General features: G+C 36.2%; 1 protein-coding gene across 1 annotated transcript; it reads left to right on the top strand.

Moving 5' to 3' along the window:
* Nucleotides 1-43,866: 43,866 nt before the first annotated feature.
* On the top strand, nucleotides 43,867-106,810 carry LOC131860053 (uncharacterized). The gene is made up of 6 exons (XM_059214406.1): nucleotides 43,867-44,116; nucleotides 44,258-44,317; nucleotides 103,489-103,764; nucleotides 104,571-104,717; nucleotides 104,922-105,002; nucleotides 106,386-106,810. The coding sequence occupies exons 1-6, from the start codon at nucleotides 43,867-43,869 to the stop codon at nucleotides 106,808-106,810; spliced, it is 1,239 nt and encodes a 412-aa protein (XP_059070389.1).
* The last annotated feature ends 37,369 nt before the right edge of the window (nucleotides 106,811-144,179 follow it).

The raw sequence follows: 144,179 nt of genomic DNA, 5'->3' as shown, positions 1-144,179 counted from the left end.
CATACCATGCTCTGGGTACCTGCTTTCATCCATACAAATCTTTATGCAATTTGCATACCATTTCTTCCTTATCTATCAATGCATAATGATTAGGCTACTCTATATAAACCTCTTCTTCCAATATCCCATTCAAAAATGTAGACTTAACATCCATCTGGTATACCTTGAACTTCTTATGAGTTGAAAATGCAAGTAAAGTTCTGACACCTTCTAGTCTTGCTACTGGTGCAAAAATTTCTCCATAATCTTCTCCTTCTTCTTGCACATAACCTTTGTAGACTAATCTTGTTTTGTTGCAAACTACAACACCATCTTCATTTAACTTGTTTCTGAACACCCATTTAGTACCTATAACATTCTTGTCTACCGGTCAGGGTACCAAGGTCCAAGTGTTGTTCTTCTTTATTTGATCTGATTCCTCCTCCATAGCTTTAACCCAATGATCATCACCAAATGCCTCCTTAGCACTTCTAGGTTCAAAGGTGGAGATCATGCAAGAGTTCTCTCTTATTCTCCTTCTAGTTATTAGTCCATCACCCTTATCCCCAATAATTTGTTTAGGACTATGATACAATCTCACATACCTAGGGATAACACGATCATTCTCTTCAAGTTCAACTTCTTCATTATCATTTTCTTCTGAATTTATTTGTTCTAGTTGAACAAGTACATCGGGATTTTCTTTATCAGTTTCTGATTTAACATTTTTAGGTTCCAAAAGAAAAATATCCTTTTTCTCTAAACTGGTTCCTTCAGATACTTAAGGACATTCATCTACACAAACATCAGCACTCACAATAATTCTCTGTGTCCAGTTGTTGAAGCATTTATAGGCCTTACTCTTGGTGGAATGACCAAGAAATATTGCTTTATCACTCTTAGCTTCAAACTTTCTTATTTAATCACCTCTTTTAATAAAACATTTGCTTCCAAATATCTTAAAATAGCTAACATCAGGTGATCTCCCATACTAGTATTCATAAGGGGTCTTATCCTTACTTCTTTTCACAAGAACTCGGTTCATTGTGTAGACAAATGTACTTACAACTTCTTTCCAAAATGTTTTCTCTACACCTCCTTGTATTAACATAGTCCTATCAGCTTCAATCACTGATCGATTGTTTCTCTCTGCTATAACATTCTGTTGTGGTGTCCTTGGTGTAAAAAGCTGCCACTTGATACCATTCTCATCATAGTATTTAGTGAATTCCTCATAAATAAATTCAACGCCTTGATCTATTCTTAGACATTTTATCTTTTTGCCACTCTCTTTCTTAGCTAAGGCCCTAAATGCCTTGAATTTACCAAAAGCTTCATTCTTATCCTTCAAGAATGTGACCCATATCATCCTTGAACAATCATCAGTCAAGATCATGAAATATATGTCACCTTGAATGCTTCTTGTTCTTATTGGTCCACATAGATCCGTATGAACCAAATCTAACAAGTGCTTTGTTGAGAAGGACTTGCTCTTGAAAGTTGAAGAAGTCATCTTTCCTAACTCGCATTCTTTACATAGAGAATTAACTGGTTTGTCTAGCTGAGGCATACCTCTTACTATCTTAGACTTTCTCACTTTAACAATATTGTCAAAATTTATATGAAAAAATCTCCTATGCCAAAGCTAGTTATCATCTATCTTTGCAATCAAATAGTTACTAACTTTAGGATTAAGATGAAATAGATTACCTCTAGGTTGTTTTCCAATTGCAATCAATTCACCTTTGTTGTCAAATATTTTGCACATACCATTTATAAACTCCAGTGGGTATCCTTTGTCATTAAGTTGTGCCACACTCAAAATATTGTGCTTTAGGCCTTCAACCCAATAGACATCATCAACACTGCTCTTCCCATTAAGAGAAATAACTCCCTTACCTTTAACCATACATGGTGAGTCATTGCCAATTCTAACAACACCGCCATCAAATTCCTCCAGGGAAAAAAATTTGCTCCGATCACTAGTCATGTGATGTGAACAACCACTATCAATGATCCAATCATCAGAGTTATCCATCCTGGATAATTGTGCCTTCTGATCTGATATTTTTTCCTTAATAGCTACAAACACAACATCTTCACTACCATCATCATTAGATTCTTCATCAGTAATACCACTTTCAATAGCTACAAGACCATCTCTCTTGCCTTTACCCTTATACTTCTTAAATTTGTCTCTCTTGTATTTATTTTCACCATTAGGGCAATTAGCTTCTATATGACCAATCTTGTTGCATGCAAAGCATTTTAAAGGTAGCTTACCTCTATATTTACCAGTGCCTCTAGGCATTCATTTTGCCAACAATGCTTCAAGTTCCACTAAGCTGTCTTCGTCATCAGTATCTCTGCTGGATCTAGATTCATAGCTATGAATGGTATCTCCACTTCTTCTCATAGATGGGTTAGAGACAAAAGCTCTAAATGCATATTCTGATTTTTGTACACTACCATCATATCCATTTAATTCAAAAGTAGTAAGTTTTCCAATAATAGATTCAAGAGATACCTTTGTCTTGTCAATGGATTTCAGCTCTTGAATAGCTGCAACTCGGATAGCATAGACCGGTAGTAGGGTTCTCAGTACCTTACTGATCACTGTGGCATCTTCCACTTTCCTTCCTACACTCTTTATTTCACCGACTATCTCTTTTATCCTTTGACCATACTATTGGATATTCTCACCTTCAGGCATTCTCATGTCATCAAACTTTCCTCTTAGACTCTCTTCTTTAGCAATCTTAACATGTTCATCACTGCTATAAATCTATTCAAGTTTTTTCCATACTTCATATGCAGTTTCAAGACCATGAACATCTACATATTCAACATCAAATAGGGAACTGATAATAGCCTCTAATGCTTGATGATTTACTTGTTGTTCTTTATTCTAATCATCAGTCAAGGTTCTAGTCGGTGTAATATACTTAGTTTCTATATGATCCCAATACTAGCTACCAAGACTCTTAATGTAAATCTTCATTATGTCACTCCATATTCTATAGTTATCTTTGTTGAACTTCAGACCTTCTTTCTTCATTGTGATCTACAAGATCTTTTCCTCAAGTTGTTAGGCTTTTAGATTGAAGAGGACCTGAGACGCTTTGATACCAATTGATGGTATGATGAAAGAATAAGTATCTGATAGAATACTGAGAGGGCGGGGGGTGAATCAGTATACTGAAAAACTGATACAAAGTTCCCAAACTCAAATTCAATCACACAAAGTAAACATATCACAGTCAAGATCAATATTCATAAGAATATTTGACATCAACCAGTTTAACTATTATGTCAACTTAATAGTAAACAACTTCAATCTTGTAAACATCAACAATGCTTAATCATATCTCAACATATTCATCTCTCAATACTTCTAGTTATCATGCCTTATCAGAAGTTAATCAAATCGACAAATAAGATCATAACCACAAAAACATTCACCACTTGACACAAATGTTTATATGTGGAAAACCCAAATAGGTAAAAACCACGGTGAGATGAGACTCACAAGGATAACTATCTAAAGTTCACCTTATTGGTAGCCAAGCTTGTTAAAGATTTACAATAAGTCCTATTAAGAACTAATTTCAGTTAGGAATCACCTGCTTAAGGGATTTACAAATATGCCTTGATGAAAAACACAATACCCTGTTAGGAGTAACCTCACTAGAGGATTTAAGAATCCAAGCTAATGGACCACATTGTTAGAGGATTTAGTAAGTAACCAAGCTTGTTAGAGCTTACCCGGTTAAGGGATTTCACTTTTGTTGTAATTGTTAGAAAACAATAGGTTTTCTTGATCTGTCTAAATAGCACTACATTTTCTTGATCAGATCCTTTTAAGATTTATTCCGCCTTTACTCAAAGTGAAGATTCATTCACCGGTTAGGCAACTACACACTCAACAGGTTTCTGCCAATCTTGCCAACAACTTTTACAAACAACTTCATCGACCTTAAATACAAATCAATTAGGTTGGTAATACAACAAAAACCTAATTCTCATCATCAAGATTACAAACAAGTCAGTACAATCTTGACCATTAGAAATCATAATGATCTCTTCACATTCTTCAAGAAAATTCTAACTGCTCCATGATCACCAGTTCATTGGACTTTGTAACTCATCACGCGTTATGAATTAGATGCAATCCACTTTGCACCTTCCCTAGACAACAAACAAATGTGCCAAAACAATTTGAACTTATCCTCATACAAGTTAGGTTGGATAGATCCCTGATTTCTCCTCATTGGCTTTCTAATTATAATTTTTGTTTGGTGTCTATCATTAAGATTGGTTTTGACCATTATCTTATTTATTTCACTTCCAATTCAACTTTTGCAAAGCAAAATTTTCCTTTAAGATTTGAAAAAGCTTGGTTGTCCCACCCTTCATTGGAAATCCATGTTGTTGAATGGTGGAATTCAGAGGTTGAGGGTATTGCCTTATTTAGAGTGGCCAAAAAGTTTAGTATTATCAAAGCCAAAGTTTAAATCTGAAACAAAGAGACTTTTGGAGATATCTTTAAAATGAAAGCTCATATTAAAATAGCTATTAAAGAAGTTCAAGATAAAATTCAAGTGGAAGGGCTTTCTGAGGATTTGAGGAATGTTGAAAATAGGTTGTTGTCCAAATACCATGAAATTATCTCTAGTGAAGAAACTTTTTGGAGACAAAGATCTAAAGCATTGTATTTGAAGGAAGGTGATAAAAATACCCGGTTTTTTCACATGATTTCTCTTAAGCATGGGGTGGCCAACAAGATTTCTAGTTTATCATGCAATAGGGAGATTTTGTCAATTGAAAATGAAATAACAAAAGAAAGCTATGGATTTTTTTAGTAATCTTTTGGGAGGTGTGGATGTTCTGGATATCAGAGATCAAGACCTTCTAGCTCAAGCTATCCCTCCCATTTTAAATGAGGATGACAACAAAAATATTTCTCGGATCCCTTCGAATCAGGAAATCAAAAAGGTTGTGTTTTCCTTTCTTGGAGACAAGTCTTGTGGTTCGAATGGATTCCCTATGTTCTTCTTCCAAAAATTTTGGCATATTGTGGAGATGGATATTTGTAATGGAGTTAAAGAATTATTTGGTTCTAGGCGGGCTTCTAAAAGAACTCAATGCTACCTTTATTGTTCTTATTCCTAAGATCTCTAGAGATGACTCTCTCAATAAGTTCAGACCTATCAGTCTTTGTAATTCTATTTACAAGATAATATCTAAGGTTATTACTTCTAGAATGCTAGACATTCTCCCCAATATTATTTTGGCTCAGCAGAATAGTTTTGTCCCTGGCAGACAGATTCTGGATTCCATCATTTCTTTTCATGATAATATTCATTCTTTAACTATTGCTAAAAAATAGGGCTTTTTCTGAAGTTGGACATGTCCAAGGCCTACGATAGAGTGAATTGGTAATTTCTTTTCAGAATTATGAAAGCTTTTGGGTTTGTGGAAAAGGTGATTCAACTTTGTTCTTAATTTACAGGCAGTTCAACTTCTGCAATTATTATTAATGGATCCCCTTCCAGAAGCCTAAGATAGGGGGATCCTATCTCTCCTATTTTGTTTACCATTCTGGTTGAAAGTTTGGGTAGATTTATTATGAGAAGTGTGGAAGAAGGGAAACTCAAAGGCCTTAAACCTTCCTCATCCAACATAACCTATACTCATGAATAGTTTGTTGATTATTCTATCACTATGGGAGAAGCTACCATAAGAGAAGTGAGAAACATGAACAATGTTATGGATTCCTATGAAGCTTCTTCTGGTCAAAAAATAAATTGGGATAAGAGTTCTTTGTTCTTCATCAATACCCCTATGGATAGACAAAGAAGGATCAAAAGAATCTTTGGATGTAAAATTGTTGAGTTCCCTTCTACTTATTTGGGTCTCCCTCTATGCTTAAATCCTTCGAAGAATTTCTAGATGAAGTTGGTTGATAGATTCAATTCCAAAATGGCTGGATGGAAAGGAGCCCTCCTTAGCCAAGTGGGTAAGGTGACGTTTCTTAAGGATATCCTTCAAAATTTGTCTATCTATACCCTTAGTTTGTTCAAAATCCCCAGGAAGTTTGCTGAGGCCACTGAAATAATTCAAAAAAAAAATTTATGGTCAAGAGTGGAAGATAAAAATAGAATCCCCCTTATTGCCTAGAATAATATTTGCACTCCTAAGGCTTTTGGGGGTTTGGGATTAAGGAACATTATAACTATGAATAATGCCTTGTTAGCTAAACAAATTTGGAGAATGAAAGGGGAGGAAAAGAATGGAATTCAATTTAGAAAAATAAATACCTTCACATGCAACCATCTGAGGAAGAATTTATGGAAAATTCTTTTCTTGTGGAAGGCTCTACAATTTGGAATGCAGTTCAGATGGCTAAAGCTTAGGCTGCAGCTGGAAGAAAGTGGAAATTGGGGAACGGGAGAATTATTAGATTCTAGGAGGACAAATGGCTAATGGATAAACCATTGGAGGAAACCCCCATTCTTAAAGAATGGAAAGACTAGTTCAAAAGCAGGTATGGAGACTTTGCTAGAGACTATTGGAGAAATAGGAAATGGATTGAGTTCAACCAGCTTTGTCCAGGATTTAATTTTTTGGAGATCTTACTTTCTTCCAAAATCTTTATGGAGCATTCTGAGGATTGTTTGATTTGGAGGGAACTTTTGATGGGAAATATTTTGTGTCTTTAGTGATGTCTATCCATTACAAAGTTCCAGAAGATCTCCTTTTATGGGCTAAAGTGTGGATAAAGAAGTTGACGCTCAAAATTAATATCTTCTTTTAGATTTTTATCCAAAATAAGGAGCTAACTCTTGATAATCTCCATAAGCATGGATTTTTTTTTCCTAACAGGTGTTCTCTTTGCTACAGGAGGAGGAGTCTTCTTGCCATATCCTCTACCAGTGCAATTTCAGTCTGGAAATTTGGAATATTATTTTTAGTAGTTGGAAGTTGAGCTGGGATTTCCTGAACCCTCTAGAAGAGTTTTGGTAGCAATAGTATTGCCCTAGTTCCAATTCTAAGAATGTTGAGCTTTGGAAACTTATTCTCCCTATTGTCATATGGAACATCTCGAAGGAGCGTAACAACAGGATTTTTAGGGAAAAATGTTTGAACCCTGAAGTGGTGGTGGATAAAATCTATAGAGGGATCTATGGATAAAATCTATATGGAATTGATAAGGGTTTAGCTGCTAAAGAAGACTTTAATGAAAGATGGAACCTCTCCAATAATAGAAACAGTAAGGATAAGGGTAGGAATGGCCTTTTTTGGTGTTTTCCTTCCCAGGGATGGATCAAGGCCAACTTTGATGGGGCTTCTAAGGGAAATCCTGGGAATGTTGGTTATGGGGGCATTGTCAGGAATTTTGCTAGAAGTTGCGTTGTGGCTATTGCTGGCCCTTTGGGTAACCAAACTAGTCATTATGCTAAAGCCTCAGCCGCACTTAATACTTTGATTATAGCTAAAAATCTCAATCATGATAGTCTATGGTTGGAGGGAGACTCTCTTAACATTATTAAATTTCTTAAGAGAGAATTTGAGCCTTCGTGGACTATAAAAAATATTATTTTTAAATCTAGAGAAATGATTTCAAGCTTTAAATCAATTATTATTGAGCATGCTTTCAGGGCAAAAAATGCCACAGTGGACAGCCTTGCTAACCTTGGCATTATTTCCAAAGCTCAAAGCATATGGAATGGAGAAGATAATATTGATTTTAATATTAAAGAACTCATTACAAAGGATAGATTTATGGGGAAAGAAGGATCACACGTTAATCATGGAAGTATTAATGATTAATCATCAAATTTTTAGAAAGGTAATGATAGCACGTCAGAAGGGCAGAGTCCTAAACAAGAATATTAAAATTCCACAGGCTTTGTAGGTGTGCATTTTCAAAAAGCTGAGTGTCATTTGGAAGAAAGCTCTGAAGTTGCAGAAGCAGAGAAATTGTAAAATGAATTTTAAAATGGGGGGTGATCTAAGAAGGAACCTGATAATATTTCCAGATGGCGGGAGATGCCTAAGGTATGGACAAAGCTAGAGAAGGGTTTCATGATGCATTTCATGGAAAAATTGGTAGACTATGATAAAAGCAAAGTTAGCCTAGTGGTTACCAAAGTTATTGAAAATTGAAAAAATGGCTCCTTCAAAATTCATGGTGTTAGATTCAAGCTAGACGTGGACCTCATTTCTACGATCACAGGTATGCCCCATTTTGGTCTTAATTTCTTTAGGGACCTAAAAGTGTCTAATAATGTAGGGAAGTGTTTTTTGCATAAAGAGAAGGAGAGAGTAAAATTAGGAAAAGCTTCAGGGGGTATTATGATGCTTCTAATATCAAAAAAATATGGGGTTGTATGTTTAATGCAATTATGGAATATATTACTATGGAGGGTCTTTTCACCAGGGTCCTTAACTACCATTTTGTGCTTTTAAATCACTTTAGACATGATAAGAGGATTTCTTTGCCCTATTACCTTTTTAGGTCTCTATCGTGGTCTTTGAACAAGCATAGTAAGAACCCCTCTTCTTTTGTGTTTCATTACAACCTTATTTTGCTCATTTATGAGCATTGTAGGATTTTGGCTATTTAGGAAAATAAAAGGTTGTCAGTGTCGCTAGGGAAAGGAAAGAGAAAAATTGAGGAATGTGGGCCTAGTAAGGATGAGTTGATACATAGCAAAAAGGTTAAAAAAACCACTATGGAGAAAATTCAAGAGGACATGGGTAAACAAAAGGATACGGAGGTTGATTCTCAGTTCATGGAAAAAGATGAAAGTGAGATGGAGACCGATGAGTCTAACAAAGAGGAGAGATGGAAAGAAGAGGAACTGGGGGAAGAGGAAGGAGGAGCAGAGGATGTTTTTGATTAGAATAGCCCTACCCACACCATGAGTATTGGTAATGTTAATAGCCAGCGTATGGAGGAGCAAGAAAATTAGATTAATAAGGAGGAAAGGGAAATGGAAACTGAGCAAGAGAATGATAAGGAGGAAACAAGTAGGGAATAGGATAAAGCTCGAGATGGGATTGTTTTGGATAAACTCAAAAAATAGTCTGAGGCTTGAATGGGTTTTGATAGGTGGGTATATGAAAGAATCAATAAACTAGAAAAAATTGATAAGCAGCAGGAAGAGTAGGGAAAGAAAGATGAAAGTAACTAGGAGTAGTTGACAAAGGTTATGGAGGAAAAAGTGGAGAAGCTGGAAGCTCAGATTAGTAAGTTGGAGGAAGGAAAGACAACCATGAAGAACTTTTTGGTTATGATTCCAGATATCCTTACCTCTATGACCAGGAATATGGAGGAAATTGCCAAGTTCCTTGATGGCTCCAACACTTCCAAACCTGTTGTGGACATAGATATTGATGAGGATGCTATTGAGGCAGGGAACATGAAAAGTGCTCTAGGTGGTGCGGCCAAAAGAACTAGGGCAAGTATGAGAAAAGATGCTTTGGCCTCTTCCAAGGAAATCCCAATGCTCAGGGATAATATCAAAGATTTGCAAGGGATTAGCGAAAATTTGGCTAATGCCCTTAAAAACATTAAGTAATTTGTCTTTTTTCTATTTTGGCTAGATGTTGGTGGTTTTGTTGGGCTTTTATGCTAGTCTTTGCCCAGAACTGTGCTAGTTTTTTTGCAGAATGTCTTTTCTTGTTTCCTAATGCTCTTATCTCTTAAGGATCTATTGTAAAGGGTTTTAGGATCCCTTCAAAACCTATTTTTCCTGTAATAAAAAACAAAAACTATTAGTGCACTATCAAGTTTACCGATTGACTAACACATGAATGATATAAAATAATAGATCTATAACTTAGATACCTTTTATCCATAACATCTAAACACTTTACTAACATCAGTAATAGATCATTTCAAATCACTTCTGGTCATCTAAACATATCTAAGTGGCTTTACTAGTTAAACATATTAACCATATCAAAAACATATAATCACAAAATTATTCACCACTTGACACAATGATTTTTGACATGAAAACCCAAATGGGAAAAACCACAATGTTGATGAATATCCATAAGTATTCTGAACTCTTCTGAAGCTCACCCTGTTAGGAGCCAAGCCTTGTTAGAAGCTTTACAAAAATGTCATTTTAAGAAAAGATCTGGTTAAGGACCACCGAGTTAAGGGATTGACTACAATACCCTATTAGGAGTAACCTTGATAGAGGATTTCAAATCCAAACTAATGGATCACTTAGAGGATTTAGAAAGCACCAAGCTTATTAAAGCTTACTCGATTAGGATATTTAATTGTTGTAATTATTAGAGAACAATGGGGTCTTTGCTTGATCTGGTAATAGCACTATCTGGCTTAGTTAGATCCTTTTAGGCTCCTATTTGCCTTCAACACATTTTGTACACACTCCTTCTGGTTTGGCAATAATCTCACTACCACACTTAACAAAATTGTCAACACTATTACAAAACAACTCATCACCCTTATAAATAAATATAATAGGTCTGTAACACATCACAAAACCTAAGATCTCCTAGAGATTACAAACATATCAGTTCAAACATGACCATTGGATTACATAGAAATTAGCTACTCATTGTTCTAGACAACCTCGATTGCTCCTAGATCATTGCACATTGGATCCTGTAACTCATCATGCCTTATTCACTTCATGCTATGTATATGCTCATTCCCAAGATAAAACAACTATCTCTACACACCAAAACCACTTTGAAACTCATCACATGCATCATGCATACATGGCATCCCCATCTTTGATCACCATTTGATCATAGATCATCATAACTGATTCACCAACCTCCATCGGTTAGGGTTTGACATATCAAGAGGTTAGGGTTACCAATTGATCACTCTACTTGAATAACAATACTAGTTTCCTTCATTGCTCAACTACCAGTTGCAATACAACTCTATTATTGGTTATTATTGACATCAATGACAACACTATAGTTCATCAATGCAATCTTCATGCAATGCCAACAAAATAGTGGGCAAACGAATTATGTAATTCTTCACCATGCTTGGATCTACAACATTCTATTTTTATTTTTTGGATAAAAGTGGATAAACCACTTAATTATATTAATATTTTTTGTTTTTTTATAGGGTGTCTAGTTCAAAGAGCATTGAATGGAAAGAACTAGTAAGAAAACCCTTCAATATTGCTCAAATAAAACAAGCCTATCTACCCATTACAAGAAGCCCACGGGCACAATCCACAAAAAATCCTTCCCAATTACATAACAATCTTCATTAGATATAAAGGAAGCTGCCATAAGAGGCATACAAGAGGAAACTATCAATGTGAAACATCAGGAATAACAACATCCATCCAAAAAACCAAAAGATCAGCCAAAAAGATTCGAGCTCGAGCCACCCCTGTATATAAAGCACAGTTATCCAATCCACTGATTAGTATGATACTAAGAACAAGAAGAGAAATCATTATAAGAGATGCTGCCAAGACAAACATCATGAGCAAGCATAATATAATCCAAAGAAGAAGAAGGAGAGGATGCTAAAGACCTCGAGGAACCAAAATAAGGCCAAGCCAAAGAATAGCCCACAAAGGAAGCCAAGAAAATAATAGAAAGATGAGAAACCATCTCGTATACCAAACTATCTGCAAGTTCCAAGATCTCGAAGACAACCACCATCCTCCAAACCTAACCAATGTCTTCCAAACAAAATAGAACATCTTAACACATAAAAAGAAACACTATAGAAGGAAAAACATGAGAAGAGCACTGGCAGAGCCCAGATATGAACCAATCCAACAAAGGTATCATCATGAAAACAATAAAAACCAAGCATGAAGCCTCACAGAATGAGTAGTAACCAATATTCCTCTCTATGATAAGCAAAACAACATGCAAGAGGAGTGAGCATAACATGATTGACATAACATAACCATGAAAGAAGTAACCAAGCTGCGAAAATGAAGGCACCCAACAATGATGTGCCAAAACCATACTACAGAAGATTAGCCCCCACTGATTACCAAATCAAAAACAATCTACAGATAAAATGATAAGGCTCTGCCAGCTCAAAGCAACCATCATTACACAATCATGCAAGTAGATGGTAAACCGGGAAGGCAACCAAGCAATGATAACCAAACTATCCTACACAAACTTACCTTAGCATGATTACCAATCAAAATCACCAACCTGCAAAGTGAAATGAGAAGAATATGCCAATTCATAACAATAGACACGCAAGTAATGATCAACTTGAGCTCGAATATTCATACTACCAACTCACCAATAATAGCTAGAAAAGCAGAATAATATCATGAGAAATAGGAAGCATCAATCCCATAAAAAATTAGACACATCACAACCAACTGAGCAAGGGTAAGCCAAAGAAAGTGCTAGAACAATTCAACAAATAGGGTATAGACCAAATGAATGCAGCACCAAAACCCTCCTTGCTCCATGAGGAAATACTTACCAAGTATGCCATCAACAAAAGTGTTGCCATAAGGCCAGACAACACCCTCCCTGATGTAATACATGAAAGAAAAACCACACCCATGATGGAGTGTGATGAAGGCTATAGACCACGGTAAATCAAACTTAAAAAAGAATACTAATGCAAGAAGTGGGAATATCCTGAGGGGGGACTTCCAAATACTCAGCACATTCAACAATAGCCTTGTTAGCCAAATAATCTGCAATAACATTCTATTATTCTTCTTAGATTTTGCATTTATTTTGAAATTCTTTCTTTTTATTATATTAGTACAATTTGAATTGTAAGTACCACTTTCAATCCAATCGCATTTCCTTTATCCAAGAAAACACAAAACAAGACAACACATACACAAGACTATGCTCAAATCACATAGGAGACCAAAAAGAAAAGAATATTTTTTTACATTAATTTAGTTAATTAAAATAATTATGTTGCCTTTAGTTAGTCAATTGATTTGATAGGTAATTAGCTCATATTGTTTATTTTCCCATTAAAAATTAAAAATTATAGATTAATCATCCATATTTTATATTTAAATAGTATTTCAATATTTTTTTTTGATCAATAAAAGGCCGAAGCCGCATTTTTATTTCATTTGTAAAATTTTTACAAACTCCATTCAGTGTGGGCACCGGTAGGAAAGAATGGAGCTAAGAAAACCTCCGGTCTAGCCCAGATCCCTTAAGGGATCAGATATCAGAACAACTGAATAAAAATTTTTTTACAATTCCTCATCTGAGGGAGATAACTGTCTTAATAAGACATTTTAAGTTTCTTTTTGTGCATAAAATCTCGCACCAAACTCTGGATGTACCCGTCTTCACACAAAAAAGGAGAAACCACTGAAACTTCGAGCTTTAACTTTAGGACCTGAATCCTGCATCTGCAAAAACCTTATTGCAACATGCTCTGTCAAACTGTTAGTAGCATAGTAAGCATGATAATATGTAAAAATCCTTCAATGAATAATAGCATCTTTTCTATTTTATGTAAGAGGATTGTAGCCTGGATAACCCTTAGCTTGAGACCATTTTCACCTTTTAGGATTCAATTTAAGAGAGTATCCAGGCTACAATTCTGCCTACACCAATGAGAAATGTCAATTTCTTAATCACTCTTGACACAGCTTACTTCTGATGCTCCATAACCAAAATAAATTAATATGCCATTGTATGCACATATAAATGTCAATATACGAGATTATCATGGAGTCTGCCAAGATCATGAATCAAAACAAAAGTTCATAGAGAAATATATGTCTGGGTGTAGGAGAAAAACAACCAAAAGAATAAAGGATCTGTACAGAGACAATAGGACCTGTAACAGATCTGAAACAAAGATAGGACTGATCTCAACTGCCCTCCAAAAGCCATTCCATTAATTCGCAGAAGATAGTAAAGACCCAAGTGAACCCCACTCGATATAGAAAAGTCCAATTATCACAACTAATACCCCTATAACTGCACCAGGAACTAGTGTAACCTGGCCTCTAAGTAAAAGACAGGGCTAATATCAATCACAAAGAAGCAATGAGTCAATAATATCAAAAATAACACAGCCAGAGACTTTAACAAAATACACATAGCCTGGCAAACCCCAATAGTCATAAAAAGATATCATATCTGCCAAAATGAAGACTACACCCGAGCTGCCCGGAGAATACTCAACATAGATACCCTGCAGAGGAGTGTAAACCAGCATGAGCCAGAACATGAATACCCGGCATCAACCAACTTCAATTAAAACTCCTGAAGCATCCCTTTACCCACAAACAGGGGCATGAGAGGGGAGGATGAAACATGCATATGTGACAGTTTGAATAAGGATATTGCTGAGTTAGAATTTGAGTATATATATACCAACTCATATATATATAGTGTCTGTATGTATATATGTATATTTGTGTGTGTGTAATAATCTGGTTATCTATTTACACCCACCCACATACACATATATATATATATGAATGTGTTTATTTGTTAGAATGTTTATATATTCATATATTATGCAACCTCGCAGATAACTAAAACCAAGACATGAACAGTACCACAGCTTTACCACTAAACATGCAACAGCAATCAGAACTAACTGTCCCCAATGTACACAGGGCTATCAGTCGGTGCAAAGAATCAAGAATGTCATACAATAAATAGCAAGAGAACCATAACTTGAAAACACATGGCACGACAACCTCAGTGAATGTCATAAAAGTCATCAAATCTGCCAATGCAGACAATAACCACGCAGCCAGGGCGATAAAACCACAGTTAACATGCATTGGAGGGAAGGCCAGCTTGAGCCAGAAAAAGAATAACCGATAACATCCTAACACCTTGCTATACTCCCGAGCCACCCCTTTACAGGTAAGAAGAAGATGGATCAAGCTTATATGAGTTAGTTTTTGAACTTGTATACACACACTCATATATATATAATCTCTGATTTATATATATGTATATATGTGTGAGTGTAAGTGAATGTGCATCTATTTACACCCACATACATACACATATATATATATATATATATGAGTATGTGTATATATGTTTATGAATAAGGTTGTGTATATATACATGTATCTATAGATATGGATATATATATATGTGTATATTTGTATTAATATGAGTCTACAAATATATACATATATGTATATGTGATCATATATATATATTTCTGTATATATAACAATACATACTAGTCTGAAGCTTAGATTTCAAAAGTGCTGTACCAAGGATACCCTGACCGCAATTCCTAGGTTATATACAAGAGGTCCAAGGAGAGGACTTGGAGAGGAGTGAAGTGAGGTATTGGCATGGTCAGCGTCAAAGTATTAATCCGAGGGAGGATCTTTCCTAAAGACCGACGAATAACCATCTGCCCCTAGATTAGCTAGCTTGTCAGCTATAGAGTTACCCTCTCGATAGATATGCTTGACCGAAGTTTCCTCAAAGTATTTGATCAGATCCAGAATACTTTTTAATTCCGTTTTCAATCTCCAGTTGGTAACTTCCCTAGTCCTGACTGCATTTATAGTTAATGACGAATCACCTTCAATTTCCAGATATCTAATCTTGAGTGATTTAGCTAAAATCAGACCCTCCCGCAAAGCTAAAAACTCAGCCATGTTATTGGAACCACACCTATGGGCTTATTTATGCTAGCTATAAGATCACCGTTGTCTTGATGGATAGCACACCCAATGCCTGCTACCCCCGGGTTCCCACGGGACGCGCCATCAAAGTTAAGCTTAGCCCAGCCCATTCTGGGAGGAGCCCATTTTGTTAGCTTCCTATCCATCTCAGCCTGATTCCCACCTTTCCCAATAAACGGGGGAATTATCAAACCCAACCATTTAGATCGAAGGACCTCATCCCATCTGGATAAGTTAATGGACTTTTCCTGTGTATATCTAAGATTATTATTGATTTTTTCCACAATTGTTGCTTCGATTTTATTTAGAAGGGATTCTACCCTCAATTTAGATTCTTTGAAGATCCGCCTGTTTCTCTCCTTCCATATTTCCCAAATGAGGATTGCCGGGGAAATGAACCACACTGAGTGATATATATCCTTTGTGTGAGGAGGTTGCCAACTGGTCAGCCATTCTAAAATGTCCCTAGGTCTCGACGTCAGCCATCCAAGGCTTGAGCAGAGCCAATCCCAGCATCTCTGACTGAAACTGCAATTGAGAAGCAGGTGGTCCGCATTTTCTTCCTCAGATTCACAGAGAGGACATCTTGAAGGGCCCTGGAAACCTAATTTTGAGAACCAGTCTGAGGTAAGAATCCTTTTTTGGAAAGCTGCCCATGAGAAGAACCCAGCTTTAGGGAGACCAATGTTATTCTAGCAAAGGCTAATCGGAATAATAGGATAGGTCGCAGCTCGATTGAGTTTTAAAAGTGAATATCCTTCTTTGGCTTTGTAAATGCCAGACGAGCTGCCCACCCATATTATCCTGTCTTTCCCAGAATGTAATGAAAATTGCCTATGCTTCAAATTATTCCAGAGGATCTCCATATCAGAATTTGACAAATTCATCTCATCAAGGGGTTTCCACTCCCAACCCATAGCGGGATCATTGGAGCTAAGCTTGATATAATCCTTAACAAACCTACCCCTGATAGCTTTGCAATGATCTATACCTTCTAGGATAATACCAGTTTTGTCTAAAGCTGGATAGCCCCCCCAGGAATCTTCCCAGAACAGAGCCTCAGAACCATCCGCGATATCCCAAGAAAGATAATCCCTAATCACCTTTCTACATTCCATCATGAAATTCCAAACTTTGGATCCTTTGGGTACTATTTCCGTCCTCAAAATACTATCAGGATTGGAATTAGTAAGATATTTAGCTTTGAGGATCCTTACCCATTTAAGATTTGGATCCGAGTACATTTTCCAGACTAATTTCGCCCCCAGTGCCAAGTTTTGAGTCCCCATATCTTTGATGCCAACTCCCCCTAAATTGATAGGATGGCTAATTTTGTCCCAAGCAATTAATGCGAATTTCTTTTTGTCTGAATCCATATTCCAAAAGAACTTCCTCATCTTTTTAATCATATCGAGCCGAGCTCCTTTAGGTAACTGCTGGCAGGACATTTGATATATCGAAATAGCTGCCAAAACGGCTTTAAGTAAAGTAATCCTCCCAGCCGAAGAGAGGCATTTATTCTTCCAAGAGTTCAACCTGAGATCCATCTTATCGAGGATACCTTTCCATAATGAGATTAAATTGTTTCCCTTATCCAACGGAATCCCTAAATATTTACAGGGCAATTTCCCTCTATCAAACCCAAAAATATTACATATATCTGTTTCTAAGTTCTGCGAAGTATGGAAGAAAAAGATTTCCGATTTGTTCTTGTTTAATTCCTGACCCGAGGCTAAAGCATAAATGTCAAGAATCCTTTTGAAAGCCATGGCTTCCGACCTATTCGCACATCCCATCAGCAATGTGTCATCCGCAAACTGCTGGTGAGTGATAGCCTCCAATCCATTAGTGATTTTAATGCCTTTAATAATCTGGTTCATGCGAGCACATGAAATGATTCTCCCAAGGCCCTCTGCCATTATGATGAATAAGAAAGGGGATAAAGGATCCCCTTGTCTAATCCCTCTGGATATCTGGAAGAAGCCTGCTGGAGAACCATTAATAAGTAATGATATCCTGGGAGATGAGATGCATTCAAAAATTAAATTGATCCATTGTTTAGAAAACCCAAAGGATTCTAAACATTTACACAAAAATCTCCAATCAACTCTGTCATATGCCTTTTTGATGTCTAATTTGATCATCATAGCTGCAGAACAATTTAGTTGTAACGAGTGCATGACTTCTTGCGCCACAATAATGCCATCGAATATGGATCTGCCTGGAACAAATCCTGTCTGTTCCTCTGAAATTATGCAAGGGAGAATGCCCTTCAATCTATTCGCTAAATTTTTTGTAAAAAGCTTGTAGATTGTGTTGCATAAGGAAATAGGTCGGAAATCATCAAAGTTTCTTGATTCCTCTTTCTTAGGAATCAAAGTTATGAAAGTATTGTTGATCTCCCTTAAAATAGTTCCAGAATTTCTTACGGCTTCCAAAGCATCCACCACCTCCTTACCAATAATGTGCCAGCATTTTTGGAAAAAGCAAGCTGGAAAACCATCGGGACCGGGAGCTTTGTCCGAGTTAAGTTGCCCCAAAGCTAATTTTACTTCAGATTCTGAAAATTTGTTGCAAAGTGCTTTGTTTTGATTTTCGGTTACGATCTTAGGAATATTCCTAAGCAAAGCTAAATTTGCATCTTTGGGGGAAGATTCCGAACTAAATAAAGTTTTGAAGTGGTTCACCGCTTCTGTAGCGATGTCTTTTTGATCTTCTAGAAGGATGCCATTATTTCTCATGATCTTGTGAATACTATTGGTGATCCTCCTATTTTTTGTACTGTTGTGGAAGAACTTAGTATTCCTATCCCCATTATGAAGCCAATTCTCTCTAGATTTCTGTTTCCAAAAAATTTCTTCTTTTGTAAGCGTATCCTCATATTTCCCGAAGAGCTCCTTTTCCTTGAGGAAGCTCTCCTGATCCATCCCAAGTCTAAACACCTTTTCATTGAGGTCTGCAATTTCTTTTTCTAATGAAATTTTAGTTTCAAAAATATTACCGAAGACTTCGTTATTCCATTTCAATAACTTGCTTTTAAGATGTTTTAATTTGTTTACAAGGCAGAACATTTTTGAACCCTGGAAATTAACCTCCGACCACCACCTGGCCACGAGATCGAAGAAATCCGGATTTTGCATCCACATTTTTTCAAACTTGAAGGGGCAGCACCTCGGTGTAGCCTCTCCCTCAATATTGAGGATGATAGGATAGTGATCTGATCCTGACGAAGGGAGTAATGAAGCTGAGAGGTTAATTGCTAGATCGCTCATATTCCCTTTAAAAAGGAATCTGTCTAATCTCTCAGCGATTTGAGTAAAGCTTGATCTTCTATTGTACCAGGTATACATACCATTACTAGTTTCTATATCAATCAGATTGTTCAGAGCAACCCACTCTCTAAAGTCTTTTAAGGATTGAGGTTCCCTACGTGTACCACCCTTTTTCTCTGATAAGTTTAGGATAGCATTGAAGTCCCCTCCTAGAATAACAGGGGAAGAGGGATCTATTTCCATCATAGACGAGATTTCTGACCAAACTTTGCGTTTTCCAGCATCTGGAATCGGACCATAGATGTTTATAAGGGTAAATGTGAGCTTACTGTGTTTGCTTGTAACCTTTCCCAATAGCCAGTTTCTGTTTCCTGCTAATGGACAGAATAATATGTTACGCGGATTCCAAATGATACCTAATCCTCCAGAGGCACCCCTGGCTTCCACAAATTCCCAGCTTAGAAGACCTAATTTCCTTTTAAAAGCCTCGGCTTCTACCTGGGCTAATTTGGTTTCTTGAAGGAGAACAATGTCATGTTTCCATTTAATGATGTTGCGTCTAATTAGACGCTGTTTGTTAGGGGCATTCATGCCCCTAACATTCCACAAGGAGATTTTCATTGGACCGTGGGAAGGCCCTTCCCCTTCCCAGCATCAAAGAAGGCAGTTAATTTGCCTTGATCTTTTGCATTTCCATCCTGCAACCTTAATTCGCTTAAAGATTTTCTACCTCTACATCTTGCTTCTCTTGCGCAATCAGGGGTGTTTTTCCCGACATATATGTTTGATATTCCTAAGGGTAGATGGGGAATTGTCTCTCCTTCTCCGACGTCCTCTCCTGGATGGGACTGAGCTGCTATGCTGTCATTGACAGGGAGAGGGATGTTATCTCCTTCCCTATTTTCATTATTATCTCCCGCATCCAAAGAGGCCAGAAGTTCCTGAATTAGAAACCTCTTCTCAGCTTCTTCTTCCGGGGAGAGATTTTCGACTTCATTATTATTAAATACCTCTATAACAGCAGCCATTCTAGAAGACATTTCTTCTTGATCTACCTCATTTTCTTGCCCCATGTTAACAACTGATTTTGTTTCAGAAGGAGATATCAATGAATCCACCAAATCGGAGATTCTTTTTGACATCTCCACTAAGGCTTCTTCTTTTATGGAATTTGCCTCATCTATTATCTTATCAAGGTCATTAATATTACTAAGATTGTTTTGATTATTTTCATCTGTATTAGTAACAGGAGGGCAGTTAGCATATTCATGGATAGTATTTAATGTGATTTTATCAGTCTGTTCTGAAATAGGGTTTTCCTTGTGTTCGGTGCTTTTAACCAATGCCAGGCATGGTTTCAGCCAAATATCATATTCATTTATGACCCCCTCATAGAAGGTGGGATGAATGATCCATTCCCCCCTATTTGTTACTAGCTTGGTGGGTTCCAATACCCGGGAGTTACAATCGAATTCAACTAAGATTTTGGTGTTTTTGTTTGAAATCATTCTTTCTAACCCTTCGCAGCCCAGAAAGGACCCGAACTGTTCCCCTATGAATTCCAAAATTTTAAAATTCAAATATTCGATAGGTAAAGAGCCCAAATTAATCCATCTTGGATATTTGTTTATATTCTGAGAATGAGGGTCAAAATTCGGCATCCATTCACAACGAAAAAAACCAAAACCTCTATACAATTTAGCCTTACCATGTAGAATGTCATCCTTTGTTTTCTGATTTTTACACAAAATTGCAAGAAAATTATTATCCAGGATAGTGATACTTACCTGTTCCAGATAAAGGGCCAACCACCAGTCGACAATCTCTTCTAAATCTTCACTGATACCGGCCCATTTTACAAAAACCCCATATTTGTTATATGAATTGAATTGGGGTTCCATTAGATAATCCGGAATGTTGCATATGCGCCTCTGCCTATTATTAGGTTTAGGCTCAAAAATTCGAGCTTTCCCGAGCGGTACCAAGTTAGCCCCTGTTGCCGGAGAAAGCTTTGAAACTGTGTATTTGCCCTTGTCCATATTTAAAGCAGTGTCTTTGTTAATGCCCATCTTTTTCCTGGTTTTTTTCAAATGATGCACTTGCCATCTTCCGTCGGAGGGAAGCGACAGGGTTTTGGCACTTTCCGCCCTAAATTCATTATTTATCCCATAGATGCCCGCTCTGATGACCGAATCCCTCCTTTCAAATAACCCCGAAGTGTTTTTTGCAGGGATTCTCTTGCATGGCGGGCTGAATATCGAAACGCTCTTCGGGCACGATGCGAAAACCTGCCTGCTCCCCCCCGTCGAAAAACCCCACCAATGCATAGGTTGTCTTTCTCGCATTTTCGCCTAATCGCAGAGCTCTGAGTATGTCATCAGGAATTTTTATGTCATTCTATATAGGAATTTTTATTTATGACTTGTTATTTGATCTATTATAAATAGTATTTCAATATTTATCTTAAACCATAATCATTCATTTTGTTAATCAAAATCCACTTAAAAAGTCCAAATAGAATGCAACAAACAAACAAAGTAATCAATGTAATTACAACAATGCAATCACTAAAGTCAAGCAACATTATTGTTCAAGTCAAACACAAAGTTGAGATTAGAATACCAAAGCATATATTATGTATCTATTTTATCTCACATGTATAAATCTTGGATGTCCTATAATTAGAGAAGATAGGGAAAAGTCTTTTAAATGAGATTACATAAAATATTCAATCAATTTTTAAGTAATTGAACAAGAGAAAATCCAAGAGAAAGATCACATTTTGTAACCAAAAATAAATAAAAAATTAAGACAAGGAACCATAAAGTTATCCCTCTTAGAAAATACATTAAAAAAGGAAAACCAATAGTTAAATATTTCCTCCAATTCATCGAGTTGGCTACCCCTATTGATTCCCTTCGGTCAAAGAAGTAAAAATTAAAAATAAAAAAATTAAATATTTCCTTGCTACACCCAGTAAGAGCTTAATGTAATATATGTAAATAACATGCATAATCCTACAAGGATTGACATCAAAACACTTATTTAAAGGTTCACTATATCACACCTCTATGTTGCCACCAACATACAAAAAATCAATACCATAATATATAATAAAAAACTCCTTTCTTATAAAAAATGATTAAATTAATGGTACAACTCCCACACATATGAATATTATTATCAACTTTAGGACATCCCTTCTTTCTAAAGAAGGTTCTCCTCTAGATGCTACCTTATTCCATTGGATTATGCTACATGATGTAAGGACCTCCATGACATAATTCACATAATTACACATAAACAAGCATATATCAATGCCATCTATCCCGATATACAATATTAGAATTAAGAAATTATATTTTAACCTAAGGTTAGACTACATAAGGATTAGTACATAAGCTAATATCAAGGTAGAACCCAATGACATATTCATTTACACTGGACCATAAGGTCAATTACAAGTATACATAGGAAATGAATCATGAAGACTACCAAGACTGTTATGCCTTGCATACCTATCTCCCTGTTAGTCTCCTTGCGTCAAAATTTGGGTCTCTTTTTTCTTTCTTTTCAGTTTTTGACCTCGAAACTCTGGAGTCCCAGAGTCCTGAGGTCCCTTTGCTTTCTTTTCAATTTTTGACATCGGAACTCCAGAGTCCTAGAGTCTTGAGGTCCCTTTGCTTTCTTTTCATTTTTTGACCTTAGAACTCCGGAGTCCTAAAGTCCCGAGGTCCCTTTGCTTTCTTTTCAGTTTTTAACCTCGAAACTCTGGAGGCCCAAGGTCCCTTTTCTTTCTTTTTGGTTTTTGACCTTGAAACTCTGGAGTCCCGGAGTCTCGAGGTCCCTTTGCTTTCTTTTTAGTTTTTGACCTCAAAACCCCAAAGTCCTGGAGTCCCGAGGTTTTTGCATCTTCTACCTCAGAACTTCGGAGTCCCAAAGTCCCGAGGTGGAGCTTCCTTTTTAAGCCCGAACCCTTGGAGTTCTGAGGTGGGGTGTTCCTCTCCTCATGTCGAGCTCAAAACCTTAGGACCTCGGAGTCTTGAGGTCCTGTTCAAAGCGTTTGTACAGATGGGCTTGGGATGAGCTATAAATAGGGATAAAGGACTTTTTAAGGTTCATTTGCGTATTCAGAGCTCCTCATCCCTAGCTCCAAGCCATGAACCCCTAGACTCCCAATCTTTCCTTGGTGATTTCGGGCATTTCGGTTCACTAGGTTGGTGATTTATTTTTCCTTGCTCATTTGTTTTGGTGTTTATAGATTAGTGTTGTTTTTATCCTTTTTTTTTTTTGGTTGTTGTTTGTTTTATTGTTTGCGTGCCCTAGTTTTAAGCCAGGAACCTCAGACCCCTAGAGTTCTGGGTAGCTAGTTCAACCTAAGCACAAAACCCTGGACCCCCAAAGTTTCGAGCGCCTTCAGTTCAGCCTAAGCCTGGAACCCTGGACCCCCGGAGTTCTGAGATTCCTTTTGCACCCAACTTAACCTCAGAACCCTAGAACCTCAGGGCTCCGAGCCTTCTTCACTTATGCCTAGCTCGGGACCCCAAAGTCCCAAAGTAAATCAACGTTTATGCTTATTATCAAAGACTAAGGATTTGTGTTCTGCTTGCAGGTTCGAGTGGTTAGATGAACTCATCCTCCAGCAAAAGAGGCAAAGAAATTTATAGACTCCTAGCCACCATGAAATATCATTATCAAGGACAAGTCTATGTTTCAAAGCTAGAGGATCAAGTCAGATGGGTCACAGATACTGAAATTGGCCATATAGAAATTGAGGATATCAAGGCTCAATTGGACAAACCTAGTCTGAAGGCCCTTCACAAGAGAATCAAGAGATCTAGTCTAGTTGAAGATACTATCTTCCCATAGTCATTACAGGAACCTAAGTTCATAATGACCATTGCCCCATTTTATAACCTATAAACTAGAAAGTGCACAGATGCACAAAGAAAAAATTATCATAGACTTGTCTCAAAATATGCTTGGGTTCATCTTCGGAATTCCAACCAGGGAGGAGGTATTTTTGTTAATCGGAGAAGAGGCCTTAAGGGAATGGAATGGCAAAATATCAACTAGTAAGAGGCACATGAATACAAACTAGTTAGAAGAAGAAAGAAAGATACGACTCAAGGAAAAAGAGATCCTGAGAGTGGATTTCAAAGAGCCTCAAAGAGACTTAATCATTATGCTCAACAGGGCCTTTGGCAAGACATATTGCATGCATTTTCATCCCTGGATGTTCCAATTCATGAGCATTATTTTAATAGGGAAACAATACTTTGATTGGTTGCAGATCCTCTCTAACAATATCTATAAGTAGATGAAAGAAGTTCTACTACCCAAAAGTTATTTTTCACGTCATATGTCATCTGGGTAGCTGCTAGTGTAGACGTCTAAAAATGGTCAACGCTTGCGGAGTCATACTTTAACATATGCGCATTGCCTCATTTTAGGTTTTTACATCGCATTAACATTTCTCCTATGTCACGCACTTGGTCTTTATCATTTGCGAGCATCGAGTCATTCTTCTACATTCTTCATTCATCTCGCCTTCGAATTTGGTCTTGTCGACAACAATCTTCAGTCATGATTTTGATCGATCTTATCCTGTTGCATCAATGTGCATGCTCATTTGTCATCATTTTGAACATCATCAATCCTAATTAGGGTTTTGTTCTCTTATCAATCTTATCATCTGGCGATCGATTTGTCATCAATTCTTATCATTTTCAATCTTGTCATTTAGCGATTGATTTGTCATCGATCATTGTCATGTTTGATCTTGTCATTTTGTGATCGATTTGTCATCGATCGTGGTCATTTTTAATCTTGTCATCTATTTTGTCATCGATCCTCATCCTCTTGTCAATTTTGTCATTTTGCGATCAATTTGCCATCGATCGTTGTCTGTCTCAATTATGTCAATTTGGATCAATTAGTCATTGTTCCTCGTCAATTGGCGCATTTCTCAATCAAATCATTTATCACATTGGTCATTTATCAAGTCAAAATCATGATCAAATCAAATCGACATTAATTATCTTCAATCAGGACCTAATTGTAATCCTCACATTGCTAATTCATTTTTTAGGGTTTCATGATTTAATCATTTAACCTTGTTTGTCATTCGTTCCTCTAGGATTAATAAATTATTTATTTATCCTAAGTCTTCTCATCGCAATTAAATATTCATTTAATTGGCTAATTATTCCTCTTTTTGTGAATTAATTAATAAATGACAAATCATTAATTAATTGACCTAATTTTTCATCAATTTCTAATTCCTAATTTCTCCTAATTCCTAATTTCCTAATTTTCATCAATTTCTTAGTTCCTAATTTCCCTCTTTTTCTAATTTTCTAATTTCTAATTCATCTATTTTCTATTCCCTCCTATTTTTCTCCTAATTTCATGGGAATGACATTTCAATTTGTCATAATTTGTCATAATTGACAATCAATCAATTTTGACATAGAAATTTGTCATAAATTGTCATGAATTATCAATCAATCAAATTTTGCATAGAAAGTGCATAATTTGTCATAAATTGTCATAATTGACATTTTTGCTTTGCAATTTCCATTTGAATTGAATCATGCTAATTTGATCATTTCTCCAATTTGTCTATAAATTGGATGAATTTCTTCAATCCCAACTAATCACATTATTGAAATAATCACTTTGTCAAAATAATCACATTATTGAATAATCACTTTTTCGAATCGCTTTTGTCAAATCAATCACGCTTCAAGTACTCTTGTGCCAATGTCAATCTTGCTTTCACATTAGGTTTATGCACTTGAAGGTGAGATCCACAAACAAATGCTATTTGGAGAAGAAAGAAGGACAATGGAGCCGCATGAAGGAAGCATTCAGATCTACATTTGGTTTGCTTAATCTTTAGTTTTAAATGTTTTTGCTTTCATGTCTTTATTGAGTGTGTTTAGGATTGATCATTACATTTTAGTTTTCATGATTGAGCTAGACTAGTGTTGATTTGCTTGTGATGATTTCCGAATTCCTAGCATACATTTCTTGGTGAACCTGACGTGAACTAACCATCTAACCATGTCTTGAGTGCTTTTGAGTTGATTTGCATGTCAAAAACCCAAGAAACAGGGTAATGCAGGGCTTTTTGGGGACTTCTGCGCCTGTGTGAGACAACCTGCACTTGTGTCAAGCAACCCGCGCCTATGTTAAAGACATTCTATGCCTGTGTCATAAATTTTGTGCCTGTGTCATGCATTCTGCACCTGTGTAAAGTCCATAAATAGAGGTAAAAAAGCAGTGTTTCTACTTAAAATTGTTTTTGTTTTGCATTTTGTTTTCTGCTTTTTGGTTTTTGGTACTGATTCTCTATGCAGCCCCTTGGCATATGCATGGCAAAGAAAACAAATAAAACTACTAACATGTTTTATGCAGGTTCAATAGTCAAAGATTAAGCATATCAAACTTCTGACTTGGGTTTTGCAGGTTGCTTTGGACATACAACTAAACTATGTGTTTGCAATTAATATTTAGGCACCTAGTATGATTTCTAAATAGGTTGGAATGAATGTATGTTTGCTTTGATTGTTGAGCTTGACATTGGAGTAGGAGAATATGCTCTCATCCTTCTTAGGATGATCAAAAATCCAGATCTTCGGTACCATGCTCATTGTTTTGATTGTGTGTCACCTTTAGAGGGCCTGCCTTCCCGACCATTTGCTTTTGCAAGCAAGTGACAATCGTGAGACGGGAATGACACAAAGTGAGTATAGCTAGAATACCTTGGCATTCTAACTCACTATAAACAAATACCTGATGAGCGAAAGCTTTGAAGGAAGGGTTACGTGGGAATTGTAGTTACTTGGGAAGTGATGACCCTTGGACTCTTTCTCATATCAACATCTAAGTAGGGCCTCAAGGTCTAAATCATGCTTGCGCGACTACATTTGTTTGATATCTTGGTGGGCTTAATGTCTCAATCACGCTTGTGTGACATCAAGGAGTAACACTTAACAGAAATCCTTACTAAACACTTTGTTTTTAGAGGCCAAAAACCCTTCTAGTTGCTTGAGAAGGACAAGTTCAGATACTTGGAAGAGATACTAAGTTCGTCATGGGGAGATTTCCATGGGGACTGATGCTTGGCTGCCCTGAGAAGTGAGTGCCATGGAGGGGAGCCCGTGGGATCAAGCATCTATGTATTCTCCTTGAATCCCATAATGAGTCTACCTCTCAAGTACCTATCATCCTTGCCTACCATAAGAAATGTGGGAATGAGCATGATTGTCTTGAGTCTGAGTTGAAATATCTTGTATTCTTTTCTTGTCAAAAGTTGAATTGCATCTCATTTCAAAAACAAGATAAATTGATTCAAATCAAGGTTAAACACAAGAGTATTTCATCCAACAAAGTTCAAAAAAATATCTTCAAACATGGTTGTTAAACATTGTTCAAAATCTTGTCTCAACATTCATGTCACTTAGATTTAGGTTCATCTAAGGTTTGCATTTTGCAAATTCATTTTCAACTATCAAGGTTAAGTTTCATCTAGGTCATACTCCTTTGCATATCAATAAGAGTCACCCATTTGCATATGTCCTCTTGCATTAGAGTAATACCATTGTCATATATTTGCATTTGCATACCCTAGTTCTCTTCTTTAAGCTTAGGTCATTATCATATCATATTAGGGTCATTTGCATAGTAATTGTTCCCTTTTCATATAGTGTCAAAACTAGGTTTTTTCATACTTGAGTAATCCAAATGTTTGATAAACCCTAAGTCATTGTTAGGAAGTCTAGACCTTATCAAACTTTTGTCTTTTTGTCATCAATGTCATTTGGTCAAACCTAGCTTAGTATCCAAGCATATAGGTGAGACATTGTCAATTTGTCCTATTGTCACTTGGTCCTTTTGTCCTTTGAGGTCTAGACATCATTCCAATTTCCTAAGGGTCTCATTTTTAGAATTGCATTCATAAGTTTGTCAAAATCTTGAAAAACAACAAAAACATTAAGTTGCATTGTCATCCTTTAGGTTGCATTTGTCAATCCCAAAAACATTGCATAGTGAAATGTCTATTGAAACAAGGTTCCAAGCACCAATGATGCAACAAAGTTTGACATATCAACCGACAATGCAATCACAATTATATCCAACCCAACAACAAGGCAATATCAATCAAACTTTTTATGATGAAACAAGTCTCCAAATACAAAAACTAGAGGAGAAACTAGCTCAAGAAAATGAGATATTGGAACAAAGAGTGAAAAACATTGAGAAGAATAAATCACAAATGTCCAAAATGTTTCAAAAATTTCCAAGTTGAAATCCAAAGATTGAGCCAATTGATGTAAGATCTCTTCTTGAACGATCAAACATACTAGCTCTCCTCTCACAAATAGAGATGATGAAACAATTTCAAGAAAAGAGACAACATCAATTTCAACATTATGTGTCTCCACAACAAGAACAAGAACAAGGTGTTAACTATCAATCAGATTTTCAACCAATACAACCAATGGTTCAACATATACAACCAATAAAACCAATGGTGGAATATCAATAAATTCAATCAACATATCAATGTCAACAACCACAACCAAACATTCAAAAACAAAGGTTGCAGCATGCACCAAGCCAAATTTTGAACATGTCAAACCAATTTGATCAACATCAAGTCCAATATCACAACATGACATCAAACAAAGACCAAATTCTTGTCAAACAAGTTCAAATTCCAGATACAAATATGTCAAAACCTAAAAAGAAAGGTGGCTTTATTGCAATGCTCTTAAGAAACCTACCAAGTGAGTTCTTTGAAGAAGATAAAGATAATACACTTATGTCTAGCAATGCCTCATCCCCCCATAAACAAATTGACTCTCTAGTGGCATCTATCCCTACACCTTTAGAAGTTTCACAAGAACCTTCTATATTGTCCTTATCAAACAATACACCCAAGGATGCAATTATCCAAGAGCTATCCATAATTGATTGCCATGATAATCCAATTCATGATGCACATCCTTGTCATGTTTCAGAAATACAAGACCCAATGCCACCATGCACTTTATTGCCATTATTTGTTTTAGATGACCCCATTCGAAGTCCCTCTTCCTCATGTTCATGCATTGATTCCTTGCCAGAATCCATCACAAATGTTCAAAGTGCATTTCCTTCATGCCAAAACATTGATCCCTTGTCAAAATCCCCCATGCATATCCAAAGTCCAACCTCATGTCAAGAGGATAACTTAGAGCATGAAGAAACGTGTCTTGAAATAGATGCAGATCAAGATCCTGAAACCTTATCATCCCATCCAATTGTTGACTAGGACCCCATGTTCCCAGACACTCATGATGATTCCCCTATTCTTTTCCATCCTATCCAAAATCCTATTGACACTCCATTCCCCGAGCAAGATCAAGATATCCCAGTCCATCCAATCCCAAACGATCCCCTTCCATTTCATGAAAAAAATGTCCTTTCAAATCCCATTGGCATTACACTTCCTAAGAAGGATCAAGATATCCCTTCCATCCTTTCCGATGATCCCATTAAAAGTCAAGAGCAAAGCACCTTTAAAGAGGATTCCAATTATCTTCCTCCTTGTCAAGATAAAATTATTCCTTTAAATCCTCTACAAGATCCTTTTGTTCCTCCATCTCCTTGTCCTAATGCTCCATATACACTCTAAGATCGCATTTCTTTTGATGATCCCATTATTTCTCCCATTCCATCTCTTGAAGAGCCTATCATTGAACCATGTCCACTACACAATCCTAGTCCCCCTCATGATCCTAATCCCCTTCATGATTCTAACGTGTCAGTGCAAGATGTTCATGAACCCTCAACATGCATAATGGGTTCTTCCACTTTTGTGCAATCCGATCCACTTCAAGATCTCATTATTTCTCTCATATCATATCCACCTCATAATGGACTCATGTCTTCTTCCCAAAGAAAAGAGTATCCTACAAGTCAAGATATTCATAAAGGTAAAGGAGTAGACCTTCATGAGAAAGAACCCCTCCATATCAAAGAAAATATTAAGGATCATGGCCTCAGTGAAATTCCTCAAGATGTGGGTACCCCTACTAAATCCAACATCCCTACTAAATCCAACATGCCTTCAAAATCAAAACATATGCCTTCCCCATCATACCTTCTGATGTCATGGAAATGGGGACAAGGAAACAACAAAGTTCAATGTTAATAAGTTAGTTTCAACCATAAAAACAAAACAAAGAACTAAAAACCATTCCAAACATATCAAGAGAGATTTCAAAAAGCATGAAAGAAGTTTAACAAAATAAAAGAAAGGAGAAGAGCCTCCCTAAGATGCTTCCATGATGCCTTTTGATGCTTCTCCCTTGTTTCTCTCCTCTCCAAGTCCCAAATGAGTGTAGCTCTCAGCTTTTAGCACTAGCCATGGATGCCATATGGAGATTCAAGATGGTTGAATATGATAAGCAAATACTATGCAAGAGTAGATAGTGATGCTATGAAAAAGCTCTATGCTAATGCCAGTATAACAACAATACTCTAAAAATGCTTTTTTTTGCTTGAGGAGAAGGGTTCTATTTATAGAAGAAATGGGGAAATGAAGGGTTAAGATTGAATGGTTTAATCAAGGGCCAAGTTTGAAAGTTGGGGATCCATGTGCACAATTGGCACCAATAAAATGGTGACAAGTGTCAACATAGGATTGGGTTGAGAGAAGAGGTTGGAGGCATTAAAGGCCTGAGAAGACCTCATGGTTATCTAGAAGGTAAGGGTCAAGCCTAAATTAGGATTACCCACTGGATTAGGAGTTAATGCAAGGATAAACCTTTGTGCAAATGATTAAGAGATAATCATGGTCAAAGCATTAAAGGCTTGATGAGACCCTTGGGTTGGGTAGAGGTTGAGTCAAAACAAATGTTTTAACCATGTGGGAGGGTTTGAGGTAACCATTAATGGTTATTGGAGACTTTGGGGATTAAGTGGTTGAAGGTTGAAAGCTTTCAAAGGTTATCCAAGACTTTGAGGGTTAATTTGTTGAACACACAAAGCATTAATTGCTTTTCAAAGACTTTGGAGTCTTTGAGAAGTGACTCCAATTTGCTTAGGAATGTGACAATATTTAAGGGATGGATTTAGGCTAATTAGGAAGGGTTTAGAAGAATCTAGAAGGGGTTTAGGCATACAAGTGGATTTTGTAGAAAAATGCAAGTGGGAGAAATTTTGGTATTTTCAATTAAAATAAAATCATTTATTTCAATTAAATGGTGTAATTTGCATTTGGATAAATATTCAAATAAATATTAATTTATTTAAATGAGAAAAATGAAGATAAAGCATTAAAATGCTTGAAGACTTTGAGGGAAACCATTAAAGGCTTGAAGACTTTAAGGAAAACCATTAAAGTCTTTAAGAAGATTATAGAAGGAAGCCATCAAGTTTGAAGACTTTAAAGCCATCAAGTTTGAATACTTTAAGGGAAACCATTAAAGGTTTCAAGTGGGTGAGGATAAATAGGATTTTAAATAAATAATTTATTTAAAATAGTTGTGCAACTTGCTTTTGTAGGAAAATACAAGTGGGTGGAGGATAAAGGTGATTTAAATAAATTATTTATTTAAAATAATTGTGCAACTTGTATTTGTAGGAAAATGCAAGTGGGTGGAGGATAAAGGTGATTTTAAATAAATGATTTATTTATTTAAAATAATTGTGCAACTTGCATTTGTAGGAAAATGCAAGTGGGTGGAGGATAAAGGTGATTTAAATAAATGATTTATTTATTTAAATGTGAGAGGTGGGATTTTGGGGGTTTTAAATAAATATTAATTTATTTAAATGTGAGAGAAGATTTAATTAAATAAATATGATTTATTTATTTAATTAATGGTCTGAATTTGGTTAAGTGAATTAAATCAAATAAATCAAATAATTTATTTAATTAATAGGAGAATAGGGTTAAGATGAATTAATTAAATATTAATTTAATTAATTATTAATTGATGGTTAAATAATCAAATAAATATTAAATATTCATTTAATTAAGTGGACAGATTTATGTGACTACACCTTCCATCCATCTTAGGTCCTTATATTCCTTCGTCCTCTATGCAAGGTCAGCAAAGGCACACATCCTTGAGTAAATTTCATCAATCCAAAAGAACTCCACTTCATTCCTATCCATCCATGCATTCCTTTCCCCCTCCAAGCAATTTGGATGCCAAGCATAAATGTCATAAGTCTAAAAATCCACATGTATTCAAGGATCAACATGTCCAATATAATCAACATGTCAAAACAAAGAACAATATGATCTATAAAGAAAAAGAAATATCCAAAAGGTCAGAAAGGCCCACTGAGCAAAATAAAGCAAATTCAAAATATATATGGGTTCCTAAATCCCTTGTGCAAGCAATGCACTCCAAGGAACCACAAAAGCATGAAAAATCAAAAACCATGTGGATCCCCAAGAAGCTCCTTGAAGCACAAAAAGAACAACCCAGATTGGCATCTAAAATTGTTGTTCCTCCATCCAAACCTTCCAAGTCTATTTCTCCACCACCTTCTTCATCCGTTTTGGGCCCTTATGTCCCAAAATCCATAGTCGTTCCTTTGTCAAAATCTCAATATCCAAAATACATTTGTCCTCCATCAGTCCATCACCCCTCAAGGTGTGTGCCAATGTTGATCTTGCCAACATTTCCATCCATTGAAGCCCAATTCTTCCAATACCCTATCCATTATCCAATGCATATTTTCCATCCTTCGATCCCTTTGATCCCATCCTTTGCATAAATCATTGCCTAAGTTTCATCTCATTTTCCATGTCCTTATCCTACCAACGTCTTTGAGCATACTTTTAAAGGTCATGGTCCATTTTTTTTCAAGGCTACTATCCAAAAAAAAAGATTCTTGAGTCCTTCTTCCATCCCCTATCATGTGTCCATCTTCTATTGAAAAAGTCAAAATACAAAAAAAAAAGAAAAAAAAAAAAGTGAAAAAAAAAAGAAAAAAAAAAGTAAAAGCAAAAATAATTCGTCCATTGGTGAAAACTTGGCAAACAGGCGCCTTGGGAAAGTACCATGATGAAAACCTGGCAAATAGGTGTCATGCGTAATCTATGAACTTCTTGCACACCACACTTGGGGGCAGGTTTCCTCCTTCATATCCTATTGCCCTTCATTATCCTATCATATCCTTTTGTCCTTCATTGTTCCATTATCCTATCATACCATGTCATACTTCTCCATTATCCTATTGTCCCTCATGTCCATATCCCCTTTTTCACCTTTGATCTTGACAAGGCTAAGGATCTTCATGAGCATCATGCATCTTATTTGTAGCTTTCAGTCTATCATAGCTTTTGGTCTTTATCCATTTGCTTATTATAACCTTTCATCCATATTCCCTGTCTTATTGCAACTTTCTACCACTATCCCGTATCCTACCCCGACCTTCAGTCCATGTCCCTTATCCATTCTTGGTCTTGCTTATCCTATCCATATCTTATCACTATCCATACACTCTTTTTCATTCCTTGATCTTGATTTGACATAAGGACGCAAAATTTAAACATGGTTTCAAACACCTCTTGACATGTCCATCATGCCATTTCACTACTTTACATTGTCATATCTAGTCTCTTGTCCCATCACGCAATAGCCCTTGAAAATTGCATCTGTATTGTCTCCATGATAAAAGGCCTTTGTCTTCCCTCTATCCACCAACATTTCAGAAAGCCTATTTATTCACCTGTCATATTCCTTGCCTTGCTAGACACTGGGGGCAAAAATCATAAAAATTTGAAAAATGTCTTGAAATAAAAACAAAAAAATTGAAAAATGTCCTGAAATAAAAACAATAAAATTGAAAAATGTCCTGAAATAAAAACAAAAGAATTGAAAAATGTCCTGAAATAAAAACAAAAAAATTGAAAAACGTCCTAAAAATAATCAAAAAAAATTGAAAAATGTCCTAAAATAAAAACAAAAAATTGAAAAATGTCCTGAAATAATCCTAAAAATTGAAAAATGTCCTGAAATAAAAACAAAAAAATTGAAACATGTCTTGAAAAAATGAACACAAAAGAAATTGTAAAAACTTGAAAAGTAAAACAAAATTATCCCTTTTGTGCATAGACAGATCACTGTGTATACATCCAACGACACGCAATCACATTGTGCTTTAATGGAATCATGCATTAATAAATGATCTTTTTCAATCAAAGCCAAACATTCAAACTGATCACAATTGTCATATCAATCGAATATCAGCATCAAAATCATTACTGCTATCATGGGTCTTATACAGGGTGTGGTATACTCGAAACCAGACTATGTCCTGTCTTAGACGGGGTATCACATGTCTTGAAACCAGATAGCATGATCATCTTATCAGAACTTTCAACTTTTGACAATGAAGATCAAGATGTTTGTTTGATTTGTTTGAATTTGTGCATCTTATCTTTTTTCTTACTGATTTATCTTTGGCTTCAATCATGTCCCTATGTTGCTTGATGATGTCACTGAGTGATTTAGAGTGACCGGGATGGTTCATGGTCTCTTTCTTTTTTTGTTGTGATTGCTTTTTTTTGTCTGCAGTCTGTCTTTTGCAAAAAGGATTGCATTATCTCTCTGGCCTTCATTGCCATGTTGCACCGCATCCATTTTGCCATATTAAATAAAGGTTCTCACCTACAAAGTGCATTACTGAAAGCAAGTTTTTCTTCATCTCTAACTGTCCTCTGTCTCATTTCTTCTTACTAACATTTCTTCCATCAGTCTTGGTAGTCCGTTTGATCTGTTCGAACCTATCATATTCTATCATTCTTATTGATCAATTGGCCTCTTTTCTAGATGTTTCTGGCCAATTCCTTGAGGGGGCATGCATATGTCATTGTCAGTTGTCTAGGGCATTTTCATTTAAGTTCTTTGAAACAACGCTTAAACTCACATTGTCTCAAAGAGGGGCAAAATGTAGACATCTAAAAATGGTCAACACTTGCGGAGTCATACTTTAACATTTGCGCATTACCTCATTTTAGGTTTTTACGTCGCATTAACATTTCTCCTATGTCACGCGCTTGGTCTTTATCATTTGCGAGCATCAAGTCATTCTTCTACATTCTTCATTCATCTCGCCTTTGAATTTGGTCTTGTCGACAACAATCTTCAGTCATGGTTTTGATCGATCTTATCCTGTTGCATCAATGTGCATGCTCATTTGTCATCATTTTGAACATCATCAATCCTAATTATGGCTTTGTCCTCTTATCAATCTTATCATCTGGCGATCGATTTGTCATCAATTCTTATCATTGTCAATCTTGTCATTTTGCGATCGATTTGTCATCGATCATTGTCATGTTTGATCTTGTCATTTTGCGATCGATTTGTCATCGATCGTGGTCATTTTTAATCTTGTCATCTATTTTGTCATCGATCCTTGTCCTCTTGTCAATTTTGTCATTTTGTGATCAATTTGCCATCGATCATTGTCTGTCTCAATTATGTCAATTTGGATCAATTAGTCATTGTTCCTCATCAATTGACGCATTTCTCAATCAAATCATTTATCACATTGGTCATTTATCAAGTCAGAATCATGATCAAATCGAATCGACATTAATTATCTTCAATCAGGACCTAATTGTCATCCTCGCATTGCTAATTCATTTTTTAGGGTTTCATGATTTAATCATTTAACCTTGTTTGTCATTTCTTCCTCTAGGATTAATAAATTATTTATTTATCCTAAGTCTTCCCATCGCAATTAAATATTCATTTAATTGGCTAATTATTCCTCTTTTTGTGAATTAATTAATAAATGACAAATTGTTAATTAATTTACCTAATTTTTCATCAATTTCTAATTCCTAATTTCTCCTAATTCCTAATTTCCTAATTTTCATCAATTTCTTAATTCCTAATTTCCCTCTTTTTCTAATTTTCTAATTTCTAATTCATCTATTTTCTATTCCCTCCTATTTTTCTCCTAATTTCATGGGAATGACATTTCAATTTGTCATAATTTGTCATAATTGACAATCAATCAATTTTGACATAGAAATTTGTCATAAATTGTCATGAATTATCAATCAATCAAATTTTGCATAGAAAGTGCATAATTTGTCATAAATTGTCATAGTTGACATTTTTGCTTTGCAATTTCCATTTGAATTGAATCATGCTAATTTGATCATTTCTCCAATTTGTCTATAAATTGGATGAGTTTCTTCAATCCCAACTAATCACATTATCGAAATAATCACTTTGTCAAAATAATCACATTATTGAATAATCACTTTTTCGAATCGCTTTTGTCAAATCAATCACACTTTGAGTACTCTTATGCCAATGTCAATCTTGCTTTCACATTAGGTTTATGCACTTGAAGGTGAGATCTGCAAACAAAGGCTATTTGGAGAAGAAAGAAGGACAATGGAGCCGCATGAAGGAAGCATTCAGATCTACATTTGGTTTGCTTAATCTTTAGTTTTAAATGTTTTTGCTTTCATGTCTTTATTGAGTGTGTTTAGGATTGATCATTACATTTTAGTTTTCGTGATTGAGCTAGACTAGTGTTGATTTGCTTGTGATGATTTCCGAATTCCTAGCATATAGCTAGAACTGGAAACTTTCCAGGGCTACAAGTAGAAGGTCAATTGGGAGAGGAGGCAGGACAAAAAAAGATATGGGACTATTATACCCAACTCACTCTAGCCAATGTAAAGACTCATTTTAAAAGAGTTAATGATGCCTTCGTTTTCCTAATAATAATCAAATTGATAGGGGATACAGGATATCAGATTATCCTGGAGGCCATGGCTATCATCTGAGAGTGGGCATGTTGGTTTATCCAAAATCCATGCTCTACTTACATCAGGGTTAGTGGATTCATAGGAAATCCAATACTGCTGCCCCGATAATGAAATGATAGGGTAGTTTTGCTAGAGTATGTAAGGCAACTTGTGGGCCTCCAATTACTATTGTCATCAAAACACAAAGCAGGTATCGATTTCTCAATATCTATTGGATACTTTGCACATTCCAAAATACAAGTAGAAAAATTAGCAGAACAAGAGCTTCAAGATTTGAACTTGAAGGAATATGATCATGCTAGGGAGTTTTATGATCCGTATGGGAAAGTTAAACAAGCTCTGCCTAAGGCATATGATGGGCACAAGCCCATCTTGGAGGACTTTTGGGCCAACTTGCAAGACAGTTTTGAGGCTAGGGAGAAGAGCTATAATAGGTTATCTATGCCACAGGTAAGAGATTTGGAATTGAGACTAACCTGCCTAAAGACCTTAGGGATGATGGGGACTTACTTGATCTAGCTTATAGGGAATCAGGGATAGATAAAAGGCCCCTCTCCCTAATAAAATGGTCAGCAAGTGAAGACACAAATGTGGAAAAGTTCTCCCAAGTGGTCATCAACAGGACCAAGCAATGGTTATGCTAGAGGGTAAGGCCCAGTGTCTCAAAGGCAAAACAAAAGGAATCCACTTTAGGGGTACCTCAATCAAGGGGCCATAAGGAGTATGCTTGGAAGACAAGGTCAGCCTCAAGACAAAATATGTCCATTGATCCAGGTGAAGAAGACAAACTTCAAGAAAGTATTGAGGACTTACTCAAGAAACTCCAAGAAAAGATGAGGGAGTATGAATTATTAAAGAAGGCAGCAGACCTAGGAGTGATCGATGGATTGCGAGCGGTACCACTTGCCAAAGTTCTCCCATCAAGGATGACTATAGGGCACACTAAAGGAGAGGGTACCTAAGAGAAAGAAGAAAATATAGAAATTACTAAGGAGATACCCACACGGCCACCTTCAACAGATGCCATATAGGCTCTAGGCACTAGTGCCCCTGTATCACCACTAGTCATTATACTCACAGGGCAGCCTAGAGTGCAAGGCTTCAGGTCTACCACTAAAGGAATAAAAGTTAGAAACATCGAGTCTGATTCAGATCAAGAGGAAGAAGATCTTGAGAAACAACGACTGCTGAAAGGCGAGAAGGAAGGGGATGAGGCAGAAGACATATTGAATAAAAGACTGATTCTAACTCCTCAAGATCAAGAGGATCTTCTTAAGGTTATAACAACCAAGCAAGGGGAAATAGAGTCAGGTGAGGAAGAAATTGTATTTAATGAGGATGTTAGTGGAAAATTAGGAGAGTTACATAAGCAATAAGCTCTCCAAAATAATCTAGCCCATTAGGTTACCTCACCTCAGGATCCTAGGTAGACAGAAACAAAAGTAAGAGATGAAGCAGAGGAGTAGGCAGAGGTCAATGTTATAGCTACAGACATAGTATCACATCAAGGTGACAAACATGAAAATATACCACAATGGCTTGAGTTCACTTTTGAGAAGAAAAAGAGAAAAGAAGAGCTTCCCAAGGTCACTTTACAACAAGTAATCACTAAGGAGCCACCGAAGGTTAAGAAGCTAAAACTCGTTCATCATTTATCAAAAACAAGCTCCAGTGAATGTAGATGTGGCAGTTCCACTCCAAGTTGAGGGACAAGCTTCTCCCAAGTATCAAATATCCTAGGTAAATTTGGGTAGACAAACCAAGTGGGGAGAACTAGATAATTTGGAGCTAGCCACAAGTGTTGTTAGGGGGCATGTAGAAAAGGAGCATACTTCAAATATGGAGCTCAAAACACAACTAGGGCAATACAAGCATCTCCTGATTGAAATGAGAAAACCTGTAGACTCTCGTAGAGCTGATGACGTACCTTCGACCTCATCATTGCCAAAGGGAGAAGTAAAGGCACTAGTAGAGGTGAGGCGAGTGGCTGCTGTCGCCAAATCTTGGACCCACGTGAATGTAGCTAAGATTAGATTGTTCTTGGAGAATATGGTGGAGATATATCATAAGGCAGTACAGGTAGGCGGAGCTTTGGCTTCCTCTTCCATGCAATTGAAACAAAAGTCAAACATTTTCAATAAACAGTTCCAAGTTTTGAAAAAGCTATTGTAGCTAGGGGAAGTGATGGTGATAAAGGAAGACCTCTTAGGGGGTGACAGCTATAAAAACTTATAGTCTTATGTATACATCTTGGAGCTAAATATTGAAATGTTTCAGAAGTATATCAAGGATATGACTGAGATTCAAGACCATCTCCTCAGGGAAATTTTATCATACGAGAATTTTGTAAAGAATATACTAGTAGCTTTTGGCCTCAGATCAGCTGATATAGGAATAATGGACCAGCAACAAGTGTTGAATCAATGGGATGTATATGAGGCACAACACCTAGGACCCGTGGCCTAGTTTGATGTCACCCTTATGGATAGGTACACATATCTGATTACTCAGTGTCAGGAGGTGGCAGACATGATGATGGAGTTAGAGGAGGGGAGTTCACATGCGAATGAAGTTTTGAAGAATTATAAATTTAGAGTTAAGCATGTAGCTAACCCTTTGGTTCAAGCAGTCGCATGTATAGTTGATAATTATAGAGCTTTTATCAAGAAATAAAGGATAAGCACACAATTGCTAAAGATGGGAAATCTGTTTTGAAGAGAAACTCCACATGATTATGAAAATGTGGCTCACCTAGCAAGGTCTTCGTAGTGCTCATGCAGTCCCCATTTTGTAGTCGTTAAGTGGAGTGTCAAGGCAGAAACTTGCAAGTTAACTGCGACTCCTAGTTTCAGTTCTTAATTTAGGGTAGCATTATTTCCTAGATAGTAGGGTAAAGAACTATAAATTGAGAAGTTGGATTCATTTTTAAGGTTCCGAAATTGATGATTTGTGGCCTACTTAGAGATTTTAGAATATTTTGTAGATTGATTAAGAAGTTTGAGTTATTTTTGTTATACATTCATTGAGATTAATATGAGAAGCAACTTGTAGATTGCCTGATCTATATTCATATTCTACCAAATTGTTCTGTGTAATCTGATAACGTCTATTTTTTGGAGTTAGAAACATGGTTCAATCTTTTTGTCTATCACCTTATGAATCATATTGCACATGTTAGTGGTGTATAAGAATTATTGTGATAGGCCATATTGTTGATGATTTTATTTCAACAAATTTGTGAAATTGATGATTTTGGAGGTTTTCTGGAGGTCCGTTATTGAATGCTAACTTGGATAATATTTGATAATTGCTTGGATTGCAGGAAAGTAATTGAGTAGTTCATTAATTTGTTATTATATTGGTCTTTATTGTTATTTTCTTGTTTCCCTTTATGCTTCGCATTTTATTTCCCAGAGAATCTTAAACCATAAAAATACAAAAAGAAAGGAAGTGCAGTTATTCATAACCAGTGATATTTAGTTCCAACTAGCAGGCCCCTTTACAAGTATAACCACATAGACCTTTGGGCTTCCCATCACCATTGAGACCCAACTATAGAGACCTTGGAGTAGTTTTTTTTCCAAACTCATTACCTTTTAGGAGAGGTAGTGAGTGTTCACACTAGCTACCTGACTGTTGATGGGGGTGTCAAAAATAAACGTCAACAAAAACTGGCGCTAGAAGGAGTGCCAAGACTAATCCCCTCATTGGTTAACTGTATATGGTACTCATAGGAGACTGATTGATGCCCTTTACCCAACCTAACCTCAACAAAGAGCAAGATGACATTCTTACCCAACTATACGACTTCGCTTGTGATAGTACAAAAGATTATAACGAATTGTTACGAGCACGACAAGTCTTGGACAATGAGAGACAAAAGGCTATACATATAGAAGCAGAGGCACAAAGACAACTTAATCCTTAGGTGAACCCACAATAAAATCCACAACCACCTCCTCAACTAGAAAATTAAGGTACCAAGCTGGATCGTATATCATCCTTCTCTCCCAAGAGATTCCACTGAGTCCTTAGGAGTGGTTCTTCACCATCCAAATTAGTAGAATTAGGACCTACCACTAGGAGAAAAAAGAACAAATCTAAGAAACAACCCTCAACAACCTCACCAGTATAGTCATCCATACTCAACATAGGAGATCAACTAATTCCTAGTCCTCAGCCTATCGTTTCACCTTTCATGACTCACATCCACCGTTACCACCTTCAATGGCCTAATTCAACCAAGACACCACACCACTAGGAACCATACCAGGGGGTATACATGACCTTCCTAGAAACCTGGATAAATTTTGCAGCAAATTTTACTATTTAGGGGGATGAACAGTTGATGAACATATTGAAGCATTCAAAGATGTGGTTGTTCATAATCATATTGAACACCAAGATCTAGTATGTAGACTCTTCCCATATTCACTTGGGGAGAATGAATATAATTGGTACTTAACCTTAGCTACAAACTCCATCACAGGTTGGGACCTCTCGGAGAAGGCCTTCATTGATCAATTCTAAGTGTACGTAGACCCCGGGACACTATACCACTAGTTCACTTCTCTTAAGAAATTGCCAAATGAGCCATTAATGACTTTTAATAATAGCTTCCAAAGGGCATTCAAGAGGCTACACGCCCCTTACCAAGTAGTGCCTAACGTAGCCATTGACTCATATCTAAGAGCTATTGACCCTTGGACTGCTATGTTTATTAAGAAGAGTGTTCCTCAAGATCAAAGGGACACCTTAGCAAAAGTCTTCACATTAGCAATTAGCATGAATCATGAGTTGAATCAAACCCTGAGAGGGATCGGATATAATTTACCTATAGGGGTGAATCAAGGAAACTACAATCAACTCCCAGGTCTACCCTCATCTCTACCTATAGGTTCCCCAATGATGAACTCCGTGCCAATCTATGCACCCCAACCTTAGGCGAGTCAGCAGTTTGTTGCTCAAGCATCGACTTGGCAAAATGGTACCAATACTACCCCCACTCAAACACAATATGATGGTCAAGTGCAAGTCAAATCAATAATTTGACAATACTAATTTAGTGAACCAACCTCCAACTACGACACTTGAGAATCAAGGATCCCTTATATCCACTGAAGTAGAAGCCTTAAAGAGAATGATCTCACAGGTTACTTCAGACTTGAGCCAACTAAAGATGAATCCTCTAGGAGGGTATAATCAATCCCAACCATATAATAATCAGCAGAACTATAATAACCAGAACCAAAATCAAAGGTACAACAACAAACCTTATAATAGGCAGTGGAATAAGGGTTCGAATAATGGTGAGGTGAACCATGATCACCCCGATGCATGAGATAACCCAAACCACACATAAAGTGTTAACCTTTCCGATATGAACTTGCTAACAAATTAGTGTAGGCTGCATGACACAGCTACATAGTTTGAGATTAATTGTGCTTAGTTCAAGAAAATCATAAGAATTGCTCAAGCTGACTCTCAGCCCAAATATTGTTCCAATGATGAACCTGATAAGGTTAATACAACCATGTTGGTCGATACTTTCCTGTGTAGAGAATTTCAGGCTGAAGCTAAAGGTGAACCATGTGTCTATGATGCTTAGGCCTTTTAGACCAGGAACAACTACAATCCTAAGAGTCAAGGCAAAGCTCCATTAATAGAACCACCTCCCCCGATAGGTGGGTTTGTACCTCCTGATGTTAATGCAAGAAACAATCCTCGCCCTCCTCAGGCTTTCCAAGGAACATGCCCTAGACAAGCGCAAGAGCAAGTTTATATTTTGAAAGGATCATTTGATGTTACTAAGGAGATGGAAAGGACTACCACCACTATGTCCTTAATGGAAGTATTGAGATATTCCCTGAATAGAAGAGGGCTCTCCTTAGAAAGTTGAAATTCTTAGAATCACAGAGCAATGAGGCTAAGATGGAAGACTTTAATAAAGTCAATGCTAACGTCAGTAGTGATGCAATAGTAAATCCACCATTTTTATTGAGTTTGAGGATATGTGGGAAGAATTTACATTACTATTTGGTAGATTTGGGGGCTTCAGGAAACGTAATGCCCTACTCTATATGTCAGCAGCTCAGACTTCAACTAGTACATGCAAATAGTAAGGTGGTGCAACTAGACAAAACTGAGGTTAACCTCATCATAGAATTGAAAGATGTATACATCCAATTAAGTGTTGATCCCCAAATATCTTGTTATATTGACATTAAAGTAGTGGATATTCCAAAAGTATATGGGATGCTCCTTAGTTGGGATTGGTCCAAGACATTGGGAGGATATTTCTCAACTTGTTTTACGTACTTATGGATTCCATGGAAGGGGGTAAGCAACCAGATCTGAATTGATGGTGAGCCTAAATTAAAGAAATTACTCATGAATTATGGTGCTCTCAATGAAGTGGCATTTGCTGAAGTGAGTCCAGGAGTTTACAAAGTCAATGAGATTCTTACTTTCTCTGCACCGGCTCCTCTCCAATTATTTCAAGCAAACAAGACTGCATATAGAAGATAGGTCAAAGAGATCGCTACAGCAATACAACAAGGAATGTGTTTATTGGGAAACACTATGAAGATACAAGATTTGTTGCTTCTGAAATGGTGTCAGATACATCACGAGGAGCACTCATAAATTTCATGTATCCCATGTTAGAATGAGATTACGAAGTTGATGAGTCTAGTTCCATACAAAGAAAATGATCATACCATCAATATCGCAAAAGTTCAAGGTCTAACTTGTGAAAAATTAGAGTCCCAAACAATGGATCCTATAAGTAAGACTACCTTACCTAAAGAATATAGCCAAGAGATTCTTGCAGTTGCGATTGTTAAAAGTGAGGAAGATATTCCTCTTGAGTAATAGAAAGAAGAAACACAATCTAAACTTCAACCTCAATTGGAACAGGTTGTTCCTAATAGTACTAAAGTGTTTATGCAACTAGAAATTGAACAACCTCAATTGTCACAAGGCCTCGAGTTTGAAAAATGTTAAGAGACCAAAAGATGAAATATGGTTTTTAAAGTTCGATGGGTCAAGCTCCAAGAAAGGCAGTGGAGCAGGTGTAGAGTTAACCAACCCAAAAGGGAAAACCCTTTTAGCTTCTTACCAACTCCAATTCCCTTGTACTAATAACATGACAGAGTATGAGGCCTTAGTTAGAGGATTACTTTTCGCTCATAAGAAGGGGGCAAAGTGTTTGAAGGTGCAAAGAGATTCTGAGTTAGTGGTTAAACAAGTGCGAAGCCAATATGTGTGCCATGATAAAAGGTTAGCAGTGTATCGGAATAGAGTGTGGGATCTGATTGAGGATTTTGATTCTTTTGATACTAAATTAGTATCTAGGAAAGTCAACAGAATACCTGATGCGCTGGCCGTAGCTGCTAGTACATTAGAACCAGTAAGCCAATCCCCTTTAAAGAAGTTGTCTATGGAATTAATCTCTATACCTGTTGTACCTGATAATATCAAACACTTCCAAGTCTTCTAGTATGATACCCACATTCTATTCTTTCTTGTCAATTCAGGGGCTTTTGAAGATCAAATTATTGATGAGGAAGACAAATCGGATGATCTTAATATTGAAGGTAATGTTGATATTTTGGATTTACCAACTAACGTTATTCCTAAAGGGATGGTCACCTTAGAGAGACTTTTTGATTTAGACCCTAGAGTAAAGGAGAGACTAATGATGGATTTAGATGCCAGAAAGTACGAGCCCCATAATATTGGTCCAGAAGGACAAGAGAGGATTGTCTATATTGGGAAGATTTGCACTCAAAATGAAAGAGAAAAACTGATACAAACCTTCAAAGAGTTCATTGATGTAATAGCATGGGGGTATGAAGATTTAAAGACATTCGATACAACAATTATCACCCAGGTGATTCCTTTAAAACCTAACATAAAGCCATTCCGACAAAAACAACGCCCAGTCAATGAACTAATAGAACCCTTGATTTTCAAGGAAGTACAAAAATTACTTTCCGCTAAGATTATTATTCCGGTATGATATTCTACTTGGGTTGCTAATTTGGTACTAGTGCAGAAAAAGAATGGAGAAATACAGCTTTGCGTGGACTTTTTCAATCTCAACAAAGCCTCCGAGAAAGATAATTACCCACTCCCTTCTTTGGATGAAGTACTACAAATAGTAAATGGTTTGCAAATGATGTCATTTTTAGATGGTTATTCAGGATATAACTAGGTATTGGTGAACTATGAGGATCATATGAAGACAACATTTATGAAAATATAGTAAACATATGCATACAAAAGAATGTCATTCAGGTTGATTAATGTTAGGGCGACCTTCCAACAAGCAATGGATACAAATTTTAAGGAATTGACTAGAAAATGCATTATTATCTATATGGACAATTTGATGATATTTTCCAAGCTCAGAGAAGAACATCTAGACTACCTCCAAAAGGTATTGGAGAGATGTTGGAGATATGGGATTTCCCTTAACCCCAAGAAATTTGTGTTTGGAGTGGCTGAAGGAAAGCTACTTGGCCACATAATTTCTAAGAGGGGGATATCTATAGACCCAGATCTGGTAGAATCATTATTGAAGTTACAAATGCCTAACAGTAAAAGGAGATGAGATCTTTCTTTGGGAAGATCAATTTTGTTAGAAAGTTTATTATTGGGTTTGTAGAAATAGTCAAGCCATTGAATGAAATGATGAAGAAGGATGCTAAGGTTGAATGGACAACTGAAGCAAAAGTGGCTTTTGCCCAGATCAAGAAATCCATCGTCGAAGCTCCTGTGCTAACTAGCCCTGATAACGCATTGTCATTTTACATCTATTCTTTTTCTTCACTACAATCAGGAGTGACTATTTTGACACAAAGGCAAGTAGGGGACAAGAAGCCTATTGCATTTATGAGCTCTACTTTCAAAAGTGTTAAGGTTAGATATTCTGCTCTTGAAAAACAAGCCTTTGCATTGGTAACAGAAGTCAAGAAGTTTAGGCATTACATCCTGAGGAGTAAAATTTATTCGATTGTCCCTGACCAAGCAGTGAAGTCACTACTCATGTAGTCTAAACTGGGAGAACATCGAGGGAAATGGATGGTACTATTGCAATAATTTAACTTAGAGATGCATCCAATGAATTTGGTCTAAGGCCAAGGATTGTCTCAGGTCATGGCGACCGGCATCCCTCAAATCCAATGCCAACAATATATGTTGAAGTCATTCACTCAGGACCCTTGGTACACAGATTTGGTATATATATTGCTGAATAATAGGTATCTTGAGGGGTTGACAACCATGCAAAGATGAGCATTAAGGCTCAAAAGTGCCAATTATATGATCAAGGATTCAACACTTTATAGAAAAAATTATGAAGGTATTTACCTTCAGTGTCTTGATCATCAAAAAGCCCATCATATGATTGAGGAATTTCATGGGAAATATGGTACAGGTCATGGGTCAGTGGATGCCACTACACATCAAATCTTGAAGGTTGGATATTATTGGCCTAGCATATTTAAGGATACTCATGAGCATGTTTGTCACTACCATATGTGCCAAACTACCACCTCCAGAGAAAGAAATCCCATCATGCCTCTCCAACCAGTGTTCAAGGTAAGACCTTTTGCTCAATGGGAATTGGATTTTGTAGGTGTTATTAATCCTAACTCATCTACAGGACATAAGTTTATTCTTATAGTGACAGATTATTGTACCTGGTGGACATAAGCCATTGCATGCCAAAATGCTACTACTGAGGTGGTCTTGAAATTTATTGAAGAGCATATCGTCACCAGGTTTGGTATGTCATTCACTCTGGTATGTGAAAATGGTCCTACTTTTACTTCTACATAGTTGATGCAATGGTCATACGAATATAAAGTTATATTAAAATTTTCATCCAACTATTACCCGTAAGGTAATGGAGTAGCTGAATCAATGAACAAGAACATCCTAGATGTCATCAAGAAGCTACTTGAGAAAACCCCAGGGATATGCATAATCAATTAAGATACACCTTATGGGTTGATTGAACTAGAGTAAAAGTCATCTTGGGAACTTCTCCATATTTCCTCATCTACAACTAGACCCCTATCTTCCCAATCAACTTGCAAATACCAGTCCTCCAATTAATGAAAGAACTTGACATTGAGGATCAGGTAGAGGTTCACCTCTTAAATTTATTAAGACTTGATGAAAAGAGGATTAATACTCTACAACACTTTGCCAAGCACCAAGTCATTGTTAAGCGATGGTTTGATAAAAGGGCCAAGGTGATAACTTTTTGGATCTCTGACCTAGTCCTATTATGGGACATGGCCAGGGAGAAGAAAGGTGATCATCACAAGTTTGAAAGATTGTGGTTAGGTCCTTACCAAATAGCTGAAATTTTAGTCGAGAACACTTTTAGGTTAAGCTCTTTGACAAGAGAACTGGTACCATTGCCCATCAATGGTTAGTTCTTCAAGAATTACTTCAATTAAATACTCAATGAAGCTTGACTTGTTGCATATAGTAGTTAGTTGTTTTCTTTTTATTTTGCTTCGTGTTTTTGGGCATTGGTGTTTGTTTGTTGTGTTTTTGTTTGTTTGTTTGTTTTATTTGTTGAGTCAAGATATACATATTTCATTCTCAAAGATTCTAATAGGAAGGTATCCTTTGCAAAACATCTTGCCAAATTCTAAGAGACTTAGACTCTCTGCTATTTATGACTTCATTGTCATTTGGTTAAGTTTGAAACTTTTGTCTGTACTCGTTCAAAATGGTATATAATCGTTTAAATATGATTTGAGTTTTAACTTTCAATTGGAAAAGGCTAGCTTGATAAACTCAGCACTAACATCACATTAAGATACATCAGAAAGTTTTGTAAGATATCAGATAAACTGGTTTGCAAGTGAAAAATACGAAGTCAAGGCATTTCATGTAATCCACTATGGCTCCCAACCCAGTTATCGAACTTCAATGTTTGAAAATTGCTTAAAAAGTTATTGAAGAAAGAAGTCATTCTCTATATCCTATAATGTTTTCAAAAAAGAGAGAGAGAGAGAGAGAGAGAGAGAGAGAGAGAGAGAAAAGAAATGATCCTCTTAAGCAACTCAAATGGGTGTTTAAAGTAACTTCCACCGGGGCTATCGACGCTTGGCTAGCAATGGAGCACCGTTTGACAGGAACCAGAGGTATCTCTGTCGAGGCTTTAGATGCTTGACTGGCCATAGAGCTATGCACCGGTTAATGACTTCATCTACATAGCTTGTGCCTAGTTTCCTCTAATTATCTGCATTATTGAAATGATGGAGTAACAAATCATATGCACACACTTAAGAGTTAATCATGTCTATTTCTCTTCTTGGTTGTTTGTTCATTGGTTCAATCATCTTTTACTCTTATACATCCTTTTGAATGATAATAGCCTTAGGTGTCAGGTTAATCAGAGATTTTGAAGTTCTAAATTGCCTATAGTCATTTTTCCCAGATAGTAGCCATTTGTTATGCCTTGCATATCTATCTCCCCGTTAGTATCCTTGCATCGAAATTTGGGTCCCCTTTGTTTTCTTTTTTCTTTCTTTTCGGTTTTTGACCTTGGAACTCCAGAGTCCCAGAGTCCCAAGGTCCCTTTGCTTTCTTTTTAGTTTTTGACCTCAAAACTTTGGAGTCCCGAGGTCCCTTTGCTTTCTTTTCAATTTTTGACCTCTGAATTCCAGAGTACCGGAGTCCCAAGGTCCCTTTGTTTTCTTTTCAGTTTTTTACCTCAGAACCCCAAAGTCCTAGAGTCCTAAGGTTTTTGCATATTCTAACTTGAAACTTTAGAGTCTTAGAGTCTCGAGGTGGGGCTTCCTTTTTAAGCCTGAACCCCAAGACCCCTGGAGTTCTGGGGTGGGGTGTTCCTTTCTTCATGTTGAGATCAGAAACTCTAGACCCCGAAGTCCCGAAGTCGTGTTCAAAGCATTTGTATGGATGGGCTTGGGATGAGTTATAAATAGGGATAAAGGACTTTTTAAGTTTCATTTGTGCATTCAAAGCTCCTCTTCCCTAGCTCCAAGCCATGAACCCCCGAACTCCCCATAGACTCCCTAGCTTTCCTTGGTGATTTCGGGCATTTTGGTTTACCAGGTTGGTGATTTTTTTTCCTTCCTCTTTTTTTTTAGTGTTTATAGATTAATTTTGTTTTTCTCCTTGTTTTGTTTTGGTTGTTGTTTGTTTTCTTGTTTGCATGCCCTAGTTTTAATCCCAGTAACTAGTTCAACCTAAGCCCGAAACCCCGAACCCCCAGAGTTCCGGGTGGCTTCAGTTTAACCTAAGCTTAGAACCCCAAACCCCTAGAGTTTTGGGATTCCTTTTGCACCCAACTTAACCCCAGAACCCCGAAGTTCTGGGCCTTCTTCACTTGTGCCTAGCCTAGGACCCCGAAGTCTCGAAGTAAATCAACGTTTATGCTTATTATCAAAGACTGAGGATTTGTGTTCTGCTTGTAGGTTCAAGTGGTTAGATGGACTCATCTTCTAGAAAAAGAGGCAAATAAATTGATAGACTCCAAGCCACCATGAAATATCATTATCAAGGACAAGTCTATATTTCAAAGCTAGAGGATCAAGTCAGATGGGTCACGGATGCTTAAATCGGCCATATAGAAATTTAGGATATCAAGGCTCAATTGGAAAAACCTAGTCTGGAGGCCCTTCACAAGAGAATCAAGAGATCCATCCTAGTTGAAGATACTCTCTTCCCACAATCATTATAGGCACCAAAGTTCATAATGACCATTGCCCCATTTTATAACCCAGAAACTAGAAAGTGCACAAATGCACAAGGAAAAACAGTCATAGACTTGTCTCCAGATATGCTTGCATTCATCTTTGGAATTCCAACCAGGGAGGAGGTATTTCTATTAACCAAAGAAGAGGCCTTAAGGGCATGGAATGACAAAATATCAGCTAGTAAGAGGCACATGAATACAAACTGGTTAGAAGAAGAAAGAAAGACAAGACTCAAGGTAAAAGAGATCCTAAGGGCAGATTTCAAAGAGCCTCAAAGAGACTGAATCATTATGCTTAGTAGGGCCTTTGAAAAGTTGGATTGCAAGAATTTTCGTCCCTAGATGTTCCAACTCATGAGCACTATTTTAATAGGGAAACAATACTTTGATTGGTCATAGATCCTCTCTGAACAATATTTGTAAGCAGATGAAAGAAGTTCAACATACCCAAAAGTTCTTTTTCATGTCATATGTCATCTGGGTAGCTGCTAGAGTTTGAAAGTTTCTAGGGCTACAAGTAGAAGGTCAATTGGGAGAGGAGGAAGGACAGGAGAAGATATGGAAATATTATACCCAACTCACTCTAGCCAATGCAAAGACTCATTTTAAATGACTTAATGATGCCTTCATTTTCCCAATAATAATCAAATTGACAGGGGATATAGGATATCAGATTAGCCCGAAGGCCATGGCTATCATCCAAGAGTGGGCATGATGGTTTATCCAAAACCCATGCTCTACTTACATCAAGGTTAGTGGATTTATAGGAAATTCAATACTATTGCCCTGATATTGCAATGATAGGGTAATTTTTCTAGAGTATGTAAGGCAGCTTGTGGGCCTCCAGTCATTGTTGTCATCAAAACACAAAGTAGGTATCGATTTCTCAGTATCTATTGGATACTTTGCATGTTCCAAAATACAAGTATCAAAATTAGCAGAACAAGAGCTTCAAGATTTGAATTTGAAGGAATATGATAATGCTAGGGAGTTTTATGATCCCTACGGGAAACTTAAACAAGATATGCCTAAGGCATATGAGGGGCACAGACCTAGCTTGGAGGACTTTTTGGCCAACTTGCAAGATAGTTTTAAGGTTAGGGAGAAGAGCTATAACAGGTTATCTATGCCACAGGTAAGAGATTTTGGAATTAAGACTAATATCCCTAAATACCTTAGGGATGATGGAGACTTACTTGATCCAGCTTATAGGGAATCAGGGATAGATAAAATGCCCCTCTCCCCAATAAAATGGTCTGCACATGAGATCTCCCAAGTGGTCATCAACAGGACCAAGAAATGGTTACACCAGAGGGTAAGGCCCACCGTCTCAAAGGTGAAACAAAAGGAATCCACTTCAGGTGTACCTCAATCAAGGGACCATAAGGAGTATGCTTGGAAGACAAGGTCAGCCTCAAGGAAAAATACGTCCACCGATCCAGGTGAAGAAGAAAAACCTCAAGAAAGTACTAAGGACTTACTCAAGAAACTCCAAGAAAAGATGAGGGAGTCTAAATTATTAAAGAAGGTAGTAGACCTTGGAGTGACCGATGGATTGGGAGTGGTACCACTTGCCAAAGTTCTCCCACCAAGGATGGCTATAGGGCACACTAAAGGAGAGTGTACCCAAGAGAAAGAAGAAAATATAGAAATTACTGAGGAGATACCCACTCGGCCACCTTCAACAGATGCCACATAGGCTCTAGACATAAGTGCCCCTATACCACCACTAGTCATTATACTCATAGGGTAGCCCAGAGTGCAAGGCTTCAGGTCTACCACTAAAGGAATAAAATTTAGAAACATCAAGTCTGATTCAATTCAAGAGGAAGAAGATTTTGAGAAACAACGACCGCTACAAGGTTAGAAGGAAGGGGATGAGGCAAAAGACATATTGAATGAAAGACTGATTCTAACTCCTCAAGATCAATAGGACCTTCTTAAGGATATAGTAGTCAGGAAAAGGGAAATAGAGGCAGGTGAGGAAGAAATGGCAATTAATGAGGAGGTGAGTGGCAAATTAGGAGAGTTACATAAGCGACAAGCTCTCCAAATTAATCTATCCTACCAGGTTACCTCACCTCAGGAACTTGGGCAGACAGAAACATAAGTAAGAGACAAAGCAGAGGAGCAGGCAGAGGTCCATGTTATAGCTGTAGACATAGTATTGCATCAAGGTGACAAAGATGAAAATATACCACAATGGCTTGAGTTCACTTTTGAGAAGAAAAAAAGAAAAGAAGAGCTTCCCAAGGTCACTTTACAACAGTAATCACTGAGGAGCCACCGAAGGTTAAGAAGCTAATAATCATTCATCATTTATAAAAAATGGACTCCGATGAAGTGATTGCAGATGTGGCAGTTACACTCCAAGTTGAGGGACAAGCTTCTCCCAAGTATAAAATATCCTAGGTAAATTTTGGTAGATAGACCAAGTGGGGAGAGTTGGATACTTTGGAGGTAGCCACAAGTGTTGTTAGGGGGCATGTAGAAAAGGAGCATACTTCAAATATGGAGCTCAAAGTACAACTAGGGCAATACAAGAACCTCCTGATTGAAATGAGAAAACCTGTAGACTCTTGTAGAGCTGATGACCTACCTTCAACCTCATCGTTGCTAAAGGTAGAAGTAAAGGCACTAGTAGAGGTGAGATGAGTGGTTGCTGTCACCAAATCTTGGACCCATGTGAATGTAGCTAAGATTAGATTATTCTTGTAGAATATGGTGGAGATATATTGTAAGGCAGTATAGGCAGGTGGAGCTTTGGCTTCCTCTTCCACGCAATGGGAATGGAAGTCAAACATTTTCAATAAATAGTTCTGAGTTTTGAGAAAGCTATTGTAGCTAAGGGAAGCGACGGTGATAAAGGAAGACCTCTTAAGGGGTGACAGTTATAAAAACTTATAGTCTTATGTATACATCTTGGAGCTAAAGATTGAAATGTTTCAGCAGTATATCAAGGATATGACCGTGATTCGGGACCCTCTCCTCAGGGAAATTTTGTCATACAAGAATTTTGTAAAGAATATGCTAGGACCTTTTGGCCTCAGATTAGCTGATATAGGAATAATGGGCTAGCAGCAAGTTTTGAATCAATGAGATGCATATGAGGCACAACACGTAGGACCAATGGCCCAGTTTGATGTCACCCTTATGGATAGGTACACATGTCTGATTACTCAGTGTCAGGAGGTGGCAGACATGGTGAAGGAGTTAGAGGAGGGGAGAACGCGTGTGGATGAAGTTTTGAAGAAGTATAAATTTAGAGTTAAGCATGTAGCTGACCCTCCAGTTCAAGCAGTCGCATGTATAGTTGATAATTATAGAGCTTTTATCAAGAAATAAAGGATAAGCACACAATTACTAAAGATGGCAAAGCTTTTTCTATAAATCCTTAATCTTGTATTTTTAACTATGGCTCCTACTCAAGTTCCAATTTTGAGAGAAATTATGCAATGATTATGAAAACATGGCTCACCTAGCAGGGTCTTCGTAGTGCTCATATAGTCCCCATTTTTTAGTTTTTAAGTATAGTGTCAAGGGAGAAACTTGCAAGTTAACCGTGACTCCTAGTTTCAGTTTTAATTTAGGGTAGGGTTATTTCCTAGATAGTAGGGTAAAGAACTTCTATAAATTGAGAAGTTGGATTCATTTGTAAGGGTCCCAAATTGATGATTTGTGGCCTACTTAGAGATTTTAGAATATTTTGCAGATTGATTAAGAAGTTTGAGTTATTTTTGTTATACATTCATTGAGATTAATATGAGAGAAGAAGCTTGTAGATTTCCTGATCTACGTTCATATTCTACCAAATTGTTCTGTGTAATTTGGTAACGTCTATTATTTGGAGTTAGCAACGTGGTTTAATCTTTTTGTCTATCACCTTATGAATCATATTGTGCACATCAGTGGTGTATGATAATTATTATGATAGGCCATATTGTTGATGATTTTATTTCCATAAATTTGTGAAATTGATGATTTTGCAGGTTTTCTGGAGGTCTGTTGTTGAATACTGACTTGGATAATATTTGATAATTGCTTGGATTGTAGGGAACTAATTGAGTAGTTCATTAAGTTGTTATTATATTGGTCTTTATTGTTATTTTCTTGTTTTCCTTTATGCTTCACATTTTATTTCTCAGAGAATCTTAAACCATAAAAATACAAAAAGAAAGGAATTGCAGTTATCCATAACCAGTGAGATTTAGTTCCAACCAGCAAGCCCCTTTACAGGTATAACCACATCAACCATTGGGCTACCCATCACCATTGAGACCTGACTATAGAGACCTTGGAGTAGTGATTTTTCCAAACTCATTACGTTTCAGGAGAGGTGGTGAGTGTTCACACTGGCTACTTGACTGTTGGTGGGGGTGTCAAAAGTAGATGTCAACAAGACCTCCATGACATAATTCACATAATTACACATAAACACGCATATATCAATGCCACCTATCCCGATATACAAGATTGGAATTAAGAAATTATATTTTAACCTAAGGCTAGAGTACATAAGGATTAGTACATAAGATAATATCAAGGCAAAACCCAATGACATATTCATTTACATTGGACCACAAGGTCAATTACAAGTATACATGGGAAATGAATCATGAAGACTACCAAGACAAGAACTTTGACATCTGCCTCCCATGATCACATCAGAGGCAAGAACATTACCAAAGTGTGTATCCTCCCTACCACAAAGTAGTTACACTTCTTTGAAATCTTTCATGACACAAAATATTCCAACCTAGCATGAGGGAATCTAACCATCCAAATCTGGCATGAGTATTGGAATCATGCAATAAGGTATACTAGTTGTTGGTAATTGACACTCATTGATTGATTTCCAATGCTTGATTTATAGTTTAGGGTTGTCATTGATGGCAATCCTTCTTGGAGATTTGATCTAGTGATTGTAATTCTTCTTATCTAGAAGCAAGTGTTAACCGATAGCCAATTAACTAGTAAATCAAGATTATTCCTGTACAGTTTTGGTCCAGAAATATTTTTGGTGATTGTAGTGATTTTGGTGACTAAGTTCGTGGTGAAAATGATGAGGCCAACATTGGTGAAGCATTTTGGGAAATTAATTTGGTCTGGTGATATGTTTTGTTAGAGATTGAAGTCGACTTGAAGCTACATGTTACATTTTTTATAGCCAACTTGGAGGAGATCATTTTTTATATCACCAGATATATAAGATTGTATTGGTGATTTCCTCTTAGTGCATTACTATTATGGTGATCTTTTTTGGTATGATTGAGTGCATTTTCATGTGCACATTTGATTCCCAGGTGATCTGGTAGCTTACTGAGACGGAAACGAAGCATATTGAAGACTGAGTATAGTCAGAGATGTTGTGCTTAATCGGAACTAATTCTTGCATTGTTAGATTCTATTTTAGAGTTCTTTAATTGTATTTCCTCATTGCAATTAAATTGTAAGTCAGTGAGACTTCCCTGAAGGTTGTAGCCTTTTGGGTCATTGTAATTGAGTAGTGAGCTCTAGGTAGTGAGCTCTAGGTAGTAAGCCTGAATGCTAGTGCATTCCTCATCTATGTAATATTTATGTACTCTTAGCCATAGTATATCAATATTGTGTGTTTCAGCCCCATCGTGGTTTTTCCCTTTCTGGGTTTCCACGTAAAAATTTTGATGTTATGGATTTGTGGTTTATTTATTGCTTGCTTATGTTCTTTATGTCATGCCCAAACTTTTCGGCAAAAAGGCAACAACATATTTTTTTATTTTTTTAAAACAACATAAAAATACTAAATACTCTATGATAAAGATGAGATAAATATGTTTGTCTAAGTTAAGGGTTATCTCATGTGTTAAAAGAATGGGTTCCTAAAGTTAATTTAATTAACTCCACCATTATAATGTTACAATTTAAACTAGACTAATTATACCCCAAAAGTGTCGTCACAACTAAATTTATTAATTTAATTAATTTACCCCAATTAAATTCTCCAATTATTAATCAAAAGATATTAATTATCTCAAATAGTATTTAATTTCTCTTGGACTATTTAAAATAATGTTAACACTTATTTTATTGAATTTAAAATAATTAATTGAGCGATAGTAATAATGTTTTTAAATTCACCTATTAAAATTAACGAAATCAAATATAAAAATAATCTAGTCAAAAACCTCATTTAATTGATGAACAAAATCTTCCCAACATTAAATATTAAATATTAAATATTTTCCATTAAACTACCTCCTTAACATTCAAATAATAAAATATTTAATATTCAACATTTAAAATGCCTCCTTAACTTAAATTTAATCATTGTACTATTTAAAATCTTCATTAATAAAATCTTCTAATAAATTTACCCAATATGAGTATAAAATTACTAAATAAATAATTATTCCCAATTTTAATTATAATTCCTAGAGAGAATCAGCTAGATAAAATAATAACTTTAAATTACATGGGACGATTCCCATTTCAAATTTTAAAAGGGATTCCCCCTTTTTTTTATAATTTTATTCTCTTTTATTATTATCTCTTTTCTTATTTTTCAACCCTAACTAGGGTTTATTTTAAAATCTTTAACTCTCTCTTTGACTTTCTCTTTTCTACATTTTACCCTAACCTGAAATTGGGTTAGGGTTTTATGGAGCAACTCTTAACATTTTCTTTTTGGTGTGTGTGTGTGCAGGTGAGATTGGTGGCGGCATGCCAAAAGGAAGGTCAAAGAAGGCGACCATGGCAAAGGATGGGCAACAATGATGAGAGAGAGATGACGGAGTTGTGAGAGGGGGTCGAGTGGTCCAAAAGGTGGCCAAAGGGGATTACGCAGAGGGGGCGGTGTTTTCTCTAGGCGGTGTGTGGGGTTTAATGGAGGAAGGGGCGGCTTGCTACGAGGGGGTGGTCCGTCGTGGCGGCCATGCCCACAATCACAGGCCACGGGGCCTCGGCCCTGTGAATGTGGGGCTTCCTTCCCATATTAGTAGGGGTAAGCCCTACAAATGTGGACAGCCATGGCCCCCACGGCCCCGCTATAAGGGCTAAACGTCAAACAAAAGAAACTTAAACCATTTTTTTTAATGCAATTTTTTTTTAATTAGATTTTTTTAATAGCAGCATAAAATATATGTTTTATATATTATATATATATACAAATATATATATATATATATATATATATATATATATTTGTATATATTATATATATATATATATGGGCACAGTCAATAGGATGATAAAAAAAAACAGAATGAAACAACTTAAATATTCATCTATTTTTCTTTCCCATTTCCTACATGCATACATTTTATTAACAAATAAAACAAAAAATAGATTTCTTTCCATCTTTTTTTTTGAAGCAATAAATAAATACAATGAAATAACTCAAGCCTTTCTTTACTCTTTATTTCTTTGAATGGACTAATCAAAATAAATACATTTGTTTTATCATTATTTCGTTTACACAAATAGGAAGATTACAAAACTCAATCTCCTTCATTTCTACCAAATGAGGGCTTGTCAAATACATTTTTTTTAAAACTAAATGCAATAAAATAGGAACTTGCAAGTAGACTTCACTCCAATCTTTAATCCAAGCAAACTTGCAATTAACATTTGTAGGTTGTGACCATGGAGGCTCACCTCCCAACCTAGGATTACATGAAGCCACCCTCGAGCTAGGAGAACCAAGGCTAAAAAGGATACAAACATGCAAACGCAACACAAGAGAATTTCATAACATTTGCACTCTCATCCCAAGGTTAAACAAAATCACCAAGTGACTATCTCTTGTGGGGTGAAGGTGGACAAAGTACCTAGAGGAGAATCTGCAAATAGGAGAACATAATGCATTTGCAAGGTGACCAAGTAGAATAACCACAAGTTATAACTTATCCCAACAAATATCCTTATGTACCCCATGGCATACAAGCCCAAATCTCCCCTTATGACCCCCATTACATAAACATAAAAACAACAAGGACCCCATAAACCTTGTGTATCACTCTCTTCGAAGAAGAAAGTCTCTACACTCTTAGGTTGTCAAACAACCCTTCACCCCCAAGGCTACTCTACCCTCCCAAGGGTGAGTATGGCCTTGAAACACCCAAAAACATATAACATGCAACATGCAATAAAAATACACAAGGAAGAACTCAAAACAATCTTCCCAATCCTACAAAGGAAACAACCATAGAAAAGCACAAACAAACTTTTCACATTTACAATATAATATATAAAAGGAAGTATTTCAACCAACCTTAAAAATATGCAAATGGATATGAGGAGAAGTTGTAGGAGAGATGCCCAATCCACTATTCTTTTTACTTCTCAAGACTAAGAAGAAAGTCCAACTCCAAAAACTAGAACCAAAAACTTGAGCAAAAATTCTATGTCTCCAATAATGGAGAGTGAGTGATCAAAATTCTCCCTCTCAAACCATTCCCTAAGAAGAGACTCCTCACTCTTTCCAATCCTCTTGGGAAGGGTGAGATATTTTCATAGGTTGGTCTTCCCAACACCTTAAAAGCTCTCTATACAAGGCACCCTAAAAAGGTAAAAAAAAATGGGGAAGAGCAAATATCACTTATTAGGAAGGTTGTCTAACCTAGGTAAGATCCTCAAAAGTTGAAATTCAGCCATCTTGAAAAAATCAACTTTTGAGGTGACTAGAGAGTCACTAGGGAGAGGACACATGGCTAAAATTGGCCTTTACCCATAGGTATAACATATGGCCCATTAAAACTGCCCCTAACTCAATGCGGTCCCAACTCAAAGGTCTCCATCAAGGTCTATCATACAAAGCCTGAAAAGGTGGCATCCCTAAAGAAGTGTGATGCCCATTATTATAGGCAAACTCTACCAAAGGAACGTGCTCTTCCCATCTAGTCTGATGATTCATGATGTACATACAAAGCATGTCCTCTAGAACTTGGTTTACCCTCTTTCTCTGTTCATCCATTTCCAGATGATAGGTTGTGCTAAAGTTGAGTCTAGTACCCATTGCTACCTATAACGCCTTCCAAAAGGAAGAAGTGAAGAGGGAATCTCTATCTGAGATAATCTTGCATGGAACGCCATGAAGTCTGACAATATCTTGGAAGAATACATGTGCCACTACTGGTGTTGTGTAGGCAGTCCAAACTGGTAAGAGGTGGGCCACTTTGGTCAATTTGTCAACTGTCACCATGATGGCAACATGACGACGCAATGACATAGGAAGACCAATGACAAAATCCATCGATATAGTATCCCACTTCCACTCTGGTATCGCATGAGACTAGAGAAACCCACCTAGATGACAGTGCTCCCCCTTGACTCTCTAGCACTCAAGGCATCGGGCTACTAGTCCAACAATTAATTGCTGCATACCTAGCCAATGATATAACTGTCTCAAATCTGTATGCATCTTGTTAACTCAGGGATGTGCTGCATAAGGAGCTCTATGAGCCTCCATCACAATCAAATCACACAATCCTTTGGAAGAAGGTACATAGATGTGCCCTCTATGGCGTAGTAGTCTATTGGACTCTAATGAATAGTCTACATACTTCTCTTCTAGGGTCTCTTGAGATCGCACTACCTAACATACCTCTAAATAACACTCATCCTCTAGCAGCTGCTACAATATACGATCTCTCAAATATGTGTCTATAGACATGGAGCATATCTCATGACATCTCCTACTCAAGGCATCTTCAACTATGTTCTTTTTCCCCTTGATGTAGTGAACATCAAAATCATACTCACATAAAAACTCCATCCATCTTCTCTAATGAGCATTAAGATTAGGCTGAGTGAATATGTATTGCAAGCTCTGATGATTTGAATGAAGCTCAAAACAATGACCCGAAATAAAATATCTCCACCTCACAAGTACGTGGACCACTGCTGCAAGCTCAAAGTCATGTGTAGGGTAGTTAAGCTGGTAAGTCTTAATTTTCCTAGACTTATATGCTATAACTTGACCCTCCTGCATAAGGACTGCTCCTAAACCATCCAAGGAAAGCATTTGTGCATACCATAAAATCGGCCAAGGGATCTGGCACAACAAGAATAGGTGCTCTAGTGAGTGCCCTTTTAAGTTCCCGAAAGGCCTTCTCACACCTTTCTATTCACTCAAATTTCTTTCCCTTTAGCTGAAGAGATGTAATAGGATGTGCAACCCTACAGAACCCCTCAACGAAGCGTATGTAGTACCCTGAAAGACCCATGAAACTCCTGACTTCTATCACACTAGTTGGCACTAGCCAATCCATAATAGCTCTGATATTTGATGTGTCAACTAAGAGCCTATCACCGGATATAACATGTCCTAGATATCTGACCTTTGATCTAAAGAATGCACACTTTGATAGACTGCCATACAACTGATTGCCTCTCAAGCACTACAATACCTACCTCAAGTGCTCGTTGTGCTCCTTCTCATTCTGAGAATATATCAATATGTCGTCAATGAATATAATCACAAATCGGTCAAGGAAAGTGCAGAATACCCCATTCATGACACTCATAAATATAGTTGGAGCATTCATGAGACCGAATGGAACCATAGTGAACTCACAGTGGCCATACCTAGTACGAAAAGTGGTCTTGTGGATATCCCTCTCTACTATCCTCAACTGATGATACCTTGACTTCAGATCTATCTTAGAAAATACTTTGGCACCCTGAAGTTGATCAAATAAGTCATCGATCTTGGGAAAAGGATATCAATTCTTGATGGTCACTTTGTTCAATTGTCTGTAATCCATACATAACCGAAGGGATCCTTCCTTCTTCTTTACGAAGATGACTGGTGTGCCCCAAAGGGAGACACTAGGACAAATGTGACCTTTCTCTAAGAGTTCCTCAAGATGCATCTTGATCTCATTAAGCTCATTAGTGGTCATCCTATATGGTGCTCTCAAAACTGGCTCAACACCTGGTACAAGATCTATGTGAAAATCAATCTCTCTACTAGGTGGCATACCGGGTAGCTCAAAAGGAAACACATCTGCAAATTCTTCAAGGATAGGATGATCATCTAGGGAAGGCTCATTTTCTTCCTCTCTATCACTGTTGTTGATGGAAAATAACTAGCATTCCTTCTACATGCTCCTCTTAAGCTACATATTGGAAATATGAGGTGATACGAGCCTCTGAATCCCTTAAATTACTATGGAGATACCATGATCATTCACACACTTAATCTTTTTCTGGTGACAATCCATCTTAGCTCTATGGGCGTATAGCCAATCCATGCCAAGAACAATGTCATAACATCCTATAGGTGTGACTCAAAGGTCTACTAAGGTGGTTGTACTCCCAATCTGAAGCTAGCAATCCCTAACCACTGATTCAACAGATACTCTAGCTCTTGAAGCCAACTCCACTTCCTAGATAACACCTTTCCTAGTTGCCACTAGCCCGCAATGCTCCACAAACAATGGAGATATAAAAGAATCTATAGCTCCTAAATCAAACAAGATAGAAACACTGCTACCTCTGATCATACCTATGGCCTCTATGATTATGGTATGATGTTCTACATGGTGATTGTCAACTGTTGTGAAGACTCTGTGGGACTTACCCATGTCCCCAACTGTAGGCTCCGAGCCTGCCATCCACTGACTACCTACCATCTGACCCTATGGACACTCTCTCATCATGTGTCCCATGGCCCCACAAGTGAAACAAGCACCACATTTTTGAAACTAAACACCTTGTGGCCTAGAGCATGTCTATCCTCTTATCCTGCTTGATCCACTAAAACCACCCCTGGAGGATTGTCGAGTCCATGTCGGAGGTGTGTATGGAACCTATGGTCATTGATCGCACCTAGGACCCTATGTTTGCCACTGCTTGGGCTTAAAGCCTTGATGACCCTATGGAGGCCTTTGCCTCTGATTTTGCTATGGCTGTTGAGGAGGGGGTTTGAAGGACCCCGATGAATCCCTATGGTTACCCTTCTAGTGGGGTTTCTGAAACCCAAAGGACTTAGGTATAGGGTTTCAGTTCTAATGTCGATCCCACGTGTCCTGAGGTCTACCCTGAATCTCCTTTGATATCAAGGCCTTCTCCACAGTAACCCAAAGGCTTCCTGAAGCTACCATCCTAACTGGTCCTACTATATTGGCATTCAATCCTCTGATAAAATGGCTAACGAATAGCTTCTCATCCTTCAGGTAGTCAACATAGGGTAAGAGCTCGAAGAACTTGCTCTCATACTAGGACACTGAGAGACCCTTCTACTGAAGGTCATGAAACTCATCAATCCTGCGCTGCCTAAAGTTCTTTGATAGGTATCTGTCTCTGAATCTCTCCATAAAGATGTCCCAAGTGACGGTGTCCACAACCATGTTATTCTTGTACTCCTCCTGCCTCCACCATGTGGAAGTCATCCCTCTCAAAAGGTGAATAAAAATTTGTGCCTTCAAATTGCTCTCATACGGACACAATCTGAAGCACCTCTCTAGACTCAATAGCCAAGCCTCAACCTCTACCCTATTGGTAGATCCTACAAATGATGGTGCTTGAAGATGTAAAATCTCTCTGATCTAATCCTTGGGGTCATGGGTTGCTCTCTCAAAAATTACTGGTGCCACAACGGGACATGGTTCAGATAGATGGACTGACTCGGGCTCATCCTCAAGCTCATCCTCTATATGATTAGGAGGTGGACTTCTACTCTACTCCCTAGCTATTGATCTATGGCTCCTAGAAATCTAGTGCTCTGCCTGACGATCTACTATAGGGAGTCTATCTTGAACTATTCCTATCAGATTCTGAAGTGCAACCAAAATGTCTCAGTTAGGGTCAATTGGTTGTTCAGGAGGAGCTTCCTAATCCCCTTCTGGAACTGGCTTATCCAACACAATGGCTTCGCATGCCATGCGAGCATGTCTAGAACCCCTACTGCACCTATGAACTTGTCACGTAATCGGGGGCATCCTTAATGATCAATAAAATAAAATAAAGTAAATAAATAAATAAATAATAATTTTTAAAGAAAATAATATTTAAAGCGAAACATAATGGAGAAATGTTCCTAGTGCTGGAAACCTTGCTCTGATACCAAAATGTCATGCCCAAACTTTTGGGCGAAAACGCAACAACAATTTTTTTTTTTTAAAACAACATAAAAATACTAAATACTCTATGATAAAGATGAGATAAATATGTTTGTCTAAGCTAAGGGTTATCTCATGTGTTAAAAGAATGGGGTCCTAAAGTTAATATAATTAACTCCACCATTATAACTTTACAATTTAAACTAGACTAATTATACCCCAAAAGTGTCATCACAACTAAATTTATTAATTTAATTAATTTACCCCAATTAAATTCTCTAATTATTATTCAAGAGATATTAATTATCCAAAATAGTATTTAATTGCTCTTGGACTATTTAAAATAATGTTAACACTTATTTTATTGAATTTAAAATAATTAATTGAGCGATAGTAATAAGGTTTTTAAATTCGTCTATTAAAATTAACTAAATCAAATATAAAAATAATCTCGTCAAAAACCTCATTTAATTGATGAATAAAATTTCCCCAACATTAAATATTAAATATTTGCTATTAAACTACCTCAACATTGAAATAATCAAATATTTAATATTCGACATTTAAAATGTCTCCTTAACTTAAATTTAATCATTATACTATTTAAAGTCTCCATTAATAAATTCTTCTAATAAATTTACCCAATATGAGTATAAAATTACTAAATAAATAATTATTCCCAATTTTAATTATAATTCCTAAAGAGAATCAACTAGATAAAATAATAACTTTAAATTACATGGGACAATTCTCATTTCAAATTTTAAAAGGGATTTCCCCTTTTTTTATAATTTTATTCTCTTTTATTATTATCTCTTTTCTTATTTTTCAACCCTAACTAGGGTTTATTTTAAAATATTTTAACTCTCTCTTTTACCTTCTCTTCTCTCCATTTTACCCTAACTTGAAATTGGATTAGGGTTTTATGGAGCAACCCTTAACATTTTCTTTTTGGCATGTGTGTGTGCAGGTGAGCTTGGCAGCGGCATGCCAAAAGGAAGGCCAAAGAAGGCGGTCGTGGTGAAGGATGGGCAATAGTGGTGAGAGAGAGGCAACAAAGCTGTGAGAGGGGGCCAGGCAGTGCAAAAGGTGGCCAAAGGGGATTGCGTAGAGGGGGTAGTGTTTGTTCTAGGCGGTGCATGGGGTTTAATAGAGGAAGGGGTTGCTCGCTGCAAGGGGTAGTCCGTCGCGGCAGCCATGCCCACAGTTGTAGGGTTTCCCCCTGCAGTTGTGGGGATGCCTCCCCATAGGCCATGGGGCCTCGGCCCTATGACTATGGGTAAACCTTCCCACAATCGCAGGGGTAAGCCTTGCAGCTGTGGGTGACCATAGCCCCCACGGCCCCACCATAAGGGCCGAACCCCCAACAAAAGAAACTTAAACCATTTTTATTTTTTTTACATAATTTTTTTTTATTATATTTTTGTTATAGCAGCATAAAATATATGTTATATATATTTTACACACACACACACAGAGATTGAAAAGATCTATGTTTTTTAACAGAATATTAAATGTATGAAGAAATCTAATTTTAAATGTATATGAGATGCAACACATATTTTAGTTAATGTCTTTTTTTTTTTAAATGGCATATTAGATTGACACAAATTAATAGGTATTTAGAATATTTAACCTACATATATATATATATATATATATATATATATATATATATATATTCCTACAATCTGGACTTTAATTTTCTGTTACACTAACTTAGAAAATGGGTATAAATAACAAAAATAATTTATTTATTAGTTGCACTATTTCTTTCATATTCTTCTTTATAAATAAAATAGCAAGATGAAAATTTAAGAAGATTTACAACTAACACTTATTATTTCTCTTTCTACATTTCCCTTTTTTTAAACTTTAGACAAAAATAGCTTTTCCTATTTATTTTTAACTACATTTCTAACACTTATTTTTGCAGAATGATAAAAAAAAATAGAATGAAACAACTTAAATATGCATTATGAAGGCCTCTGCTGGCAATACAAAAATCCTCATCAACAAACTGGAGGAGGAGGACTCCCTAGAGATTGAACCTGGCACTGAAGGCACGAGAGAAGTGCAAGGACCTAGAACATTCTGAAGGCCTTTGCTGGCAATACAAAAATCTTCATCAACAAACTGGAGGAGGAGAAGGACTCCCTGGAGATTGAACCTGACATTGAAGGCACGAGAGAAGTGCAAGGACCTAAAACAATGACCAGAGGTAAAAAGAAGGAGAAGAAGCCAAACAAGGACCTGGAAGAACTCAAAGCTGCTACGGTAAACTATGACCAGCTGGTCAATAAGGTGGCGGATCTCCTTAAGTATTTAAAGTTGTGATGTGTTTTCCCTGGTTTTTCTACTTCCATGTTCCTTTCTTTTGTTCACCTTTCGGTTAACTAGCCTCTTTGTCAGTCATCTTGTAAGATGTTCTTAGTTGGTCTGGATGCTTTTTGATGATCTATTATATGCTCCTATGTTAAAGGTTTTGGGTCCTTAAAACCTATTTGTCATATTAATCAGAACAACTTAAATATGCAGTGAGATGCATTGTATAGGCCGATATCTAATATGGATACTGCATTTTGTCTTTGAGTATTTGTCTTTGATAAAGACATCTATAGGATGGTGGCATGTGTGACTTATGCAGTCTTTATTTTTAGTCCTTTATAGGATTTGGCATGCTTATATCTTTTTAACATTTGGTATGATCTTAGGTATTTATTACTTGATGTAAGTACTATATATCACTGGCGACTTGTGTGTGTTTTGGCCTTGACAGAACTAGCTTATGGGAAAATCATTGTCGAGGGTGGCGCCCTCGCTTGCTAAAGATGCATTTATGGGTTTTAGTGTAAGGGTTGTTAATCCATGCGAATTGTTCTTATCAAGTAAGCTTGCTATGGATATTGTACATTATCATTATCGAAAGTTTAAGGGCAATTTTTTCATTTATATTATCTCATGCTATTGTCATAGCAGTTTTTATGTTATGCTCTTTGTGGCTTTTTTGGAGCCCTTCCTCCTGCAAATGTCTTCTTCTCTATCCATTGGTGTTTATAGAGTGGTTTTAGAAGCCTGAATATTGGGGGAAGAAAATGAGGACAATTCTATCAAGCTTGGTAAGGTTTTTAACTTGTTTACTCCTGCGGTGGATTTTGAATTCTCTAGGTTTTTGGGGTGTTGATGGTTGCAAGTTTTCCCTCATGTTTCTTATGTTGAGATTCTCTCTCACTTTGTTACTATTTGCTTTGATGTTTTACTTGATGTGGACTTGTTCCACCTCTTGGTTTCCACGTTTATTTATCTGTAAATATGCAATTGGGCATTGGTTTCTCCCACATTGGCTGGTTATCATTTTCATATGGGGTCTTTTTACTATGGCGGCTTTCTTCCTTGTCACGAGCTTATGGCTAATGGTTGGTCTAGCCAATTATTGCATGAATTATGAATGGGTTTGATATGTGATTCCATGGAAGACACTCGAGCCTCCATGGATTTTTTGTTGTATTTGGCTCCTGATCAATATGTGGATAGAGCTTGGGTTGTCTTTCAGGCATTACATTCATTAATCACCCTAGGTTCTTTGTGCTCTACTCCTATTTGTTTAGCTTTTTCTTTAAGGGTTATTCCACCTCCGGCCTCACCTCATGAACCTCTGGAGGAGAGCTCTAGTTCCAGGTTTTTGGATATCTAACTATTTTCTTTTTGTAGTTGGTGGAATGGTTTTTGGTGTTGTAGGCTTGAAGGTTCTTCAGCTTCTATCATGCTCGGTTGATTATCTATGGCTTTGGCAAGGAACTTCATCTCACTTATCTTCCTGGTGGTCCTTCATGGCAATTTTGATCTGCCCTTCATTCGGTGATAGTCTAGTTTTTTGGAATTGTCCTATGGGACCCTTGTAAAAATTGTAGAGATAGGGGGTTGGGGGGTCTGACTGGATAGAACATATGATGTAAGGGTAGTGCCTATTTTTATCTTTTTGAAGGCTACAACCGGAGGTTTTCTTGCAGGTTCTTTCTTGCCGATATGCATTTTTTTGAACCCAGTGTAAATACTTTATTATTAATATATAAGTTTAGTGGATTTTCCACTTTTATTAAAAAAAAGAAATATGCATCTATTTTTCTTTCTCATTTCCTACATGCATACATTTTATTAACAAATAAAACAAAAAATAGATTTCTTTCCACCTTTTTTTTTTAAGCAATAAATAAATACAATGAAATAAATACATTTGTTTCATCATTATTTCCTTTACACAAATAGGAAGATTACAAAACTCAAGCCCCTTCATTTCTACCAAATGAGGGCTTGTCAAATACATTTTTTAAAAAACTAAATGCAATAAAATAGGAACTTACAAGTAGACTCCACTCCAATCTTTAATCCAAGCAAACCTGCAATTAACATTTATAGGTTGTGACCATGGAGGCTCACCTCCCAACCTAGGCTTACATGAAGCCACCCCTGAGCTAGGAGAACCAAGGCTAAATGGGATACAAACATGCAAACACAACACAAGAGAATTTTAGAACATTTTCACTCACATCCCAAGGTTAAGCAAAGTCACCAAGTGACTATCTCTTGTGCGGTGAAGGTGGACCAAGTACCTAGAGGAGAATCTATAAATAGGAGAACATAAGTTTTTTGCAAGGATACCAAGTAGAATAACCACAAGTTCAAACTTGTCCCAACAAATATCCTTATGTCCCCGATGGCATACAAGCCCAAATCTCTCCTTATGACCCTCATTCCATAAACATAAAAACAACAATGCAGTAAGGGCCCCATAACCCTTGTGTATCACTCTCTTCCAAGAAGAGAGTCTCTACAGTCTTAGGTTGTCAAACAACCCTTCACCCCCAAGGCTACTCTACCCTCTCAAGGGTAAGTATGACCTTGAAACACCCAAAAAAATATAACATGCAACATGCAAAATACACAAGGAAGAACTCAAAACAATCTTCCTAAGCCTACAAAGGAAACAACTAAACAATATTTTCACATTTATAATACAATATATACAAAGAAGTATTTAAACCAACCTTAAAAATTTGCAAATATATATGAGGAGAAGTTGGAGAGTTGCCCAATCCACTATTCTTTTTCCTTCTCAAGACTTAGAAAAAAATCCAACTCCAAAAACTAGAACCAAAAACTTGAGCAAAAATTCTATGTCTCCAAAAATGGAGAGTGGGTGATCAAAATTCTCCCTCTCAAACCACTCCCTAAGAAGAAACTCCTCACTCTTTCCAATCCTCTTGGGAAGGGTGAGATATTTTCATAGGTTGGTCTTCCCAACACCTTACAATCTCTCTATACAAGGCACCCTAAAAAGGTAAAAGAAAATGGGGAAGACAAAATATCACACATTAGGAAGGTTGTCTAACCTAGGTAAGATCCTCAAAAGTTGAAACTAGGCCATCTTGAAAAACTCAACTTTTGAGGTGACTAGAGAGTCACCAAGGAGAGGACACATGGCTCAAATTTGCCTTTACCCATAGGTATAACATATGGTCCATTAAAAATGCCCCTAACCTAACCTTAGGAGTTAGTTTAACCCTCTAGAAACTCACCCAAAGTTTACCTATAGGTCAACCTTGAGTTGACCTTTCTAATGGCTCCCTATCCAATACTTTCTTGGGACCATACTAGGATATTTTAAAAATGCATTGGTAAAACAAATTCCCTCTGAGGGACATGTCACTGCTAACTCATTTCACAACACGTGTCAAGTGACCCCACAAAATTACACAATACTTAAATACACATGGCAATGTCCCTTTTTGGAATTAATAAATTTAATAATTTCAAATTAAAAACACACCCAAAAATAAATATTTATAAATAAAACACATTTACACACAAGGTGTTGTCTCTCCAAATAGACATCCCTTGGCTTCACAAATGCACATAGGTTTAGGCTTGATTCTCTGAATAGTTTCCATGGTCACATGGATTAGTTTTCCTGCACATCTCACTTTGCACATTAGTAACTCCAATAATCACATATAATATTATCATATGAAAAGAATACGATTCAGATATTTGCATACAATTTCAATTATAATAATCAAGTTTCCAATTATCCACTTAAATCCACATTAAATAATCTACTAAATGGCATCATCATAATCATCATGAAATTTAATCATTTATAAAGCATGCATCCATAATTTCTAGAATCAAAATAAAGTACTGCAAATCAGAGATAAGTGACATACACCATATCAATATTATCCAATCATTGGATCATATAGAATCTATGTTCATAATGCATCAAAATAAAGTATCAATAATAATTCCAAAACATGAGAAATAACTGAAATGCTATGATGGCTCGAGGTAGGGCCTCACACTTTACTATTATGCATTGTTAATCGGTGGATAAAGAATAAGTTAGTAAATTTTATTTCCAGTAGAACACTGATTCACCCCCCTCTTAGTGTTCCTTGATTATAACAATTGGTCTCAGAGCCTAGTTGCTCTGGGAAAGCTTAACTGCTTTAGGAAGATTTGGGAGATTGATTCAATGGATTTCAATTTTCAAAGACAACTTAGTGTGGCACTTGAAGATCTTGATGCAACTAGAAATGAGATTTGTACCTTGAAGAAGAACCTAAATGCTACTGATGATTTCATTAATGATCTAAAGGATCAAGATAACATCTCTAGAGAGAACAAGAATGAATTCATGTACAAGCTAAAGGAGAAAGAAGATCAAATCATGGAATATCAGGATAAATATGATGAAGTTAACAAGCTTGAGAGAGAGAATGTTGCCTTGAAGAATGAGATGCAATCCATTTTTATGAGGATGACTAAGGAGAATTATGACCAAAAGAAAAATGAAGAAAATATAGCACAATCATTGAAGGAAAGAGAAGATGAATGCTTTAGGCTTACCTATGAGAATGATCAGTTGAAGCTTGAGTTGACATAGTCAAGAAATAACAATCAATAACTTGAAAGACAAATTACTATTGCTAATGAATACAAAGACAAATTCAAACATAGCTCAACAAGGCTTGATGGGATGCTAGAAAGTCATAGACATGGAAAGGACATGCAAGGTCTAGGATTTGAGAAAGGTGAATCCTCCAGATTTGGATAAGGCAATGAAAAACCTAATCAAAAGAAGAGAAAGAATCCTCTGGTAAGATAGCCTAATGCTCACAAATCCAATGGTAGATGCTTTAATTGCTATAAGTTTGGTCATATGGTGAATCAATGTAGAAGCAAGATGAATAATGAAATAAATAACATGAATAATGTTCCTCCCTTTACCGGTCAGTGTTTCATATGCAATAATTTTGGATACAAGTCAAATATGTGTAGAAAAGTAATGAATAACTTCCAAAATAAAATATGCTATGATTGTGGGATGTTGGGACATATTCTAATCAGTGTAGGACAAGGTTAAATCAAATGAACTTCATACCTATGTAGAATGATGTTGTTTGTCGTGCATGTAACAAAACCAGTCACATTGCCAAGTACTACAGAAGCAAGAACAATGCTTTGGTGGAGAAGAACAAATCATATGAGAAGCGAAAAGTGAAAGTAGAAGAGATCAGAGACAAACATGAGAAGATGTGGGTGAGAAAAGATGAATCTAAAGCAGATGGTGGATCTGTACCTGAATCTGGTGTAGAACACTCATTCGGTAACTAGGGCTTTTCATCTTGGGGGGAGGAAAATTCATGCAAATCTTGTAGTACCCCTTGATGAGATCTATAGTCAATGGATTACAAATGGTGGGTTTTGAATTTTAGTTGATACCTGAAACTCTGATGGTAGATTTCAGTATCTGATAGCTAAATAGGGCATCCAGTTGGATATCTGATGTGCATTTATTTCAAAGTAAAATTAGGGTTTGCAAGGTTAAAAGGGAAAATATGAGAGTCATTATTCACTTTATGAATAAGTATTTTTGAGCTGAAGAACAAGGCGATCAAGATTTTCAGGTGATTAGAGAGCTAGAAGCATTTCAGCAAGAAGGTTAGGGAATCCAACAAAAGTTAAGGTATTTTTTGAAGAACATATCTGAGTTTAAACTTCTAAAAATTTGAAATAACATCCTCTTCTTCTATTGCTATGCCATTAGTTGTTTAAGTTAAGGACTAATTTTGAGTTTCTCAGAAGTAAATTAGGGGTTAGATCCCTACATTGGAAGAACTATGATGTTGAATTTGCCTCGATCCTATAGATTTCATGTTTATTCTTCACTAAGGATTGATGAAGATGTGGGCTACTCCATAGGGGGAGTGGCTCTGATATAGTATGATATGAATTACATCTTTGATCAAATTGAAGTCAAATGATGCATTTTTGTTTGGTATTTCTATCAAATGGGGAGAAGAAAAAGAAATCAGATAATCAGTTATGGGAGAAGAGAAAGAAATTTGATGATCAGGCTTGAGGAGAAGAAAAGAAAGAGAAGACCAAAAAATGTTTGGCATATATGATCTCATGATTCTATGATTGTATATATGATTGGTGTTTCCATCAACTCCAAAGGGGGGAAGATTGTTGGCATGTTTGGCATAACTGATGCAAATGAGTTGATGATTGTACCGGTAGAGGAATGATGATGACATGATCAGTTATTAGTGTTTTTATTGATGACAACCTATGTCAATTAATGTTTGATGATGGTTACAGATGAAATTTGATGTTTGACTTATTGGATAAGTAATTTGGTCTACTGGATTTAGAATTTGTAAGTCTGACAGGGTTTATCAACATGACTAAGAATTAGGACTTCAACTAGTAAAAACAAAGATTTTGATGGAATCGGTAAATCGGTGATGGTTGGAAACTTGTGGTTTGAGACATAAGCTTTTATGATGAATTTGTGTATGTGACCAGAACTGCATCCTATGTTGATTACCAGAAGGCATCTTTTGAAATTCTGATGGAGTTGTGCTAAGATTTTAGTAGGGTTTTAGGACTGATGATGAATTCACTCAACCGATAATGATTTTTTATTTGACGGTGATTGGTGGCGAATCTACATAAAGAAGATAACATGACACAACCCGTGTGAATCATTTGAAATGTGTTTTGGTGTGGAAGATGGTATAATTTATTGGGAATGTGCAAAGTTCTTAGCAAAATGTTCTAAGGGTTTGACTTATGTACAGATCAGATTTTTGTGATGGGTTATAAATAATCAATGGTTGATATTGCATTGTAATTTGTTGTAATGATTTGTATATTGATCTTTTATGATCTGTATTGTAAATTCAAGATGTAATTAGGTTTTATAGCTGATTTAGTTTTTATGGCTATTTAAGGTGACACAACTGATGTTTTATGTGTCGGTGGCATTTGGAGAATGAGTTAAGCCATCCCAGAGAAGATAGAGATTTGCTTGAGTGTTGCAGATTATGAAGCAAAACTGGATCTAATTTAGCAAGATGAAAGTGCAAAGTTACAGATCATTTTTCAGTAATGTTCCCTAACAGTTACTATTGGCAATATTACATTATAACAGACAATGAAAGATTGTTGACATTTCAATAAGGATATTGAGAAGGTTGTTGATGATTATGGACATAATTGATTAAAGATGTTTTACTATCTTAATATTATTATTTTGTCATTGATGTCAAGAAATTGATTTTCTAATTCAGTATGATGTTGCCATATCTTGAGAAGTATGATATGAAGATTATAAAGAAGTCGTTAAAGACACAGGAAAGAATATGATGAATAACGGGATAAGTTATTCAATGGGAAACTCTACCAAGTCAAACAATGATGAGATCTTGATGTTTTAGATTGTTTTAACATCATACATATGTTGTAAAATGTAAAGATTAATACTATACTATGTTATTAGGCAAATAACCTAGTCGGTAAACCCTAAGGAACCTTGTCGGTCAACCCTAAGGTTATCGCTATCAGTTAATGAAGGCAGAATGTCTACCGAGTGAAGTTTAGTATTCACCGAGTTGTAAACGAGCTATAACATAATGCATTAAATGTTTACATGTGATATTTAATGAAAGAAGCTGATGAGTTGGAGCGGATCAATGATTGGTAAGCCATGGAAGAAGTTTGTTAACAAATCTAAGGCAATGGAAAGTCGGCAGGAAGATCTACAGCTTAGATTGAACTGCATTACTCTAACACAAGTTCCAAGGTGGGGTAAAACATTTTTAGATTGAAAGATACAATGAACCTGGACAAGATTGAAGATCTGATGGCTATGATTGATCATGGGGAATGTGATCAAGGAGATTAAGTGGTTAGAAGATTGTTTATAAATAGGAAACTATTGATAAACAATGTATGTGGGAAAGTGTATGCACAAGTATGCCACATAGAGATTACCGAGCACAGAAGCTTGAAGAACTGTTAGAATAACAAAGTATTGATGCCCAGCAAATAGACAAGATTAGTTCTATGTCTGGATTGTATTGAACAAATAGGAATCTACTTTAGCATTTTAGATGTGAAGTTGCAAATAGATTTTATTACTATTATTTTGTGAAAGTGATAGGAAATCTCTTAACCGAGTGGACTTAACAGTCTTATATGTAAATCCTCTAGCAAGGTGACATTCTGATTGAGTGTTTGAAATCCTTTGACAAGGTCACTTCTAACAAAGTGAAGATCCTAACAGATCTGAGGGAAATCCCTTAACCAAGTCACATCTAGCATTGTGTTTGTAATATTTAACAGGATTTTCTTTTAACCGAGCATACTCTAGAAGAGTATATTTCTTAGTGGGTCCGAAATCCCATAGTGGTTTTTCCCTATTTGGGTTTCCATGTTAAATCTAGTGTTATGAGGTTTATATTGTTCATATGCTTTTGAGTTTGCATGTTTGACAGTTTTTTGGTTATATGACTGATATATATGTTACTGAGGTTGAATCTGATGTTTTTATGGATGATTAAGTTTGTATGATTCACCCCCCCCCTCTCTCATCTTGTTGGCTATTGGATCTGTAGTTATATTAAGTATCAGAACTATCAATTGGTATTAGAGCTTTGGACTCCGAAAGGACAGTTTAAAGGCACTTGAGTTAAAGATCCAAAGATGTATAAGAGGGATGCACCTAAGCTGAATAAGTCAAGTTTCTCTACATGGTAGAAAAGGATGAAGCTACATCTATCAGGAGTTGGAGAATATGCTATATACTATCTAGAGAATGATTTTGTTGCACCAAGCACCTATCCATTGACTATGGAAGAGATAAAGGTGAAGCAAGAACATATTCAAGCAATGATTGAAATAACATCTGCATTGACCTACTCAGAGTTTAATGATCTAGAAAGTTGCAATGATGCAAAGGCAATGTGAACTAAGCTCATATCTATATATGGAGGAGATGAACATGTTCAAAGAGCAAAAGTAGATAGTCTAAGACGACAACTTGAATCTATGAGGATGAATGAAGGTGAAGACATAACCCAGTACAGTACAAGACTAAAGGAGATTGTAAATCAAATCTAAGGAGTAGGAGAAACTATTGAAGAAAAGGATGTGACAAGTAAGTTGTTAAGAACCCTTTGTGTAGGGGAAAAAGAGAGACTGGGCTAACATGCCCTAATCCCACCTTTTGACACACATTGTGGAATATGAAAGAGCCTAGAGGTAGCACACAATTGGCTACTTCTTCTTGTAGAAGAGAGAGCCACGGGCTACCTATTAGGGTTTCTATTCCTTTGTTGTAATTGAAAGATAGAATGATGCAAGTTCAATTCCTAACCCCAAAGTGCAAGAATGAACTAATAACAAGATTGCAGAATTGAAATTAAACAATGGAAAGCTGTAAACACAAGGAAAAGACAAGAATGCAGATGCGTACCTGGAGTTAAAATCTGAGTAAAAATGTTCAGGATGGGGATGCCGGCACCACTGTCCTGATTCTATTCCTGAAACTACTATTTTGCAACCTGAAAAGCTGCTGGAAATGCCAAAACTTGTTGTCTGACAGAGGGACCAGGGCGCCCAGCGCCACTGTCCCAGGGACCAGGGTGCCCAGTGCCCCTGTCCTTGTAGGACCAGGGCACCCCACGCTCCTGTCCTAGCTTTTTGGGTTGGAATTTGGTGTGAAGTTCTGTCTCGGTCTGCTTCTTCCAAATCTGCAACTTGCGGCATCGTCCGAATCAGGAAATCTGCACTTATATCTGAAAAGGTATGGTGGGTGGCTATATAGGGTTTTGCCTTAGTCAAACCCCTGCTTTGGTGATTTCCACCTCCACGAATAGCCAAGTTGTATTGTAAAAGTAGTGTGTGTGCAGACCTTGTGTGTGTGCAAGATCCTAAAATGCAAGTAAGCAAACTAGAGCAACCTAGAAAGTAAACCCTAATTGCTTGTAAATGATAATGTAAATGCTCCAAACCAAGATGCAAAGTGATCTAAAGCATGAATACAAATGATATAATGAGGCTTATGCAAAGACATGAAAACAACATGAAATCATACCCAACCCCAAGGGAGGGGTACAAGCCAATCTTCAGTCAGTGATCCCTTATTGCTCTTCAATGCTTTCAAAGCCCTAAATGGATGAATGAAATTGATGAATGCTTGATGGATGGATGTTGAATGTTATTGAAGTCTTCAAAGATGTGCTCTTTCACTGCATAGAAGGTCCCTGAAAACCAAAATTTTGATCCTTTCAAATGAAGAAAGAGAGCTCTTATATATGAAACCCTAGGTCTTAATTTCAACTTTAGGCTGACTTAGAGATTGAATATCCCACCAATTTCTTTGGGTTAAGCTTTATTTTATGATTGGATCATGCTCCTAAAATTTCGGGAAAAATGTCCGGGACCGTGTGCACTCCGGGCGCCATGGTCCTGGCAACTTTTCACCAAATTTTCAGGGCTGTCGGATATGATGATTTTAGAGAGAATCTCGAAGTTATAGGTGATTTCGAGATGTTTTGACCCCCGAAATCAAGCCCCCAAGTTCAAAATAGGACCTAATTAGGGTTTTTGATTAAATGATGTATTGGAGGAATAAAATGAAAAGGGCACACTTTAATGAAAGGGCCCAACTTTATGATGTGGAAGATGATGAAATAGAACCTTAGACCTAATTAATTTAATTAATTAAGTGCTAAAGGGAAAATGCGATGCAAAATGCAAAATGCACCAAGGTGAGTGCTAAACTAGGTGTGAAATTGTACCACCCTAGCAAGTGCGTATAATTTATGATGCTACATTTAGCCCCCACTTTAGCGGTCATATGAGTACTACGTGCATATGCAAGCTAAAGTACAGGAAAGTAAACATTATTTGAAAAAGGATATATCCATAAGTCTGTCGAACGAAGCCCCCAGTGGTATCTGCAGTACACAGTTAGGAACCGCACCCTACAAAACACACGTTAGATCATGAAATCACCTAATGCTTACTAAGGAAGGTGATGAAAATTTGAGGGTAGCTATATGCCCCCCCCTGTTTCGGCTTGCTAATTTTAGTGAGTTGAAATAGGGTATCATGTTTACCACTTCGAATTGTTAAAGAATATTGATGACAAATGCTCACAAGAAGATTTGATATGAGATCAAAACTAATAGAGAATCATTTGGTAAGAAAGAGGACTAAATCTCAATTCCAACACAACAAAGAGTGTGAGGATTTGAGAGTTCTCTAACACAAGATGAAGGATGTAAATGGAAACAAAATGCAAAGAGAAGAAAAGAAAGGCAAAAAGAATGAATACACACATTGGTGATCCATGAGAAGAATAGTGAGAGAGAAAACATGGACTTCTCGCCCCTAGATCTTGTCTAGGTGATCCATGGGAAAAGGACATGGAAAACTAGCCCCTAGAGTCTATCTAGGTGATCCATGTAAGGGAGGAGAGTGAGAAAGTCTAGCCTTATGCTGCTAGTTCCACTCAACCTTGTGCATGTGTGTGTAAGGGAGGTTAGAAGCACCTCATAGGAGTCTATGCCCAAGTATGCTACAACCTGTATATGTATAGTACAAAAGCATGACATCTTGCTCTAAGAGTCTATGCTCTGGTTCTGAGTATGACCCATTGCTCAAAAAGTGTAATGTTTATGTCATAAGAAAAGTAGAACAAGGATACCTACCTTCATCACAAAAGAAGATACCCCAAAAATGAAACAATGTCATAGATACAAGCAAGAGAGTTTTGCACTCTTTAAGAAAGGATAAGATAGTTGAAAAGGGATATCTTGTAGTATGTGTAAAGGAGATCCTTAGAGGAGAAGAGATCTTTGTACAAAAGACACCTATCCCCGAGAGGAATTGTCTTAGACAAATATAACATCTTCTAGAATAAGACAAAGAAGAGAATAAGAATGTAATACTTCCTTCTTTTGTGAGGTGAAAGTGATTCTTAATGAAGGATGATGCTCTTTTTAACCCAATTGGGAGAGTGAATTCATTATGGATGTATTTTATCAAGTGCAAAAGAGGTTGTAGTCAAGGACTTACACCTCTTGTAAGAGAGAATCCTTGAACAAACAACAACAAATGCATACAAGGAATAACATCAAGTAATAAAGTTCACAACATCCACGAAATAGGAAAAAGTGGATCCTTAGATAAAAATAAGGAAAGATCTTTGCCTCCCAAGGATAAGGACAATGAGAAGGACTTACACAATCTTCTAGGGAGAGATTTAGACATAAGCAAAATGTACTACATACTCACATGAGTTCATGCAAGCAAGACATTAGTGTATGTAAAATGCTCCTCACAAGAAGTGGGTAGGATAAGAAAGAGAATACACATCTTCTCCCATATCTAGGAAAAGAGGGTTCTAAAGAAAAGATGATCAATATTTCCACACTATTACCCCAAAGGGAAATTTTAACCATAAAAAGAAGAGATGTATGAAATCACTCTTGTCCCCATAGGAACAAGAGATAACATAGAAAATTAGGCTATTATGTTGCTTCAAAAATATGATTGCACTTGAAATTGTACCATCATGAATGATAATGAGCCCCAAGTAAATGAGCTACCAATGTCACATAATGATGAGCAACATAATAGCCATTAATGTTATTTAAAGACATGATAGATTGAATGAGGTATTTGAATATGACATGCTAAATGCTCAACTATAAGTGAGATCAAAAACATGTATAAAATGAGAAAAATTGAAGAAGAAAAGTCACAAGAAATCTTAGAAGAGGGATGAGTGTAATTTATTAGAGCCTTATCCCTAGAGGGAAGGACTTTATGATGAATAGGAGATAAAGATTCATAAGTGGATTTAAAAATTTGAGGGGAGTCATAAAGAGATTTGTTCATCGCCAAGATTTCCTTATGAGGGGAATGAGAGTTGATAGAAGTAGAAGATGATTTAGTTGAAGTGAGATCATCATCACTACTAAATATAGCATTCACATTGAGAGATGGCCTTTTAGATGCTTTGGTGGGCTTAGAAAGATTATATCCAAGTCCAAACGAATATTCATGCATGTCATGTTCTAAAGGAACTTTAATTCCTTGTTCATTTGTGCCACAACCATTTCCACTATAGCCACTCTTAGCCAAAATGTGAAAACCATGACCATGAAGGGATGCTAAATCAGAGAGGGATGGTGATGCCCCATAGGTCTCAGTGCTATTTGTATTAGAGGAAGATGTTGAAGAGTTATTTGAATCAGAGGTAGCCACAAAGTTGTTACTGAATTGCTTAGACAAAGTGGGCTTCTCTTTAGTTTCTTCCTTAGATTTTCCCTTCTCAATCTTAGGCACTCTATATTCTCCTACAAAAGTAGGGTTAAAGTCTAAAGATCCCCAATCATCATCCAAGAGAGCCTTTTCAGGAGAAAAGATATCTTTGGGAGAAGATTTTGATTGAGTAGAAGGATCAAGAGTACTAGAGGGGACAAAATCCTTAAAGGAAGTAGATGCATTTGAAGTGGTAGAAGGATTGGAAGTAGTTGAACAAGAAGATCCAGTTCGTAATGGTTCTTGAAGATTAGTATCAGCTAGCAAGGTGTATGTTATATTGTCATAAATGAATTTGACTTGCCCATGCAAAGTTGAGGGGACAGCCTGCATACTATGAAGCCAAGGTCTCCCTAATAGAAGATTGTAAGTCAAATTACCAGAGATGACATGAATAGGTGTAGGTAAAGTAACAGGACCTTCTGTAATAGGTAAGATTATGATACCCAAACACTCTTTACCAACATTATCAAAGCCTTGAATAGAAATAGAAGAATGTTTAATGAGAGAATGATCCACATTAAGCTTGTCCAATAAATCAATACTACAAACATTAAGGTCAGATCCATTGTCCACAAGGGTTCATCTTATAGCACTTTCATTGATAATAACTACAATCATAAGAGGATCATATTGATTTTGAATTTCATGAGAAGGTAACTCATCTTGTGCGAACACAATTTGAGCTTTGGGTTTTCTTGTAGAATCAATCAAGGAAGCCATGTTATTATTATTATTATTAGGTGTCACTGCAGGTGGGACATCTAAATTTTTTAAGGCATCTTGTAACATCCCATGATAGGTAGGTGAAGTTTGAACTAAATCCCAAATAGAAATCTTTGTCAGAGTAGTTTTAAGTTGTTCAATAAGATCATAGTCCTTACTAAGCATTTGTGAAATACATGGAGCTTGCGGAAGAATTGGTTGAGGATTAGGAAGAGAAACTGGAGTAACAGGAGGAGGATTAGGCTGCCTATTATTTCTAGTATTATAAGTATGGGCAACTGCATTATAACTCTCTCTAGTTAATTGCTTGGCATAACTATAAGGACTTATAGGTTTTCTTCCTTGCATAGTGATGATAGGTTTATTCGGAGTAAAACAGGAATCATGACCATACCCTCCTTGGACAGTAAGGAGAGGTGATTTAGGAACTTGAAAGGTGGGAGAAGGATAAGCACCTTGGACTTCAAAGAGAGGCTTATTATGCTCATTCAGGTTTATCATGTTAACTAATTTAGAAGTTTTGTTCTTGTCTAAAGATTTCGATAAAGCCACAAAGTCATCAAGAGCATCATCCAACAAAGCATGATCATATCTATTAAAAGGTTTATCTTTTGATTCAAAAGGAGACATCTCTTCATAGAGGGGATCATTGAAAACAACCATGTTACTAGATTTAGTGGAAGAGTTGATAGGAATGTACCCTTGAGAGGAATCATTCGACTTATCTTTCTCATCACACCGAAATGGCATAGTAACAATGTTTATGAGTTTTTGGTAAAATGAAGGTTTGGTATCTTTAGGGTTCAAAAACTCATCTAAAGCTTCATCTGATTCCTCTTGGCTATACTCATAATCAACATAATTGCATACATCATCATAAATATGAACATCTTGCAAATAAAAATCTGACATTTTGAAATAAAAATTGCATAAAACTTAAACACACAATGCAAAGAAACAAAGAAACACACTCTCTTTTTTTTTTTTTTTAAATGAAAAATGAAACACACTAAATCTAGATCTAGATCTAACAAATGAAATGCAAGAGAAAGCAATAATAGTTCACGTCGGGTTCACCAAAATGTGTAGGGGAAAAAGTGAGACTAGGCTAACATGCCCTAATCCCACCTTTTGACACACATTGTGGAATACGAAAGAGCCTAGAGGTATCACACAATTGGCTACTTCTTTTTGTAGAAGAGAGAGCCACAGGCTACCTATTAGGGTTTCTATTCCTTTGTTGTAATTGAAAGATAGAATGATGCAAGTTCAATTCCTAACCCCAAAGTGCAAGTATGAACTAATAGCAAGATTACAGAATTGAAATTAAACAATGGAAAGCTCTAAACACAAGGACAAGACAAGAATGCAGATGCATACCCAGAGTTAAAATCTAAGTGAAAATGTTCAGGATGGGGACGCCAGCGCCACTGTCCTGATTCTGTTCCTGAAACTGTTGTTTTACAACCTGAAAAGCTGTTGGAAATGTTGAAACTTGCTATCTGACAGAGGGACCAGGGTGCCCAGCACCACTATCCCAGGGACTAGGGCACCCAGTGCCCCTATCCTAGCAAGGCCAAGGCGCCCCATGCCCTTGTCCTATCTTTCTAGGTTGGAATTTGGTGTGAAGTTCTGTCTCGGTCTGCTTCTTCCGAATCCCAAAATCTACACTTATATCTGAAAAGGTATGGTGGGTGTCTATATAGGGTTTTGCCTTAGTCAAACCCCTGCTTTGGTGATTTCCACCTCCATGAATAGCCAAGTTGTATTGTAAAAGTAGTGTGTTTGCAAGATCCTAAAATGCAAGTAAGCAAACTAGAGCAACCTAGAAAGTAAACCTCAATTGCTTGTAAATGATAATGTAAATGCTCCAAACCAAGATGCAAAGTGATCTAAAGCATGAATACAAATGATATAATGAGGCTTATGCAAAGACATGAAAACAACATGAAATCATACCCAACCCCAAGGGAGGGGTACAAGCCAATCTTCAGTCGGTGATCCCTTATTGCTCTTCAATACTTTCAAAGCCCTAAATGGATGAATGAAATTGATGAATGCTTGATGGATGGATGTTGAATGTTATTGAAGTCTTCAAAGATCTACTCTTTCGCTGCATAGAAGGTCTCTGAAAACCAAAATTTCAATCCTTTCAAATGAAGAAAGAGAGCTCTTATATATGAAACCCTAGGTCTTAATTTCAACTTTAGGCTGACTTAGAGATTGAATATCCCACCAATTTCTTGGGGTTAAGCTTTATTTTATGATTGGATCGTGCTCCTAAAATTTCGGGAAAAATGTTCGGGACCGTGTGCACTCCGGGCGCCATGGTCCTGGCAACTTTTCACCAAATTTTCAGGGCCATCGGATATGATGATTTTAGAGAGAATCTCGAAGTTACAGGTGATTTCAAGATGTTTCGACCCCCGAAATCAAGCCCCCAAGTTCAAAATAGGACCTAATTAGGGTTTTTGATTAAATGATCTATTGGAGGAATAAAATGAAAAGGGCACACTTTAATGAAAGAGCCCAACTTTATGATGTGGAAGATGATGAAATAGAACCTTAGACCTAATTAATTTAATTAATTAAGTGCTAAAGGGAAAATGCAATGCAAAATGCAAAATGTGCCAAGGTGGGTGCTAACCTAGGTGTGAAATTGTACCACCCTAGCAAGTGCGTACAATTTATGACGCTACACCCTTCTACTTGCCTATGCAATCCGAGTCTCTGCAATCAATGAATTGAGGTCTGTACCTAATATGCTAGTTTCCTTGGATGCTACTATTGGTAAGCTACATGCATTTGAGTTAAGTAATTTTGATAACAGTGGGTCATCGGTAAATAAATTTGAATCTGCATTTAGTTCTTTTCATCTAAATGAATCTAATGATTACAATGAAAGAAAGTATAAGTACTCTGAAGGAGATCACAATGGAGCAAGTGAAATATTTCGGAAGAAAATGGAGGAGGTACACAAACTGTATGAAGAAATCAGAAAGCAAGAAGAGTTTGAAGCACTATTGGCCAAAAGGTTACCGAGAGGCAAAGGTAAGTATAAAGGAAAACTACCTTTGAAATGTTTCAATTGTGATAAGATTGGACATATGGCTTCTAACTGTCCTGACAAAGATTTTACTGAAAAGAGAGATTACCGAGATGATAGACAGAAAGATAACCATTACAGAGGACACTGAGACTTCAGAAGAAGAGATAGAAAGACATGTTTAATAGCTAATGAGGAATCTAATGATGATAAATCAGATGAGACTCATATAGAGGAAGTTTTTTATGTGGCTATCAAGGATGGATTAGATGAAGAAAGGTATGAAGAAAAAGCCCTTATATCTCACATAAACCCTAATGATTCTTGGATTATAGATAGTGGACGCTCACATCATATGAGAGGAGATAAACACAAGTTTGTTATGTTAGAAGATTATGATGGAGGCTATGTTAGATTTGGTAATGATGCACCATGTCCGATAAGAGGTAAAGGATCCATAACACTTCTTGATAATGCAAGATGCAATGATGTTTATTGGGTTGAAGGTTTGAAATACAATTTGTTGAGTGTAGCATAGCTAAACAACACAGGTTACTGAATAGAGTTTGAAAAAGGAATTGTCAATGTTCATGACAAGAATGGAAAGTTAGTTGCTACCGGGACACAAACAAAAGGTAATACATTTCACCTTGACTCAACTCACAATAAGTGTTTGCATGCAAAGATTGATGATACCTGGTTATGACATAAAAGGTTTTGTCATGTTAATTTTGATAATCTGATCAAAATAAGTAAAAAGCACCGAGTAAGAGGTCTACTGAGTCTTGAAAAACCTGAGAATGCTATGTGCCGAGGATGCCAGATGGGTAAGATGACAAGATCAAGCTTTACAAGTAAGTCCTACACTTCTAAGGGAATTTTAGATCTTGTGCACACTGATCTTTGTGGTCCTATGAAAGTTCAAAGTTATTATGGTGATAAGTACTTCATATTATTTGTGGATGATTATTCAAGGATGATGTCAGTAATGTTTTTAAAAGAAAAATCATAAGCTTTTCAAATGTTTAAATGGTACAAGGCTAGAGTTGAAAATGAAATAGGAAGACAACTAAAATGTCTTAGATCAGATAGAGGAGGAGAGTTCACATCTAATGAATTCAACCTATTTTGCAATGATCATGGTATTAAAAGACAAGTCTCTACACCGAGAACTCCATAGCTTAATGGAATAGCTGAAAGAAGAAACAGATCTATTGTGGATTGTTCTAGAACACTAATCATTGAGAAGAAGGTTCCACAAACATTTTGGAGACAAGCAATAAGTATAGTTGTTTACACCTTGAATTGAGTTCAATTGAAGAAAGGTACTTTGAAGACACCTTATGAAATCTGGTATGGCAAGAAACCTAATGTAAGTTATTTCAAAATCTTTGGAAGTAAATGCTATGTTCATAAAGATGATAGAAATGGCAAGTTTGATCAGAAAAGTGAAGAAGGAACATTTTTAGGATATTCTTCTAGAAGCAAAGCATTTAAATGTCTGATCAAATCATGTAGAAAAAGAGTAGAAAGTGCAAATGTGAAAATTGATGAATTTGTAGAAAGAACTGATGAAGGAAATTCCAATGAACCAAAAGACTATGATGAATTTGTCTATGTGCAACCAAGAAGTCCTATCGAGATAGCTGTTGAAGAAAATGAAGGAAATGTCCAGTTATCGAGTGATGAAGAAGATCATATAGAGCCTACCGAGCCTGTATTAGCCAAGTATGTCAGAAGACACCATGCACCAAGTCAGATTATAGGAGATAAAGATGATCCAATGATGACAAGGAACAAACTGAGATAGAACACATGTTTGATATCTGAATTTGAACCGAGAATAGTGAAAGAGGCATTTAACAGTGAAGATTGGATAAATGCTATGACAGAAGAGATTGATCAAATCAAGAAGAATGACATATGGACACTAGTCCCAAGACCGAAGGACAAAAATGTAATCGGTACAAAGTGGATCTTCAGAAACAAGCTAAATGAAAAAGGTGAGGTCATTCGGAACAAAGCAAGATTAGTTTGCAAAGGTTATGCCCAAGAAGAAGGAATTGATTATCGTGAGACTTTTGCACCTGTTTCTAGACTTGAAGGGGTAAGAACATTGTTGGCATATGATACTTTCAAGAAATTCAAGGTATATCAAATGGATGTCAAATCTGCATTTCTGAATGGAATATTAGAAGAAGAAGTTTTCATTGAACAACCTGAAGGATTTGTTGAAGACAATAACAAAGATCAGGTATGTAAATTGAACAAAGCTTTATATGGTCTGAAACAAGCACCTAGAGCATGGTATAAGAGACTGCACTCTTATTTGATTAAGATTGGTTTTATAAGGACAAGTGAGAACAACAACATGTACATGAAGAATGATGAAAATAGAATACTAATCTTAGCCATATTTGTTGATGATATTATATTTTGTGGAAATGACTCTTTATGCAAGAACTTTGGAAATGAAATGAGCAAAGAATTTGAGATGTCATTAATCGGTGAGATAAAGTATTTTATAGGCTTACAGATACTGCAAATGAAAAATGAGATTTTCATTACCCAATCCAAGTACATAAAGGAAATCTTGAGGAAATTTAGAATGGAGGATTCAAAACCAGTAAGTACTCCTATGACTATCAATTGTAAACTATCAAAGAATGATGAATCTGCATCTATTGATGAGACACTCTACCGATCTATGATTGGAAAGTTGCAATATGTTGATCACAGTAGGCCAGATATAGCACATGCAGTAGGTATTGTTGCAAGATTCTCTACAGATCCTAAGGAAATATACATGATAGCAATCAAAAGAATTTTCAGATACTTGAACGGAACTAAAGAGTATGGCTTAGTATATTAGAAAGGAAAGGATTTTGATTTAAAAGTTTATACTGATGCTGATTGGGCAGGCAACATTGATGACAGGAAAAGCACAAGTGGAGGAGCTTTCTTCTTAGGAGAAAGACTAGTGAGTTGGCTTAGCAAGAAACAAGGATGTGTTTCTCAGTCAACAACCGAAGTTGAATATGTTGCTGTAGCACTGAATTGTACCAACATTGCATGGATCAAACAACTATTGGAAGGTATAAATGAGAAAGTTACTGAGCCTGTAACTATATTCTGTGACAATACTAGAGCCATTAATATTTCAAAGAATCCTATTATGAACTCTAAGACAAAGCACATATCTATCAAATATCATTATCTTAGAGAAGAAGCTCAAGAGAAGAAAGTGGTGTTGGAATATGTTAGCACAAAGGAGAAAATAGTAGATATCTTCACCAAGCCACTACCAAAGGACACTTTTGAATATCTCAGAAGTTAGGGGTCCTACCCCTATCTTCTACTCACTGACTGAGTTCAGTGAAAGCATCACTTTGATGACTCTATTGAATATCTCTTGGGGAGTTGATGCTGGAGTGATGCCCTTTAGAATGTTTTTCTAAAAAGTGTACTGGAAGTAATACTGAAATAATACATAGAATGATACAGGGAATAGGAATTGAAGACAAATGCTCTGACCAAGACTCAGTTGATACACAACAACAGGAAGTAACTTCTTACAGAAACAAATTATGTTTTAGTTCTTTTCTTTTTGGCATTGTTTTCAAAGGGGGAGAAGACTACTGTATGGGAGAAGACCTACCAAGAGGGAGAAGACTACTATATGGGAGAAGACCTACCAAGAGGGAGAAGACCTACCAAAGGGGGAGAAGACTGATAGAAGACTACAGATTGAAATAAAGACTGAAAACACAAGAGAAGTCTAATGTATGGGGGAGAGCATTTCAACATTTTAGAATCACAACAATCTGAATCTTTTAAAGGTAAAATCAATTGGTTTTGCCATCAATGCCAAAGGGGGAGATTGTTGGCAATATTACATTATAATAGACAATAAAAGATTGTTGACATTTCAATAAGGATATTGAGAAGGTTGTTGATGATTATGGACATAACTAATTAAAGATGTTTTACTATCTTGATATTATTATTTTTTCATTAATGTCAAGAAATTGATTTTCTAATTCAGTATGATGTTGCCATATCTTGAGAAGTATGATATGAAGATTATAAAGAAGTCGGTAAAGACACAGGAAAGAATATGATGAATAAGGGGATAAGTTATACAATGGGCAACTCTACCGAGTCAGACAATGATGAGATCTTGATGTTTTAGATTGTTTTAACATCATACATATGTTGTAAAATGCAAAGGTTAATACTATACTATGTTATCAGGCAAAGAACCTAGTCGGTAAACCCTAAGGTTATCGCTATCGGTTAATGAAGGCAAAATGTCTACTGAGTGAAGTTTAGTATTCACCGAGTTGTAACCAAGCTATAACAGAATGCATTAAATGTTTACATGTGATATTTAATGAAAGAAGCTAATGAGCTAGAGCAGATCAATGATTGGTAAGCCATGGAAGAAGTTTGTTAACGAATCTAAGGCAATATAAAGTCGATAGGAAGATCTATAGCTCAGATTGAACCGCATTATTCTAACACAAGTTCCAAGGTGGGGTAAAACATTTTCAGATTGAAAGATACAATGAACCTGGACAAGATTGAAGATCTGATGGCTATGATTGATCATGGGAAATGTGATCAAGGAGATTAAGTGGTTAGAAGATTGTTTATAAATAGGAAACTATTGATAAACAATGTATGTGGGCAAGTGTATGCACAGGGATGCTACATAGAGATTAACGAGCATAGAAGCTTGAAGACCTGTTAGAATAAGTATTGATGCCCAACAGATAGACAAGATTAGCTCTATGTCTAGATTGTATTGAACAAATAGGAATCTGCTTCAACATTTTAGATGTGAAGTTGTAGATAGATTTTATTACTATTATTTTGTGAAAGTGATAAGAAATCTCTTAACCAAGTGGACTTAACAGTCTTATATGTAAATCCTCTAGCAAGGTGACATTCTGATTGAGTGTTTGAAATCCTTTGACAAGGTCACTTCTAACAAAGTGAAGATCCTAACAGATTTGAGGGAAATCCCTTAACCAGGTCACATCTAGCAATGTGTTTGTAATCTTTAACCGGATTTTCTTTTAACCGAGCATATTCTAGAAGAGTATATTTCTTAGTGGGTCCAAAATCCCACAGTGGTTTTTCCCTATTTGGGTTTCCACGTTAAATCTGGTGTTATGAGGTTTATATTGTTCATATGCTTTTGAGTTTGCATGTTTGACAATTTTTTGGTTATATGACTGATATACATGTTACCAAGGTTGAATCTGATGTTTTTATGCATGATTAAGTTTGTATGATTCACCCCCCCCCCCCCTCTCATCTTGTTGGCTATTGGATCTGTACTTATATTACGTATCAGAACTATCAGTTACAATAGCATAAATCCCTTAATCGGGTAGGTCCTAACAGGCCTTTGTCATCTAAGTCACCTAATAGGGCAGCTCACAAAAGAGTGTTTAAATCCTCTAACCAAGTTGATCCTAATAGATCATTAAGGTCCTAGTTGGAGTGATAGGCAAATCCCTTAAGTGGTGACTCCTAATAGGGTTTGCTCCTAACCGGGCGTATTGTAAGCTCTTGACTGAGCTAAGCTCCTAACCAAGCATACTTCAGATTACAAATTATTGTCGGTACCAATTCCCACCATGGTTTTTCCCATTTAGTTTTCCACGTAAAACATATTGGTGTTTATATGTGGAATGTCTTTTTGTGATGTTTATGTTTACATGCATTATTTTTGAGACACCAGTTTTGATATGTCATTTATAGTTTATTAGAGATTACCGATACTGATATGAAATGATTAAGGACTTGATTCAATTGATAAGATTGATTGGTTGAATGATCAAATTGGTATGACTAATTAAGAGATAAAGATGCAGATAATTATGATAGATAGTTTTTGCATATATGATTAAAAGGTTGTTAGATCTGATTGTAGAAGTGAAGATATCTGTTAAGAAGTTTCAAAGTTTAAGCTATTATTAATACTGATTCGCCCCCCTCTTAGTATTGACCAGATCTTCATAAGATTAACACTTCACGCCAAGTTCACTGAACTAGAGAGAAAAAAGAAAGTTGCTAAGATGGTTGAAGAAATCTTTGTGGAGGAAGGTCACCCAAGAGAAAGAGTTAGTGTTGCAAGGGGTGTGAGAGATACTAAGGAAAAATCCAAGAAGCCAAAGACTACTCCAGCTCCAGCCAAATCTAAGGTGATAGGGTCTTCTCTTTCTCTGATGAAGACACTTCTGTCTCAGTCTGAACCCTCTAGCATCATCAGCTAAGGGCAAGGGTGTTCTTAGATAGAAGCAGAAACCTCAGAGGGAGTATGTAGCAGTATCTCTAGTGGCATCTAAAAGTGAATCAGATGAATAAATTCAAAAGGCCCCCAAGAAAGGATAATTTGCAAGGGTAATTAGGAAGCCTCAATCCAGTGAAGAGAAGAAAGGGCAGAAAGAGAAGAAGGTGAAATCTGAACTTGGTCCATCCAGCAAACCAAAGAGAGGACATAGAGTTAAATCTGACTTGGATGAAGCGATTGAATCTAGTAAGATAGAAACAACTCAAACCAAGGATAATTTGCAAGGGTAATCTAGAAGCCTCAATTCGGTGAAGAGAAGAAAGGGCAGAAAGAGAAGAAGGTGAAATCTGAACCTGTTCCAACCAACAAACCAAAGAGGGGACATAGAGTTAAATCTGACTTGGATGAAGCGATTGACTCTGGTAAGATGGAAACAGCTCAGACCAAGAATTAATTGATGGAATTATCAAGGATGGGAACTTGAAAAAACATTTATGCATATTATGAGAATTTAGATGATAATGATAAAAGATAGATTGAGGATGCTATAATATTACATCTGGATGTATTTAGCAAAACTTTAATTGAATTAGAATGTTATCTTCCAAAAGATTTGTATAGTCTTCTTGATGCTAGAAGAAAATGAGCAAGTCAAATGGACAAAGAAATGAAAGAAAATTAAATGGTTAGTTAGTGCACCAGTATCATTAGTGAAGACATAAATAGATTGATTTTGCAATTGAATAGAAAGGAATTTAGGAGCAAACATAGAGTAAACAAACTTATGGTAGGAAGAGTGGAGGAAATCAAAAAAGAAACCACTGAGATATGGAAGAAATTTCTTACTGAGAACCGGCTAGTATAATCTAATTCACAAGATTGAGCCACTCAGACAAAAAACCCTCTGGTACCTAATGAAGAAAAGATGGAAGATACACAGGATGTTGTAGAGAAACAAGTTTTGGATACAACAAAGGTTGAGCCTGATAAGGTAAAAGATAAATCAATTGAGATAGAGGTTGGTGCACCAAGTGGTGACACCGGCACACTTAAGGCACCCATAGGGGATAAAGAGAATACCAAGCAAGATGAGGCAGAGAAAAAGGGAGAGGAGAAGCAAGAGAAATAGGACAAGAAGAAAATAAAAGTGTCAAAAACTCCAATCCTCATGGTAATTGACACTTCCAAAATTCAAAGCCAAGGGAATTTTCCTTAATTTAACATCAGTTTTGACAAGTCATTTAATCAAATGTTTTCGACTAAAAGAATGATTGCTATTGTTGCTCTTCAAGCTCAAGCTAGTTATGCGTTAGCACAATCCAAGTCAGAAGAAAAGAATCTTATTGAGAAAACTATTAAAGTTTTAGAATAGGTAGCATCGAAATTGTAACTTGATGCTAATGGCAAGTCATCCAGTAAGATCCAGCACTTGATAGATCATATATCTACTTAGTTTGATTATTTGACCAAGGCTTCAGCTAGGCAGGCTTTGGAGAAATTTAAAGATGCAAGAATACAAACATTTTTACAAATGATTGATAGTGATAAGGCCCAGCTAGACAAAGAACTAAAATTAATTAATGAGGCTTTACAGGAAGGTGGTAAGATTTATAAGTCATCTGATTTTGACAAATTTTACTACTGAAATAGACAAGCAGATAGATAATTAAAGAGGACGGTTAGCTCAAATTTGTCAGGTGTATGATCCCATAGTAAACTTGACCAAAAATGTTGAAGGTCAAATTTTGACTCTTATGGGATAGATTGGTGATCTAGAGAAGGAGAAGGACAAGATGCAAAGGGGGGCAGGTGAACTCTAGAATCTAGTTGGTCTCTAGTTAGACACCTTGGTGTGCCATAAGATGGAATGTCTTCAAAATATGACTCAAGAGATAGTAAATGAGCTACATGCAATATAATTCCACGCTTATGTTCTGAAGAGTTTTGTCTCAATTTTGGAAAAATTGCAAGCAGGTTGGAATATCTATTTTGGGTTTCTTAAGTCTATATATGTAGATGTACTCAAGTATGTATAGATCTAGTCATCCAGTCTGTATACATGTACAAGGTAATTTTTGAATCCATACCCTATCTTTGGCATTGCTTTCAAAGGGAGAGAGATAAGGTGAAAAATATACAGTGTGAATGGAGTGTACAGATTTCTATAGGTTTTTGGATTTTTGATCTAAGGGGGAGCCTTATCATTTTTTCATTCTTGAGCTAGTGTATAGGTTTCACAAATTTCAACACTTGGCCATTTTTTACAGGTGTTGCCATCAATGCCAAAGGGGGAGATTGTTGGCAATTGACACTCATCTAGTGATTTTTTATGCTTGATTTATAGTTTAGGGTTGTCATTGATGGCAACTCTTCTTGGAGATTTGATCTAGTGGTTGTAATTCTTATTATCCGGAAGCAAGTGTTAACCGGTAGCTAGTTAACTGGTAAATCAAGATTATTCCAATATAGTTTTGGTCCAGAAAGATTTCTGATGATTGCGGTGGTTTTGGTGACTAAGTTTGAGGTGAAAATGAAGAGGCCAACATTGGTGAAGCATTTGGAAAAAATGTTTTGGTTTGGTGATATGTTTTGTTAGAGATTGAAGTTGACTTGAAGCTATATGTTAGATTTTTGATAGTCGTCTTGGAGGAGATGTTTTTTATATGACCAAATTTATAAGATTAAAAATGGTGATTGGCTTTTAATGCATTACTATTATGGTGATATGTTTTGGTGCAATTGAGTATAGTTTCACATATGCATTTGATTCCCAGGTGATTTGGTAGTTGAATAAGATAGAAACAGAGCATATTGCAGAGCAACTACAGTCATAGATCTTGTGCTTAACTAGAACTTATTCTTGCATTGTTAGATGATATTTCAGAATTCTTTAATTATATTTCCTCATTGCAATTAAATTGTAAGTCAGTGAGACTTCCTTGAAGGTTGTAGCCTTTCGGATTATTGTAATTGAGTAGTGAGCTCTAGACAGTGAGCCTGAATGCTAGTGCATTCCCCATCTATGTAATATTTATGTACTCTTGGCCATAGTATATGAATATTGTGGGTTTCAGCCCCACTGTGGTTTTTCCCTTTCTAGGTTTCCACGTAAAAATTTTGGTGTTATGGATTTGTGGTTTATTTATTACTTGCTTATGTTTTTTACTGTTATGAACTGCTAATCGGTGGATAAAGAATAAGTTTGTGAGTTTGATTTCCAGCAGAACACTGATTCACCCCCCAATCTCAGTGTTCCTTCATTCTAATACTAGTTGTATAGATGCCTAAATTTGTCCTATCATAATTAAATAAATATTTTTAATTTATTTAATTATTTTATCCTAAGCCTTCTATTAATTAAATAGATTTTTATTTATTTAATAAATGAATTTATCCTTTTCTAGCCTTCCCTATTTAAATAAATATTTTTATTTATTTAAATTATCTTTTCTGTAAATTAAATAAATATTTTATTTATTTAATTGGTTACACTTCCTTTATTAATTAAATATTTATTTATTTATTTAATTATTTCATTAGCTTTTTCCCTCCATGACACATGTCATTTATCCCCTTCATTATTTTATTATTTTTCCTAACTACCCTTTAATCCTAGCTGACCATTTATCTTTTCCCCTCTTAATCTTATCCATCCATTTTATAAAGTGTCTTCTATATAAGAGGATACTCTTTTCCTTTTACAACCCTAATTAATGCATCTATTAAGCCTTCAAGCAATCAAGCGACTTCACACCCACAGTCAGTTCTTTGTTGAGCTCTTGTGCACATACAAAATCTGAGAGCAAATATATCAAAGAAGATCAATAGAGATAAGAGACAATGGAGATAAAACCCTACTTGGCATGTGAATGGTATTATTATTTAATTTTGAAGAGGAGAAAAACAACAAAACAATATTTAATGGTTATATTCAAATAAATCATTCAAAATATAAAATGAAACCATTCATACCTTTCTATTTTTACCTTCTCCTTCAGATTGGGTTTGATGAAGTGAAGATGCACTCTTGTGCTCCACTTGTTTGAATTTTCCCTTCTTGATTGATGTGGATTGCTCTCCAAGATGCAAAACAAAGATAAAAGGGATGGAGTGATAGGTTCTTAAATAATGGATATAAACTCTAAATGGATAACTAAATATAACGGTGATTCTCTCGATGGATTGTGATGAGCCCAAATAATGGCTTTGTTTTGATAGCTTTTTGTGATAGTATTCCTGCCTAGGTCTTGTGTTTAGACAATATTTGGATCAGGAGACTTTCCTAGTTGATGCCGTTTTAAATATTTCTGGAACTGATTTGTCTGATACTTAAGGTTTTCATGATTATGATTTCTAAATGGTTCATCTATGAAAAATATATAAATCAATCTTAAAATGTGGTTTAATTTATATCATGTTAACATTGGTAGATACACATGCCTTTTGTGCATGTTAACACCATGATGTAGGGTCAGCTGTGAAGGATGAAAGACTAAGCTGGTGGTTTAAAGGAACATTAAACATACTGACATGATGTAGACCCAATCAAAAGAAAGCAACATTGAAGGAGACTGTAACCCCTTGATCACTTCTTCAGTAGAGTGGACATTTATGGTTGTTTTAGTGGAGCTTAAATCTAGGAAAGAGATTGTGCTATATCTTCTCGGTTGCAGGATAGATGTTCTCCTGCCTTGGCTTCTTCTTTTAGTATAATAAACCTGTTCGCCTATTCCATTGGAATATGTGTTGATCAGTTAGGAATCTGTTATAAGCTTCCATATAAATAAAAGGTCTCTATCTCCTCTCGAGGACATAGAACAACCATAAAATTTGTAATACCCAACTTTCAGACTCATGTATTTTTGCAGTCAATTTGGAATAAAGAAATCAATGTTATTTTGAGATTTTCAGTTGTTGTCTGAGAATTATGGATATACTCACTCAAGGGGGCCCACTTGGTGAGTAGTCCATTTGTGTTTTTTAGTTAGTTTTCATCTTGCAATAGTTGTTGTTTTGGCAATTGATTGTTCCTGTAGCCACTGGAAACAGATCATGTGGTTGTTCCTACAGCTAAAGTGGGCAAAGTAGTTCCTATCCGCTTGCCAAAATATTATCATTTGGTAGTAGTTGCTTAAGTTACTTTTTTTGGCAATATGAAGGAATTCATTATGTGTTTCATTGATGCTTTTTCATTGATGTCAACACTAGATGTTATGATTGGTTACCAATAGACAAGTTTTGGTTACCTGTAGAAGAACTAGTGTTACCGGTAGAAGGGAGTATCAGTTAGATACTACCGACATGTTTGGATCAATGGAATATGTTTGGTTTGATGTTTCTAGAGTATTTTTTGGTCAGATGTTGGTATTGACTTGATAATCAGATGATATCATACACTCTAGTAAGCCAACATGGTATATCATTGTAATATGGATGTACATAATGATCTTATTGTAATATCTTTTAGGTGGCCGACCTAATTGGTTTAGGCCTTAGGGTTTGTATAAACTGATGTAATATCTCCTTGTAGATCATGGTGGTAATGGTAATGGAATGAAATATCATATGCAAAGTAGATTTGGTCAAAGGCCTCTGGTATTGAGCTTAACTAGGACTGTAATCAGGCATGGTAGATGCTATCATTGGCAGTTCATTCTTCTGGATTGTTGTCCAATTATATTGAGGTGGTTATAACCTCTCTGTAGTCAGTGAGACTCTTTTGTAGTGAGTAGTACACTCTAGACAGTGTGCCTCCCTGCATGTGCAGGCCCCTTATTATATCACATACTTTCTATAGAAGTATCATTTGACTGTGGGTAGGCTTCCCACCATGGTTTTTCCCTTTACCGAGATTTCCATGTACAAATCATGGTGTTATGTGGCATGGTTGCATTGTGTTGATTCTCTATTTATTCTTAAGTTTTATTGCTAACCGATATTTGTTTCTGCTATTCCGGTATTTAATATTTATGTGCTCTAGTTAAAGGTTATAAAGTGGTTTGATTAATATAATCTGTTGACAACTGACTCACTCCCCCTCTCAGTTGTCCACTGATTATTCTAATAATTGGTACTAGAGCTTTGGTCCTCTTTTGTAGAAGCTTAATCTCTTGAGGTAGATCCTATAACAACTAATAATTCAAATCCACTGACAACTATTTTCATAAGAGAAATTCCTAAGATTGATGGAACAAACTATGGGATATGGAAAATACGAATGGAGACTCATCTTAGATGTCTTGGAAATGATATTTGGGAGATCACTTAGAAAAGATATGCATCTTATAATCCAACATCTGTGAATCTTGCTCCAGTAGACTTACACAAAAATATTGGAAATGATTGCAGAGCAAGAGAAGATCTCTTGTATGCACTCATTGAACAGAAAATCATGGGATTCACTGATAAATCATCTGCAAGGGTTATGTGGGATAAATTGAAAACTCCGAATGAAGATGACCCTACTATCAAAATTTCTAAATTTCTAAACTTGATGGTTACCGACTAAGATATGAGAACTTGAAGATGGAGGATAATGAAAGAATTGCTACATTTATGGAAAGAGTAAATGAGATTGTCATGGGAATTCAATGTTATGGAGGATCTCTGAGTGAAGATGAAATAGTTTCTAAAGTTTTGAGAGCCCTACCACTAACTTACAAGATGAAGGCTACTAAAATTAATGAATTGAGAACAATGGCAAACACTTGAGTTAATAGAGACATTCTAATTGGGAAATTATATGCTTTTGAGCTTGAAGAATTTGGACCCTCTGAAGCTACAAAATCTGACCCTGTTTTTCATGCATCGTCATCTACTAGCAAAAGTAATTGGAAAGCCCTATATGCAAAAGAAATGGAAGATATGAGGAAAGAGGATTAAGAATTTGAGCAACTTGAAGCCCTATTTTCTAGAAGAGTACCTAAAGGACTGACAAAAAGTAAGTATGAAGGAAAAGCACCTTTTAAATGTTTTGTATGTAATAAGATTGGTCATTTTGCATGTAGATGTCCTGAAAGGAATGTAAGATTTGAATAAAGAGTTAAGAAACTATTTAAGCCTAATCAGAACAAATATAGATTCAAGAAAAATAAACTATGCTACATAGCAGATGATGAAGGAGTAAGTAATGACTCAGAGAATGAACTGATAAAAGACTCTGCTAGTGGATCCAACAATGGAAAGGAATGGGTGTTCTATGCTTTAAAGGAAGATGAACCGGAACTAGTTATCAAGAATGAAGAAAAGGTCCTGGCAGAAAAATTTAAAGACAAGGATGAATGGGTAATTGATAGTGGATGCTCACATCATATGACTAGAGATAAAAGAAAATTTATGTCCCTACAAGAATACAATGGCGGTCAAGTTAGATTTGGGGATAACAAATCATGTATGATCAAAGGTAAAGGTATTATTTCTCTGGATGGAAAGCATATTACTGATAATATCTATTATGTAGAAGGTTTAAAGCATAATCTTTTAAGTGTTGGTCAATTGGTGGATAAGGGATTCCAACTTCGGTTCAAAGATGGAAAATGCAAAATCATTAACAGAACTAGTTTGGAGATTGCAACCGGTACTCAAACTAGAGGTAATATCTTTCATTTGAACACCAGTGATAAGACATGTTTGATTTCTCATATTGATGAGAGTTGGTTATGGCATAATAGGTTGTGTCATGTTAATTTTGATTGTATTGTTAAGATTAGTTCAACAAAGGCAGTTAGAGATATACCTAAGATTATAAAGCCTCATAATCCAGTATGTAAGGAATGTCAATTGGGAAAGGAAGTTAGAACTTCTTTTAAGAGCATACATGATAAATCTAATGATGTGCTTGATTTGATTCATACTGACTTATGTGGTCCACCAAGGACTAGAAGCTTTCAAGGTGATGGGTAGTTCATGCTAATAATTGATGATTATTCTAGATTGATGTGGGTGACTTTTCTAAGGGATAAATTTGAATATTTTGAGAAATCCAAGATCTTTAAAGCAAAAGTGGAAATAGAAACTGGATTGAAAATCAAATGTCTAAGATCAGATCAAGATGGCGGGCTCACATCTCATGAATTTAATAGTTTTTGTGAGATAAATGGAATTAGGAGACAATTATCGACACCCCGGACTCCTCAGCAAAATGGAGTAGTGGAAAGGAAGAATAGAACCATTTTGGATGCACCAAGAACCATGATGATGGAAGCTAAATTGCCTCACATCTAATGGAGAGAGGCAGTGATTACAATAGTCTACACATTCAATAGAGTTCATATCAAAGGTGAAACCGGTAAGACTCCTTATGAATTATGGTTTGGACATACACCTACTCTTAAATATTTTAAAAATTTTGGAAAAAAATGTTATATCAAAAGGGATGATTCGATTGGGAACTTTGATCCTAGATGTGATGAAGGGATATTTCTTAGATATTCAATTCAAAGCAAAGAATAAAGATGCTATAACAAAAGATTGCACAAAATTGTGGAGAGCACAAATGTGAAAGTGGATGAGCAATACAAAGATCAATCTATATCATATGAAATAGAACCGATAGTGGAAGTGATCATAATTGATCCAACAATGCCTCAACCGATACAAGACACTGAGATAGTTACACTAGTACAATCAAAAAATTCAACTGTGATTGATGATCAAATTAGAGAACCTGAAGTTCAGTAGACACCAAGGTATGTAAAATTAAATCATTAGAGACAGGAACAAGGGAGTTATGACAAGAAGAAGACTAGAAAATGAAGAGGTATGTCTTATTTTTCAAATGGAACTAGCATCTATTTTTGAAGCTTGTAAAGATAAACATTGGTTAAAGGCTATGGAAGATGAATTAGATCAGACAGAGAAGAATAAGACTTGGACTTTAGTTCCACAGCCTAAAAATAAGAATGTTATTGAAACTAAATGGGTTTTTAGAAATAAGCTAAATGAGGATGGTCAAGTTGTAAGAAACAAGGCTAGACTAGTTTGTAAAGGATATTCTCAAATGGAAGGAATTGATTATGGTGAGACATTTGCACCAGTAGCTAGAATTGAAGTTGTTAGACTATTTCTTGCCTATGCAGTATACAAGAACTATAAGGTCTATCAAATGGATATTAAATGTGCATTTTTGAATGGTGAACTTGAGGAAGAAGTATACATTGAGCAGCCTAATGGATTTTCACTAACAGATGACAAAGATATGGTTTGCAGGCTAAGGAAAGCATTATATGGATTGAAACAAGCTCCTAGAGCTTGGTATGCAAGGTTGGATAAATATCTTTTGAAGCTTGGTTTTACTAAGGGTAGTGCTGATAGTAATTTATATTACAAGATCATTGATGATGATATTCTGATTATTGAAGTATTTGTTGATGATATCATTTTTGGAGGTGAAGACAAATTGTGCATGGAATTCTTTAATAATATGAAGAATGAATTTGAAATGTCTATGATTGGTGAGATGAGATTTTTCTTAGGTTTGCAGATTACTCAAACTGACAAAGGCATTTTTATCTGTCAAACTAAGGATCTAAGGGAATTGTTGAAGAAGTTTGGTATGGATAATTCCAAACCGGTAAGTACTCATATGGTGACAATTGAGAAATTATCTATCAAAGACACGTCTGCACTAGTAAATTCGACAAGGTATAAGTCTATGATTGGTGGCTTGTTATATATAACTCAGACTAGACCAGATATTATGAATGCAGTAAGTATTATTTTGAGATGTCAAAGTAATCCTAAAGAAAATCATGAATGTGCAGTAAAGAGGATATTTCAGTATTTGCAAGGAACAACAAAATATAGCTTATGGTATTCTAGAGATGATAACTTCACTTTATGTGCATATACAAATGCAAATTGGGTGGGAGATACTGGTGACAAGAAGAGTACTTCTAGTGGAGCTTTCTTTCTTAGAAAGAAATTGGTTTCATGGATCAGAAAAAAAACACTCATGCATTTCTTTATCTACTATAGAAGTTGAATATGTTGCAGCAGTAACTAATTGCACTCAAGTCTTGTGGATGAAGCAAATGTTGAAGGATATCAAGGTAAATTGTAGTGAACCAGTAGTTATCTATTGTGATAACTCTGTAGCTATTGACATATCTAAGAATCTAGTATTTCACTCTAAGACTAAGCAAATTTCAATAAAATATAACTTTCTAAAAGAAAAGGTGGAGGAAAAGGAAGACAAATTGGTTTATGTGAACACTAAAGAACAGATTGTAGATATATTCACTTAACTGTTGTCTAAGGAATCATTTGAATATTTGATTGATAGGTTAGGGGTATCTATGCCTCTGATAGAAACTTAACTGATGGAGTAGAGCATTAGTCTAGTATGCATCATCTTCTTTATCCTTTGCTCTGGATTGATGTAGTGGTGCTAGTACTCAAGGGGAGTAGTCAGCTTTGAGATTCACATGATTTTGATATCTATGTCATATCTTTGGCATTGATGTCAAAGGGGGAGAGTTATATGTGAAAATAATGTCATAATATGTCATATGGGAGAGAGATTAAGATTATTTTCAGATTGGATTGCACTCCTCAGGAGGAGTTGCTGAGATTTTTCAGTTTTTCATTGTTATCTTCTATGATAAATTTTGGGCATTTCTTGGCACTTATATGTTTTATTTTTCACATCTAGTGTTGCCATCAATGCCAAAGGGGGAGATTGTTGGAAATATGAGTGAATTGATTATATGTTGCATTGATGTTTTTCCATTGATGTCAACAATAGCTGTTATGATTGGTTACCAACAGACTGATTTTGGTTACCGGTAGAAGAACTAGTGTTACCGGTAGAAGGGAATATCAGTTGGATACTACCGACATGTTTGGATCAATAGAATATATTTGGTTTGATGTTTTTGGATTATGTTTTGGTCAGTTGGTATTGACTTGATGATCGGATGCTATCATACACTCTAGTAAGCCTATACCGGTAAAGGTTTAAGGTTTTATCAGCAGAGCTTTTACTGATAATCTTTGACAAGATGCGCAAGTGGTGTTGGTGCAGCTTCTAGATGGAATTCAGGATGCAAAAGGTGATCTTTATTTGTGCCTCGACTAATTGGAGACATTGCTTTGGCATGGTGAATCTATTTGGGTCTAGGTTATGGACCGGTATCATGTTACATGTTCTCTACATGTTACTGCGATGATTTATGGATTGGTTAATGTTTTTTTGGTCTAAAGCCGACATTGTATATCATTGTAATGTGGATGTATGTAATGATCTTATTGTAATATATTTTAGGTGGCCAACCTAATTGGTTTAGGCCTTCGGGTTTATATAAATTGATGTAAGATCTCATTGTAGATCATGGTGGTAATGGTTGATGAGGCTAGGATGTGTTATTTCTTTTGCCCTTAATTTGCCACTATTTGTCATTCCTATGGTATCCATGTCATTCCTATCACCATTTGGTAAGGAAGGAAAGAGGGAATTCAATAAATATGAAAGAAAAGTCAAAACCAAAATTATGAGCGAAAACCATGGTTATTTATTGACTCAATTGTTTAATTGCCATAACAGGGGATCTAAAGGTGGACAGGTACTTGGAAGAAAGGATTGCTTGGCGCATGGATCATGCGAATGAGAGAACAACATGAAATTGATCTATTTTTGACAGATAGTTTTGGTATAATCTTGAAATGGCATAGACTTGTTGAAGCTATTATATTGTTTTGATTCAATGGCTTGCGGCCCTAGACTTGTTGAAGTTGTTATATTGTTTTGATTCGGTGGCCTGCGGCCCTAGATTAGTTGATGGCTATCATTTTGTTTTGTATAAAACAAGTTTCATGGTTACAATCCCATAATCAGTTAGAGACAATATTAATAAGTAGTGTTATATAAATATGTATGGGATTGTTCAAAAGGATAACCAGATAATATATTAAAAACATTGTTGTTCCAATTATTATTATCTAATTGCGAATGCATGGTTTGAAGTAACAAGCGTTGATAGTTTCAGCACTTGATGACCGAGAAGGCAGGGCCCCCTTGCTCGCATTATCAGGTGACTTTGTTATAAGTGTGAAGTGAGTAATTTTATGTTCTGTTTGCGTGATTTGTGTTTATTATTTATAATGATAATTGTGTGATTCTATAAACAGCTTAGTTTAGATTCAACGTAGTATTGTTTGAAGGAATTGTGAGTTTGTAGAATATTTAATAATCCACACAGCAAGACATCTTTTTGTTTGATTTGTAATTCACAAGTCTAATCAGAAATTGTAGGATAAGGAAAATATCTCAGTTCAGAAATCAAGTTATATCCAGCTGAACTTATGTTTGATTTGATTGAATGAGCTGTGATTTAGAATTCTGATACTTGGACAAATACACATTTAAATCAATAGGTTGTGAGTCATAATTCTAGTATTCTTACATGTTGTTCCACCTCTTGTCACTTTTGTGACAGGAAGCAGAACCATTTTGTCTCCCCTTCTAAATTGCAAAGTCAAAATCATTTGGAGGAAAGTAGTTCTATTATTAGTAATAGATTAAGTGAATGTTTTAAATTGATGTTCATAAAGGAGGTGTTTAATTAAAAAATATTTGATTGAAAGTGTGTGACTTAAGTTTAAATACTTTAAGTGTGAGGTTTAATTTGTTAATGAATGAGCCTTAGATTTGTTCTTAGAATAAGCGTGTAAATCCGAGATGCATTCATAATCACTTAACATACTATCTTCATCCCTTGAGCAAATAGCCACTATACCTCTCATCAATTTACGAATCCCGGATTGACACTTTTAGGTGTAACTGAGGGTGCTTGCATCAAATTAGTCCTAAGTTAATCCAAAGAATCAGACCATAGTTTTACCCTACATTTTTGGCACCGTTGCCGGGGAGAGGTATTAAAGGCATGAAGCCATAGTAAATTAAGTTAGGAATACTGCGCCTTAGCAAAAGCTTGAACAATTGTCAACCTTTCTTGAGCTAGTACCTTAGGTTTGCGCCACAGTAACTCGTATAGGTGCATGAATAGAGCTAGAGATAGTAAAGGTAGATTTGTTAAGAAGTAAGAGACAACATTAGAAAAATCAAAAAGTAAGTCCAAACTTTTAAGTCCTCAAACATCTTTAAAAGGGAAACAAATACAAAAAGAGAACTCACAACAAGAAATACAACCGAAAGGGGAAGTCAAACACAATAAAGAAGTTGATGATCCATTGAAAGACACATCCAGTTAACCAGATCTAGAAAAATGTGCCCTTGAATCTACCCCTGTAGAGGCTCCAATGGAGCAATCTCTAGAGTCCTTAGAGGAAGCATATCAAAGGGTTGCCAAATAGTTCAACGAGTCCTATGACTTAAGAGCAGGTTCATCTTTGGTAAATAACAAGCCAACTACAGTTGTTTATACCCCTTGGGCAATAGACATCATGGGTGATGCTAATAATAATAATGGGGAAAACTTGGGTGGACACTTGAGAGGTCAAAACCAAGGTAATAATAATGAAAGGGCATTAGTAAACAATGAACCTATTGCTTTTGAGTTCCCCATTGAACACTCAGATGAGAACACCCCCATGAAAAACATTCCTCATTCTGCATTACCTATTTTCCATGGTTTATCTATTGAAGATCCTAACATATTTTTGTTTGAATTTGAAGTCCTGTGTAATAGCTATGATTATAGGCATGATGCTCAAAAGCTTAAACTATTTCCAGCTACACTCAAGGATGCAACATTGTGATGGTTTATGAGCCTGTGAAACATCTGAACTTGGGATGAGATGAAATGGTTGTTTATGGACAAATATCAAGATTACTGCAAAACCAAAGACATGTGGGATGAAGTCTTTCGCATGAACCAAAAGGAGGATGAATCCATGGAAGATTACCTAGAACGTTTCATATTCAGTCTTCAACAATCAAGACAGCCAGGACTCACTCCTGACACTACTAAAATGTTATTTCTTAGAGGAATAAGGGATGAGACTATGGATGCTTTAAATTTAATGGGTAAAGGAAATATTTCAAAGTTGAGTTTTGATGATATTATTGAAATTTGTAGGAATTACTCTAGGTCTCAACGTCCCCTAAGGAGTCACTCCAGAAGGTTGCCTACTTCAGAAGGAGTATCAAGTATTTTGAAATGCAAAATAGGTAATCTACTTGAGGATCTTAAAACTGATTTATTAAATCATATGGGAAAATAGATAGACACTTTGTATACCCACAAGAAATAGGAAGAAGCAGAAAAGGCTTTAGCAGTATATTGTCCTACATGCCATAAAAAGCATGGTCCTAAGGATTGTCCATATAATAGAACAAATATTTCATCCCTAGAGGAGGCAAGTAAGCATTCTACCTTAAGACCTCTTCCAAAAGCACTAGCTAGTATGGAATATGCAGAGGAACCTGTATATTTTATGGCCCCATGATGTCCTTTTCTACTAAGAGCAATGCAGCCAGGTTTTCCTAATGAGTATTTTCTTAGTCAAAGTAAAACCTTCCCCAATTCAAATACATGGTATAGGGGTTGGCAACAACCTTCATCCTATCCTCAGTGGTCCCAAAATTACCAGTTTGAAACTCAAGCGTGGCAATAGGCATGGAGGCTGCATGCGCCACCACCTACATCATATCCACAACCATACCCACAACCCTATCCACCTCAAACTCAATTTCCACTTCCACCTTTAATAAATCCTTATCAACAACCACAACAATTCCTTCCACCTATTCTAGCATCCTCCTCTAATCCACTACCTGACCCACCACAACCACCAAAGCCAACATCAATGCCCACTCAACCAAATCCAAATCCTAATAATAAGCCATCCCAACCCATGTATAATAATGAGGTGGCAGGTTATCCCACTTATCCGGTTAATACAGTAGAACTAGAAGGAGTACAATTGAGGTCGGGAAAAACCCTCCAAGGTCCCACAATCATAGAAATAAATGAAGAACCTGAAGTGGAGTCAGAAAAAGAACCTCCATTTCCTGACCGGTTGCTTTCTAAACCTGTACAAAAGGAACCTATGCAAATTGAATTCAATCTCATTAATGAAGGAACCTATGCAAATTGAATTCAATCTCATTAATGAACTCCACAATGTTAACATTAAGATTCCTTTGTTGCAGGCTATCAAGGATATTCTGGTGTATAATAAAATAGTTCAAGAGTTATGTACATGAAGGCAAAAGAAGAAAGAAGATCCAAAGATTGTTCAAGTTATTGGGCAATTGGCAGATCTTATGCTTGGCAATTTGACAATTCCAAAATATGTAGATCCCGAAAGCCCAGTAATCCAGTTAAGCATTGGTAAGATTACTATTCCTAATAAACTTGTGGATTTGGGTGCTGCAATTAATGTAATGACTAACGAGACCAAAACAAAATTATCTCTTGAAGGACTTAGGCCCACACCTATAGTTCTCCAGATGGTTGATCGTTCACTGGTCAAGCTTGAAGGGGTTATTGAAGATGTGGTCCTTTCTATTGATTCATGGGATTTTCCAACTGACTGTATGATCTTGCAACCAAAAGTTAAGCTGGGGGGATATCCCTTAATCTTAGGATGATCTTGGCTAGCTGCTGCTAATGCTTTTATCAACTGTCGGTCAGGTAATATGGTTATCTTTAATGGAGAACAAACTAAGCAAATAACACTATATCCACATGTTAGCCCCTGTTAGAAATAGAAGATCCTATTTGGGTTGACAGTGACTTGGAAGAGTCCCTACCAGTCCTAACCATTGAACAAGTGCATGATTTTGAAGAAACCACTAAGGATTAAATTCTTGTAAATTTTGTTCAGAATAGGTACAAGTCGAATGACATTTTAGACAACTTGGTTTTTCCCTCGCATATAACTACTAGTTGTCCCTTTGGAAGTTTTCCTCTAGCAGGTGGTTCTTGGTCCATTCAATACTTTTTCATATTACATCAATTGTTACCTCACCAATGTTTGTACAGTCCATTACTATCTTTAGAAAGTCATGGTTCATCACAAGTGTTAGCTCTGGATTCCCCTATACAGTCACAACCTATGGAGATTTTACAAAGTCGTACCCTTAATATTAATCCATAGTTAAGTCCAGAACAGATTAAGGACCTTATTACCATGCTTAGGGACAATAAAGCCACATTTTCTTGGGAGTACCAAGATATATGTGGTATTCATCTTGACACTTGCACACATCACATATATATTGAGGAAGAGAGTCGTCCTATCAGACAGCCAGAACGAAGACTTAACCCTATTTTGCGAGACATAGTCAAGGAGGAGCTACAGAAATTGTTCAATGTTGGTTTCATCTATCCTATTTTAGATAGCGGGTGGGTATCTCCTCTAGTAGTGGTACTGAAGAAAAATGGTAAGTGGCATATTTGTGTCGATTACAGAGCTTTAAATAAAGCAACTAAAAAGGACCATCTTCCATTACCATTTATTGATCAAGTTTTGGACACTCTTGCAGGTAAACAATTCTTCTCATTCTTGGATGGATTCAGTGGATATAATCAGATCCAAATAGCACCTGAAGACCAAGATAAGACCACCTTCACTTGTCCCTAGGGGACATTTGCCTACAATGTGTTGCCATTTGGATTATGTAATGCCCCAACTACCTTTCAGTGGGCTATGCTAAGTATTTTTGCTAACCTTGTGAATGATTGTGTAGAAGTTTATATGGATGACTTTACAGTTCATGGCAATACTTATGAAGAGGCAAAAGCAAACTTAGAGAAAGTGCTTAAAAGATGTATAGATACTAATCTATCTTTAAGTCATGAAAAGTGTCACATCCTTATGACTGAGGGTATTGTGTTAGGACATTTCATTTCTTCAAAAGGCGTTCAAGTTGATCCTAAAAAGGTCCAGATAATTCAGGACCTACCTACACCATCCAATCCAAAAGATGTTAGGAGCTTTCTTGGCCATGCTAGGTATTACCGACAATTTATTCAAAATTTTAGCAAGATTGCCTCTCCTTTGTTTCCTCTTTTAGCTAAAGATGTTGTCTTTTCTTGGACGCTTGAGTGTCAGGAGGCTTTTAAAACTATTAAAACCAAGCTTGTGACCACACCAGTCCTTAGGGGTCCAAATTGGGAATTGCCATTCCACATCCATACTGATGCCTCTAACTCTTCTATGGGCACAATGCTTGGACAAAAAGAAGACAATCTCTTTTATTCTATTTACTACATCAGCAAGAATTTCATCGGTGCAGAGGTAAATTATACGGTAACTGAAAAGGAATTTTTAGCTATTGTTTATGCTATTAATAAATTTTGTCATTATATTACTGGATATAAAGTGTTTTTTCACACAGACCACTTGGCAATTCTCTTTCTAATGAATAAGCCAGTAGTCACTGGCAGAGTCATTAGGTGGTTGCTTTTATTACAAGAATTTGATGTCACTATACTTGATAAGCCTGGTTGAGAAAATGTGGTTGCAGATTTCCTATCCAGGTTGCAACTGCCAGACAATGAACCAACTCCAGTTGATGACACCTTTCCAGATGAACACCTCTTTGCTATCTCTGCAAAGAGTCCTTGGTTTGTTGATATTGCCAACTACTTGGTCACATGCAAGTTCCCTCCTCACTTATCACCTCGTGGACATTGGAAGTTGGTGGGCCTTAGTGGATAGTATACTTGGATTAATGGTCTCCTCTTTCGCACCGGCATTGACAACATCATGCGCAGATGTGTACCTGAGGAGGATGTCTTTGACATTCTTTGAGCTTGTCATACTAAACCATGTGGAGGACACTTTGCTACTCAGAGAACCACTCAGAAAATTCTCACTGTTGGGTATTATTGGCCTACAATTCATAAGGATTGTAAGCAGTATGTTCATCATTGTGATCAGTGCCAGTGGATGGGTCATCCTACACACTCTGATGAGATGTTGTTACACCCTCAGCTATCTCTGGAACCCTTCGAGAAGTGGGGCCTTGATTTCATAGGTCCTATTAATCCACCTTCTTGGAATAAAGAATATATTCTTGTTTGAACAGATTATGTCACCAAATGGGTTGAAGTCATTGCACTCAAACATGCATGAGACACTAAAGTGGCTAACTTTCTATATTCAAAAGTTTTCACTCACTTTGGTGTTCCTTGAGAAATCACTACAGATCAAGGACCCCAGTTTACTTCAGAACTTATTGCTGCTCTAGTCAAAGAATATGAGATCCGTCACCGGAAGTCCACTCCTTACCATCCCCAAGCTAATGGACAAGTTGAGGTCACCAACAGAGAGCTTGAGAACATTCTTACCAAGGTGGTTGCTCTTCATATGCATGATTGGGCCATGTGGCTTCCTGAGGCTGTATGGGCCTACCACACGATGTGGAAGACCACTATAGGTCTGACCCCTTATGAACTCGTTTATGGTAAGAAGGCAATTATTCTGATTGAGTTTAAGATTAAGACTCTGCAGACTACATTGCAACTCAGCCTAAGTCTCTCTGATGCCCAGAAGGACCGTATTGCCCAACTACACTCTTTAGATGAGCTCTGTCAGGATGCACTCTTTCACACAGAGGTCATCCAGAAGTAGCGGGTTCTGTGGCATGATCAACATATTCGCCAATGATCCTTTCAACTTGGGGATTGGGCACTCTTGTATGACTCCCAATTTTAGGATTTCAAAGGCAAGTTTCATACAAGATGGCTGGGACCTTACAAAGTTGAGCATGTATATGATAACGGTGCTATTCAACTCCACACTGTGGATTCTAAACGGAACAAGCTCCTCGTTAATGGTCACCGCTTGAAGTTGTATCAAAAACCTCTTTCAAAGGAAGCCTTCTTTCTTGGTGTGGCTAAGGAACTCACCATGGTTCCCTTTGGCCTCCTTCAAAATTGAATATGAAAAAAAAAAAAAAAAAGAGCAATAAAAGATCCGATAGTGAAAACCTATGGGCGCTATTGGCCGGTTGCCAGTTGAAAACCGGTTTCCCAGCGGCTATCCACTGCTAAATAATCTTAGGGGTGAAAATCGGTTTTCCGATGCCCCTAGGTAGTGATAGACTGAAAATCGGGTCTCTAGTGGTTTATTGTCGAAGAACAAAAGAAAAATATTAAAAATAAATAAATAAAAATAAATAAAAAATAAAAAATACAAAAAAATAAAAAAAAATAATAATAATAAAAAAATAATCCAATTAAATCAAACAATAAAAAATTCCATCACCACATGGAAAACACAGCAACCCTGTTCGCTTAGACTTGGACTCCTACGCCTTCCTGTCATTTTTCAGCCAGGAACATGCTCTCTTCTTCCTCTCATTTTTCTGGCAGGAAGTCCTTCTTGCCCCATCCACGTCTATGCCACACTGGCCTAGTGTCTTCCTTGGGCACGTTTCCCATCCTCCACGTGCTAGGTCGTGCCTCTCTTTATTTCGCCTGTGGATGCAATCTTTCTTTATGATTTGTGGCTACTTGCTCTCATGTGACGTCTGATTTGCTAGCTCCACTTTAGCTTCTGGTCACATCCTCCATAATTAGCGCTCCTTGCCATGTCTTGTCCTCAATGGCCTCGGTATTTAGTAATGGTTTTGTTTTATTTTTCTTTTGTTTATTTATTTAATTTTCTATTTTATTTTCCTCTACCCTATGGTGACATGCCCCGTGGATGGGTCTGCTGCTTAGCTGGGGGGACATTGTGTTGTCTATGTGTCTTGGCCATCATAATCTCTTCGTCATCCCTTAAAATCCTTTCCTTGTCATCATTGCCTTGTCTGTCTTATCTTACCCTCATGGTTGTAACTTTCTGTCACTATTTCTCACATAGTGGTTTTGGTAAAGTTTTGAAAAAACTCTGTTATAGCCTCGTCACCATTTTCCTACACAGTTAGTGGTTTGGGCGAAGGTAGTTTCCATAGGACTCTATGTTACAATCATGGTAGGAGAATGACGTCCTCGGTATGAGCCTTCGACAATGGATGAATTAAGGGACCCAAAAAATGCAAAGGTGTATAAGGTCTTTAAGCAAGCTAGATGGGATGTGTATTTTAAATGGCTATGGGGTTATGATGAACACACTACTCAGGAATTCATAGAAAATTTTTCCAAAGGTCGAGCCATTGTTTGCAAGTTAACTATTTCTATCACAATGGATTCTATAGCTAAAGTTTTAGGGTTACCCATCAGTGGTGAAAATTATTTTCCTGAAATCTCAAAGAAAGTAGTGGCTCTTAAGCCACTTCAGAAAAGGTTTTTAGATAGAGGGGAATCTCTTGTCATTGTCTCAGGCTAGGGTACTAAATTGCTTTCACTTCCAGCTCATTGGAAACATGTGGCTAGATTCATCATCTAGTATATGACATGCGAAGGCAGATATGTTTATGTGTATGCCCACCATTTCCGCTTACTATTACATTTGTGAAGAGGAATGCTTGTTAATGTTCCCTATTCTCTTTACTCATCTCTGCAATGTATGAGTCAAGAAGGTCATGGTCATGCCCTAGCACATCATGGGCTCATTAGGTTACTAGTTATTAGGGAATTGCAAAAACTCTCTCCCCTTGGTAATTGGGACTCTTTTGTTAGTTATGATTCACACTAGGAACCTTCTGATAGGGAAAATTCTGTTGAAGGATAGAGGGGTGATAGCTCTATGAATGAAGAAGAAAGTAGTCTCGTGAGTAAGGAGGGATATAGTCCTATTGAGGAAGAACATACTTCCAAGAATGAGGAAGAACAAGTAGAGCCAGAACAAAACCCTAGTGTTTCCCCTAGTGTTTCAAAACGAAGGGTCTCTGAAAAATGTGCCAAGCATTCTTCTGAAAAATGGGCTAAGAAATACTCTAAGACTATCAGTACACCAAGCCCCTATCAAACTCGTAGCTCAGCTGCTAAGGCTAAGGTGGCTTCTGAAAAATCCTCTGGCTCTAGTCACAAGAGGAAGCTGACCTTGGAGAATCAAGATGACCCCTCCAGTCCTCACGATGACATGAATGAAGCTCTGCAATCGAAGCCTAAAAATCAGCTCCAGAATCTAGCTCATATAGCCTCCACTCACGAGGATTTGCAGGTTTTGTCAGGAGTAATTAAGAAACAGGGTAGGATGCAACGAGAATTGAGACACAACAATCAACGGCGGAAAAAGGAGAAACAATCTAAATAGTCTAAACCCCTTAGTCCTACTCTGGTAGATACCCAAGAAGGAGAAATTCCTCCTAATGGTGGTGAAGACATATTTAGTGAAAATTTGTTTGAAGAAAATGTGATCAATCAACCCATGGGGGAAGAAATAATTCCCGAAGATACTAGAATTAATACATCCATAGAAGGGTGTACTGAAATACTTACGAAAAATCCAAAAAATAATGATAATCCTTTACTAGTTAAACCCTTGTCCATAAGCAAGGACCAAGGAAATTCAAGTGATACTAGAGGACAAGAAGGGTTAACTAAAGAACAAGAAGAAAATGTTCACCAAATCATACAGAGTGTACAGAAAGATCCCAGTCATGAGAACTTTGATCACCAAGATCTGCAAGATTCAACTAATGTTACTCTCATGACCTATGTTGAGAAGCATAAAGATAAAGATCTAGAGGGACTGTTGATGAAACAGAGAGAAGAGATTTGGGCATTGAGGGATTCTATTGCTTAGCTAAAAATAGAGAATCAGTCACTTCAGAAACAACTATAGGATGCACAAGCTTTTGTTAAATTACAGGCAGAAGAGTTGAGTAAACTCAAGGTAGAGGCAAAACAGATAGTTGCTACTTTAGAACCTTGTCTGACGATCAAAGAACATGAAAAATCTTGTAAAGGAACTGAAACAACATTGGGTTCAGGAGGTTACCAGCAATCTACAAAAACTACTTCCTTCATCTGGTTTGTATTTATTTTCTTTCTTTTGCATGAGGACATGCAAAACCCTCAGTTGGGGGGAACGATGAGGCTAGGATGTGTTATTTCTTTTACCCTTAATTTGCCACTATTTGTCATTCCTATGGTATCCATGTCATTCCTGTCACCATTTGGTAAGGAAGGAAAGAGGGAATTCAATAAATATGAAAGAAAAGTCAAAACCAAAATTATGAGCGAAAATCATGGTTATTTACTGATTCAATTGTTTAATTGCCATAATAGGGGATCTATAGGTGGATAGGTACTTGGAAGAAAGGATTGCTTGGCACATGGATCATGTGAATGAGAGAACGAAATGAAATTGATCTATTTTTGACAGATAGTTTCGGTATAATCTTGAAATGGCATAGACTTGTTGAAGCTATTATATTGTTTTGATTCGATGGCCTGCAGCCCTAGACATGTTGAAGTTGTTATATTGTTTTGATTCGGTGGCCTACGGCTCTAGATTAGTTGATGGCTATCATTTTGTTTTGTATAAAACAAGTTTCATGGTTACAATCCTGTAATCAATTAGAGACAATATTAGTAAGCAGTGTTATATAAATATGTATGGGATTGTTCAAAAGGATAACTAGATAATATATGAAAAACATTGATGTTCCAATTATTATTCTCTGATTGAGAATGCATGGTTTGAAGTAACAAGCATTGATAGTTTCAGCACTTGGTGACTGAGCAGGCAAGGCCCCCTTGCTTGCGTTATTAGGTGACTTTGTTATAAGTGTGAAGTGAGTAATTTTATGTTTTGTTCACGTGATTTGTGTTTATTGTTTATAATGATAATTGTGTGATTCCGTAAACAGCTTAGTTTAGATTCAACATAGTATTGTTTGAAGGAATTGTGAGTTTGCAGAATATTTAATAATCCACACAGCAGGATATCTTTTTGTTTGATTTGTAATTCACAAGTCTAATCAGAAATTGTAGGATAAGGAAAATATCTTAGTTCAGAAATCAAGTTATATCCATCCGAACTTATGTTTGTGTAGCATCCTAAAATTGTGACACTTGCAATTTCAACTGCATTTCGGTCTTCACGATGGCGATGCAACACTGAACCTGAATGGAGACCCTGAAACTTGTCCACGACATCAAAAAACTGCATTTTTCCAGCACCCTACCTGATCCCTCCTTGCACCCTGCTGTCCCGGGAGGTGGGACCAGAGCGCCCAGCGCCCTGGTCCTTCAGGACTAGGGTGCCCAGTGCCTTGGTCCCCCAGGACCATGGTGCCCAGCGCCCTGGTACCTAGCCCTATTTTTGGGCCCGGTCTCTTTTGGGTCTCGGGTCTTTTTGTTTGCAAATTGGAAAACAATCTTTCCTTGTCGGCCCAAGGTCGGAAAAATCAGTCTATCAATCCTAATTGGCAAGTATATAAACTACATTTCCTCTCCCATTTTGGTAAGATGGAAAAGGCGTGGAAATGATACTCAAACATTCAAACATTCAAGCATTCAAGCATTCAAGCATTCCTTCAAGCAATTGATCATTCTAAGTCTCCATTCAAAGCTAAGTGTTGCATTCAAGACAAGGATTCAACCATTGAAGAGGAGATCACATACAACATACAACAACATCTACACCTTTGCATGTAAGAATACAAACATTCTTACAACAAGGTATCAGTACTTGATTACATTACAAATATTTACATTTACAGCATTTCTCATTTCTTGGTTAATTCCAAAACTGGGGTTTGACCTAAGGGCAAACCCCTAATCCCTAACCCCCCAATCATCTTCGCTTTTTTGTGTGTAGGTTGCAGGTACGCGGCTGAAATTGAAGATCTGGAATCCTTGTGCAGAGACGAACAGATCCCCCTTCGTTTCGCGGATTTTTCGGAGGACCGTGTGCATGCCGGGTGCCATCGTCCCGTCAACTTTTGTTCAAATTTGCAGGACAACACCGTCTTGACATTTTACTGCTAATTCCAGGTCTGCAGCTTCATCCTATATTCCTATCTCTGTTTATAAGCGAATCTTTCTCACTTTTCATACATTCCTAGCTTGATCTTTCTATCTACATTCTTTACAAAAGAGGGTAGCCTTGTTGTCTTAACCCTTGAAACTCATTTAGAATCCAATCTTGCATTGTGTGGGATTGGATCTTGTGGGTTTCAACCCCTCTTTTGAATGTAAAGTCTCCCCTAAGTGAAAACCGTCAATCCTAGTAACCTCCCTTCTCTCTCCTTGGAGTTGGAAGAGGGGAGAGCAACTAGGGTTCGATTTTTCCGCTTTACAGTTTGATCTGATTGAATGAGTTGTGATTTAGAATTCTGATACTCGGACAAATACACATTTAAATCAACAGGTTGTGACTCATAATTCTGGTATTCTTACATGTTGTTCCACCTCTTGTCACTTCTGTGATAGGAAGCAGAACCATTTTGTCTCCCCTTCTAAATTGCTAAGTCAAAATCATTTGGAGGAAAGTAGTTCTATTATTAGTAATAGATTAAGTGAATATTTCAAATTGATGTTCATAAAGGAGGTGTTTAATTAAAAAGATTTGATTGAAAGTGTGTGACTTAAGTTTAAATACTTTAAGTGTGAGGTTTAATTTTTTAATGAATGAGCCTTAGATTTGTTCTTAGAATAAGCATGTAAATTAGAGATGCATTCATAATCACTTAACATACTATCTTCATCCCTTGAGAAAATAGCCACTATACCTCTCATTAGTTTATGAATCCCAAATTGACACTTTTAGGTGTAACTGAGGGTGCTTGCATCAAATTAGTCCTAAGTTAATCCAAAGAATCAGACCAGAGTTTTACCCTACAATGGTCATTAAATGAAATATCATATGCGAAGGAGATTTGGTCAATCATAGGTGATCAAATTGGGTTTATGTAAGAGGTCAAAGGCCTCTGGTATTAAGATTAACTGAGACTATAAACAAGCATGACAAATGCTATCATTGGTAGTTCATTCTTCTAGATTATTGTCCAATTATATTGAGGTGGTTATAACCTTTCTATAGTCAGTGAGACTCCTTTGTAATGAGTAGTAGGCTCTAGGAAGTGTGCCTCCCTGCATGTGCAAGCCCCTTATTGTATCACATACTTTTTGCAGAAGTATCATCTGACTGTGAATAGGCTTCCCACTGTGGTTTTTCTCTTTACCGGGTTTTCCATGTATAAATCATGGTGTTATGTGGTATGGTTGCATTGTGTTGATTCTCTTTTTCATTCTTAATTTTTATTGCTTACCGATATTTGTTTCTTCTATTTCGGTATTTAATGTTTATGTGCTTTGGTTAAAGGTTGTAAACTGGTCCACCAGTTATTCACCCCCACCCCCTCTCAGTTGTCCATCGGTTATTCTAACAACTTTCAGTTGTGAGTTTTGATTAAGTTTTAGTTCATTATGTTTTTGCACATTTATTTCAAAGAATTTCCTTTCTTGCAGTATGATATAATGGTTGCAATATGAACTTAGTGCAAATACCATGCTGGCCCATTTCAATTTTATGTCCCTAGTTGATAAAGTAAATGATCCTTTGCTACAAGAAAGCTAGTTGTTCAGTAACAATGTCCAATCCCTGAATTGAGTTTTTGCTCACCTAGTTGCCATTCTGGTTATAAGGACCAACATTTTTTGTTTCTTAGTTTGGCACTATTATAATTACTTCATTAAACATATATGCATAGAAGAAGAAGAGATGGATTAGGAAGATTTCTTCCCTTGCATTCCATTCATGACATAAGATCAGATCAAGCACCTGAAGAAAATCCTTTTGCATAAACCTTTGTGCGAGTCAGAAATAGAGGTGTTTTTTATTTGTCAAAGGGAGACCTTGACTTCTTAAATGAACCCTCTGAGAAAAACATCTTACCTTTGGTTCTTCATCAAGGACCAATGGTAAAAAATCCTCCACTTGCGCCTGCAAACCCAACATTTGAGTTTCCTATTCCTAACAAACATGATAATGCAAACTTGAAGAATACACCAGCCTCCTCTCTTCCAAAATTTTATGGCTTGGTCACAAAAGATTCAGATACCTTTCTGGTTGAATTTGACATCCTCTATAGAAGTTATGACTATACCACTGATGCCCATAAAATCAAGTTGTTCCCTCCTACTGTAAAATAAGTTGCTCTTAGGTGGTTTATGAGTTTAGGTAGAGATGTAATCACTACCTAGGATGAAATGAAGGAAAACTTCTTGGAGAAGTACAAAGATTATTGTAGGGGAATGGATCGACATGGTGATGATATCTTCCAGATGACACAAAGGAAGATGAGACTTTGGAAGATTATTTAGAAAGGTTTTTGTTCAGTGTCAGGAAATCCAAGCACAACACATTGAATGAAGAATACTTGAAATTGATTTTTCTAAGGAGAATCAATGATGATTGTGTTGACTCATTGGACCTCATGGGAGGAGGATAAATTAATCAAGTTCAATGGGATGACATCAAGAAAATCTATCAAAAATATTCCAGAGCTTCAGCCAAGAAAGGAAGACACTATAGGCCTGACTCTTCAATAACAAAGGCATCTACAACAGTTTCAAGGATGGAGATAACTCATCTTCTAAAGGACTTTAAAGAGGATATTATTAACAATATGGCTATTCAGTTGGATATACTTCAAGCAAGGAAGAAGCATGAGGAAGCAAAGGCCATTCTTGTTGAATTTTGTTCTTACTGTCAGCAAAAGAAGAGACACTACAAGTGTAAACTCCTCGCTAAGATTGACAATCAACAAGCTCCTCTAGATTTCAAGCCAGTTTATGGAGATGACGAAGAAATCTTTTATGTTGCACAATGAAGGCCTTGGCCTCCAAGACAAGGTATGCTACAAGATACATTGTCTTTTTCTAGTCATTATATGAACTTTAATGCACAAAATAATCAGTGGCAACCCCCATATTCCCAAAATTTTGGAAACTATACTCCTTAGTCTTGGAATAGCTCTCAAAACCCTTGGCCTAATTACAATAGCCCTTCTATTTAGTGGTAGAAGCCACAAGGGAATTGGTCTCCACCTTAAGGTAACTAGCAACAATCACCGCAATGGAGGGAAGGTCAACAATGGGCAAACCAGCCATCAGGTTTCCTGCAGCCACAACAATAGTCCCAACAACCAAATTTAATGCCACCAACTCCTAATACTACTCCACTTAAGCCAACTCAACTACCAACATAGCCTCTACCAAATCCAAATAATAAACCTCAATAATAGAAACAAGTTTATTTAGCCGATCCTAATCAGTATCCTACATATTCTCTAAATATAAGTGATATTCACTTACACTTAGGAACAACTTTGCCTATCCCATCTCCTCCAGTTATAAAAAAATTACCATCTAAGGAGATTACTCATGATAATACACCTAATCAACTTGGAAACTCTAAGCAGTTGCCTCAATCTGAAAATTCAGGCACACCTATTAGAATGCCTCCATTTCTTCAGAGATTATAGGTAGAAGTGTCTAAGCAGCATGATGCCATAGCTTTTGATCTTATTGATCAATTAAAACATATATGTGTAAAGATTCCACTGTTTCAAGCTATTAATGATATTCCCATACATGGAAAAGTTATTAAAGAGGCATGCTTAAAAAATCTTGGATGTAAGAAAAAGGACCCAAAAATAGTACATGTAGGGCAATTGGCTAATATTATGTTAGAAAAAGTTGTTGTCCCTAAATATTCTGACCCAAGTAGTCTTGTTGTGAAGGTAGTTACTAATGGAACACAAATTAAAAATGACTTGATAGATTTGGGAGTAGCCATAAACATGATGACCAAGGATTTTATGCAGCAACTTAATATTACTAGTCTTAGATCTACCCCAATAGTCCTACAGCTTGTGGATAGTTCTACTATCCAACTTGATGGGATGGTTGAAGATATTATTGTCACACTAAATTCTTGGGAATATCCAACTGATTTTACAATACTTTCTCATAAGGCAACATTGAGAGGCTATCCAATCATTTTGGGAAGACCTTGGCTTGCTACAGTTGATTCATACATGGGTTGTAGATTAGGGGACATGACCATTTCAGATGGTATCACTACTAAAACTCTTGCACTTTATTCTCTTGCACAACCACAACTTGATCAAGAGCAAGTAGTATGGCTAGATATAGGAGAAGAAGCAGAGGAATTCAATACTTTTCAACAGCTTATGATGTTGACTAGGGAACCATTCATAGAACTCCTAGAAGATGATAGGGTACTCTCTAACATCATAGAAAATGATTATGGGGTATCTCAATAGTCATGTGGTATACCAACAAATCCTTTGCATACTCTTCTCCCATCCATAGGTTCTTTGGATTCTCCTGCAGCCATAGATATATTTCATACCTTATTGTCGTAGGAAATCCAAACCTTCTATAGTTGAAGCATCTAGTGTTGAGTCAATCACTCAAGTAGAAGTTGCTTCAGGAAGGAATTTGAATGTCAATAGTCAACTCACAATAGACCAAAGGTTGTCATTAATAGAACTACTCAAAAACTGAAAATGGGCCTTTGCATGGTATTATCATGACATGAAGGGATTAAATCCTACATTTTGTACCCATAGAATTTATATCAAAGAAGACTGTAAACCCATTAGACAACCTCAACCCTATTTCAGATAGTCAAAAGTTACTAAATGCAGGATTCATATACCCTATTGCAAAAGTTACTAAATGCAGGATTCATATACCCTATTTTAGACAGTCAATGGGTATCTCCCCTAGTTATCATCCCTAAGAAAGGAGGAAAATGGAGAGCTTGTGTGGACTATAGGGAGCTTAACACTACTACTAAAAAAGATCATTTCCCACTTCCATTCATTGATCAAATGTTAGATTCTCTAGCAGGCAAGCAATACTTTTCATTTTTGGATAGGTTTAGTGGTTATAATCAAATCAGAATAGCACTCGAGGACCACGAAAAGACCACCTTCACTTGCCCTTAGGGAACATATGCCTATTATGTCCTTCCTTTTGGTCTATGAAATGCTCTTGCAACCTTTCAAAGGGTTTTCCTCTATATATTCTCAAATATTTCCCATGATTGTATGGAAATTTACATAGATGATTTCACTTCTTATGTGGCCACTTTTGAGGAAGCATTGCAAAATATTTCTGAAGTGTTGCAGCAGTGTGAGGATCATAATTTGTCCCTCAATAATGAGAAATGCTTCATGATGATGCAAGAAGGTATAGTGTTGGGGTATCATATTTCTTATTCAGGCATTCAAGTTGATCCAGCCAAAATGGAGGTAATACTCAATCTTCCTGCCCCTGCAAAACAAAAGGATGTAAGAAATTTTTTAGGCCATGCAGGGTACTACATGAGATTTATCAAGGACTTTAGTAAGATGGAAAGACCTATGTATACTCTCTTAACACAAAATGTTGCATTTGAATGGACACCACCATGTGAAGAGGCATTTTCTAAACTTAAGAAAGCCTTAACCCATGCTCCTATGCTTAAAGGACTTGATTGGTCTCTTCCTTTTCACATTGACATAGATGCATCAGATTTTGCAATTGGAGCAGTTTTGGGGTAGAAGCAAGGATTTTTGGAGAATGCAATTTACTATATAAGCAAAAATTTGCAAGGACCTGAGATAAATTATACTGTCACTAAAAAGGAAATGTTAGTTGTTATCTATGCCCTCAATAAGTTCAGGCACTATATCACTGCTTATCAAATCTTTGTGCATACTGGTCATGCAACCATCAAATACCTTATGAATAAAAGTTCCATTTTAGGTAGGTTAGCATGATGGTTATTGTTAATGTAGGAATTTGACATCACTATCATTGAAAAGCTAGGTAAGGGAAATGTAGTGGCAGACTTTCTATCCAGAATTCAAGTACCGGATAATCCTACAACCATTGATGACTCCATTTCAGATGAGCACTTATTTTCAATTAATGTGACCATTCCATGGTATGCCGACATAGCTAACTACTTAGCAGCTATCAAGATCCCTCCTCATTTCTCTCCAAAAGAAAGAAGTTTGCTGGTAGAAAAGAGTTTCAATTTTTCATGGATAGCAGATTACTTATTCTATACAAAGCCAGATCAAGTCATGAGCTGATGTGTTAGAGAAGATGAAACTTATGATATCCTTCATGCCTATCATGATGAACCTTGTGGAGGTCACCTTGCTGCCAAAAGAACAACTCTCAAGATACTGACTATAAGATATTATTGGCCAACTTTTCACAAGGATACAGTCAAGCATACTAGGAAATGTGATAGATGTTAGTGAATGGGAAGACCAACTCAATCTGATGAAATGCCTTTGTATCCACAAGTGTTTGTTACACCATTTGACAAATGGGGGTTAGAATTTTTTGGGCCCATTGATCCATCATCAAATGGTAAATCATACATTCTAGTATGTACTGATTATTGCATAAAATGGGTTGAACTCAAAGCATTCAAACATGTCAGGGATAATAAGGTGGCATAATTCTTATAGGAAGAGATCTTTACTCGATATGGAGTTCCGCGAGAGATTGTAAAATATCAAGGAGCACAATTCACTTCCACTTTGATCACCGCCCTAGTCAATGAATATAATATAAGGCATATGAAATCTACTTCCTACCATCCATAGGCAAATAGGCAAGCTAAAACCACCAATAGGGAACTTGAATCTATATTGACCAAGGCAGTAGCTCTTCATCGTAAGGATTGGTCTAGCAGGTTATTTGAAGCAATATGGGCTTATCAAACCACTTGGAAAACCACAACAGGTTTTACACCCTTTAAAATGGTGTATGTGACAAAAGCTATGATTCTTGTGGAATTTGAGCATAAAACCTTGAGAATGGCCATAGCCTTAGATATGACTCTCTTTGCAACACAACAAGAAAGGCTCCTGCAGCTTAATGCCTTGGAAGAAATCAGAAAGTTAGCCCTGCAACACACAAAAACAATTTAGAATCAATGCATGAAGTGGCATGACCACTATATAAAAGAAAAAACATTCAAGACAGACAATTGGGCCCTTCTCTATGATTCAAGGTATAAGGACAACTTGGGAAAATTGTAGACACGCTGGTTAGGGCCTTATGAGGTGATTGAAAGATTTTCTAATGGTGCAATACGATTGTCCACAATTGATCCTATCAAGTTCAAATTATTGTTCAATGGTCATCGCTTGCACCTCTATCACAAGCCTCTTTTCAATGTTGAATTCCTATAGCAGTTCTCTACACCAGAAAATCCTGAGATTCTTCCAGCAACAAGCGACGACTTTGTCGTTAAGTCTTCTTCCTAAATCTTTGTTGCATGCTCATAATAAATATTTCTATATCTAGTGGAAGTATATTTTTACACAATATTCCATTTCCAACTCCACTCATTCCCTTCCACTTTCATCATTCATTTTCACCTCACTTTCCATGCATAGCGGATCAACTTCCTATGTAATAAATTTCTTTAGTTGTAGTCATTATCGCACATTGTCAGGTACGTGCATGTGTATTTATTTTTGTTACATGCATATAATTAAACCATATTTCCTATCATCATGATATTTGCATAGTATCGTTTTCAATCATTTTCTGCATGTGTGGACACCTGTCACACCTTAGGTTGGGGGAAAAAAGTACAATAAAGTACAAGGTGAATTATTCTTGTGGATAATTTTTATGTCATCGCAGATTGAGTTCAAACTTTTCAATTTTTTTGGTCTGAATGATATTATGTACTCTATTCTTTTTGTCTACCCTTAGTTATTTTGAAATTGTGTCTAGGTTCCAACCAAATAGAGCATATTTTAGTTGCAAAATTGGGAATATTTATTCCATTGGCGAGTTGAGAGTATTATTGTTGCAATGGGTGGTCCACCTATTTGTCATGAACTGAGAGTTCATGAAATGCTTCTCCAAGACCAAGACTATGAGCCAGTATTCTCCAATAGTGGGTGGATAGATTATTTTTTAAAGCTGACTAAGTTTAATGAGGAAATTGCAAGGGAATTTACCTACACATTTTTAGATGGAGAATACCAGGTAAAAGGATTGAGAGTTGTGGTGATAGAGGAATGAATTGCAGAAGTAACTGGGTTGCCAGTAGATGGAGAAAAATTCCCTGAATCAAAAGACGCACGAAGTGTGAGAGCAGAGTTTACATGACAGGGAGACCCACCTTTCATAATCGACAAACAAGGGGCTAAACGAGAATCTCTTTTTCCTAAATGGAGAGAAGTAGCATTGTATGTCTTGAAGTATTTAACTAGTGAAGGAAGATTCTCATGTCTACATTCCCATCATTTCAAGCTTGTGAGTCTTCTACGCTACGAGCGAAGGATGAATGTTTCGAACATATTGTACAATCTTCTTTCCATAAGTGTAGTATAAGTGTAGAAAGGTAAGCCTCACTCTATTTCTCATTATTATTTGATTAAGCTAGTGGTTGAAAGGTCTTTAAGAGATGTCTCTCCGATATCTTGGAATGAATTTGTGGAAATTAGAAGATTTAGGGTAGATAATGTGGGTCCAGTGGAAATGCTCCCATCTCAAGAGTAGGAAAATATTGAAAGACCTAGTTCCCCCATTGAACCCTCATGCTCCAGGATGTTGCCAGAACAAACTGTTCCTGCAGCAGGGGAACCCTCACAAGAAGAAGCCTTGTTTGAAAGAGAAGTCCCAACAAGGGTTCCTTCACAAAGCCTGATGAAAACTAGGGTTGTTGCATGGAGGGAAAAAGGAAAAGGAAAGAAAATTGACACAGAAAAGGAGGAGAAAAGTAAAAGTGGGGATTTAGCCTCTCATGCTTCTAAGAAAAGGAAAGTCATAAAAATGTTTTCTCCTGCAGCCACTCAAGAAAAATCTCAGAGAAGAAGCAGTAGGCTTCGGAGAAAGCCTAAGGGTTAGAGGCAATTAGAGGAACCAAATATCAGCATTCTGGTTGATTCTCTAGAACATGAGCCACACAGTCCTCACCAGAGTGATGTTCCTTCATCCCCACCTATGAAACTGAGAAGGGAGGTAGAAAAAGATGAAGAAGAAGAAGAGCTACAAAACCTTCATGAGTAGCTACAGGAAGAAGTAGGTTTTGATGGGCTTGACAGTTTAGAATCTGTTGCAGAGCAAGTTGTTGAAGCAGGAAGTAGAGTTGAAAGGGAAAAAACTAAAGCACCTATTTATAGACCACTAGCTTCTCTTACCAGTCATGTAGTGGCACTTGTCCTTTACCAAGAATGGGAATTGGAAAAATCATAAATGCAGAGGTTAATTGACCAGCAGAAGAAGATCATTGAACAAAAAATGAGGAGATTGCTCAACATAAAAATAAGGTGGAAATGATAGCCACTATGGTACCGCAACTAATGCAATGTCGAGCACCTCCTCGGGTTTAATTTCTATATTTAAAGGAACAACATATTTGTTTCCAACTGATGAGAATTGTCAGGGATCTAATTCCCTCTTTATAGACACCTAAGGAATTCTATCATGTTTATCAGACATCTCCTACAACCATTAAGAATTTTCTCTATGAATTTTATTTACATAATTACGTTGTTTCTGATGACATTGATTAGAACCCTCTCCTCTACATTGGAGATATCTAGTTGAGAGCTCTCATGTCTTGGGTGCAAAATGAAATTGAAAGGGGAGAGAAGTTCCAAATACATAGAAAGGAAGAACTTGACCTTTCATTTCCATTAAGAGTTTAATCAAGAGAGCCAAGAAGACTTTATTTTGACTAGCAAAAGATTGTGTATCAGCCAAATTTTGGGAAATATATTCTACCCTTAAGAGAAGAAATATATAACAAATATGAGAAAGTAACTACAAGAGAAGGATAGGTAGTAATAGGACATTTGGTCTAGTGTTGGAATAGCTTGTCGGATGAGTTGAAGCAATCTAAGCCAAACTCCTTACCAAACTATCATGCAGCACTAAAGAGAGCACCCAAATATATAGATTTGGGAAGGACAAAAGGAAGACATTGGTTGCCCCTTAGGTTTTAGCCACCAATCCTCCTATGGCCACTAATGGGATGCAAGGATAGTGACCCACCATATAATGAAGCAACATAATGCTCCAGGTGGACACACTTGGAAAAGATGAAAGGATTTTATTGGAGTTTGTCTATAGGAGGTTTTGGGCAGGTAACTCCTAGCAATTTCAGAATCAATGCCAGAATTTGGAACTTTCCTATTGCTAGAGGATCAACAAGAAGTTAGGTTGGGGGGAAATGATGAGCCCAAATAATGGCTCTGTTTTGATAGATTTTTGTGATAGTATTCTTGCCTAGGTCCTGTGTTTAGACAATATTTGGATTAGGAGACTTTCCTAGTTGATGCCTTTTTAAATGTTTCTAGAACTAATTTGTCTGATACTTAAGGTTGTCATGATTATGATTTCTACATGGTTCATCTATGCAAAATATCTAAATCAATCTTTAAATATGGTTTGATTTATGTCATGTTAACATTGGTAGATACACATGCTTTTTGTGCACATTAACACCATGATGCAGGGCCAGTCGTGGAGGAAAGACTAAGCTGGCGGTTTAAAGGAACATCAAACATAACGCCATGATGTAGACCCAGTCAAAAGAAAGCAACATTGAAGGAGACTGTAACCACTTGATCGCTTCTTCAGTAGAGTGGACATTTATGGTTGTTCTTAGTGGAGATTAAATCTAGGAAAGAGATTGTGCTATATCTTCTCAGCTATAGGATAGATGTTGTTCTCTTGTGTTGGCTTCTTCTTTTAGTATAATAAACCTGTTCACCTATTCCGTTGGAATATGTGTTGATCAGATAGGAATCTATTATAAGTTTCCATATAAATAAAAGGTCTCTATCTCCTCTCGAGGACACAGAACAACCATAGAACTTTTAATAACCAGCTTTTAGACACATGTATTTTTGCAATCAATTTGGAATAAAGAAATCAATGTTATTTTGAGCTTATCAGTTGTTGTCTCAGAATTCTGGATATACTCACTCAAGGGGGCCCACTTGGTGAGTAGTCCCGTTATTTTTTTCAATTATTTTTCATCTTGCAATAGTTGTTGTTTTGGCAATCAACTTTTCCTACAGCCATTGGAAATAGATCTTGTGTTTGTTCCTACAGCCACAACGGGTAGAGTAGTTCCTATCCGCTTTCCAAAACATTATCATTTGGTAGTAGTTTCTTAAGTTACTTTCAGTTGTGAGTTCTAATTAAGTATTAGTTCATTATTTTTTTGCACATTTATTTCAGATAATTTCCTTTCCTGCAGTAGGATAGAATGGTTGCAATAAAAACTTAGTGCACATACCGTGTTGGCCCATTTCAAGTTTATGTCCCTGGTTGATAAAGTAAATGAGCCTTTGCTACAGGAAAGCTAGTTGTTTAGTAAGGATGTCAAATCCTTGGATTGAGTTTTTATCACCTAGTTGTCATTCCGGTTGTAAGGACCAACAAATCGCTAAAGCTAAAATGACAGGATGAGATTACTTGACTTGGAGATGGAAAATGAAGGGGAGGAGACCCCAATTTATATATTTGAGAGAGGATGAATAGACGGTCAAGATTGAATTGAAATAGAGGGTTGAGATTGAAGGAGAGGGAACATATGGATTGTGAGGACATTAGGTGACAATTTTGGAGACTAAGAGATTTTCCATAAAGGTATTTCTTGTCTCTACACTCCACAATGCACATGGGCAAGCTATCTCTAAGTACATTGGGGGAATTAAAAATTCCTTGGAGGATGGATGACAAATTAAAAAAATGTTAAATAATGAAATGCATGGGGAAAGGGAATGCGAAAAGGAATTTAAAATTCCTTGGAAAGGTGAGCAGAATAGGAGAATGTGATATTTTGAAATCCTTGAAATAATCCAATTGGGTGCATTTAAGGTGGAAGGTGAGGCTCGTGGATTTGGCCATTTATGACTATGAGTTGACTTTGTGGCTAATCATGGGATTAGTCACTAGCAAATGATTAAGAGGGTGATTAGGTGAGATAATGAGAGATTAGATGACAAGTGGGATTTGTAGGAAGATTTGACAGGAGAATAGAGAATGGGTGGGGGAATTTAAAATTGAAGAATAATGTTAAGCATGATTATGAGGGACTCTAGAAGAATTAATTAAGGTAATGGAGGATTTAGAAAAGTGATTTTTAGAAATCACTTGATTTAGCTAATTAATTTAGATTAATTAACTAAGGGGATTTTAGAAGAAATGGATAATCAGATAACCTTAGAATAATAGGGAATAATTGATTTATTAAATAAATCAATTATCTGGACTATAGTGACATGATTAATTAAATTGAATTAATACTAAGAGGAATAAAAGGCTAGCATTAATAAATTAATTAATTATGTAGAAAGGATAAAACTAATTAAATATTTAATTTAATTAATTTTGGACATCTATATTTTGCCCCTATTTTATGAAACGCCAAAATTGGCGGTGGGTTAAAGACAAAATAAGAGAATGCCCCAACGTGAAAATGTGGGTGGTATATGCCCCCTTGAGAATATTTCGGTAATTTTTGAAAAAAAAATTGGAAAAATCTCAAAAAAAGAAGGAAATGATGGGATGAGGAAAGAAATGAGAGGAAAAGAAGAGGAAATAGTGAAGGAAGAGGAGGAAACAATGAATAGGGGGGAAGGACAAGGAAACAGAGCCATTGGGGATCCTATATTGTTGGCATTGCATGAAGATTGCATTGATGAACTATAGTGTTATCATTGATGTCAATAATAACTGATAATGGAGTTGTATTACAACTGGTAGTGATGTAGTAATGCAACTAGTAGTAGAGAAGTGAAGGAAACCAGTATTGTTATTTCAAGCAGAGTGATCAACCAGTAATCCTAACCTATCAATATGCCAAATCCTAACCGATGGAGCTTGGTGAATCAATTATGTTGATCAATGATCAAATGGTGATCGGAGATGGAGATTCCACATATGCATGATGCACGTGATGAGTTTCAAAGTGGTTTTTGCACATAGAGATAACTATTTTATCTTTGAAATGAACAAATGCATAGCATGAAGTGAATAGCGCATGATGAGTTATAGGATCCAATGTGCGGTGATCCAGAAGCAGTCGAAGTTGTCTTGAACAATGTGCAGTTGATTGCTATGTAATCCAACGGTCATGTTTGAACCAAAATGTTTGTAATCTTTATGAGATCTTAGGTTTTATGTTGTGTTACCGACCTATTGTATTTCTTCTTAAGGTCAATGAGTTGTTTGTAATTATGTTAGAAATTTTGTTATGTATGGTAGTGAGACTGTTGTCGAACTAGAAGGAGTGTCTACAAAATGTCTTGAAGGCAGATAGGAGCATAAAAGGATTTGACTAAGTAGAGAAATGCTATTACCAGATCATCAAGACCATTTTGTTCTCTAACAATTACAACAGTTAAATCCCTTAACTGGGTAAGCTTTACTAGGCTTGGTTCTTTCTAAATCCTCTAACCAGGTGATCCATTAGTTTGGATTTGAAATCCTTTATCGAGGTTATTTTTAACATGGTATTGTAGTCAATACCTTAACCAAGTGGTCCTTAACCAGATCTATTCCTAACAGGACATTTTTGTAAAGCTTCTAACAAGGCTTGGCTCCTAACAGGGCAAACTTCAGAAGATTTCAGAATACTTGTGGGTATTCATCCCCACCATGGTTTTACCCATTTGGGTTTCCACGTCAAAAATCATTGTGTCAAGTGGTGAATGATTTGGTGGTTATACGTTTTGATACGGTTAATATGTTTAACTGATAAAGCCACTTAGATATGTTTAGATGACTAGAAGTGATCTGAAATGAACTATTACTAATGTTAGTAAAGTGGTTTAATTTTTCAAATGATTAAATGGTATGTGAGTTTCAGATCTATTACATTGTATCATTGATGTTTTAGTCAACCAGTAAGCTTGACAGTGCAGTAACAGTTTTTGTTACAAAGTCTAAACTGGTTAGTTTATGAGCTGGGATTAAGTTTGGTGAAAGTTTAGTTTGTTTTCTATCTACTGATTCACCCCCCCCCCTCTCAGTAGTTGACCGGATCCTTATTGATTCATCATATTATCAATTGGTATCAGAGCATTTCAGGTCCTCTATGTGTTTAAGCCTAACAGCTTGAGGTAAAGATCTAGGAGAACATGATGAAGAAAGAAGGTCCAAAGCTCAATAGGGAAAACTAGAGAATCTAGAGTGATAGGATGAAGATCTATATCAAGAGTCTAGGAAGCCGATATTGGGAACATGTTGTTACTAAATATAACTTGCCTAGTGGGACTTTGTCAGATGATCAAAAGAAGGAGCAGTAGGAAAACAATCAAGCATTGGAGGTCATTATTAGTTCCTTGTCTGATTCAGAGTATGTTGATGTCCATGGATTGGAAACTGCTTTTGAAGTGTGGAAGAAACTCGAGGACATCCTAGCGGTGATGAGCATGTTAAGATTGCCAAAGAAGAGATTCTGAGAGGTAAATTTGATGATATGCGGATGGCTGGTGGAGAGAACATTCAATAGTATGGTTAGACGATCAAGTAGATAGTTAGTGAGATCAAAAGTGTTGGTGGTACAATGGAGGATACCACAATGGTTAGCAAGGTGTTGAGAGGCCTTCTACCGGTCTACGCTATCCGAGTTGTAGCCATTTAGTAACTCAAGTCTATTGATAAATCAAAGGTAACTCTTGACTCTATCATTGGTAAATTGACTACTTTTGAATTAAATGGTTATGATGGAAGTATTCAGAAATTAGAGTCTTCATTTAGAGCTTCAGTTTCAAACCCACCGATAAGGAAAAGCAGAGAAGCTAGTTACAATCATGAGTCTAGATCTAGTAGAGAAGTTGATGATGAGGACAATCTGATTGAGCTTGAAGCATTATTGGCCAAGTGGTTACCTAAAGGTATCAGTAAGTAAAGATGTAAATAACCTTTGAAGTGTTTTGCATGTAACTAGATTGAACATATTGCTACCAACTGTGCAAATGGAGATAATGAGAAGAAATGTGAGAAGTATAAGAAGTACAAAGGCAAAGGAAAAAGAGATTATCTCATTGTTGTGGATGGAGGAATTACAGATTAGGAATCTGAAGAAGATGCAAATGAGGACATTGTCTTTATTTCCATTAAAGAAGAGACATCAAATCAAAAGGCTTTAGTCTCTCGCATGGATAGTTCTGATGATTGGATTATAGACAGTGGTTTCTCACACCACATGATCAGTGTTAGGAGTAAGTTTCTTACTTTGAAGGAATTTGATGGAGCTATTGTAAGATTTGGAAATGACTAACCCTGCATGGTAAAAGGAAAAGGAACCATCTCTCTTAACGGGAAGAGTAGTACATATGATGTCTACTAGGTTGAAGGATTGAAACACAATCTTTTGAGTGTTGCTCAACTCAATGATGAAGGTTATCCACTAGAATTCAAGAATGGGATGTGAAAAATATATGGAAGCAAGCGTGAACTGATTCCAACTGGAAAACAAACAAAAGGTAACTTGTTTCACCTAAGTTCTACAGTCAACAATTGTTTAATTGCAAAATTAGAAGATAGTTGGCTTTAGCATCAAAGATTTTGTCATGTAAATTTTGATAACATTGTAAAAGTCAGTAAATCCAAATCAGTAAGAGGTTTTCCTCAGCTAGACAAACTGGTGAATGCTTTGTGTAAGGAATGTTAGTTAGGAAAGATGACATCCTCAACTTTCAAGGGAAAATCTTTCTCAGCTAAACATTTGATAGATTTGGTTCATAGCAACCTTTGTGGACCAATAAGGACTAGAAGCATTCAAGGTGATTAGTATTTTATGATTTTTACTGATTATTGCTCAAGAATGATATGGGTCACATTATTGAAGGACAAGACAGAAGCATTTAGAAAGTTCAAGGAATTTAGAGCCTTAGTTGAAAAAGAAAGTGGGAGAAATCTTAAGTGCTTAAGAACTGATCAAGGTGGTGAATTTACTTTTGAGGAATTCACTAGATACTATGAAGACAATGGAATTAAGAGGCAACTTTCTGCACCTATATAGGACACCAAAACAGAATGGTATTGCAGATAGGAACAACCGGTCAGTTGTTGAAGTTGCAAGGAGTATGATAATTTAAGGTGTAGCTAGGACATTCTGCAGAGAAGTTGTTAGCACAGCGGTTTACAGAATGAACCAGATATTGGTTAAAAGAGGTAAGGATAAAACTCCTTATGAATACTAGTATGGTAGATCACCTAATGTTAGTTACTTAAACTTTTTTGGCAACAAATGTTTTATCAAGAGAGGTGACTATGTTGGTAAGTTTGAGGCTAAGAGTGATGAAGGCATATTTATTGGTTACTCCACCAAGATAAAAGCCTACAAATGTTACAACAACTAGACAAAGAATATCATTGAAAGTGATAATGTTTGAGTGGATGAGTTTCCTGAAGATTCAGGAGAAATCAATAAGGAGAATGATGAAGATGAACCTTACATTCTGGATTTGGAACCATAACCGGTGAAGCCAGAAGTTGGTGAAATGAATACTACTACACCAGTTCAACCTAAATAGGTAGATTCTGCAAAAGATGAAGAAAGTAAAGAGGAAGAAGAACCTGAAGACCATGATCATGTTATTCCAAGGTATATTAGACTCAATCACAATCTTGATCAAATTATTGGAGATAAATATGCTGGTGTGTTAACCAGAATAAAAATAAGAGAGAATTCTTTGTATGATCTCCACTTTTGAGCCTAAAACAACAAAGGAAGCCTTTGGAGATGAACACTGGATCAAGGCAATGGAAGAAGAACTTGACCAGATTAAGAAGAACAATACATTGACACTAGTACCCAGACCAAAGAACAAGAATGTAATAGGCACTAAATGGGTATTTAGGAATAAACTGAATGAAGATGGAGTAGTGGTCAGAAATTAAGCTAGGGTAAGTGCAAGAAGTTGTGTCCACTTTTTGGCCAAAAAGTGGAAGTTTTTTCCCTTTTTTTTTGATTTCATCCCATTTGACCTAAATATTTGAGGCACTTAAAGGATGCTTCTTGAAAAAATCCAGTAATAGAAAATGTAGTTCTCGAAGTCTACTTTCCAAATATGTATTTTTTTCAATACCCAGATCTTTAAAAGGAAGTTTGAATAGGCATTAGTAAAACATATAGTTTAAAAGTCACTTTTTAGGACCATACCATGCCCATGTACGACAAGCATAATTTAACCTAAATGAAACTTTTTTTCTTTATCCTTTTGGGAAAAGATCTATAACTCACTCATCTTTGATGAGGATATTTTTTTTGTAATTTTTTTCATATATATATTTTTTTTTGTTATTTTTTAATTGGGCATAATCACTGTTTTGAAAAATCCGCATGTAGGACAAGCATAATTTGACCTAAACTTAACATTTTTTTAACTTTTTTTAAAAAAAAACTGTATAGATTTGTCTGTAGTTTGATGCCATATAATTTTTTTTCAAACAACTTAAAGACAAAAAAGTTATTAAAATTTTAAAAAACTATGTTATTTCAAGTTTATGGATCTCTTTCATTAGAAATTATTTTAAAATTAAAAATATTGATCCATTCTCTTAAAAAATTATATATTTGGAATCTAAACTGTGTGTACTATAATGGGTTTTTGTTGTTTAAAAAAATTCTAAAAATTAGGTGTTCAGATATATTTTTGAAGTCATTTTTTTGTATGAAGCTTAATTTAGGCTTGAAGTTGCAGGTCAAACCAGTTCCGAGCCTCAGGTTTGGTTTTCTAAACCATTTACCAAGCCTAATTTTGAACCTACAAGTGGGCCCCAAATAGATATTTTTACAAATGGGATCTCGTGTTGAGAACGGGATCCCGTGTTGAGAACGGGATCCCGTGTTGAAAATGGGATCTCGTTCTTTATTGCAATTTATTTATAAAAAAAAAAGCAAACAGGATCTTGTTTCAAATTAAAACGGGATCCCGCTTTCAACATGGGATCCCATTTGCTTTTACCATTATTTTTTTATTTTTTGAATTGTATAAATATATGATCATTTAACATAATAAAACATGTCGATTCAAATGTGCAAGTTTTTAAATGATATATTATGATCTAGTTGTTCTTTGGATGCTTTTTGGTAGCAATTTTAGATCCATTTTTTGAAGGTGGCATTTATTGCATAAGTTTTTTGTCATGGGGTCTAAACAACGTCAGAAGAAGAAACAAAGGAGGAAATTGATCGTTGAGGAAATTCAAGAAGAACGAGAGAAGGAGGCCAAACATCAAAGGGATAGAAGAATGACGATTTGAAAAATGAATAATCCTGATGCTTCCGGATCCACAACAATGGAAGAGACAAACATTCAAGATGATGCCTTGGGGGATCAGATGGACGTAGATGATGCAATTATGGATGATGATGATGTGAATGAAATAATTATGAAGAATATTCCAAGTACAACATCCTCAAATCTAGGTACATCTTCAAATCCTTCTCTATAAGACATGGATAATGTGATTATAGGTGATCTTCATATTGCTGATTTAGTAGAAGCTGGATCTACCAATGTTGAGATTCATAGAATTGTCTGTGAAAATGAAAACCTTCATGTTGGTAGAGATGAAATTCTTTTGAATGTTGAAATTGAAAATCCTTTTGAACATGGTGAAAATGAAAATCCTCCAATTGTTGAAGATCAGGGAAACTTTTTTATAAAAATTGAAAAAAATGTTTTGGATAATCTTCCTGGTAAGATTTCTTGGAAATAGATAAGAACATATGCCAATAGAATATACAAAGAATTTTTTTATCGAAAAAAACTTGCAATTCAATGTCAACTTATGATGCAATTGATGAGAGTGTGGAAAATGAGAAAAGTGATGAAAAAAATAGGCATCTATGTGAAACCATAAAAAAAAGATGAATTTGTTAAGCATGTTATGTCTACTGTTGCAAGTGCCATTGAATCTATTGGTACAACGAGTTGATCTAAAGATAAGAATGCGGCGCGACGAGCTATAACAACTGCCATAGTGAATAAAGCAACCTTGAATAAAAGGATGGTAAGCAACATTAGTGGAATTTTAAAGATGCATCCTAAAACATTGGTTAGAGCAGCTAAAAGAAGAGAAAGTATTGAAAGTGATCCAATCAACCAAAGTTGGATTTTTAGTGGTAGACTTTGCAGGTCAGATATGAAATTGAATATTGAAGTGAAATATTTGGTTGAAAAGTTTTGGCATGATAATACAAGGGTATCATGTAATGCTAGAGATGTTCTAAAGTTGAGAGTGAGGTGTAAAATTCGTTACCCTCATCCAAAACACCCATTAGACACAACTCAAACTGAATTTTATAGAAAATTTTTGGATAAAGTTTTATTACCTGGAAATATCACTATAAGTCAAAGATCATTTGAAAAATGCAAGCCCTAGTATGTGAAAATTAACAAGCAAAGAGTCTCTTGTTGTTGTAAAATGCACGTGCAATTTCATTACTATTATGATGTTTTTCGATACATATGTTGTGTTTTGCATAGTAACATGCTTATCCAAGAATGTGGTATTGATATGCCACCTGAATCAATCAAAGAATTTGTAGCAAGTTTATTTTGTCAAAGAACTGATGGACAATTATTTTATTTACATTCATGTATTCCTGGACAATGTTCTAGTTATGGCAATTTTTCATCACTAGTAGAATGTATGCATGAGAGTAGTGAAATTGATTTTGGACAACAACTAGTGGATGTTATAAGATTTAATAATGTTGAGTATCCCTTAAAGGATGGGAAAATAGGAAAGCGTGTCAATTTAATCACAGAGAAGGTTAGTGTACATGCATTCATGTCATAATTTAAAAGTAAGATTGTACCAAAATATGTGACACACTCTCAACATGCTAGATGGCTTGATTCTCAATTTCGCACATGTAGAAATACATTTCTAGTTGGAAGTATACTATCAGTGGTGGAATTTGCAGAAAACTGTACTCTTAAGCCACAAGAGGAAATTCAATCTCAATATTACAATTCCACTCAAGTTGCTATTTTTGTTCATATTGTTTATAGACGCGCAGATGATAGAAAACTCCTAAGGGAGTTTCATTTCTATGTGAGTGATAATATGATGCACTCGTCAAAGTTTGTTCAATATTGTTTCAACATATATTATAGAAATATAAGAGAAAGAGGAATCCAAATGACAGAACATCTTATATGGTCAGATAATTGTACTGGACAATTCAAGAACGCTCGAATGTTTTATTGGCTAAGCAGGGCTCACAAGAAATACAATATCCAACATATATGGAGTTTTTTTAAGCTGGACATGGCAAAGGAGAACATGATGGAGTTGGTGCATGTGTTAAAAGAATTCTTGCTAGAGAGCAATTAAAATTTGAAGATAATGTAAAATTTAAAGATGCACGTGCAATTGTAGATTGGTACAACACAACCTTATCTACTGGATCAAGTGTGAACTCTACAATTCAATGATTCTTTTGGTTAGTTGAAGAGGAAAACATTGTGCCAAAACTTGATTGTGAGACAATTAGCAGATCAGTGAAATGGCATTCATTTAAGAGTTAAAATGCAAGCACATGGACTATATGGATAAGGGAACTTGCATGTTTTTGTTAGTTTTGTATTTCAGGTGATTGTGATGTATGTGAGACTAAATGGGTTGAAGATTGGAATCAAATATCGTTGACTCCTACTCAAGCACAAGATCAGATTAACACAATTGAAGATAATGATGAACTATTTGCATCAGATGATTATGATCGTGTTTCAGACCTTGTACAGAAAGGTAATCATTTTTTATTATTTTGTTGGCCATTTAATAAAATTAGTTTTAAACTTTTTTATATTTGGTGTAAATTAAAAATGGCATTTTTTAATTCTAAATTGTGATAATTTATTAATTTTTTGTTTGTCTAGGACATGTGTATGTTGTTGTTGCACCTGAGGACAATGAAGAGGAAACAAAATATTGGTTTGCTCGATGTGTTGAGACTAAACACAAACTAGTTAATCCTCGAGAAGATGATGATGGTTTTCATTATCCGACTAGTTTAGTGGTAGTTGTTGGAACTTGGCTAAGGAAATATTTGACAAGGAAGAATGGTTTGCCTACTTTTGAAGATTATGAAACACATAAGATGATAATACACTACTCACATTTGATTGTTGGAACAAATATACAACTACTGAGATATCGTGGCAGGCCTAGTAATAACAAGTTGTGGACAATTTCTATGGAAGATCACGAGACAATTATAGATGCTTTGGAAAAAAGAGAGGATGCAGATGGTACAATGGAATAAGTATTTAAATAAAGAGGTATGTATACATGTTAAATGTATGTATGTATATATTGTGTACATGTATAATTTCTTTTTATTACATACCATTTGATCATATAGATGGTTTAAATATTATTGTTTGATATATATAGGTCCATCCCCTTATTGAGAGCTCTTACACAATTGTGTTACATGTAATGGAATAAGTATTTAATATATAGAGATACGTATACTTGTTTTAAAATTATGTATGTCTTTTGAAATGATTGTACTTGCCTAGTCATGTCCTAATCAATTAATGTCCCCTTGAGCCATGTCCTATAATTTAGTTCAAATGATCCTCTTTTAAGGCACATGTCTTATTTCTAGATTGATCCCCTTAAGCCACATGTCCCAATCATACACCCATCCCCTTAAGCTGAGTCATGTCCTAATCAATTAATTTCCCCTTAAGTCATGTCATATAATTTACTTCAAATGATCCTCTGTTAAGCAACATGTCTTATTTCTAGTTTGATCCCCTTAAGCCACATGTCCCAATTGTACACCCATGCCCTTAAGCCGAGTCACGTCCTAATCAATTAATCTCCCCTTGAGCCATGTCCTATAATTTAGTTCAAATGATCCTCTTTTAAGGCACATGTCCTATTTCTAGTTTGATCCCCTTAAGCCACATGTCCCAATCATACACCCATCCCCTTAAGCCAAGTCATGTCCTAATCAATTAATTTCCCCTTAAGTCATGTCCTATAATTTACTTCAAATGATCCTCTTTTAAGCAACGTGTCTTATTTCTAGTCATGTCCTATTTTTGTATTTTAAATTAAATTTGACTTAGTTAATATACATGCATTTAATAAATTATTTCTAATTAAGTTCTGATTAATTTTTTTGTGTGTGCATGTAGGTACATCTTGTTACCAAGCTTTTAATTGTGGAGATCTAATTTAATTTAATCTCTCTAGATTACTTTTGAAACTATGGAGATCTAATTTATCTAGATCACTTTTGAAACTACTTTAAATGTCTTAGATTGGATCAAACTTATATAATAATTTAGATTTCAGAATATTGAGTTAGACTTTAATATATATATATATATAGATTTAAGACGTGTGGATCTTGAAAATTTTTAATTTGAGATACATGGATGATGCTAAATTATTATATATTCAAGAGATGCACCTGCATTAAACTTTTTAATATTTAAGCTTTTAGTATGTATATATATGTGTGCATGTACATGGTAATTTTAGAAATTATCAATTGCTTTGAATTAAATTTGTAATGTATACAACATTTGTGTGTGTAAACATGTGTTATTTGGAAAAATATCAAAATTGCAAGTGTTTTATTTTTAATACATGATATATATGTACATGTGTACAAGTGTGCTATTTTTATAAATATCAATTCTTCATGTGTGTATATGTGTTTAGTTGCACTTGCTATTTTGAGATGTGGATGAAGCTCTAAATTATTATATATTCAAGAGATACACCTGGATTAAACTTTTATAAATATCAATTGCTCATACTACATATATGTGTTCAATTGCACTTGCTTCATTTATTTTTAATCTATTTATTTAGTTTTTGTATCATGTAAGTACACATACACATACATATATAGATTTAGATTAAAAATAAATGAAATTTACATATAGCTCGAGATGATTATAAATAAATAAATATATATGTATAAATATAATGTCCATGAAACACATGTATGTATGTGTACTAGAGAAGTGAACACTCCAACATAAAACATATATATATATATATATATATATATATATATATATATATATATATATATCACATGTACAAGCACTACATATATGTATATCAAGTCTAGATGTGTCAACGTGAAATATAATCAAAGTGTACGTGCAAAATAAACAAGTCCCATGGGATGGAATGATCAAATGTCAGTAAACTACATGAAACATGTAACAAATCTAGCCCCTAAAATGAAGACAGCTGTAAGCCCTAAATATGATTTAGATTCCTCTTCAAGCCACATAGACGAAGAGGAGAAGATCCACTCTGCAAGACAAAAATGTTCAAGTTTGTGAGAGTTCTACGTAGTTCATGTTCATATATATATATATATATATAAACAATTTAAAAATTTCAATTATAAGTTCAGTATCACATACGTGTACATGAGTAGGCTCATCTCCTCTAGACTCTATTGAGGGCTCTACATCTCTAGGTGCTATAGGAGCAGTCGATGACACTGGTATCTCATGCTATATACAGTACATGAACACACACACACACACACACACACACACACACACACACACACACATAGATCAAGATCAATTGATGATGGGTAGGGTCATCTGGGGGGGGTTGCTCAGGCCATGTTTCATTAAGCGAATCTACAATATCAAACAAATCCATGTGATGATATGTATGTAATCTAAGCTCTGCATATATATATATATATATACACACATGATACATTAAATTAAAAATCAAATAAGAATTTAAAATCTAAGATTTGAAACTAAAACATGAATTTAAATTACAAATAATTTTAAAACATGTACAATCTACATATATATACATTAAACATATATATACATATACAAACTTTACAAATAGATAAATGATAAAAAATTACATGTGTACATATGAAATCAAGAACATGTACGATTTTACATATAATATATATGATCATGTACATAAGAATTTAAAATTTAACATCTACATGAAATTTTTTATAATTAATCATCAAGTGACACACATGACTTAAGGGGATTGGCCTACAGTTAGGACACATGGCTTAAGGGGATCAAACTAGAAATAGGATAATTTTGACTTAAGGGGATAGGCCTAAATAGGTCGTAATTAAATTTTGTAATTAATCATTTAAGACACACGACTTAAAGGGATTGTCCTAACTAGGACAACTGGCTTAAAGGGGTAGGCCTAATTAGGATGTATGTTAATAGATTGGCTTAAGGGGATAGATTGAATGTATGTTAATAGGGGAATTGTCATAATAGTATGTTAAGAGGCCTATATGGTTGTAAATATAGTTAATTTAATGTACTTAGAATAGGAATTTCAAATTTAGCATCTATAAATTATAGGATGTATGTGGCTTAAAAGGATAAGCCTAAATTATAGTATGTGCGTGCATTTCCTAATTACATGTGTCTTAAGGGGACATGGTCGAAATTAAATTACATTTGATCATAATTAAGTTTAATAAATTGAATATATAATTAATAGGACCTATTTAATGCTATTTAATATATATGGCATTTAATAATATATATAGTTAATAGGTCCTAGTATATCAAAAGGGGAATTGTCGTAATAGTATGTTAAGAGGCTCGTATGGTTGTAAATAGTTGATTTAATGTACTTAGAATAGGAATTTCAAATTTAGCATCTACAAATTATAGGATGTATGTGGCTTAAGGGGAGAGGCATAAATTATAGGATGTACATGCATTTCCTAATTACATTTGTCTTAAGGAGACATGGTTGAAATTAAATTACATTTGATCATAATTAAGTTTAATAAATTGAATATATAGTTAATAGGACCTATTTCATGCTATTTAATATATATGGCATTTAATAATATATAGTTAATAGGTCCTAGTATGTTAAAAGGGGAATTGTCGTAATAGTATGTTAAGAGGTCTGTATGGTTGTAAATAGTTGATTTAATGTACTTAGAATAGGAATTTCAAATTTAGCATTTACAAATTATAGGATGTATGTGGCTTAAGGGGAGAGGCATAAATTATAGGATGTATGTGGCTTAAGGGGACAGGCCTAGAAATTATAGGATGTATGTGCAACATTTCCCAATTACATGTGTCTTAAGGGGACATGGTCGAAATTAAATTAGAAAATTAAATTAGATTTGATCATAATTAAGTTTAATAAATTGAATATATAGTTAATAGGACCTATTACATGTTATTTAAGAGGCCTATGTAGTTTTAATTAGTTAATTTCATGTAAGTTTAGAATAGGAATTTCAAATTTAGCATCTACAAATTTTGTAATTAATCATTTAAGACACATGACTTAAACGGATTGGGCTAATTAGGATGTATGTGGCTTAAGATGATAGGCCTAATTAGGATGTATGTGGCTTAATACCATCTACCTAGATTATAGGATGTATGTGGTAAGTAAAGGAAAGAAGATTTACTTTAAATATAGGACACACATGTGGCTTAAGGGGATCATTTTATAAGGTCCTGGTATATACATATAGTTAATAGGTCCTAGTATACATATAGTTTATAGGTCCTAGTATACATATAGTTAAGGGGATCATTTTATAAGAAGATTTACTTTAAATATAGTTAATAGGTCCTAGTATACATTAAAATGGGTATGATTGTAATAGTATGTTTTAAGAGGGCTATAGTCATAATTAGTTAATTAGTTAATTTCATATACTTAAGACACCTGACTTAAGGGGATGGATGTATGTACACAATATAGGATCTCTCTTATGTGGTCAAATTGGGTCATAAGGGGTACATGTTGTGTAAATAAATGTTAAAAAAGTGGCATGTGTGTGATGGGCCTTTAGGACCACATTGTGTTGTAAGGGGCCACGCATGCGTGACCCCTTAGGACCACATATGAGCCCTTTTAACATCCTATACTTAGTGTATGCAATATACACCAACTACTAGGATGGTAAAAGGGGTCATATGTGGTCCTAAGGGGTCACACATGTGTTGTAACACATGTGTGACCCCTTAGGACCAGATTATGACCCATTAGAACAGAATGTGGTCATAGTAAAGGCTTGTCACACACATACACGCAATCTAACTCAAGGTATAATATAGACATGGCTCAAACTAAATTATAGGACAAATGTGGCTTAAAAGGGGAATGAATTTGAAAATAGGAGATGGTTTAAGGGGATACATGCATGTGTTCTACAATGTACATGTGCGACCCCATGGGATCATGCATAGTGTCCTAAGGGGTCATGTATGTGGTCCTAAGGGGTCACACATGTACATTAGAATGTGCATACATGACCCCTTAAGACCACATACATGACCCCTTTGGACACTATGGATGATCTTATGGGGTCATATGTGGTCGTAAGGGGTTGGACGTGATGTGATCCTATGTGGTCATAGGGGGTACGTTGTATACAATTTAAAGATGTTTTAAATAGTTTCATTTTTGTTGTAATTTTTTGGTTTTGGTTTTCATTTTCATTTTTGTTTTGATCTTGTAAACTAAATGTTTTGGTTTTGATTTTTTTTGGGGTTTTCATTTCGTTTTAAAAAAATCTTAATCTAATCAATTCATAAAAAAAATTCAAACTAAATTTAACTAATTTTTAAAATAAAAACATACTTTTCTAATAAAAATAAAATTATTGAACTAAAACACTTTTTTTTCTAACAAAAAAAATAAATTTAAAACTACAAATTATTAACAAAAAAAACAATTTTTAAACTAAAAATCTAATTTTTCAACTAAAAAATTAATCTAAACATGAATTATTGAATAAAAATGGGTGTTGGGCATACTTGGAAGACTAGAAGGCGGGTTGCTAGCAATTCCTTTGAGGGCTCCACACCTTGAATCGGGATCCCGTATGACAAAAATGAACCGCATTTCGTTAAAAAAAAAAATTATATATTCGAAACGGGATCCCATTTCATTTCAACATGGGATCCCGTTTCATTTTCAACATGAGATCCCATTTGGAGCTCTAGGCTCAGGATCCTAGGGCCCAAGGGATTCTGTTTGATTTTAGGCTCGAGATGTCGAGAGCCAACGGGATCCCGATTTGTCTCCTATTCTTTCTGCCCGATTTCGACTCTTTAACTAAGTCCAAAACTTCCACATTAAGTGGACACAACTTCTTGCACTTACCTCTAGACTGGTATGCAAAGGTTATGCACAAGAAGAAGGTGAAGACTATGGAAAGACATTTGCAATAGTTGCAAGATTGGAAGGAGATAGGACTCTACTTGTGTTTGTAGCATATAGAGGATTCAAAGTATATCAGATGGATGTGAAGTTAGCATTTCTAAATGGAATATTGGAAGAGGAAGTCTACATTGAACAACCATATGGTTATGCTTTGACTGAAGCAAAGGATATGGTGTGAAAACTTCACAAGGCATTGTATGGTTTGAAGCAAGCACTTAGGGCATGGTATGAAAGACTACACTCTCACTTGGTGAAGATAGGTTTTCAGAGAACTAGTGAAGATAGCAATATATATCTCAATACTGAAGGAGATAAGATACTGTTTAGTGAGGTATTTGTGGATGATGTCATTTTTAGAGGCAATGATGACATGTGTGATGACTTTGGTAATGAGATCAAAAGTGAATTTGAGATGTCTCTGGTAGGATAGATAAAATTCTTTATAGGTTTGCAAATTCAATAGATGAAGAATGGTATTTTCATTACACGGTCCAAATATGTGAAAGAGGTATTGAAGACATTTGGAATGGGAGACTGTAAACCATTTGGAACACCAATGGTTATTGTTGTTCACCAAATCTAGTTAACCCAAGTTCACCTGTAATCTTTCTATGAAATAGCCAGTTTCAAACAAATGGAATACTTCGGGGCTTGGACAACATAACATAGGATACTAATGATCCTCCTGCACTTTAGGTTCTGCTAGACCTAGGGGGGACACCCTTTGATGCATTGAATTAGACTCATTTACCCACATATGATAGCATCAATAAAAGCAGATAGATCTCATAAAAGGTTCAAAAACAAGGAGGGTACTGTAGATAAGCTAAATCTACATTGACAAATCAACATGCTTGAACATGAGATAGGTGAAACATTTCCACGGAATAAAAAACAAAGAAAGATATTCTAATTTTTTATTTTAAAATTGTGTTATGATAATCCTTCAATGTTACAAAAGACCAATGCCTTATCCAGGCCACAGAGTCATGCATAAAACTGGAAGAGAAATCTTAGTTGCAAGATACTTTCAACATTAAATTTTCATGTATTAATGCCTTACATTAATACAATCCTTTGCTCTGTCATAAAATCATACTTATATGTATCTAGCAAATAAATTCAGAAACACTAATGTTGGGTTTTAGGAATCAAATCCTTCCTTGAAGAATACCCAAAAGACAAACATTACACTCTCAGAGAAGACTGAAAGAGACAAATCCAAATTATCCTTGATAATGTGAAACTATATGAATCTTAATACATTTTCTAGAGACAATTTCATGGAAAATCATATATGCCTTGCATATGTGTAAACCTACAAATTGAAACATAACATACAGTAAAGACAACACTGAAAACCTAGAAGAAAAACACTATTATTTGCAAAAACTAAAAAACAATGTAGAACTAGAAACCAAGATCATGGAGCCTTGCTCACAAAAAATCTGGAATCCTTACAAATGAGAAGAAATGGGAATATGAAGGAGGGGAAAAAGACCATAATGCATCAGAACATGCGAAGTGTCCCTTTTTTCCTAACTACAAAAATATCTCTTCTTATTCTCATGGAAACTACTCTCAAAATATCTTATTTCTGTTGAAACAAACTACATGACTAAATTCCTTGTCTTGAGAGCTTTCCGATGATGTATATACTACTTTCCATTTCGGGTAAAACATACCCCCTAAGTGAATTAATCTTGAATGCAAGCCATCATTTAAATTTTTCAATTTTTCACATCGTTGAAACTATGTATTTAACTTCAATTTTTCACCAATTTTGGCCCTGCGTCCTGCCACATCATTGCCACCTATCTGCCTCTTGTCTTCCATGTCATTGCCACCTCAGCAAGCTCCACCAGCTAACCTACCACATCATTAGTCGCTACTCCGTGATGGTTAACCGGCAACCATCTTCACCTTGCAGAATCGTGACCACTATTGATCTTCAATGAACTTGCTTGATCTTTACCATGTCTATTTTTGCACATGCTTGGTCGCTGATCCATAGTGCTTAACCGGAAAACATCTTCGCCTTGTGGTATAGCACCCATCGTCTGATCTCCTCGAACCTTCTCACCAGTACCACGCAAAGGGGGAGGAAGCAAGGTCTGCAGCTGCTCATTTCATTTGCAGAAAGTCTATTGTCTGGCAATGCATATTTGTTGTTAAAACTCTTTTAAAAACCCTCACCATACCACGCACAGCAGGGAAAAATAGGCAAAGGAAAGGCATTTCAATATGCCAATTGCATTTGTTAAAAGTTTCTATGCCTTTCCAACTCCTTAATGCCATACTCACATCAGGGGAACTGACAAAGAAATTGGAATTAAGTTTTACATCTACTAATTGAATTTGCCTGGAGTTTCAAAAGTTTGCCAACCCCACTCTATGCAACACTATTTTCCTTCCATTTGCCTAGAGGTTTCTAAGTCCTTCCAAAAACTATAGCCATAATTGACATTATGGCTACCAATTGCATTTTGAAAGTTTTAAAACCCTTCCAAAAACTCCACTTGCCAGGTGCATTTTTTAAATGTCTCTTCTCTATTGTTGAAGGAGGATTTGGCATTCAACTCGCCAATTTGAAATTTCCTGGATTTCTATTAGCATCTTGAACTCTTATGACATGTCTCATGATCACAATCAACATTTAAAAAATTCTGAAATTCTCCTAGTGAACCAAGTCGCCAATAAAATCAATGCATGAGCATGAGCCAAGTCGGGCCCCAAAGTGGGTCCAACTAAAAAAAATTCGTTTTCATGTAACTGACCTTCAAAATGCCTCACAAACCTTAAACATACCTTTGGAATTGATCAACACCATTTTTTGATCAGTTCCATTTTCTGATCATTAAACTGAGTTTCATGACTTTCAAGCGCCTGCACCACATTTTCGCATTTAATCCCTATAAAGCAGAAAATCGAACCCTAGGTATTCCCCCCACTCCAAAGAGAGAGAAAGGAGGTCACTAGGATTGACGGTTTTCACTTAGGAGAGACTTTACATTCAAAAGAGGGGTTGAAACTCACAAGATCCAATCCCACACAATGCAAGATTGAATTCTAAATGAGTTTCAAGGGTTGAGACAGCAAGGATACCCTCTTTTGTAAAGAATGTAGATAGAAGGATTGAACTAGGAATGTGTGTAAAAGTAAGAAAGATTCGTTTGTAGATGGAGATAGAGACACGGGATGAAGCTACGGACCTGGAATTAGCAGTAAAATGTGAGACGATGCTGTCCTGCAAGTTTGAGTGAAAGTTGATGGGACGATGGCGCCCGGAGTGCACAGGGTCCTCCGAAAAATCCGCAAAATGAAGGGGGATCTGTTTGTCTCTACATAAGGATTCTAGATCTTCAATTATAGCTGCGTACCTGCAACCTACACACAGAAAAGAGAGGATGATTGGGGGGTTAGGGATTAGGGGTTTGCCTTCAGGTCAAACCCCAGTTTTGGAATTAACCAAGAAATGAGAATGTTGTAAATGTAAATGTTTGTAATGTAATCAAGTACTGATACCTTATTGTAAGAATGTTTGTATTCTTACATGTGAAGGTGTAATGATGTTGTATGTTGTATGTTGTATGAGATCTCCTCTTCAATGGTTGAATCCTTGTCTTGAATGCAACACCTAGCCTTGAATGGAGACCTAGAATGCTCAATTGCTTGAAGGAATGCTTGAATGTTTTAATGTTTGCTTATCGCTTCCGCCTCTTGTACGCATATGTTTTTCCTCCTTTTTTCTTCTTTTTTTTCTCTGAAACGGGAGGGGAAATGTAGTTTATATACTTGTCAATTAGGGTTAGGAGACTAATTTTTCCGACCTTAGGCCGACCTAGGAACATTATTTTCCAAATTGCAAACTTGAAGACCCGATGCCCAACAAGAGACTGGGCCTAAAATAGGGCCAGGGACCAGGGCGTTGGGTGCCAACGTCTTGAGGGACCAGGGTGCTAGGTGCCATGGTCCTAAAGGACCAAGGCGTTGGGCGCCATGGTCCCACCTCTCGGGACAGAAGGGTGCAAGGAGGATCAAGCCAAGGTGCAAAAAAGATGTAGTTTTTGATGTCGCAAACAGGTTTCGGGGTCTCCATTCAGGTTCAACATTGCGCCACCATCGTGAAGACCCAAATGCAGTTGAAATTTCAAGTGTCACAATTTTATGATGCTACATTTAGCCCCCACTTTAGTGGGAGTATAAGCGTACGCCCATACTTCCGGTAAAGTACAAGGAAACAACATTGAAAGACTTTCACCACGTCAAGGAGGCAAGATACACCAAGCCACCAGTGGACTAAGGATCTTATGACTTCGATTGACAAAGTAAAAGGGAAGATCATGAGGGAGAATCATGACTGTCAGTAGTAAGGTTCCCTCATTATGAGTCATGCAAGAAACATACCAAAAATTTTCAAGGCAAAGCTAAGTTTGCCAAGAAATTTTCAAGAATCTTGAAGAGATATGAACGGAGTGTATGCCCCCTACGTTAAAGCAATCGCACATGCCTCATCGGGGGTGATTGCTTTAAGGTAGTGATACACATAAGAAATGAGAAGAGAAAGGAGCATGTTATCACAAAGATTTAGCCCCCAAGTGTGAGATAAACCCAAGGATAATAGACACATAACACAAATCACGAGGTGACTTCGCTTTCCTTGGGGTCAGTATGCTGTATGATAATTCATGTATATCATATGTATGTATGCATAATTTTTCTTCATTCCCCAATCAAGGAAGGTCACCTAGAAGAAAGGAACACATGTGTCTTTTGAGTCAACATGAGAGAGACCAAAAGAGATCTCAATGCTTTGCATCATCCTCAAGTAGACAACACTAAGGACAACAAATAGAAGAATG

Source organism: Cryptomeria japonica, chromosome 11, assembly GCF_030272615.1.
Source record: "Cryptomeria japonica chromosome 11, Sugi_1.0, whole genome shotgun sequence".
NCBI classification, from domain to species: domain Eukaryota; kingdom Viridiplantae; phylum Streptophyta; class Pinopsida; order Cupressales; family Cupressaceae; genus Cryptomeria; species Cryptomeria japonica.
The sequence above is the reverse complement of the archived record's forward strand: the minus strand, read 5'-3'. Positions and strand labels throughout refer to the sequence as shown.

Coding starts and splice junctions, on each gene's coding strand:
- LOC131860053 (XM_059214406.1), top strand. CDS start 43,867: ATGACAGAGTATGAGGCCTTAGTTAGAGGATTACTTTTCGCTCATAAG. Junction 44,318..103,488: donor GGATGATCTTAATATTGAAG/GTAATGTTGATA, acceptor GGCAATTGGCAG/ATCTTATGCTTGGCAATTTG. Junction 105,003..106,385: donor AGAGAAAGTGCTTAAAAGAT/GTATAGATACTA, acceptor AAATCACTACAG/ATCAAGGACCCCAGTTTACT.